The 144179-nt window shown below is 36.0% G+C and overlaps 2 protein-coding genes and 1 pseudogene across 3 annotated transcripts; 1 reads left to right on the forward strand and 2 right to left on the reverse strand.

The window, feature by feature from the left end:
• Positions 1 to 39163: 39163 nt before the first annotated feature.
• On the forward strand, positions 39164 to 68470 carry HSF2 (heat shock transcription factor 2). Of its 2 annotated transcripts, XM_033103148.1 has the most exons (13): positions 39206 to 39430; positions 48425 to 48533; positions 48697 to 48824; positions 49669 to 49793; positions 52767 to 52842; positions 55895 to 55956; positions 56875 to 56962; positions 58513 to 58661; positions 59050 to 59289; positions 59933 to 60038; positions 64191 to 64244; positions 66957 to 67041; positions 67468 to 68470. In XM_033103148.1, the coding sequence occupies exons 1-13, from the start codon at positions 39338 to 39340 to the stop codon at positions 67758 to 67760; spliced, it is 1608 nt and encodes a 535-aa protein (XP_032959039.1). In that variant the 5' UTR covers positions 39206 to 39337; the 3' UTR covers positions 67761 to 68470. The 2 variants fall into 2 exon arrangements, with proteins under 2 accessions (XP_032959040.1, XP_032959039.1); XM_033103149.1 differs by lacking the exon at positions 64191 to 64244 and having other exon boundaries at positions 39164 to 39430.
• A 6861-nt stretch (positions 68471 to 75331) lies between these two features.
• Positions 75332 to 100561, reverse strand: SERINC1 (serine incorporator 1). The gene is made up of 10 exons (XM_033102662.1): positions 100381 to 100561; positions 90526 to 90687; positions 87136 to 87305; positions 82696 to 82775; positions 82335 to 82472; positions 80514 to 80683; positions 80315 to 80405; positions 78779 to 78923; positions 78444 to 78674; positions 75332 to 76907 (listed from the first exon to the last, which is right to left on the reverse strand). The coding sequence occupies exons 1-10, from the start codon at positions 100417 to 100419 to the stop codon at positions 76772 to 76774; spliced, it is 1362 nt and encodes a 453-aa protein (XP_032958553.1). The 5' UTR covers positions 100420 to 100561; the 3' UTR covers positions 75332 to 76771.
• Positions 100562 to 125541: 24980 nt separating this feature from the next.
• LOC117020532 (40S ribosomal protein S24-like) lies at positions 125542 to 125933 on the reverse strand (annotated as a pseudogene).
• Positions 125934 to 144179: the final 18246 nt, after the last annotated feature.

The raw sequence follows: 144179 nt of genomic DNA on the forward strand, positions 1-144179 counted from the left end.
CAGGCTAAAGAATGCCTGTAATCCCACTCTACACAAGTGTTATATACAACAACAAGATGTTTGGTTTTGTAAATGTTTCACTTTTTGTTCCCTCTCTATTTCATTATCCCTGGTTTAAAATAAGTTTTCTGAAAAGAATTATAAGTATAAGGAGTCCCTGAAGTCACAAATTCTCTATAACTCTGTCTACTCCAATCATAGTGAATTTAAGGACGTCATGTCACCATTTTTCACCAGTTTTCTTGATCTCAGTTTAAATATCCTCGTTCTCCTGTTACATTATATTTAAAATTTAGAAACTGGCTAATATCCTACAATGGTCAATATTTTGACAACCGCCTGCATGATGCTGTCTCAAGAGCAAATTATTAGTTAAACAAACAATTAGATCAAATATAAAAATCAAGAAACACAATCCACCAAATATTTGCTGAATAATCTTTCCTGTGGCTGGAAAAATATATACGCCAGCTGACATTTGTTTAAATCCATCCTAGATATAAATTGGTAGTTTGACCTTATATTTTTGTGCTGCTATTAACAGTGATCAAAGCATCCAATGACAAATTATACAGGGATCATTGGAAAAAATAATGCCTGTTGGAGACTAGTTAGATCAAATCATGGGGGGAAAAGGACACTTATTTGTGTGTAAAATTAGTAATGTGGAAAGTTTTTACTGTTCCTGAGTTTGTTACATCTATGATAAAATAAATATGTTTAGTAGAATGCCCTAAATTTTGTTATTTTCTATTATTTTATGTTCCCTTCTTCTACAGAACAATACAGTTAATGTTTCATCAGAAATTTATCATTAGTTTTTTTAATATGTGATTTCATTTTTTCTTGTTAAGTAACAGTTTTAAGTAGCCAAGAGTCCTCTCTAATTCAATAATAAAAAAATAACAAGAAAAATATAGCAGAATTCACTTAACAAAAATTTAGATAGCCAAGTTTTCTATTCCATTAAGGGAAGGGTATGTGAGTGACTATGTGTAGCTCCAACAGTGAGATACCTTCTTAAATAATGCTTATTTATAAATGATCTACAGAAAACTGAAGCATATGAAGAAAGAATCAGAAGTACTCCCAACAGAAATTCCTTTAATTTTTGATACAGGCCAAGCTCTTCATCCTTGAGAAATAGTTTGTATAGAGAAATGTCCTAAATTCTTCCAACAGTGCACTTCCCAGCTGCTCCAAGTAATACATCTTGTCCTTGTACGTGAGAAAGTGTTTAGTAAAACCAGATGGCCAACTGTTTTCCTGTCTTGAAGCACTTAAAACTGGCAAGAATATGGCTGAGGTCAAAAACCTTACAGATCCTAATGACATGAACAGACACTTGAAAACTCTGGTTCATCCATAATTAGATTATTTCAATTATTCTCCACCCAACTCTTACTAAATCTCAGTTTGCTATCTGAAAAAATATTATTCTAGCATTCATAGAGCTCAAATCTCCTCCACCCCACCTTTTTGAAAGTCTATACAAGAGCTAAGCTAGCATTTGAAACACTAAGGAACCAATGGGGAAATAAAACTAAATTGCAACCCAGTATTTAATCAACCCACTTTTATTACTGGATATTCTAAATGTCACCCCTGAATATTGAACTCAGAGAGATCCACTCATGAATCAGAATCCAGCTATACCATGAAACCTGTGTGCAAAGACAAATGGATGTTCTAGACCAGTGCTTCCCAAAGGAATAAACTAGGGATGTGGTTAATAGGAAGAGTCTAACTCAGTAGGTCCAGAGTGGGGCATGAACATCTGCACATCTAAGAAGCTCCCAGGCAATGCCAATGCTGCTGGACTGTAGACTGTGGAACAAATCTTCAGGGCTAGACAATGTTTAGAAATCTACTGCTGCCATTCTTCCCAATTTCTCCCATGATTTGTTTCCAACCTACTTATTGTCTTCTCCATGATCCACTTTTCATGACACCATACCCCAACTCCCCTTCTACTAACTATTGGTGCATTCATGAAGTTTCTAGCTTTGTCCATTTCTCCAGCCTCTGTGTTTTTCATCTCTTCTAGTCTCTGGCCTCTGGAATCCCTTCCTTCATTTTAACATCACCCCCCAGAGCTCATTTTAGGGTAACCAGTGTCTAAGTAATAAGAATGGGAAGAAAAGGTAAAAGAAAACTCTGAAATACCAAAAGGAAGTATAGGAAAGGAACAGTGCCTTTGGGAAACCTGAAATCCATTTGACAGATATCAGACAATTAAAGCTAAAAATCTGTCATCAGGGCAAGATTACATGTATGGGCCAAGTGATCAACCAGGACTTAGTAACTCAAAGAGAACAGTAATTAATCAGAGTAGACTAAACTGAGATGATTTATGGGAAATAGAAGGGATGAACTCTACTTTAAAAGTTGTATACAAATATGATAGGTGAAGTGGTGTGGAATGACATTCCAGGAAGAGAGAATAATGTAAGCAAAGGTGCAAAGGTAGTAAAGTTTAAGCAAAGGGTGTGAAGGGATCAGTAAGTACACCCATCACAGAGACCCAAAAAGTTAATGCCCATCGGTAGATGACTGGATTAAGAAACTGTGGTACATTTATACAATGGAGTATTATGCAGCCATAAAGAAGAATGAAATCTAACAATTTGTAACAATATGGATGGACCTAGAGAATATTACACTAAGTGAAATAAATCAGACAGAGAAAGACAAATACCATATGATCTCAATTATATGTGGAATCTAAAGAACAGAATGAATGAATGAACTAATCAGAAACAGTCTCAGAGATATAGAGGAAAAACTGAGGGTTGTTAATTGGGGGTGGGTGAGGATGAGGGAGAAGGAGAGGGGATTAGAAAGCATAATCAGTAACCACAAGATGGCCACAGGGATACAAAAGTCATTTTGGGGAATATAATCAATGATGTTGTAAAGACTTTGTAGGCTATCCGATGGACACTTGTCTTATTAGCGAGACCACTTCAGGGATGGTGTAGATGCCTGATCACTGTGCTGTACACCTGAAACTGAAGCTGAACAATAATGAATGTCAACTACAATTTAATATATATGTGTGTGTGTGTGTGTGTGTGTGTGTGTGTCACAAGTAGTCACAAGTAGTGGAGTACAGCATTAGGAATAGAGACAGTGGAGATGCAACAGCTGTATGCGATGTCAGAGGGGTAGTAGATTGGGGGAGGGGGGCTATCACTTTGCGAGGGGTATAAATGATAAATGTCTAACTATTACATTGTTTTGTACACCTGAAAATAAAAAAAATGTTAATATGAAGTTCCTGAATGCTAAGCTAAATAATTCTTATTTCTATTCATAGATGGTGGAAGGCGCTGAGTTGTAGAAGGGAGTGACATGACTAGATGATCCTACTTCCCATTTCGCCAGGGACAGTTCTAGCTTACACCACTGTCCAGACATAATTATAATAATTATTTATATATTCCCTTTCACTGTTCAAAGTGATCCATTTTGAACAATAAATTAATATAATCTCCCTAGACATAATGGAATTAGTATTTAATTTCAAATGGATTAGAACAGTGATAGGCAGTCTGTAGCCCCAAGATGCTTTGTCCACAAATGGAGGACTATACAGGATGCCAAAAAGAGCATATTTTTTTGGTGTGGTTATGCTGGTTATTACATGTGGATCAAACTTTTATTGTAATTACATACTATATCTCTTAGATTTACAAAATACAGATAAATTAACTAAGTACCACGACTGCTTATACATGCAATTTATTTTATTGTTAGAGCGTTTCAAAACATAAAGTTCTTAATGAGAAAAATTAATAAAGGGATGTGTGAAAGTGACCACTGGATTAGAGTATATTGAGAATAAGTTAAGAAGGCATTGGCAGCTTGTGTAGTATGAGTAGAGAGCTGATTATGTTGGCAACAGGCATGAAAATATAAGTTAGATGTTAGGTATTATATTGGTGCAAAAGTAATTGCTGTTTTTGCAATTATTTTTAACATTTTAAACTGCAATTACTTTTGTACCAACCTAATATATTTTAGATGGAGAATCAACAGGGCGTACAACCTACCTGGCTACAAAAGACCAGAGAGAGGGGAAGATAAAGGGTAATTTTTGAGTTTTAAGTTTTGGATGCCTAAGAATTAAAAACTACAAGGATTGTAGAGTAAGAGAGAAGGGAATTCCAAAAATGAGTTGATAACATGATCTTCAAGTGGACATATCCAACAGGTATTTCAATTCATCATTTTGCCTAAGAAAGGGATCCTTCCCTTTCACTTTTCATTTATAAAAGTCATATCTGTATTGTCTGTTATGTCTCACATGACTTTAGATCCAGAGAAAAGAAAACTAATTTTTGTGAAGATGTCAAATTTCTAGTTTATATTCCCTGTTTACGAGACATGGAGGTTCGAAACACTTATGATTAACTTGACAGTGCTTTTTAAAAACTAAGTCATCATCACCAGGAGAATAATCAATTTGAGTTATGGTTCACGCAATGTGACCTTAGATATCAAGCCATGCCCAAATTCATTGACATATAAGAGAGCAATTTTCATTAAAAATCGTATATGAAGAGAAAACTGATTTGATTTACATATATAAAAATTTGCCCTCTTCTTTACCTAAATTCAGTTTACATCAGCAATCTATTCCTGCTTTACTTTCTCTACTTTCACCTCCTAAGCCAGACATAACCGAGATTTGTTATGCCTGGACAGGAAATGTATAAGAGACTGGGGGAAGCAGAGTGTCAGTTACCTCAATTCTAAAAATTTCTTACAGCTAGTACTTTAAACCTATCTTTCTATTCACTTGCCCTATGCTTACGGCTCTTGATAGTCTCATCAGTCCAGAAACTGCTCAGATTTTGAACTCTCTGGCCTGCCTTGCTCTTGATCATATGTCCGCCCCCCCCCCCCGCTCCAGTCCTACAAGGGTATCTAATTTCCATATTGAAGGAGCCCCACAATCCCCACCCCCGGCCCCAAATCGTTTTCTATCCTAGTTTCTAATAGCATTTCAAACTGAGTAATTTGTACTCAGGGATGCTTCTGGACTTCTTACCGCCAGGTAGTTTGATGATAGTTGTGTCTAACTCAAATCATAATGTTAAAGTGGGGGTGGGAATCTCCTGGAAAACACAGTAATTTTATGTTAATAGATTGGAAAACTGAGCCCAGAAAGATTAATTAGACAGATTTTTATAGCAAATTTGTGGCAGATTTAAGACTAGAAGCCAAACATTATGTAATCTAGTTTGAGGCTTTGTTTAGCATAAAATATTCTTTATTTCTTAGCTGTGGTCCCAGAGCTGCGAACAAATTTAGCAATAATTGTATTTTGGTCTTTAGCATAGACATCACCCTAACTTGCATCCTCATACTGAGCTTCCCACCTTCTTCCTAAGTTTCATTTAAAAGACAAAGGTAATTCACTTTCACCTGTAAAATTGAGATGCTCCTAGAATGAAATATAATAGCTACTGAAGCAGTTCACTAAAAATAAATTTAAGCAACAGAGAAGTAACACATTACCAATTTGAAAGGACATGGGGAGTCTAAATGATGCTGAGTAACTATCAAAATGAAAAAGGTGATACAGCTCAAATACATTATCACCTCACTAATGTTCTTGAACAACTACTGCCTTCAAGGAGAAGTTTCATGGGATTTTTATACGAAGTTAGAACTTTAAGATTTCCCAGGAGCACAGAACTAATTAGATTGCAAAGTACTGATTCAGTGCTATTTCAAAAGAATAGTTTCACATTCTACAACGCCAATATTGATGCTGTAACAAGCTGAAAACTTATTTTATGGACAGACTTCAATTCATCTTAAAAATAAATTAAATAAACAATACAATATCCCAAACCTGAGAGATGTTACAAAAAAGCAAGGAAATAATAATAAATAAAAATAAAAATCATAGAATTCCAGCATCTCAAATACACATCCTGTTCTAACAACAACCCACATGAATTTTGTCCTTCCCCACTGAAAACCAAAACTCCAATTTAAGTGCTTCAAAGCTAGCATGGTTTTTATGCAAAGCACTTATTGGATGCTTGACATGAAAATAAATCAAGAGATGGTGAAAAAAAAATGTTTTGCACGAAAGAATAAGGATCCAAAACCCAGGTCAGTGTATTCTTTTCCTCTCCCATTTTTATTATCCATAGCAAGTCCCAGATGAGAAGACTAGGTATAAATAATGAGACAGGAAGAATAAAAATCTGAATATTTAACCTCCCAATCCTTCAACAGAAAAATATCAATAAAAAGGAGAGATAAAAACTGAGACTTGCTTGGTCTCTCAGCTACACTGAGTAGGTCCTCCTTTCTGCTTAAAACCCTTTTATGTGTGCTTCTCTAAATAAAATAAAGATTAAAATAACAAGTTTTCTTGTAAAATGCTCTTAGAAAATTAACAAAATGAATATTAATTAGAAGACATTTGCTTTGAGGAAAGTAGATAGACTTCTGGGATAATGAAAAATAAGATATTTCACATTTATATCCAACATTAAAAATTACTGTGTCTCTGTTGGATGTTTTCTCCATCAATAAGTTACAGTGGTATGGATAACATTCTTTTCTTACAGTTTTAATCTTGCAAATATTCATGGTAATGGAAAAAGGCCTGGATATAGGTCAATCACACTTGCTACACTTCTGCGAATTTCAGGAGGAAAAGTAACCCAATTCATTGAACAACTAGTGTTCTGATGTGTTTCTGTTTTGATGCTGGGAGCATTAAATACAATATTTGTAGCAACTTTAGCAAGTATAAATATTATTGACCTGGTGTTAGTAAAGAGACTGTTATGGTTCAGATAGTGAGCAAATAGGTGAATGTGCTGCCACTAGTAACTACAGGTGATCCACCAAATATGTGAATTTAACAATGATTTATTGCATTTGCTAAAAACATCCTATAAGCTAATTTAATTGAATTCACTGATAGCTGAAGAGAAAATATTTATAATAATTATTTTAACAGACTATCCTGTGAAAACACTTTATTTTTTTATTAAATATCACTGATGTACATATAACAAATAAACACTTCTGAGCAACTTAGAAAAATTCCCAAACTATTTGGTGCATCATGTTTCTGAATGTGTATTTAATCTCTTATTTCTCCCTACATTTCCCTACTAGAAGGGATAATTAATGACAAAATGATTTCACAGATGAGATTTCAAAGAACTGTCACAAGATGCAACTTCAATTTGATTTCTATTAATAGATGTGTTTGCTCCAACCTTCAATTTTGAACAGTATATAAGGAATAGCTAACCAGAGACTTGAATACAATATGTGGCCAAGGAACGGTGCTTCTGTGTGACACTAACTAGCGCATAGAGACAGCTAAGTCATATTGACCTCAATGAAATCAATCTGTCATCAAGTGAATGAACCGGCTTGAATAATCTATGAACTCTTGATAACCCCTCTAAAAATCTAAGAGTTAGCTATATGTATTAGTTCTAAATATAGTCACATATATTCAGTTACCAAAAACCTCAGTCACACATGACAACATCAGAAAAAGCTTTCAAATACACTTTCAATCCAGAATCACTTTCTGATTTATAACAAGAGAATGAAAGTCTTGGCTGCTCCTTTATCATGCCGAGATGGCAATAATCCACATAATATCCAATGATCAGAAGCTCTTTTACATAAAATTAGATATCCACTCCTTTAAGATTCTGAACTTTGCTTTACTTTAAGGAGTGATTGGCATTAGTTTCCTCTCCCTCAAAGCCACATTGCTGCTGAGTGAAATAACAAAAGTAGATTATTTAAGCCTGGCAGCCCGCTGGGGCACATTTCTGAGTGGTTATCATAGTGGCTGTTGTAAGTTCACAGGCCAAAAGCAAAGTGATTCACAAGAACTGCATAAATCAACTAGAAATTATTTTGTTAGGCTTTCTTATTGCTATTACAAAATGGAATTAATATAGACTAGTAAAGGAAAGCCTGCTACATGTTATACACTTCCTGCGCCTTTACCTCATTTTCACAACAGCCTGTAGTTGGAAATGTGCCGTAGGATAGAAACCACGTATAAAATTCTCTAGCTTAAACCAGAAATTCTGTAGCTTACAACCTGGTTTCTGGCTACTCCACCAAGTAGATTATCTATAGGCACCAGGAACATTGTCAAAGTCACCTCTGTGACAAGTGAGACAAAAAGGCTGTGCAGGGAGATAAAGGGAGGGAAAGCTGTTTGTCATACATTGAAAAAAAAATGTCAACATCAAAGAACTTTTAGAGAAAGCTAATCACCGATTTTCAACAGGTAATTTTGAGTTACCTGCTTGGGTAGCTCAAGAGAGCACCTAATGAGCAGTGTATAACTGTACATGTTGCCAAGGAACCTCAGACTTCTGCCCACTCTACCAGGAATTTAGTAAATTTCAAAAAAAATTTAAAAAGTTTAGTTATAGACCATAAAGAATATAGTGATAACAACAGGTACCATTTCATGAATACATATTATGTGCTAGGAACTTAGCATTCATTACCTCATACATCACAATACTCCTATTTAGGAAAATTCTATTTTAGAGATGAGAAAATTGGAGATCAGAGATCAAATGATGTCTTCGTTCACTTGAATGTGATCTCCATCAGGGCAGACTTAGTATAATTCACTAACGTACTTTCAGCTCCTAAAACAGTTCCAGGCACACAGTAAATATTCAATAAATAATTGTTGACAAATGGCCTGAACAATTTCAAAGTTGAAGGCACTTTTCCCTGTGCCACACTGTTTCTTCAGAGATGTGTGAAGAAAAGTTAAAAAAGAAAAGAAAGGAAGGGAGGGAGGGAGGAAAAAAGGAAGGGACGGAAGGAGGAAGGGGAAAAAAAGAGTATTATTAGGTTGGTGCAAAACTAATTGCAGTTTAAAAGGTTGAAAATAACTGCAAAAGCCGCAATTACTTTCACACCAACCTAATATTTTCTTAGTCAGAACAAAATCTATATTGTCAACTGTTTAAAACCAATGGGAAATTATATATCCCATCCTTGTCTGGCTAATGGACAACTTTATGCTTGTAAATGCAATAAGTTAAATGAAATGAATAAATTCATTGAAAAAATGTAAACTAAACTACCTAAGCTCACCTCAAAAAGGAATTGATAACCTGAATAGCCCTTTATCTATTAAAGAAATCAAAATTAACTTTCCCACAAAGAAAACTGGATTCCATTCTCACTATCTTCTGCTGCTAATATTTAATCAACAGACCATGCTTATCAATTTTTCTTTAAAATTTCCCATTGTGTCAATCCCTGTCTTCTACCACGACATGGCCAAAACCTTTTTTCAACTTTTGCCTGAATTACTACAGTCATAGTTTCTAAGCTATTACTCTACCTTTCATCTTTTCTGATATCTTATAGCATTTAAAGCACTTCTTTTATTCACCAGCTTAAAATTATTTTAGGATTCCTTTTTCTGCAGAAGTGCTCTCAACTCTTTTGAAAGTCAATTTTCCACAGGTTAATCATATTTTTCTCATCATGTGAAGCAAATCATTGACCGCCTTTTGTTTCAGATTATCTTTTCAACAATGTCTATATAGAAAATTGAGATGGGATCTCTCCCTCTGGAGCCAAGAGTAGACATGATACTTTCCAGTACAAAATATTCAGGTCCCCTAAAGTCATAGATCCTCTCCTATAATAAAACCTACTATGTGTATAGGTGTCAACGGGCTTCCTTTATATCACCCTATGAGAACAAGCGTACACAAAAAATGATGATATTCTGGCTACTGAAATTTCTATGCATGATAAACTGTCCTTCCTCTCTGACTAAAGAATTTCGTATTTTATACCAGCATCCTTGAAACTATGGTAGAATAACTTTTTAGCCAGCAAATAAAGTAAAATTGCAGACCCTTCATTGTTCTTAAGAGTTAGAATCACCTGGGGAGATATTTAAAAACACTAATGTCCAGTGTGCATCAGAATCTCTGGAAGTGAGCCCTGGGCACTGGCTTTTTAAAAGCTCCCCAGGTAATTTTAATATGCAGCCACATTAGAGAAATCTATAGGATAGAGTTTGCATTCAAGGCCCTCTAAAATATGATTCAAATTTGCCTTTACAAACTCATTTTCCAGATGAAAAATTGGACACAAATAAGAGACGAAGCTCGAGGAAGAGAGACATCTTTATAAAATTGAAATATAGAAGACAGGACAGACAAATAAAATGGAGAAAATGAGATTCTTAAGTCTGGACTAGAAACATAAAAAGGAAAAAGAGATGTATCCAGGATGGTTTGCTATTGAAAGCGTTAGAAAAGGAAGAGCTATCTAACAGTTACTAGGGCCCAACAACATTTGAAAGTAAAATCACAGAAAACAGGAATGATTTCTCAGAAGGAAACTAGGATCCTGGAAAATATTAAAAGGTGGCTTCTTCAGCTGCAAATATAGAATCCATTGTAAATGTAGTTGAGGAACAACCCTTTAAATTTAGGACAGCAGTACTAAGTTGTTAAGAAAATAAAAATCTACATAGGTTTGAGGCACAACATCAGGCACATCATAGTAAAATATCCCAAGAATTATTAGGTGAGTTTCAGAGTGATACAGTGCCCTGAAGATATCTGCCAGAAATATGGGTGAAATTAGGACTCTAAGCAAAGCAAAGAGGGAAATATGAGATGGGCATCACAAAAGCAGATGCAGTCTGAGTCAGATGTTGGTTTGACGGGAGAATATTTACTGGGTGGGATTATCAAACTCAAAATGTATAAATTAGACAGGATATATTTGACAAGCAAAGGTTTCAGCAACCCCAGAATCCCATTATCCCACAATGGCATCTACACATAGTCTGGGGAATAGGGTAGACATACAAAGAATGAACTAAAGTATCTATAGCACAAATTCATAGAGTTACAAGGGATACCTTTTAAATTTCTGATGAAAATAGCACTCCAAACACTGAAGTAATTTTTTTTTTTGTCAGTGAATTAGTGTGCCTATTTTCCCACCCCCTTATCAACATTGGATGTTATCAACCTTTTAATTTTGTCTTTGCCTATCTGATGGATTAAATTTTTATTTTGTTTTAATTAATGTATATTTAATTGTTAGTGAGAATAAGTCATTTTATATATTGTTGGTTGTTTGTATTTCAGTTAGGAGAAAGAAATGAAAACATATTTAGGGCACAATGAGCAAAGCAGTTTGTCTGCAACTGACTCTGATCTAGGGATGAGTAGAATAATAGATTAGAGATATAGGGGCCAGATTGTGTGACCAAAAAAATGTGTAATTTAGTCTAAAAACAAGGGTGAGCCATAGAAAGGTTTGTGTGCAGTTATTATGTAGTACATTATATCTATTATAACTGGAAAACTAAAAACAAGAATGCACTTAAAGTGCCATTGTGAAGTTTCAAGGTCTGAAATGATAAGGGCTGTCACGCGGGGTATCATGCGGGGTCTCCCGTCCCGCTCCCCACATAAGAACGCAGGACATGGTGAGGCCAAAAGGGAACACCTATGGAGCCATAGATAGGGGAGTCATACCACTATATTCTCGCTGGCCGCTGGGTTGGAGACACAGGAAGCAGGAGCCACACTATCCGCAACCTGCTGTCCACTTCTTTCTGCTAACCAACCTCACTTGCTAGCTGCAATCCACCGTGCTAACTGCAATCCGCGCTTGCTAGCTTAGCCACCATATCCTTGCTAGCCCCCATTTTCTGCTAGCTCAGCCACGGCAGCTATATTAGTGGCCAGTGGCTCACTGGTTATAGCTGACGGCCAACTAGCCACAGCTGATGGCCATCCAATCACAGTTGAGTCCATTTACTAACTGAGCCAGCACCTTTCCACGTGAGGCTAAGAGCCTGGAAACTGCACTCCTGGCTCTGTCCCCACAAGGGCCTAGGCCAGGCATGATAATAGTCCTGAAAAGATTGATGAGAGGGGCATTCTTAAAAAAGAATCAACAGAAGATACTGACTAAACAGATTCTGTTAAAAAGAGTGTGTCACGCGGGGACTCTGGTCCCACTCCCCGAACCAGAACACAGGATATGGTGAGGCCAAAAAGGAACACCAATGGAGCCATGGATAGGGGGTTCATACCATTATATTCTCGCTGGCCGCTGGGTTGGAGATACAGGAAGCAGGCTCCACACGACGTGCAACCCATCGTCCACTTCTCTGCCAAAGCACCAACCAACCCGTTAGCATAGCCATGGCAGTTATATTAGTAGCTAATGGCTAACCAGTAACAGCTGATGGCCAGCTCGTCACAGCTGATGGCCATCTGATTACAGCTGAAGGCCATCTAATAACCCAGCCAGCACCTTTCCACATGAGGCCGGGAGCCTGGAAACTGCTCTCTAGGACTTTGTCCCCACAGAGTGAACTCTAGATTGGTGTCATGACCTGGGTGGGGGGTGAGGGTGGGAAATAATATGATTTATGGAAGAAAGACAGTTTGGAGAAACTGGCTTGGAAGGCTAAGACTGGATCAAGGTATATGATTTTGTTTTAGACGTTGTAAATCAAATGAGCAAATATTACTTGAGTGCTGACAATGTGCTGACACTCTATACATGCTTTTATATACAGTGATGTTCTAAGTAGTTATATCTTGGTATTTTGCACTAAAAAATGTTTAAATTTTTTTTAATTGAAAAACAAATTAAATAAAAAGAATCAAGCCCTTTAATTTTGTAAGCCGTTGGAAAAATAAATAAAAAATACTACTTAGGAAACAACCCAAATGTCAAATAAGAAATAACCACTTAAATAAATTACGATGCATCTATACAATGGCATACTGCACTTGTATTTGTGTGTATAAATATATAATATATATACAATTTATACAAAATATATATATATATATTTAAATATATATATTTATACATACACACATATATTTATGATATGTTAAGTGCCAAAACAAGGGACTGCAATAACATCAATGAATCTCAAGGGAATTAAGCTGAGTTTTAAAAAAAAGGCAATTTCAAAAGGTTACAAACTATATAATTCCATTTATAGAACATTCATGAAATCAAATTATAGAGGTAAACAGGTTAGTTAATGCTGGAAGTAAGAGATTGAAAGTGTAGCTGTAAAGGATTAGCACGAGGGAGACTTGTAATGATGGAACAGTTGTGGTTGTTACTACAGGAAGCTACACACAGTAGACCGCCTTATCCACAGAAAGTATGTTCCAACACCCCCCAGTGGATGCCTGAAACCATGGATTGTACTAAGCCCTATATATACTATATTTTTTTCTTATACACACATACCTATGATAAACTTTAATTTATAAATTAGTCACAGTAAGAGATTATCAACAATAACTAATAATAAAATAGAACAATTAAGATAATATAATGTAATAAAAGTTATATGAATGTGGACTCTCTCTCTCTCAATATATCCTGTACTGTACTCACCCTTTTTCTTGTGATATGTGAGATGATACAATTCCAAACCTATCCTTAATCTGTGTAGCCATCCCTTACTTGCAGTAAATGGCTTGGTATCACTCATTTCAGGGAATCCTTTGCTGAAATATTCAAATAGGCTCAATGCTTTCTGGCGCAGCACGTTGTTATCAATCAGAACATGTCTTCTGTCATAACTTCTACCCACAAATTTAATGCCTTTCCATAACTAAGCACTTCTCATGCACTGTGGCTGTAACCTTGCAGTTTGAGGTGTGGCAGTAAAACTAGCACAAATTTCTTTTTCCTTCTTCATAATTTTACAGATAGAAGACTCATTTTTACTGTAGATCTTAGCAATCTCAGCATATGATTTTTTTTCTTTCCTTATTAAGTCGAGAACTTTTACCTTTGCATTTAACGGAAGACAGTACAACTTCTCTTTGGCATATCCGAGTTGCCAACATTACTATTCTCGAGCTTTGGAGCCATTATGAAGTAAAGTAAAGGTTCTTTGAACACAAGCATTGTGATACCACCAGAATCCATCGATAAGAAAGATGGCGGCTACAACATGACTAACAGGGAGGTGGCATAACAGCGTGGAGACCCTGGACAAAGGGATGATTCACAGGAAAGAGCAGGTCGGCGCACCATTCATCATGCTACTCAGATGATATGAAATTTAAAACTTATTAAGTGTTTATTTCTGAAATTTTCCATTTAATATTTTTGGACCGTGGTTGACCACAGGTAACTGAAACTACAGAAACTACAGTAAGAGAAACTGTAGATAAGGAGAAACTACTGTATATGATAAGATTGCATTGAAGTATACACACACACAAATACACACACACGTGGGTGCATATATAACTAGTAAAGTATAAGCTCTATAAATTATTTCCTAGTTTTAATACTGTATTACAGGTGTTAACATTAGGGAAGGGTAGGTGAAGGGTGCATGGGACCTCCCTATACATATCTTTTCCACTTCCTGTGAATATATAATTATTTCAAAATTAAGAGATTTAAAGTATATATATAAGCATTCTCTCTGCATTCACAGAAAATACAATATAACAGTGAGTGTAAAGATTGTCCAACTCTTACTAGAAGGCTGAATATTATTAGCACATTAAAAGGGTTACAGATGTTGCATAAAGAAGGATACACTTGTTAAAACATGCTGAATCTTTTTGTAAACAGCAAAAATAAGTACAAGTTGCAGAGTAGACATATGGTTATATCACATTGGTATAAAGTATGTAAATATTTATGTATTAAAATATCAGGGATCCACATCTAACTCTTAATAATAGCTACCTCTAGGGAATGCGTTAGGGACAAAGGGGAAATTTTATTTTCCACATTATAAATTTCCATGTTGTTTAACTTTCATTTGTATTGGCTTGGAGTTCTTTTACAATTTAAAATTTATTGGGAAGATAATGAAGAGAAAAAACACAGAGGGAAGAGAATGGGAAAGAAGAAATTTCTGCCTCTGAGCTTTTACTCATCCCATTTCTTCAAGGCCCATTTTGAGAATTTCTTTCCTACATGAGGTCTCAAAAGAACTCTGAACTCCAGAGGTATTTTACTTATTGTCTATACTATGTATTTGTGATTTAGAAAAGTTTTCTTTGAAATACTAGACCCTGGAATAGCAGGGTTCTCAAGCAATGTTCATCATGATAATACTAGTACCTCATATTTGCTAGATTGTTCACAAAATATCTGTACCACATTATCTACATTACAAAGAGAAGAATAAAAAAGATGCTAATTTGAGAAATACAAACTTTAATTAAATACTGTAGTTTTAAACTTCTAGGTCAATAAATCATTCAGAAGAAAGAAAAAAAAACGCAACCTTAAAGAGTTATGAAGATTGAAGAAAGGAAGACTTCAGGGTTATTTGAACATAGCTACTTCTTTTAGAAAAGCAGCTTAAGTTTTAAAAATTATAAAACTCATATTAATACCTAAAAAGTGATTCTGTCCAGCCATGCCAATCCAGTGTTCATCAGTCTACTGCCATACCATTTTCTGCAAAAAGCTTGCCCTGCACTCTTGTGGTGGCTCCTGTCCTATGCAACAAACATAGAGGAAAGATGATCCAAACTGTATATGCCACTACATTACGACTTCCTGTACCCTTCATTGATGTTAGGGAATAGACAGTAATTGTTTAATGTATGTGAAGGCATGGCAGCAGTATATACCTTCAAAAGCTAAACTTGAATGTAGACCTATTTTCCATTCTACATTGATAGTTGTATAGCTGATGATAGTCTTGATATTTGGATATTTATCATTCACTTGAAATAACTGGAAGAAATGGATACGATATATCAAAATTGTCTTTATTGAGGACTAAAAATTAATTTTATAATAATACCAAGAAAAAATATATACCTTAATTTTACTATACTTCAATCAATCATTATATACATACCAGTATCTCAAAAATATACCATAATGTTATCTCAATTTTTAAATTATAATAGATAGATTTGGTTTTATTCAGAATAAAATAGAGAGAGGCTTTAGGGATTTCCTATTTATTTTCCAATATAAATGTGCCTTGTGCACCACCTAGAGGAAATATATAAAATTTATATTGAACATAAACACTTGTATCGGTTATAGAAACAGACTGAACAATTTCATCATGAAAGTTATAAAACAGAAACTATTTTCACCTAGCTAGTCCTGTTAGAATATGACTTTCTATCTTATCTATATGAACCCAGATGCCAACTGGAATCTAGCAGGAATACTTACAGTTGCAATTACTTAAAATTTTTTCTGCAACAGATTGAACTCTTATTTACCTTAGTAAGTTGGAGAGCCTACAGTTAGAATTTCTTCTAACATTAAACCAAAGTCTGTTTATTTAAAATTAAAAGTAGCACTTGTGTTACCAACAAATAGTTTATACCAAAAAAAAATCCGTATTACTGACAGTAAAACTGAAATATACATTTAAAAAAACTTCCAAATCTGTTTTATTACCAGAGAGAGACAGAGAGAAAAGAATTGAACTCCATCATCAAACATTTTTACCAAATATCTTTCTGGGCCTCATAACTTTATATAGCAAACTAAGTTAAATTAATAGTAACACTACCTTCTATGACACTACCTTCTATGAGTAAACATATTTAATATGTAACTCTATGGCAGATATCCAACTTATTTTCTAAAAATAATTATTGCTGTTACTTATAAACACAATTATTTAAAAAATGTGATAGAGGCTCCTTCCTCTTACCGTACTGTACTAAAAGTACTTAATCAGGACTGAAACTCTATGCCTCCATCTCTTCTCATTGTATTCTGTCTTCCTAATTAGTCTCTTTCAAAAATAAATTCTCAGTTAATACTTATGTGTCATTGATTCTAAATTCATATCTGTAATGCAAATCTTATATCTACATATTCAAAAGCCAACTCAGCATCTCTAGTATATCTCATGGACATTTCACCTCAATACTTTCAGAGTCATTATTCTCCCAAAATGTGCTTTTCTTGCAGATCTCCTTTGTTTAGTGTAAGACACCATGAAACTTGAAAATGGTCCTTGAAAACTGCCTCTGCCTCTATTTCCAAATCTAATCCATTGTCCAGACCACTGATTTGGCCTCGAAAAAACTTTAAAATTTATCCACTTTTGTCTATCTCCACTTCTGCTACCCTACTTCAAACGACCAACACCTCTGACCTGAGCAATTGTCTTAACTGCCAAAATCATCTCCCCTCATCGCTAATGCCAATGCTCAGTTCACAACACAGCAGCCAGACCAGTCTCTTCACATTGCCCCCACCCCCTAAAACCTCTAATAATCTTTCAGTGGCTTCCCAGTGCCCTTACAGATCAAGACTCCAGTTCTGAATCTACCTAAGAAGGCCTGTTTCACCAATCTCATTTGGCCAGTACCTGCTTCACCTGTCTCATATCACATTGCTCTTCCCTTCGTCCTCCATGCTGTAGCCTAGAATTTTTTCAGTTCCTCTAAGCACCATTCTTTTTTCCAAGTCTGGGTCATTGGAAATACTGTTGCTTTTTCCTGAACAGTCTTCCTCCCACTGCATGTTAATATAAATACCTCATTTCCAGTTATCTCTTAGATCTCAATTCAAATTCACTTTCTCAATTCAAACTCACTCAGGTTTTCTGTTATCTCTTTCTTAAACATAAATGGACACAAGTAAGAACCAACAAAACCCTGAGAGGAAAAACAAAACCTGAAATATGAATGAGAAAGATCTGGGAAGCTGCCCTCTGAGATTACGCCAGCCTATTCTCTCCCATCTGTCCCCTTTGGTGTCTCCATTAGCACAGAGATAGTCTCTGTTTTTGCTCATCACTATATTTTCAGTGCATGGCATAGACTTAGGAAGAACTTAATAAACATTTCCTGAATGAACAAATAACATGAATTACAATGATCACTTTTGTCTTCATTCAAAGAAAATAATCAAGAGGGAAGAAAAAGTACCTATGTTTAATTCCTCTCTTTCCCCAGACTCAGTGGAAATGATAGTAGAGCTATACACCAAAATGGTATAAATGAACAAGGAGATAAAAAGAACAGAAAGCAGAACAATCAACAAATGATTTCAACAAAATTTTCAGAAGATTGAATGCAGGTGATGAACTGGTGTCTGATAAAGGCAAAGGAAGATGCTATAAAGCATACTCACAGGAAGGGCAGACCACTAATCTGCCCAATGGATCCAGAGGACTGAAAACCTTGAAGTGCCAACTACTGTACAGTGGAGAGTAGAAGTGAGATATTGGCTAAAACTAAAGAGACTCATTGAAAGGTTTCAGAGTAAACAAGGTATCTGCCCCCACACCCACCTCTCTCACCCAGCATTTTTCTCATTAGATCCCACTGCCTAACATTGACCCTCATCTCAACCCTGGAAGGGAGGGAGGGAGGGAGGGAGGGAAGAAAGGAGAGAGAAAGGAAAGGAAAGGAAGGACAGGAGGGAGGGAGGGAGAAAGGAAGGAAGGAAGGAAAGAAAAGCAGACATTCTGCTCAATAAAAATTGAATACGCTGCTTGGGAAGTAGGGCAGCTTGCGTGGGAGTTGGAACTCTGACATTTAAAAGTCCCAAATTATAATGTTTGGCTCCCCACCCACGCACCTTGAAACAAAGCTTGCCAGTGCAGTAAAGGCCCTTGACAGAAATTCACAAAGCTTTTCTATTATCTCTTTCTTGAATATAAATGGACGAGCAAAACCATCAAAAATCTGAGGGGAAAAAAAACCTGAAACATGAATGAGAAAGACCAAAACATGCAAAAAATGATTCCAGGAAAAACAGAGGTAATTTATCCACAAAAGGGATCCAAAAAAAAGCTTTTTATAGCATTTTCAAAAATATTAAAGAAGATACTATATATATTGCATGTATAAAACAAACAAGAAGGAAGGATGCTATTAAAAATTAAAAACCAGAAAGCAAATGTGTGAGATTATAATATATCAAATTAAAATATGAATAATAATCTTCCAGTATAGAAATACGAAATAGAAAATATAAGAGAAAAGTAGACATAGATATTTTCACCAAGATATTCAATATTAGAAAGGGAGAACAGAGATAATAAAAGGGAGGTGATAATGATAATAATAGAAGAAATCTATAGTTGAAGTCTTTCCATGAAAGTCTGCAGATTGAAAGAGACAGTGGTATGTCTGGCTCAATGAATAAAAGACAGATACACTGAGCCGTAACATTGGAAAAGTCTCAAAACAATAAATAAAGAGAATATATTTAAATTTTCCAGTGTGGAAAAAAAACAAATTCCTTAAAAAGAAATAAATCACATCCTATCATCAGAATTATTGGCAGTACTACATGACAGAAAACAGTGGAAGATTTTTTTCTAAATTCTGAGAGAAAATGATTTTCCACCTAGAAGTCTGTATACAGCAAAACCCTCCATCAAATGTGAGGCAGAAAAAAATTAATATTTTCAGATATGTAAGCAATCAGAAAGTTTAGCTACTACGGTGCTTTCTGATGAAATTCCTTTAGGGTATACTCCAACAAAAAAGAAAGAATAATCCAATGAAAAGGCAAATTCCAGGAAACAGGGGATTCTACTCAGAAGAGCAGTGAAGGTGAGTCACAGGATGGCAGTGGGGCACCCAAGCAGACAGTCAACTGGGTAGACCAGGAGGAAGGAGGGCTCCAGGCAAGAGAACTTGGCAGATAAAAGGTCAATGATATCATAGACTACATGATAGAAAGTTTGAACAAGATTTAAAATGTAAGAAAGGCAAGTGATGCAAGGAAAAAAAGAAATCAATCTATATAATAATACACCCCTTGACTCTGCAGAAAATAATATTTACATGATCATAATAACCATTAACAGCGTCTATCGAATTTCATATCTTAGAATCAAGTTATGGACAAAGGGTAAAAAATATTGTGGTTATAGAGTAGAATGTAAGTGGTGTGAACCTCAATAAAAGTAAAAGTACAGTGACAAAAGGTGACAGATGGAAGGGAAAGTAGGAGAACTGAAGAGAGCAGGGCTCTCACCCATGTTTTACAGAGTGGAGTCAAAAGACGCTCTCTATAGTTGGAGAAACAAGAAATCAAGGTAGTAAAAATTTTATATTACCTAAACAAAACTAAAGCTATAGCATAGAAGATAAAATGTTTGATAAAAATATATTGGAAAGCAGGGAGACATTGGAAAGCTTGGTAATAATGAGCTATCAATCATAGCAAGTCAATATTGTAAAAAATAATAATATAACCTGAAACTGATAAATCTAGAAATATATAAGCACATTTTAAAGATATCTTAGAGATTTACTAACTGTATGACAGCTAAATTAAATTAATCCCACTGTGCCTCTTTCCTCAATGAGAATAACAATAATAATACATACTTCGTGATGTTTATTGTGAGAAGTAAATGAGTTATTATATGTAAATCTCTTATAATACTGCCTGATACCTTGAGTGACGCATACAAATAAGTATATATTTGATGCCTCTTGATGAGTAATATTGGTGGAGATAGGGAAGTGAGCCATGGGGCTCTTAATTTTGATTATTTAATCTCATTATTTCTTTTAATAATGATAAGTATTGGTTTGATTTTAAAATGTTTTAAATAACTTTTAAAATCATGTTTTACCATTGAATAAGGTCAATTCCAAAGTCTAGAGATGCCAAATATAAAATTACACGACAAATGTTTAAGCTCTACTATAAAACTGGTGAAAATCTTTTTAAAGCCAAATTGAATTAAGGATTAATATGAATGCAACTAAGCCAAGTTCTTATCCTTCTATGATCTTTCAGGCAGAATTATTTGGACACTCTACTCCTCTTTGCTATGTATATTGATCTTTCCTTTCTTTCTCTCCTTCACTTTTTGTCATTATCCTCCTGTCCCTTTTTCTCTTCATTGTCTTGTGTCCCTTGTATACTGGTTGTCCTGCCTAAGCTTTAGTATGTTCACTGCCTGTCTTATACTGCTTACCCCAATATCCCTTTGGGGTGTTTAATACCCAATGGATTGGTGACCATAGAGATAAATATTCAGAAATTAAAATTTATTCATCTCAATAACATAGTCATTGTAATACATATTATAAATGTAATTTATTTAAGTATATTAAATAAGTATATTCTAATGCTGGGCTGATTTCCTAAGATCTCAGAAATGACCACACTTTTTAAATTTAAGAAAATAACTTTTTAAAAAATTAAACAAATCTGAACCATATTTTAAGAGTATTCCAAAGTTCTACTGTCCTAATGAATCATTGAAAGAACTCAGATAAATCATGTGCGTTTAACATCACCTAGACCATGCCTGCCAGTAGAATAACTGACTGTAGATTCATCTCTTATCATTAATAAAAAGAAAACTGCTATTAACCAAGGGGAGAAAATCTGACCCTAGGGAATACAACTCTTTGAAATACATGCACTGATAAGTTTTGCTAAGAATGAGAAATTTTAGTGCTGCGAGAGTGGAACTTAGGAAATTAATCCATTTAAACACCATTTTTGTGTCTCTGAAAATAAGATTCAGGTATCTTTAATAGACATTTTTCTTATAATGGTCTTTTTCTGCTGTACTTATTTTTAACTCAAAGGCCCAAAATAATGCAAGCATTTACAGGCCGCAGCAGTAATGCAGCATGGACAGCAGAGGGAGCAAAAGACACAGGCCAGAAGGTGAATGTCAGTGAGGATAGTTATTTCAATACCGCCAAAGGAGGCCTGAATTCGTCCCAGGCATGCACATGCAAATTTCCACACCGTGACCGTGTGCGAAGCATATTGATTGAAATAATTGGAAGATTTCTGTATTCTCAAAAGTAATATAAAAATGCCAAACTATCCTTAATGGAGCCCATTCTCACCAAATATTAATTCTTGGGTAAATACAATTAGGAAAAGATCCTATTGTCTATTTATTTTTAAAATATTTTAGAAACATCATTTTTAATTCAGCACCTCTATGACTCCTGTTGCAAATACCTTTGCACCAATCAGTGCCAAGAGTCTGTGCTCCTTATATAAAGATTTTCCACCTTGGGGGAGGGGGATAGGCCAAAATAAATCATCTCACTCATGACTTCTACTAAAGATTTTTTTAGAGTAGCCCAGTTACACACTTATTACCACAAAAGGGGCAGTTTTAAATTCCTATTCACTACTCTATTGTCTCATGTTTTCTCATTTTTTTCATATATTTTCTTTCTTTTGTATTTTATTTTTTTTCTTTTATTTCCACAACTCCTTTTCTCCAAATGTTTCCTATTTGTTCTTTCTTATTTTATTTTATTATATGTCCCAATCACATGGTATTTCAACCCATTTTCTAATGCTCTTTAATTCCTTTTTAATAATTTTTCCCTTTTTCTCATTCATCTTTTTTCTTCTATTCGTAAGTTTTCCTTTTCCTACAATCTCAGACATTGTCTCAAAACTTTCTCTTTTCACATTTACTGAAAACACTACCTCTTTTCAATTTTTACGAAGTGGAAAGAACAATATCTGGAGCTATATTCACTAATTTACTTATTTAAATAAATGTTAATACATACCTAGTATATAAGACACGTACCAGGCACCGAGTTGAGGGGTAGCAATAAGAGATGAATAAGAAAGATAAAATGAAAAAGACATGATTCATTTCCTCCACTGCTCATAATATAATAGGAAATAGATACAAATAACTATCAAGGCAGTATAATATCAGTACCATCAGAAAAATATAATATTTTTCTCTAGGGATATCGGATTAAATGTGCAAACTCTTTATAAGGAGACAGCCTTTGTAAGGGTCTCCATTTACATGGAGAGAACAAGATGAATAATAAACATGAGGTGAAAGAGGGGTAGTTTAATCCTGTTAAAGCATGGGGGGTGTGTGGAAGAATAACTGGGAATTTTTTATATTATTTGGCAGACAATAAGGATTGTTCCTCTGCAGTATTCATAACAGACTCTGCCTTCCAGTAAATCTCTTCCACCTTCTGTAGACTTGATGCGAAAGACTGAATATAACAACTATTAATACTTATCTTTTATTTGCCTCTTTCCTCCTTTGTAAAATGGGGTAAAAATAATACCTAATTCATAGAGGTTTGATGAGAATTAAATAAGTTAAAAAATGTAAAGTACTTACAACTGTTCCTGGAACATATTAAGTACTTTAAAGTGTTTGTGCTTGTTGGTGTTGTTATATTAATGGTTGAGGCCAATTCAAATGCTCTACATTGCTTCCATGAAGCTTTTTCTAGTCTCTACAACCCACCCTAATCTTTTATTTCATTGCACTCCTAGGCAGTGTTGCCTGGTTAATATTTAATTATTCTATTTTGTATATTTTCATATTATGTCTTTATTAGATCATAAATTCCTTTTGCAGGGACCACAAAGTATTGTATACATACTTGATTTGTCCACGGAAATAATATGAATGAGGACAGCTAATAGGCATTCAAAAAACATTAGCTAATCAATATAGTCTATATTTTAGAAGTGAATAAGTAACTAGTATGAAACGTAAGCCTGCACATTCATTAGTGGAAAGCAAAATTGTAAATAAACTTAGAAGATATCTGAGAAGAACTCATATAAACAGTGTTTTTCTGTTTCATGATTATTTGACACTATCAGGGAACATTTATTGGACATCCATTCTTGCACATCTATTGATCCACAGTGAATTCATTATTTAATTAAAATTTCACAACAACCTTATGAGATTTTGTAAATGAGTGAGGCTCAGAGAAGTCCACAGTCACATTGTCATTTATAATGACAGAGTTAGGGTTCAAATCCATGTCTACCAAACTCCAAGAGTATGTGTTCTTTCTTCTATAACATCTTCCACTAATATAAGTAAGATAAATTGGAAAAGTAAATTACTTTTTTTTTTGAGCTCACTCTGGGTATATTACATAGGCAGAACACTTATGAAAGCACAAATAAAGTGAGAATAAAAATCAAAATGCAAATTTTCAGATATCCAAGGAAATTGTGGGGACAGAGCCCCAAAAAGCAGTTTCCAGGCTCTCGGCCTCACATAGAAAGGTGCTGGCTCAGGTAGTGAATGGCCATCAACTGTGATTGAATGGTCATCAGCTGTGGCTAGTTGGCCGTCAGCTGTAACCAGTGAGCCATTGGGCTATAATATAACTGCCGTGGCTAGGCTAGCAAAGAAAAGGTGGGGGAGCTACCAAGAAGATGGTGGCTGAGTCTGCAAGCGGCACAATGAGGGTTGAGAATTGTGTTGCTCCTGGTTCCTGTGTCTCCAACCCAGCCGCCAGTGAGAGTATAGTGGTATGACTCCCCTACCTATGGCTCCGTGGGTGTTCCTTTTTGGCCTCACCATCTCCTGCGTTCTTATGTGGGGAGTGGGACCAGAGACCCCGCCTGACACCCCGCATGACAGAAATCTAGCAAGAACTATCAAATGAGACAAAAATTATTTAGCTAAACTTGGAATTCTGCAAATTAATTATAAGGTCAACAAATATTAATATTGAAAAATTATGAGAAATCCCTCTGTTCAAGATGGCACAGTAGGTAAACACTGTGCTTACTTTTTCTCATGACCACATCAAAATTACAACTAAACTACAAAACAACCATCATTGCGAATCACCTGAAATTTTGCTGAACTGAAGCCCTACAACTAAGGACATGCAGAAGAGTCCACCTCAAGACTGGTAGGAGGGTTAGAAGTGCAGGGTGGGTTGGTCCCATACCCATCTGTGACCATTAAAAGCTGAAAGAGATATCTCAGTTGTGGAGGATCCCAGAGAAGTAAGGGGTCCTAGCCCCTCTCCAACCCAGGGTTCCAGTGCTGGGGAGAGAAGTCCCCATAATTTCTGGTTGTGAAAACCAACAGAGATTGTGACTGAGTAAGATGGAGGGTGGGTGGAGTCCCAGGCTCTCTCTTAAATAGTCTGTGCAGGGACTTACTCACCGACGGAATCACTAGCTCTGAGTTCCACCACTGGGGAAGCAGCTGGAGAGGCAGCAGGGACATATAGGGGTGAACTGAGTTGTCTGACTTCAGGACAAAGGCTGGAGGTGCAGCTTTCTCCCAGACAGAGGAGATTGAGGAGGCCATTTTTCTTCATTGAGCCCTCCCCCTTCCTGGCGTGCAGACGCCGGTGGCCACCATAGCTGTGTCTCCATCAAGCTGGCTAACCCCATTCACTTGCTATGCCCTGGTGATTTGAGACCCCACCCTGCCCAACTTTAGGGCACACCCAAGCCGCTTCCACTGGCTTTTACATACAAGCCACCTTCCTTGGCTCATGCTACAGACCTTCCTAGGGCCTCTCAAAGGTGCACAGAACCCAGACAAGCAGCATCTGGCTTGATCATGTTCTGGAGCTCTGGCTGAGCAGCCCTAAGCCAGCACTAGTGGCAGCCGGCCTTGGTTTGTGGCTTGGCCTCTCAAGACACCTCCAAGCATGGCATGGGCGGAGGCCATCTGCAGACTGCTTTGTGGCCCCTGCCGGTGGCCCCGAGTGGGACACAGGCTATGGCCAAATGTCGTGCGGGGTGTCATGCAGGGTCTCAGCTCCAGCTCCCCACACAAGAATGCAGGATATGGCTAGGCCAAAAAGGAACACCCACCGAGCCATAGGTAGGGGAGTCATACCACTATGGTCTCACTGGAGGCTGGGTTCACACAACGTGTGACCTGCTGTCCGCTTTGCTGCCAACTGACTGACTCTCCTCTACTCTCCTTGACTTCCCTCCACTCTCCTCGACTTCCCTCCGTAGCCACGGCAGTTATATTAGTGGCCAATGGCTCAATGGTTATAGCTGACGGCCAACCAGCCACAGCTGACGGCCATCTACTACCCGAGCCAGCACCTTTCCACATGAGGCCCTTTCCACATGAGGCCGAGAGCCTGGAAACTGCTCTCTGGGGCTCTGTCCCCACACCAAACTTGACCTACAGTAGGTACCCTCCCAGGTGGCCCTTGTGCTTGTACCCCCAGTGGTCAACTTTAAAAGGAGGTGGAGTATCAACCAGCTGCCTCCAAGGACAACACACACAAGGGGTGGATTGGGCAGGCACCAGAGCACTACTGAGGCAGATCCTGCTCTGTAGGTTCAGACCCTGCACCACAGCTCCTCCACTGTAGTCACAGCCAGTCCTCATAACCAGTGAGCCCGATGGTCAAACCCTTCTGCCACTGACATGCAAACAGCAACCAAGGCTCAACAATAAGTGGAGGGCACGCACAACTCACACAAGGGAAACACCTGGATTGCATAGCTCAGGTGACGAGGAAGACCGCAACACTGGACCCTACAGCACACTTTCTACATAAAACCACCCTACTAAGACCAGAAGACATAGCAGCCCTACCTAATACATAGAAAAAAACACAAGGAGGCAACCAAACATGTCTCAAATAAAAGAACAGAACAAAGCTCCAGAAAAATAACTAACAAAACAGAGATAAGTAATCTACCAGATGCAGAGTTCCAAACTCCAGTAATAAGGATGTCAGTGATCTCAGGGAGAACTCCAACAAAGAGATAGGAAACATAAAAATGGAGATAAAGAACATAAAAAAGATCCAGTCAGAAGTAAACAATACAATAACTAAAATGAAGAATACATTAGAAGGAATCAACAGATTAGATGAAGCAGAGGATCGAATCAGCAATTTAGAAGATAAGGTAGCAAAAAATACCCAATCAGAACAGCAAAAATTTAAAAGAATAAAATAAAAGAATTCAAAACAATAAGGATAGTTTAAGAGACTTCTGGGACAACATCAAGCATAACAACATTCGCACCATAGGGGAATCAGAAGAGGAAGAGAGAGCGCAAGGAATTGAAAATGTATTTCAAGAAAAAACGATGGAAAATTTCCCTAACCTGGTGAAGAAAATAGATATACAAGCACAGAAAGTACAGAGAGTCCCAAACAAGATGAACCAGAAGAGTCCAATACCAAGACGATCATAATTAAAATGCCAAAGGTTAAAGACAAAGAAAGAATCTTAAAATTGGCAAGAGAAAGCATTTAGTTACCTACAAGGCAGCTCCAATAAGACTATCTGCTGATTTCTCTACAGAAACTCTGTAGGCCAGAAGGGACTGGCAGGAAATATTCAAAGTGATGAAAAGTAAAGACCTACAACTAAGATCACTCTACCCAGCAAAGCTGGGTAAAATAAAAGGAGAGATAAAGAGCTTCCCAGACAAGAAAAATCTAAAGGCGTTCATCACCCTCAAACCAGTATTACAAGGAATCTTAGAGGGACTGTTTTAAGATGAAAAAAAATTCAAAAATATGAATAATTAAATGACAATAACTATATACCTATCAACAATTACTTTCAGGGGCTGGCCCAATGGCTCAGGCTGTTGGGGCTCCATGTTCCTGACTCTGAGGGCTGCCGTTTCAATTCCCACATGGGCCAGTGAGCTCTCAACCACAAGGTTGCCAGTTTGATCCCTCGAGTCCTGCAAGGGATGGTGGGCTCTGACCCCTGCAAATAAGATTGAACATGGCACCACTGAGCTCCCCGATGGCTCAGTTGGTTGGAGTGTGTCCTCTCAACCACAAGGTTGCCAGTTCGACTCCCGCAAGGGATGGTGGGTTGCGCCCCCTGCAACTAGCAACGGCAACTGGACCTGGAGCAGAGCTGCACCCTCCACAACTAAGATTGAAAGGACAACAACTTGACAACTTGAGGTGGAAAAAAAAGTCCTGGAAGTACACACTGTTCCCCAATAAAATCCCATTCCCCTTCCCCAATAAAAAAATCTTTAAAAAGAAAAAAAACAATTACTTTCAAAGTAAATGGATTAAATGCTCCAATAAAAAGATAGAGGAGCTGAATGGATAAGAAAACAAGACTGTTACATATGGTGTCTACAAGAGACTCACTTCAGATCTAAAGACACACACAGATTGAAAGTAAAGGGATAGAAAAAGATATTTCATGAAAATGGAAACAAACAAACAACAAAAAAAAGCTTGAGTAGCAGTACTTATACCAGACAAAATAGACTTTAAAACAAAGACTGTAATATGAGACAAAGAAGGACCCTGTATCCCACTTCTGGGTATTTATCCAAAGAAACCTAAAATGCTACTTGGATAGGATGTGCTCATCCATATGTTCATTGTGGTGTTATTTACAAAAGTCAAGATATGTAGGCAACGTGGGTGTCCCTGAATGGGTGAATGGATAAAAAAGACATATATTCAATGGAATATTACTCAGCCATAAACAAAAATGAAATCTTGCCCTCTGTGACAACATGGATGGATCTAGAGGGTATTGTGCTGACTGGAGTAAGTCAGAAAGTGAAAGACAAATGTCATATGATTTCACTTATAAGTGGAATCTAAAGTACAAAATAAACAAATTAAACGGAAACAGACTCATAGATACAGAGAACATTTTAATGGTTGCCAGATGGGAGGTGGGTTGGGAGTGGGTGAAAAGGGGGAAGGGGTTAAAAAGTACAAATTGGTTGTCACCCAGTAGTCATGAGGATGTAGGGCATAGCATAAGCAATATAGTCAATAATATTGTAATAACTATGTATGGGGTCATACAGGTGCTAAGTCTATTGGGGTAATAGATGGGAGGGGGAATGAGGGCAGGATGAAAAAGGTGAAGGGATTAAGAAGTACAAATTGGTAGTTACAAAATAGTCATGGGGATATAAAGTATAAGGAATATAATCAATAATATCATAATAACTGTGTATAGTGCCAGGTGGGTACTAGTCAGGGGATCAATTCCTAAATTATATAAATGTCTAAACACTACGCTGTACACCTGACAATAATATGAAATAATATTGAATGTCAACTCTAACTGAAAATTTTTTAAAAAAGGGGGAAGATAAAGAAGAATAAGAGGTTCAAAGTTTCATGTATAAAAAAATAAGTCTTAGGGATGTAAGCATAAGAAATATAGTCAATAATATTGTGATAGCGTGGTACAGTGTCAGATGGTTGCTGGACTTATCATGGTAATCACTTCTTTTTAACATAGAGAATATAAATAATGGGGTAATAACTCTGTGTAGTGCCAGGTGAATACTGTTCAATAACTATGATGTACACCTGAAGCTAATATAATATTGTATGTGAGCAATACTTTAATAAAAATCTTTTAAAAACTCATCATAAAAAAAGAAAATTTTCAATGGTGAAACCTTTTTTTTCACAGGTGGTATGGAAATTCTTGGACAAGGATTTACTGAGAGAACAAAGTTCATAATAACAACAAAGTACTTTGATTTTTATTTCATGATTTTCAAGATCAGCCTAAATTCTCTTGACTGCATGAGTGGGCCATTTCTTTGTTAACTTGGAGTAGGATTAATACATCATTAAATGGAGCCTGCCTTTATGACAAGTCCTTTAACCAGATCTGGCTATAAACTTAGTTGATAGAATGTTATCTAAAACTCTGCTCCGCATTCGTCTTTCAACAAATATTTATGCAGCACCTGTAATGTTCCAGGCCTCTACTAGTACCTACCCTTGCAGAAAAAATAAAAAGGGATTGGGGTACATGGAGGGGTGATGGTGAGAATAGTTGCAATTTTAAATAGGCTGGTCAGCATGGGCCTCGTGGAAAAGATGGCATTTGAGGAAAGACTTTTAGAAGAGAGGCTGGAGTTAGCTCTGAGGATATCTAGGGAAAAAAGCATTCCAGGCAGAGGCAACTGTCAGTGCAAAGGCACTTAGGCAAAGTGTCCCTGACAAGTTTGAGGAACAATAAGGAGTCCAATACATCTGGAAGGAAATGAGAATAGTTAATAGATGAGCTCAGAGATAAGCAGTTCTTGGCTTTTAGTTGGAGGGAGATGGGAGCTTTGCAAATTTTCATGTATACTTGCGGTTAAAAATAAATAAATAGTGACTTGTTAAAGGATAATTTAAAAGCAGGAGGCTAGCAAAGGGAAAAAATTGTTTAACTGTGTCCAAAATATTGATGGTATTTTTTTCTTTTTCTTAGGCATCAAGTATTGCATATTCGTTAAACCTTTTCTAGTTAATGACAGATATCACATAGTAAACTTTAATTTTAGTGTAGAGATATCATACCTATTCACTTAAGCTTAGAGTAATGCCTTAAGATCTCATCAATTTTTATTATTAAAATATGAATAGCCATTTAAAATGTGCTTGTCAGTTTATCCAGTCATTATAAATTAACTAGGTTAGTTAATATTTTGATTAAAGTTACTTTAGTTAATATTTTGATTAAAGTCCAAATCCAGAGGGGTTGGACTTTTTGGATGACCTGAGGTTTCGGTGTAGCAGAAGGTCACTGATCTCTTGCAGAGAGTACTTTAGCAGACTCAGCTGCAGGGCTTCCAGCAATGCTAGTGTACAAGGTGGGAAGAGTGAATAGGTAGAACCATGGTAGGAGCAGGAGCCTGGCTATAGGCCAGAGGAGAGTAGATAACCAGCAGAACCTATCACAGTATTTGATGGGTACAGTAAACTTCTTCCCTACCTGGGTCAGTACTGATACCCCCAAAGGGAAGTAAAGGAATAGTTGGTTTGCTGCAATGCTCACCTAGGATATTAGTTTTGCAAGGCTGCCATAACAAAATATTACAGGTGAGGTGTTTTAAACAAGAGAAATTTATTTTCTCACCATTCTGGAGGCCAGAAGTTGAAGATCGATGTGTCAGCAGGTTTGGTTTCTTCTGCTGCCTCTCTCTTTGGATTGCAAATTGCTGTCTTCTTGCTGTGTCCTCACATGCTTACTCCTCAGTCTGTGCATTGTCTGGGCCCTAACCACTTCTTGTAAGGACACCAGTCATATTGGATTAGGGCCCACCCATCTGATCTCATTACCTCTTTAAGGTTCCTATGTCCAAACAGTCATATGCTGAGAGGTCCTATGGGTTAGATTTTCAACATATGAATGTGGGATGGTTCGGGGGTACACAATCCAGCCCATAACACCTAACATCAATATCTGAATGTTGAAGCAAGACGCGGGACTGGAGCACTTAATTACCTATTTAAGAACTAGGCAAAGCAGGAGACCCAAAACATGTTTTTGTTTATATTTCTTTGTTTTGTTGTTGTTGTTTATGGCAGATTTTCATATCTTCAAAAAGAATCAAAGAAGTCATCATGGAAAAAGCACAACTTTACTGCATTTTCTTATACTTATTGTAATAGAATCTTATTAATTGGCCTCTAAAGTTCTTGGCCAGCCTGTGGCCAACTCTGACGAAGGGCTAAGGGAGCAGCCCAACCAAGTGGGTATTTGAGGCAGGGCATTGGAGTGGGAATTGGAATTAGCATGGAAATTGGAGTGCAAATCAGAAAACTGTAACTGAATCCCAGTTATAGGTTCACAGGAGAAAAGAGAGTCAAAAGAAAAGGCTACCACTGTGGATTGGGAATGCCATGTGCTCACTCCAGATACATCAGCTATAAGACTTGGGATGCCAGGTATAGTTCAGGTTCCTTTAGGGTCCTCGGAGAGCAAATCCTAAAGAAAGTGGTGGGAAGACATGGGTTTTAAAGTGAAAAAGTTCCAAACCAAAACACTAAATATATATCATACTGGCTGTACATCTATGAGAATGTAATCAAACTTCCTGAGAATGAAAATGCCTCAATTTCAATTAATCTCTCTCTAACGCTAGTTCCTTTTCTCTGCTCTTTTCACACAGCTGAATAGGACTAGAGGACATAATTACTGACAATTATAAATTTAATCCAGTGAAAAGCACACCAAAACTAAATGGAGCCAGAAGCAACATGGAATATATCTTCAGCCACCCAGACCCTCAATGTCACATATGATAAAATCTACAGTTTCTTGGCTTTGCATTAATGTGTTATGAAAATATAAAAGAATAAAAGATCTCTTTGGATTTCTTATAGTTAAAACTCCCCTGAGCACCAAGTATTAAATTCTTCTCTATCAAGCTTCCACACTCGCTATTGCCATAGAAGTATAATGTTGACATTCCTGGTTGCTGGGAGCATCACAGTATTGGGTACATATACAATAGTGTTCTGTTAGCTCAGATGTGGGGCTTTTTAATTGGCAGGAGTTTCTTTTTATATACCAGTACAAAGTATAAATTTACCATGCAAATTACATATGAAAATCTTAATTCTCTAATCTGGAGAAATAAAAGCACCTGTAATTAAAGACTTATGTTTAAAGATTTTTTTTTTTGCAACATCTTTTAGCGTGAAAAAATAAATAAAAGCCTTGATACAAAGCGGATGCCCACCTGTAGCAGAATGGCTAAATATATTGTGCTGCACACAGATCATGGAGTCATTAAAATGCGGAAATTATAGTTATGCCAGTTGACTTGAGAGAATTTCCACTATGCATTGTCAATTGAGGAAAGCAAAATGCGTACAATTATGTAGTGTATACAACAATGTTCATAGCAGCATTATTCATAGTAGCCAAAAGCTGGAAGCATTTAAAGTTAATTATAATGTATGTTTAATTTTAAATTTTATTACATGATTCTGAATAATTTATAACTTAAACATATGCATATAACTGTACTTTTTCAAGTTTCTACATTTATTTTAAATGTTTTATAAAATGTATTTAATTTAGATTTTAAATACAATTGTGCTTTAAATACAATTACATTTTTAATACTTTGATTATTATCATCGATAGGACACAGATTATGTGAAAATCTTGATGACAATCTAATGATTTGCTGAAATAAAAGAAAGGAAAAATGTTATAGAATAAACATGATTTCTGAATTATATATGTCTTTATTAGTCATCTACAACACCACTTCCCAATCAACACAACATCAGACAATAATTAAATTTGACCTTCTTGGATATTTTGCCAACTTAGTGTGTCTTATAAAAACTACAGCTTTTAACATGTCTTTCAAATTTGTTATTATGAAGATGCATTTGTCAAAGTAGGAAAATACAGCATATTCTGTTTAACAGCTTGGCAACCTTATTTGTGATCTTTAGAATAGGTATGTGGGCCTCCATTTTTACTTTTGACCTAAGTTACCCAAATCTTCCGACTCCCTGGAAAGTGTTTCGAATAAAAGACCTAAGAATTCTAAGGTTAGGCACCTACAGAAGGGCATAGGCTACTGTGTCAAGATATCTTGCTGCCCAGTATAGTGAAGAGTGGGGAAAGCCAACAAGTGTCTACACAATACACATACGCTTAACTTCATTCATTTCAGTAAGGAAAAATCATTTCCACTTCCATTATGCTAATAACAAAACCTCTAGGATTGTTAAAAAAAAAAAAATTAAGATAAAGCCTTCATAGAGTAGGCTTTTGATTAGTCTTTCAACTGCTAAGTAACCACTGCTGGAGACCGCGTTCCTAATCAGGTATTTCAAATGTTAACTAACTGCCTGTAGGGCGTAAATTACAATGAACTATCACACTACATACCATTGTTTAGATAGCAGCATTTAAAAGTAGATTATAGTAAATGCTACAATCACCATATACAAGGGCTTTCTAAATCAAGAATTAGCAGTTCTTTCATGTGTTCTCGCAAATCCTTGATTCAAACAATGCCAGACTTTTCTCTGAAAGGTAGAAGTCATTCAATTCTATCATAAGAAGCCTCTATTTGATCTCTGCTGTATCGAGAGGCACTGTGTGCTCAAGCTAGAAAGGACATCTCCCTTTTCAGCTGGTCCCTGAATGCTGCTCACAGTACTTGGCTAAAGTTTAAAGAGGTCGTAAGGGTTCTAATCATTGCCACCTCTCCCTACATACCTCTCAGAACATGGCACACACCTGACAGTGGCTGCCTCCTCAGTGAAGTGGACTTCTACCATTTAATTTTATATTTAAGGTATGGGTAGACTTCAATACTCAAACTATATGACCCAGTTCATTTACTCTTTGAGGAGGCTCAGATCTTCACCATCAAATTATTTGAATAAAATAAATCATTTTACCTCACTATATAAAAAGAAGAGGTCCAAACACCATCTATCTTGGCTACCACCTCCATTTCGAACAAGACCAATCTCAGGAGAATGAAAACTGGAGCCCTAACGTGATGCCATTTTAGTGGAAATAGTGGAAAGCTTACAAGTATATCACAGGCCAAATCACCAATCTACTACATTTGTCTAATGCATCCAAGCTTTTTAAGTTTTCTAGCCTCGAGTTTTCTTTCTCATCAACGTCTCTCTGCATGGGTCTGGTCCTCTACCAAAATCTTGATTTGTGGGGTACACAGATTCCTTCTATTTATCAGCTGGCTGTTGGAGTACCTATGAAAGAGTATTTCCGCCCTGCTTCCAGAAAAACTAAGAGCTGCGTTCAAGTTTTAGATCCCTCATGTGTACTAGCTGCCATAGGGTTACCTGGCTTAGCTTGATGATTCCCTGCGTCCTGTCCAATATAAATAACTGGAAGAGGCTGGAGTGAGGGTGACCCGTCATTCTGGCTTGCCCGGGCTGAGGTAGTACCTGGGTCAGAAGACTTTCAGTACTAAAACAGGCAAGTGTTGTGCAAACCTGGACTACTTTGCCATTCTTGTTTGGTGACTTGCTGGATTGTAGCAAATTGGTCACACAGTGGAAGAGTCATGTAAAGCAGTCCCAGAGCAAGTCTGGTACAAGTAGTGCTAACACATTTTCTAATTTAAAAGCTCCTCCAGTGAGTGCCTTTTGCACCCAAGTTGTAGCCCTAGAAAAAAGTAAGTTCTTCTTTGACCTTCTTGAAAATTTTAAGAAATTAACTTTCACAGTCTTCTAGCACTCTATTTATTCAAACGCCTAACTAGGGGGTCTTTAAGCATTTGGCCACTGTCACCTAAGAGTTGTTTGTTTCAAAGGACCTCAAGCCTGGAACTATATGACATTCCATTAATGTCTGGCATTTCCAGGATTCTTACATTTGCTCCACTGATAGCTCCTCAATCACTTGCCTCTCAGTTAAGCTATGCTTAAGCTCTCCTTGTCTTCATTTTCTTCTCTTATTACCTAAAAAGTATATATGAACTGAGACTTAATAAATTGTAAGGAGTTTCCTTACTAGATAGAGGACATTTTACCCAAAGGGCTTCAAAAACTAAAACTATTCGTTCAACATATACTTATTAAGCCATTCCTGTATTATTTATTAGCATTGTGTTTACTGCTAAGGATACAAGAGTGAATGCTGCAAGCACAATCTGTCAGGCTAATGAGGGATTCCGAGAAGTAAATGAGCAATAGCAGTGTGGCAAATACCATGAAGGTCAAATTCCACATGCTATGGGAGCATATGGGAGAAACAACTAATCCACATTTGATGCTCATGGAAGACTAAATGGATGGTTAGCCCTCAAGATCGTGTATTCGTTGATTAATTCAACAAATATTTATTGAGAGGCTAATGTGTACCAGGCACTGTGATAGCCATTGTAGGTCAGAATAAATGTAAATATGACATAGTCTTATGTAGAGTTTCATAGTCTAATATGAAAAAAAAAACACATGAAAGTCAATAATTACAAATGATGCAATAAGGGCTGTAATAAATGTCTCCAGTGAAAGTGTCACAAAAAAGACGACTTATATATATGGAATTGTACTTGACCTTGAAGGTTAAGGAGGAACTCACAGGATAATGGGGAAGAAATGCTCTCCAGGCAGAGGCAACAGCTTGCAGAAATATTTAGAAGTATGAAAGAACATGGCCAGTAAGGTAACTACATGCAATTAGGTTTGGCTAAGGGTACTGTGTTTGTGAAGCGTTGTGGTCAGTGACTGGAATGGTAGGTAGCATCAGATCATAGAAGGTCTTTTATGCAACCTCAAGGGGTTTGGATTTATCCTGAAAATTATGGGAAATCACTAAATGGTTTTAAGTCAGGAAGTGACCTTTTCAGATTTGTGTTTTAAAAGATACCTGTAAAGATTGTGAGGATGGACTGGAGGAAGAAGCAATTCATCTGAACCTCAAAACCACTCTGTGAAGTGAGTATAGCAGGTATTTTCACTTCATTTATACAGAGGGATCCTACTTTGGAGGTGTCAAGTGATTTGCCTCACGTTTCCTAGGTCATTCCAAAATTGAACAAAATAACACTTTGTCCAGATAGGAATGTACGTGGAAACCTCAGTACAGTTGAGTAATGTTATCCTTGAAAATAATCTTTAAAAGTTCTGTTTCTACTGCTGATTCAAACTAATTTTGCATAATTGGTTAGACAGAATTTGTACAGTCTGAATCAGATGCTTTGAATCATCAAAGTGCTCCACAATATGCTTTTCTATTCCCTAGGCAAAGCCTGGGTCACTCATATTTTCTAATGTTATTCTAAATTTTCTAAATCTTACACTGCAGGCTACAAATGAGCCATGGAAATATTCCAACATTTTTATTTGGAGTCAGAAGGAGGCCACTCACTTTAAGAAAGTGACATTTGTATCCTTTAATATTGTAAACATTTCAAAATTGTTGACACTAGCTCAAATTTGTTTCTTCTGACATTTGTGGGATATTGTGGGTGGCAAATAATTGTGAATTAAAAAGCTTGGTTTTGTTTGCTGCTCGGTTTTATAAATAAGTGCAAATGAGCCAACGTTGATTTTCTCTTCCCTCAGAATGTCTCTAGTCAATAAAGTTTTCAAACAGTTTATTAATTACAATAAATATTAAGAATTAAGTTCATAGAAAAAGAAAATACAGTAGTGTAAATTATTCCTGAAATGGCTGGATTTTGTCAGGAGACGAAGGGTAACAAAAAGTCTGTATACGTTTGCAAGGAAAGGTTAGTTTACTAACTTTTTCTCTATAACAGTAGTTCTCAAAGTGTTGGCCCAGGACCAGCAGCATCTGTATCACCTGGCAACTTGTTAAAAATACAAAGTCTTAGCCTGAACCCTGTGAGTGGGGTTGGGGGAGAAGCAGCAATCTGTTTTTTCAGAAGCCCTCCAGGAGATTCTGGTGTAGGCTAAAGCTTGAGGCACGCTGGCGTAAAGGGAAAAAAAGCGTATGTTTCAGACTAGAAAAGACAAAATGGTTTCAATTCCAACTTCAGCCATGTGATTTTAGACACATCATCTATTTGCTGGGCCAACACCAGATATCTGGTTAATAACTTAGCTCCTTAGTTGTCCTTATGAGTTTTACAAATACTGCCTGATAAGTGATTTTTGTTCATTTGTTATATTGACAGTCTTTCCCCTCCAAGTGATTTGGATACATGCTTAATTTTGAGAACTATTGGTCTATGAGATCTAATACACTGGAAGCACACCAGTTACATAATCTAAGGGGCCAGTGCAAAATGAAAATGCAGGATCTCTTGTTCAAAAATTAAGAATTTCGAGATGGTGAGAGCAGAGCATTAAACCAAGTAAAGGGTTCTACTAAGCACAGGCCTATAACTGTACAGATTGAATGTCCAAAGAGGAGTTTCTGCTTGTATCTAATCACACCTTTTCTTTTTTCAGATGGAAATAATACAATGTCATGAAAAGAGGCCACATTTCTCCCTCATATACTACCAATCTTATCTCCTTAACTCTGCTGTTCATAGACAGACCACGCTCGTTAATCTCTCCATCTTTGCTCACTGTTGTCTTCCTTTAAGCTATCCAAATGTATTTGTACTCCAGACCCAACTTAAGGTCCCAGCCTCCATGAAGTCCTCCCTTACCATCTTAATTCACTTAACTCACTTAAACTCACTTAACTCACTTAAAAGTCACCTTAACTCACTTAAAGTTTTTGTAAACTTTTCAAGTACTTGTTTTATACCATAAATTTAGTTCTTAGTTTTTAAATATTAATGATTGCTGATCATTGTGTTCATGTTGTTTCTTGAATTAGAATATAAATTAAGCTTCAAGATGGTACCATCATCATACAATGGAAAGAGCACAGCATTTAGAGTCCTGGATGTAAAGTATCCTCTCTCATTTACTAATTGTGATGTAGGTAAATTAATTCACTTTGAGCCTTAGAATCTTCATTGGAAAAATGTGATAATAGTCCTACTTCCTAGGGTTGTTGTGAGGATTAAATGAGATAATACATATAAAATCCTGGGCACATATAAGGGCTCATCAAATATTAGTTTCTTTATCAGATGTATGCCACCATACATCTGATTTTGCTTCAGCAAACAGACCAGTGCTGAACATAAAAGTCAGTACTCAATAATCATTGCTCATTGGAAATGGTATTTTATTTTTTTAATGTATTATTTCACATGTTCCCAGTAAGCCAATCTTTTGTTAAGTTTTGTATAGTTTTATCATCACTGACTTGTTATAATTCTTTATAGTTTCAAAGCATTTGCACACCTGTTATGTTAGTATTACCTTACATGGGTGAAAAGAGAGATACTCCTATTCCCAATGAGGAAATGGAAAAGACTGGCACTGACAGATTAAGGAATTGCTCTAAATTACATGTTAGCAGTTAAATTTAATATCCACTAAAGTGTCCTCAAAGCTGGGTCTAAAAGATATGCTACTTGTCCAATATTTTTTTCCACCATAACCAAACTGTCTCCACAAACAATATCTCTGTAAAGCTCATATGGGAACAATTATTTTACTTGATTAAAATAGTGTAAGTAAGACTATTTCTTTTTATGCTGAGCATATAATGGGCATTCAATGTCTGTTGAATTAAAAACACCATGTAAGGCTCCTATTATAGATCCAGGTTCACAGCAGTACGTGCTTAGTAAAGAGTGAGTTATTTAAATTCCTCTTTTTGGTAAACGTATTTTAAAGGGCCCATTTTCTAATTAAAATTTAAGGTCAAGCTTCCTAATATCTAAGATAGTTTCAATGTGAGGCCTAGCACATCATGCTTGAAACCCAGCCCACACCCCCATCTGAATTACTATACTCCCTCCTGCTGACTGGCGCAAACCACACATTGCCCGCCACACATATGACTCAGGCCTGTGAGGACTTTTTGTAGACTCTCAGCCACAGCCCAGGAACCCAAAACTGTTTCCACGTGAAACAACCAAACACAGTAACCTAGGCCAAAAGTCCGCTACAGTGAAGGCTCTTGTATAAAAGGCGAATGAGAAGGCAGCGCCCCGTTCTGCTCCCACCCCCTTCACGTCCGCAGCATCCAATCGCTTATCTCTGTCCTGGGTCGGCGCCCGGGATTGGCCGGGAACGAGACCCGCGCGGGACCAGTGAGCACAGGCGAACGCGGAGACTTGTCTATCACGCGCGGCCTCGGGGCTTCCCCGCCTCGCGGAGCGCCTGGCGAGGTTGGGGGGCGGGCCCGGGAACCGCTGCGCCTGCGTTGTGGGCGTTCTCCCGGAGCAGCTGCAGCCGCCGCCGCTACCGCCGCGTTCGGCTATAGAATTTGGAATCCCTGCGCCTCGTTAACAATGAAGCAGAGTTCGAACGTGCCAGCTTTCCTCAGCAAGCTCTGGACGCTTGTGGAGGAAACCCACACCAACGAGTTCATCACCTGGAGCCAGGTACGGGTCAGGGTACGGCGGCCTCCGAACCCCCTGGCTTGTCGCCGCGTCTCTTGCTTTCTCCTGTAGCGTTGTGTCTTGCGGCCTGTGGCTCGACACCCTGTGCGAGGCCCATGGGGTGGCGGTGCGGCGCGGTCCTCGGCATTCGGAGTCGCGGAGAACCCCTTGTATTGTTCACGCAGGGAACTGCGAGGAGCCGCGGGGGTCCCGGCCGGCGCCGCTCGCCCAGGCCGCGGTGGGGGAGGGGCGGCCCGCCCGGAGCGCCGCGGTCCGGGAGGCCCCGTAACGGTCCGGCTCGTTCGGCGTTCGGAACCCGCCGGGCGGAGCGAGGGCGACGGTCGAGCCGAGGGCGCGGGAGCCACGTTACTGCACACTCATCCTTCGTCCTCCTGCCCGACTCGCGGTTTACGAATTGCTGAGGGCACAGGCAGCCCTGGGCCGGGATCTTCAAAGCCGGGGTTTAACAGAGGAAATCTCCCTCAACGACCCGATTATCGTCACTAAACACACACTCACTCACACACACACACTCACCCACCCACACCTCTTTGCATCTGAGATCTTTCTGAGGCAAGCAGAGAAGTAGGCAAACGTTCAAATGCAGGTTACTGCTTATCAGTAGGTTTTAAAATTGTAGAAAATGGTACATTATTCTTTGGAGATTCTGAGCCATTTGTATAAATGGATTTTTAAGATTAATTTAATAAAACTGTTAATAGACAGGTGTTCAGTAACTTAGCGAGGAGCTAAAATGAATCACTAAATTTCACAGGAACAGTTGCCCGCAGAGGTATATGGATGCCATGATTATTAGTTTGATCCCCACTGCCACTAAACCAGGATAAGCTCTTCTCTTGTCTGGCCTAAGTTTCATCACCCATGAGATGATTGGGTTGCCTAGATGATCTAAGACCCCATCTACTTCGAAATATTAAAATTCTGAGCGGAATGATTGTTGTTGCATAAACAGTGCATTTGTGTTAGAATGCACTCTTAGGCTTTTGGAATCATTTTGTGAAGGGGAGTGGATTTCTCCTGTGGTAGACCATCATCTGATCTGTTTGGGATATTTTCTTGTTAAAAGGTTTGGAAAAGAATAAGAAAAACCTACCTGCACAGTGTCTGGCACCTGTTAAATCTTGAGTAAATGTTATCTTCCTTCTTTCTCCATTTCTTTTCTGTTCCTTTCCTGTTACAAGAACTCTCAGTTTTATTATTTACTTTTGTCTTAACAGGGAGCACTATATTGAGTATATGAAGTTTTGACTACTATAACACCATATTATGTCTTACATTACTGTCATTTGTTCATTTTTTATCTTCTAGGACTTAATTTTCTTGAAGGTTGGTATCAGCTGGATGGTGTACATTAAGCATTTGATGAATTCTGTACAGTTTTACAAAGGTGAAAATAGGGAAGGCAGCCATCCGCATATGCTTAAAAATAAACAGATGTCTCATGCTTCTCATCAGTCAGAAGGATTAAAAGTTGACAAGGGTGGATCAGCACAGACTGCTGTTACTCAGTCTTGTATTCCTGTTGGAGATCGTACTGAGAGTACCCCCCCACCCAAGCTGACTTTTATACCATTTTGGCTTGCATGGGCCTTTTTGTTTTTATTGCCTAGAAATGGTAACTAAGTATATTGGTAATTGGTTTTAACTAAAGGGTATTATGTTGGTGTCAGGTCTGATGAATTCTCATTAGTCAAAATATTTTAATAACATTCTTATGGGCAGTATCAAACATGGAGAGTTTCAAACTAATACATAAATACGTAATGAATTCTAAGCCAAATAAACCACTTAAAAAGTCTTTCTTTATTTATCCCATTAAGTTGAAGCTTAACTACACATTTTCTAATACATAACGGGACATTTAAAATATAAGTGAGAACAGGAACAGTATCTATGCCAGGGACACAGTAGGTACTTAATAAATGTTTGATGAATCAGTAAAATCCTTGAAATATGTAATGGAAGAGTGGTAGGCATAATAAAGATAGACTTATGTTTGAAAAGAGTCTTACAGATCATCTTAGTTTAGCTTCATCGTTATATAGGTGAGAATTTGAGGCTTAGACAGGCCAGATGAGTTTTAATAATTACAAAGCTAGCCATTATTGGAGATGGAAACCTAACAGATTTCTGACCTAGATCAGTTGTCCACCAACATCACTACACTTAATATAGGTTGGCACAATATTTAGTTACCAAAATGTTACCCCTCCACAAGTCAGTGGACAGTTCTGGATTAATGTTGTCTAGGGCTGTTTAGTGGCTTAGGGAAGCTGTCTCTCTTACCCAGAGATTTTTCCAGAAGCAGTGTTAACAATGAAAGGTAAAACTTTAGTTAAACGATGTTAGATGGAAAAAAACAAAATAAGTTACGCTGATCCTTTAAAGTTTGCTATTTGTGGCGGTTTCTGGTTTCCTTCAAACTGGTCTTGCTGAAATTTTGTTGAGGTAATTTAGCACTTATACTTTCTAAGTGAAAATCATATTAAGACCTTTTAGAAGCGGCAGATGTTTTGGAAACCAGGCAATACTGTATGCAATATATGTATACTTTTTTACTTGAAAAATAATTTACTCCCCTAGCTTGAGTGTAAGGCAAGGGGAGAAAACTCTTACCAACTGCAGTTTGAAAAGCTTGGCTTAATATTCCTAAAGACGTAAATAACTTTAGTTTTCTTTGAAACTTGTTATATGACAAAAATGAAAAGTGAAATAAAACCCCCTTTGTCATCATCAAATATAGAAATATATTCCAAGTGATCAAAATTGTACTGAGTGTGTTATTGTTTCAAATAATAGAAATGACCTTAGAGCCAGAGTATCTCTAAAACATATTGTACATTTTTTCCCCCCTATTCTCCCCAGGGAAGTTTCTTTTTACTTTTCTTTTTTTTTGTTTTACATTTCCTGTAACTTCAAAATTTTATGTAACTATTTTGGTTCTGGTAGGCAATCTATTGCCAAATCAAGGACAGAGATAGTACTGTTGGACAACCTAAAGCTGTTTCAATTGTCACAGAGTCCGAAACAGAAGACAGGTTTAGCTTGGAAGCAACTGGGAAACTTGATATTCAGGGACGAGGTTATGGAAGTTAAATGGAAGTTCTTGCCATTGATAGTGAGGAACAGCCTTTACTGTTACTGATATTTGATACTTATGTATGTTGAAGTGAAGCAGTGTAAAATAAGGAGAAAACTGGGAGGTCATTGTTTGGCCAGTATTACTACAGTGTTTCCCTGAAAATAAGACCTAACCGAAAAATAAGCCCTCGCATGATTTTCAGGATGACATCCCTTGAACATAAGCCCTAATGCGTCTTTTGGAGCAAATATTACTATAAGACCCAGTCTTGTTTTCGGGGAAAACACTGTACCTTTGTCTCTGTTCTTCAGATTTCTTGAGAAGACAAAGTAATTTGCATAAAGGCCTCATATCCACATTTTTGTGCCTTGTGGCATTCTCTACTTCTCTATCCCTCTCAAATCAGCAGACGAATCAGGAAATAGGAGGGAAAGAGAGCAAAAACAGAAATTGTCCAGTGTTCTCTAACTGTTTGGGATGAATTTATGCCGTAGACCCTTTGACTTCCCAATGTTCTGGTATCGTTTTGAACTTCTCAGATAGACCAAAGGGGAATGGCAAATATAAAGGCCTTGAACATGGCACATTCATGTGATTGGAGAAGGCCCATGTGGTTAGAGTATCCTGAGAAAAGGTGAGAGTGAGGTCAGAGAGGTAGACAGGAGCAGATGGTATAGGGCCTTAGGGCTGTGATAAGGAGATTGAGAATGAAAGAACTAGTTAGAAGACTTACCAGTTTCCCGCTGATACTGAAAATACTGTGGCTGAGACTAGGGTAGTAGCAATGGAAGTGGTGAGGAATGGTTGGATTTGATACTTTGATGGCAAAGCTGCAGAACTTACTGATAAATTGGCTGGAGATGGAGGAGAGACAGAGAAGCATTAAGATCGACTCAGATTTGGCCTGAGCAACAGGATGAAGGATACCATTTGCTAAGACGGGAATATTTTGAGAAATGCAGGTGGGGATTCTGTTTGGCCATACTAATTTTGAGATTACAAATGGATCACTACTAGTAGTAGTTCATTTTGCTTCCATTTTAATTGATCACACTTAGTCATATGGCCACACCTAATTTCAAAAGAGGTGGGGAAGTGCAGTGCTAGGAAGAAGAATATTTCTGAACAGCCTGAATGACTTCTACAGTCCAAGATATTCAAATGGAAATGTTGAATAGGATGTTTGGATATGAGACTGACGTTCACAGTGAAGTTTTGAGCTTGTGAGTATTAAAGCCGTGGGACTAGGTGATATCATCCAAGAAGACAAATGAAGATAGAAGGAACTGAAAGATAGGGTATTCCAATGTTTAGAGGGCATAAGGATGAGAAAAATCCAGCAAAAGAGATTGAGAAGGAATAGTGAAAGAGGAGGAAAAATAGGAACTGAGGTCATAGAAGTTACTAGAAGAAAATGGTTCAAGAAAGATGATTAACTGTCAAATGCAGTTATGAATGTTGTTATATATCTTTCCTGGTGTATGTAAGCAAAATTTTTTCTAAGGTATATATGCCTACATTGAAGAGTAGAATTGGCTGGAAAATAGAGTATGAAATGTTCAACCTCAAGGTAGTTCAAATTATTTTCCAAAGAGATCAAACCAGTTAATACTCCTTTTAGCCATGCATGAGATTTTCCATTAAGCCACATCTTCAAAACTTGATACTATGCTTCCTAATTTTTGCCAATCTAATGGATGTAAAGTGTTACCTCAATGAGGTCTTAATTTATAATTCCCCAAGTACTGATAAGTTCAAAACTTTTTTAAAAAAATTGACTTTATTGGAGTGAGAATGGTTAGTAAAATTATGTAGGTTTCAAGCGTGCATTTCTATAATACATTATCTGTATATCACGTTGTGTGCTCACCACCCCAGAATCAGTTCTCCTTCCATCACCATATATTTGGCTCCCTTTACCCTTTTCTACCATCTCCCCCTCCCTTTACCTTCTGGTAACCACCAAATTGTTGTCTGTGTCTGAGTTTATGTTTCTTTGTCTTTTTGTATTGGCCATTTGTGTTTCCTATTCTATGAAATGTTTGACTTATCTTTTAGTATGTATAGGAAGTCCTTGTATATTCTGTATATTCATTTTTGGATATATGTGCTGCCTATACCTTCTCTCAGTTTGTGCCTTTTTACTTTTAACAAGTAGTTCTTAATTTTAGTATAATTTAATATATCAGTCTTTTTTTGTGGTTCATGCTTTTTCTTCAGGATATTTTCCTTTACCTACCTCAAGACGAGAAAAATACTTTTCCATTTCTCGTCTTCTGAAAGGTTTAGAGGTTTGCATTTCACATCTTAAGTCTTTAATTCATTGAAATCGATTTTTGTGTGGTATGAGGGATCCAGTTTCATTATTTTTAATATATTTGGTTGTCCTAGCTCCTTATTGAATAGTTCCTTCTTTCCCCAGTGATATGTGTTGCTACCACTGTTTTATAGCAAAATTTTATGTAGATATTGCGGTTTTGTTTCTGTGTTCTCTGTTCTTTTCATTGGACAATTACAAATCACATGTCTCAATTACTGTAGCTTTATATAAAAAAATCTTGCTTTTTGGAGGGCAACTTATTTTTCAGGAGTACTTTGACTATTGGTCTTTGCTCTTCCATACATGTTTCAAAATCAAGTTCCATTGCAGGGGTGGGAAACTATTGGGATTTTTATTGGAATTGCATTGAAACTATAAATAAGATTACGGAAAATGGATATCTTTACAATACTGAGTATTCCCATGAACAAGGCATGTTTCTAAATTCATTTTTATTTAATAAAGTTTTATAATTTTTTGCAATTAGGTCTTGCACACCTTTGTTAGATTTCTTCCTAGGTAAGTTATAGATGTAAGTGGTGTCCTTTAGTTAAAATACATTTATTGCTGGTAATAATCAACAGTTATTGCTGGTAATTAGAAATACAGGTAACATTTGTATATCAATCATAAATCAGTGAGCTCATTTTACTGATTTGGGTTCTCTTAAGGGTACATCCATAGCATCTGTAAATGACACTTCTGTTTTTTTTTTCAGAACCTTTTACCTTTAATTTGTTTTATTTTTTTGCAGTGCATAAGACCTCAGTAGGAGGGTCAGATAGAAACAGTGATCATGGGATTCCTTTTCCTTATTTTTAAAGGGAACGTTTTTAATATTTCCCCCTTTAGTTCATAGCTGTTAAAATTGAGAGTTTTTAATTTACGTTTTGTTGTTAATGTCAAACTTAATTGGGTAACTTACAGGGGAGAGAGGCATGCCAGATGGAGAATACAGGAAAAAGTTGACTTTGGGGGAGTGGGAAGATAGGTTTGAAATAGACAATAGGTTGAGAACATAGTGAGTTAAAGAACATTGTGTAAATATGTTGACAATTGGAAACTCAGGTGTGAAATTTGAGATGGGCAGAGGTGTAGATGTGACAATCATCATACATAATAGTCAATAATTGTACACACTAGTGTGGATCAGATTGCCCAAGGAAAGAGTGTAAAAAGTGCCATGATCAAGGATAGAAACCTAAAAAAACACCACCTCTTGGTAGTAGGTAGAAGGCAATTAAAAGGAAATATGAGAGATCGAGAGCCAATAGAGTGTGGTTTCAAAACCAAGAGTAGAGCATTTAAAAAAGGGATTGTCAAGTAATGCCAAATGAAATGACACTGAGAGATATAGGAAGATCAGGACTGAAAAGAGGACATTAATTTGGAATTTGACACTACTGGTTTTAGTAGTGTGAGGGAAACAAACCAACTTTTAGTGAAAGTTAGCAGATGGTCCTAAATTGGAGAAGGGGGTTTTAATATATTTGTCAAATTTTTCAGTGAAGGAGAAGATAAATGGGGTGGGAAGATAAGAGAGTAGAGGGAAAAGCCTTTTTAAGGTAATAAAAACTATGCATTTTTAATTTTAAGTTATTACCTAATAACCAACACTAGTTACTATCAAACTCTTTACATTTCACCAATGTAATAAGTAAAACTCATTATTTGTTTCGCTGTATGTTCAATAATGATTGAGACTGGGTATCCCTAAAATTCACATTGAGTTTTCCATTTGTTAGAATTTTTTTATTAATGCAGTTAACCTTTTGTCATAATGTTTTGTGTATATACATAAAAATGAATTACAGGATTACATGGTAATTCTGTGTTTAATTTTATGAGGAACTACCATACTGTTTTCCCCTGCAGCTGCACTACTATGCATTTCAACCAGCAGTGCACAGGGGTTCCAGTTTCTCTGCATCGTTGTCAACATTTGTTTTGTTTTGTGTTTTTTCTTTCTCTCACTGTGTGTGTGTGTGTTAATGACCATCCTGTGAAATGGTTATCTCTTGGTGTTGGTTTTCATTTCCCTAATAAATAGTGATGTTAGGCATCTTTTCATATGTTTGTTGGCCATTTGTGTATCTCCTTTGGAAAAATGTGCATTCACGTCCTTTGCCCATTTCTAATTAGGTTGTTTGTTTTTTGTTGTTGAATTGTAGGGATTCTTTATATATTATGGATAGTAACTCCTTGTTAGATGAATACAATTTGAGCATATTTTCTCTGATTCCATGATTTGTCTTTTCATTGTATTGTTAGTGTTCTTTGCACAAATTTTTGTTTTTCCCCCCTTCTTCCACCTCCCCTCCCCCCACTCCAGTTCAAGCTGTTGTTTCTCAGTCTAGTTGTGTAGGACACAGCTCCCTGGCCCATGCTGGTATTATGAGCCTTGCCCCCCCTGACCCCCCCCGGCTGAGGCAGGGGGTCATTGGTCGCACACGGTAGCCCACAGCAGCACATAGCAGCTGGCGGCAGCTCATGGAAGCTCACATCAACCTCTGGCTGCGCACGGCAGCCCAGCTCCAGGGAGAGCTGTTGTTCACAATCTTAGCTTAGAGGGAACAGCTGACTGGCCCATGTGGGAATCGAGCCGGTGACCTCGGTGTTAGGGACACCGCGCTCCAGCCACCTGAGCCACTGGGCTGGCCCCACAAAAGTTGTTTTTAAGTTTGAAGTAGCCCCTTTGTCTGTTTTTGCTTTTGTTGCTTGTGCTTTGGTTGTTATCTAAGAAATCATTGCCAAATCCAGTATCTTGAAGCTTTTCCCCCTTATGTTTTCTTCTAAATTTTTAATAATTTGAGCTCTTTGATCCATTTTGAATTAATTTTTGTATATTGTGTAAGGTAAGGGTTCAACATTGTCCTTTTGTATGTTAGTATTCAATTTCAAGCATCATTTGTGGAAAAGACTGTCTTCCTCATTTATGGTCTTGGCACTCTTATAAAAATTCCTTGGACTGTATATGTGCGAGTTTATTTCTGGGCTCTCTATTCTGTTCTATTGGTCTGTCTTTATGCAAGTACCATGCTGTTTTGATTACTGTATTTTTGTAGTAAGTTTCAAATTAGTTTTTGTATGGAGGAGCAATTAGTGACTTAATTAATAACCAAATGTCTTACTGAATTCTCTTAACAGTTTTTCAATTGATTGTACAGAGATATAATTATGTCTGTTGCAAATAATGCTAAAATACTTCTTCCTGCCAAATTTTATCTTATTTCTGTCTAATTGCACTGGCTTTAGAACTATTAATTATGCTGGCTACATATAGTATTTTTCTTATTTCTGATTTAATGGAAATTCTTCTAATATTTCCCCATAGTGTATGATGCAGCTTTTGATATGAGACACACCTCCTAAGCTTTTGAAGTTGACATCAAAAAGCTTAATTGCAGGTTGACATTTAATTGCAGTTTGGCACTTAATTGGAGTTTATGTTGCCATGAACAGGGATAAAATATTTGTCTGTAGATATTGTGAAAGGATAACCCAGCTTGAGAGTTCATATGTATCATCTAGTGTCAGAGGATCTTAACTAATTGACTTTTTAATTTTTTTTCAGAATGGCCAAAGTTTTCTGGTTTTGGATGAACAAAGATTTGCAAAAGAAATTCTTCCCAAATACTTCAAGCACAATAACATGGCAAGCTTTGTGAGGCAACTGAATATGTGTGAGTATGAACAGCAGTTTGTTTGGACTACTGTCATCAGCCACTGATTAAACCATTTTTGTTTTCCCATGAGGATGATAAAGAGGAAAATATACTCCATAGGAGCACCATTATTTTTTTACTCTTTTCTGTTTTAGTCATCTGAATTTTGCATCTTTTTCAGATGGTTTCCGTAAAGTAGTACATATTGACTCTGGAATTGTAAAGCAGGAACGGGATGGTCCTGTTGAATTTCAGCATCCTTACTTCAAACAAGGCCAGGATGACTTGTTGGAGAACATTAAAAGGAAGGTGGGCTATTGTTACCATTATTTAATTAGGGCATTGCTGTGTAGTGTACTTGGCCAAAACTTATGTTTCAGTTGTTGAAATTAAGAATGTACAGAAATACACTGGTGTTTCTTGTTGGGCTGACTTAGATTAATAAAGTTTTAATTACTTCCGCTACTTTATTTTTCCTGGTCCTGAACTACACCGAGGTCTCAGACACCTTCTAAAGGAAAGGAAAATGTTTGCACTCTGAATGAGGGTGAGGAGTTATTCATATTGGGGTAGCTTACTCCTTTTACTTTAGCGTTAAAAATGTAAGCTCCTGCTAGAATGTAAAGCTCCCTGGCGGGCTATTTTTATAGTTCACTGCTGAATATCCAATGCCTAGAATAAGTCCCTTGCATATAGCAGGCATTTAATAATACAGTTGTTGAATGAATCTTTTGCTGAAATAAGATATTTTTTACCAAATCCACAAAAGGGGATGGGGAGTATTAAAAGGTAGTGAACCATGAAAGAAAATGCCCAAGCATGAAGCTGTTATTGCATAAATTTAATTAAATGTGGAATGTGATCATAAAGAGACTTGGGGAAATTACAGGGAGTTTGGAAGTGAAAAAAAAAAAAATGCCCCTAAGGTGTTCCTGCTTGTAGAAACTTCTCCACTTTTTTTTTAAATAGACTAATTATTTCTTATCTTGTCTCTTTGAGATGTGAAGTTTATTCTTTCCCTAGAATCCTATTCTGGTTTTTTTGGAACTAGATCTCACTTCCTGCACAGGCTACAAAAACCTCTTAATATAGGAAAGCTTTGAATTGCAATCATGGTATTTAATATTTATTTCCTAAATTTGCTTTTTGAAAGGTTTCATCTTCAAAACCGGAAGAAAATAAAATTCGTCAGGAAGATTTAACAAAAATTATAAGCAGTGCTCAAAAGGTTCAAATAAAACAAGAAACTATTGAGTCCAGGCTTTCTGAATTAAAAAGGTAAACTGTTATTTCCACATATAATTGTAATATGGGGGTTGGTGTGTGTGTTGGGCATTAAAGGTTGGTTTTTTAAGTACTTTTAGATCATGTTGTTGACGCCAAGATCAAAGGTCATTTTTCTGTAAGTATTGGTTCCCTTTATTTTTGATCTGGGGTAGACTTTGCCCCAATATTGTATTTTCATAATGTTGATCGAAAGAATATATAAATGTGGACATTCAAAACTGTGATGCACAAGCCTAATTCATGAAACAATAGATTTTTAAATTGGCGTATGAAATATGATTCTACGTAGGTTAGCTTTTATATGATGTTCATACACGTTAGGGCACATAAGCCATAAGAAGTACTACATATGTTATCCATTCTTTCTTTTGTGATGTTTTTTAAAGACTTTTGTATATGACCTATCTTAGGAAAAAGTAAGACACAAAAAACGGGGAAAAGTACACAGGAGACTTGCTCTACTTGATATTTATTTTATAGAGACTGGGGAAAGTGTTCTTCAAACCTTTTATCTACAGAAAGACGATTTATTTTGTTTCACTACAGTTCTTGGTATTATTATTGTAAGTTGCCACAGTAACAGCTCATGTATAGAGTAGGTATGTGCAGCTTTTTTAGTAAAAGTAGCTGAGATTTTCTCTAATCCTAATAGGTGCCAAGGTCTTGAGAGTAGTTGTTTTACTTATTCTCCCTCCCATCAAGACTCATGTGGGACATTATTTTAACTATTCTTAAGTATCTTCATTAAAAAAAGTAACTTCATTCAAAAAAGTAACCTTGGACTTTGATTTCCTTTTTGAGTAATCCTTAAACTTTTATTATTTTTTTTTTTAAAGATTTTTATTGAGGAAGGGAAGCAGGACTTTATTGGGGAACAATGTGTATTTCCGGGACTTTATTGGGGAACAGTGTTTTTTCCCCAGGACCCATCAGCTCCAAGTCAAGTTGTTATCCTTTCAATCTTAGTTATGGAGGGTACAGATCAGCTCCAAGTCCAGTCGCTGTTGTTCAATCTTAGTTGCAGGGGATGCAGCCCGCCATCCCTTGCAGGAGTCGAACCGGCAACCTTGTGGTTGAGAGCATGCGCTCCAACCAACTGAGCCATCCAGGCGCCCGGAAGCTCGGCGACAGCTCAGCTGAAGCTCCTTGTCTTCATTCTAGCTGCAGAGGGTGCAGCTCACTGGCCCATGTGGGAATCAAACCGGCAGCCCTGTTGCCCAGAGCTTGCATTCTAACCGACTGAGCCGCTCGTCCTCCCCAAGCCTTAGTTTTAAGCTTTCCCATTTTGCATATTTTATTTAACCACTTATGCTGGTTTGCTGTGTGTATCTTGAATCTGTTGAGGTGCTGTTTGACCCAGTTCCTTGAATCTCAGGATTAGTCCTTAAGGAATAGGATCCCAAATTCATCCTTTAAGTCTTAGAGGTAACCATTCTCCTACTTACTTTTAGTAGACAGATGACAGTATCATACATTTCTGAGTCAAAAATAGCACAGTATTTATTCGGTTGGTATTAAAGAAAGTCTCATTTTCAGTACCCTCCATATGTAAATCCAGTGCTTTTTGTAATATCTTGGATTGAGGAAGATAGCTTTTGTGGAATTAACAAAAGAGTGAAGATTAAACATTTAATAGGTGGATTATCTTTCATATCCTCTCAGCATTATCATTGCTGCTGACATTAATAATTCAATGCAGTTTCAATTAAAAATGGTGAATGAAGGAAAAAAACTACCATGTTTCCCCGAAAATAAGACCTAGCCGAACAGTCAGCTCTAATGCGTCTTTTGGAGCAAAAATTAATATAAGACCCGGTCTTAATTTTACTATAATACAAGACCGGGTCTTATATAATGTAATGTAATGGAATATAATATAATGTAATATAATGTATAATATATAATATATAATATGATATAAAATACTGGGTCTTATATTAATTTTTGCTCCAAAAGGGGTCTTATATAATGTAATGTAATATATAATATAATGTAATGTAATGTAATATAATGTAATATAATGTATGATATATAATATAATGTAAAATACTGGGTCTTACATTAATTTTTGCTCCAAAAGACACATTAAAGCTGATTGTCCGGCTAGGTCTTATTTTCGGGGAAACACGATGTTTAGTACTCAGCAAGTTATTGGTTTGTTATATATCTACATATGCTTTGAAAAGACAAATATTTTTTTAGTGTTTTCATGTGCTTGTGTTTGAGGCAGATCTTAAGATAGACAGTTTTAGAGTCTGACAGACTTTAGTTTGACTTCAATACTTAGCAAATTACCTGTGTGATCTTGGGCAAGTTTTGAGTCTCAGTGTCCTCATCCATAAAATAGAGTCAATAATTCCTTTCTTGATAGATTTTAAAGAAGTTTAAATAATTAATACACATAAAATGCTTAGCACAGTGCCTGGAGCATAGCAATTGCTAGCTATGTAAGTGTCACTTCCTTTTAAGAATTGTTTCATAAAGACAGGTTCTGAATTCAGTTGGTAGCCATAGTTGAAAGGTTAGCGTAAACAAGAAGTAATGAACCAGATTGTCAGGAATAAATTGCCTCAATTTATTGGATGTGGTCATGAGTCTTAAAGTTTTATGTCTATATTTGCTATGAGTAAAAGATACTACAGTTATGAAAGAATGGTTCTAGATTCAAGTCAAAATAATTGCTATTGTATGTAATTGAACCAGAGATTTTCTAGTCTCATAAAATGTATAGTAAAAGCTAGTTAAATCCTTACTGGTGTTGTTTTTTTAAAAAATGATCTTTATTATTTTTTTAATTTAAAAAAATTTTTTATTCCCATTGACTCCCCCCCTCGCCCTTTGGCAATCATCAGCCTGTTCTCTATATCTGTGGTGTTCTTTGGTATGCTTAATTAAAGATATTGAGGCCTGACTTCCTGCCTGAATTTTCTTGTTTGTTTTGTTTTTTAATAAATGATAACATAGTGAGAATGAGTCCCTTTGGAAGGAGGTGTCAGAATTACGAGCAAAACATGCACAACAGCAACAAGTTATTCGAAAGGTAAGCTTTTTATCCCATGAGCATAATCTGCATTTGTTCAGAGTACCATTTGTGACAAAAAGAAGTCTCTATTGAATAGTCAGTGATTGATCTTATATATTGGGTGCACAGATAGAAGTAAATCTATGAAATCAAACATGTGTTTAGCCAAGTGTTACATATTTTTTTTAATAAAAAACTTATTAGCTAAATATGGTCATTCCATATTCCCAGCTAATGTGTCATTAGCTTTTAATAAATGACCTTTTGCCTGATATTACACTACTAACTTCTTACGTAATTTTTACTGTAAAACACAACCTTACTGTGTGGGTGTGTGTGTGTTTATTATTTTTTACTCTAAAAGGCAGTTTCAGAAGATAAATTACTAATATTTTCAAATGAGTTGACCAAATTATGAGTTGGAAAAAAATGAGTTATCAATGTATGTCATTGTTAGTATGTGCAGAAAAGAAGTTAATACAGTGTTGTAAAGTAAATCCTGGATATTAGTATCTGAGCTGAAAATTACTGGGGGAACCGAGAAGCTCTCTGTTGCATTGTATCTTAGTAATTTAATCTGTTCATGTCAGCTTTCATATGTTAATAAGAGGTGAAACAGAAGTAATTAAGGTAGCTATTTTTTGCTCATGAGTAAACTGGACTATTAAGTTTAAGCAACAGGTTTTTTCGGGGGAAGGGAGAGTGAGAGAGCTTCAGATTGTTCATGCTCAGAGGCCTTTAGCTAAAAATAGGGTTATGACTGACAGGACTTGTATCTAGTGGAGCAGGCTTAGAACAGAGATGAATGGTAGTTGCAGCCTTTGGCCTATAGTCAAGTAGATAATACTGTTTTTTTTTGTTTTTTTTTAAATCAGTTTGTAAGTAAAGGTTGAATGTCAGATTCAATTTTAAGTGTTTAATCCAAGTACATACATTTTCAAAACTTCCGTAGCTAATTCCAATGTGCAGCCCTGTTAAGAATACCTGATTTAAAATGAAAAATGTACCTGAACCTATACTTTATTTTAAAAATCTGTTTTTCCTGTTCAGAAAACAATGTTTTTGTTAAATATTAAGTTACAGTACTCCGTAATTTGTTGGGTTTTTTTTTTTCCTAAAGGCAAAGCTAGTTGGTAAAATACTTATATAACATTTCAGTTTTTCATGAAAGCTAGCATTCTATTTGCTCAGGTTTGAGTTTGAATCTATGTGTTTTGATGGGGGTTAAGGGAGCTTACATAATGCATGAAGACAGCCGATAATTTTTCCCTATTCCTGGAATTGGTTTCTAACTCTGCCGTGTACTCTTTAGCCTTGGATTAACTGGAAATAATGTATGTGAGGCACCTCTTCTAGGACTTGTCAGGTACAGAAGTTAGATGCTGTAAATGTTAGGTGCCTCTCTTCTTCAGGTAATAAAGTCTGTACAGTGTGATGCAGAAGTGTAAAAAGAACTGAGATGTAGAACAAATTTCAGGAGAAATTTAGCCAGTGATTCGAGTTCTTATAAACCCAACTACTAATGTTTTTAGAGTTTTCCCATAAAACTTTTTTTATAAATTAACAAAAGTAATAGAAGTTGATTTCATAGATACTCTTTAAACTTAAATGTCTTTTTGTCAGCTCTCAGCATTTTTTTTTGAATAAGCAATTTAGTAGCTAACCTTTTCTTATACTCTAATGTTGTTTAACTTTTCAATTAAAATGTCTGTATTTTTCCTATTGGAAAGTTCATATTGATTGTAAGGCATACTGTTTAGTAGCCTCTTTTAGGGGAGAACACAATATTAAAGCTATACAGTATGTATTTTTCATTTAATCATGTAATTACATTTTACAGAGCTCACAGAGAACTTTTGCGCAGGCTCTATATTATCCCCCAATCATGTTTGGCCTTTATTCACAGCCTCGCAGTGATGACTGTTGTTCATAGTTCCCCATGTGATCCTCACTTTTTTAGCTCCTTCAGGAAGTTGACTATAATTTCATGGCATACCCTGAGCCAGTGGTTCTCATATCAGTCCACCTTGAGGGCTTGCTAAACACACATATTGCTGGGCCCCATCCTTAGAATTTCCGATTCAGCAATTCTGGGGTGTGTCTAAGGATTTGCATATCGTTAAGTTTCTAGGCCAATGCTGCTGGTCCATGGACCACACTTTAAGAAATACTGTCGTAAAATATGAAGGACTGTTGGCATGTCTTAATCTGTAATAGTTTTTCCTCTAACTTGAGTCACACTTTGAAATTAAACCAGCTTCTCATGATTGTCAGCAGGAAGCTTTGACAGATGGTTAATACGTCAACAATAATTTTTCTAGAATTAACCAGTAAACTTATTCTAACTTGAAAATTTTATGATCTCTTCTAAGAAAATTGGCAATTTCTTTAGCCTCTCAAACACCCATTTTCTTTTTTGCATCAGAATCTTCTTGAAAGAATTTTAAGTGAAAAGTTGGGATCTGTATCCACGCATGCTTGCTACTACTTATCACCGAAACAAATAACTGAACTGATTATTGGATAGATAAATGGATGGGTGGGGGAGTGGGTGGAAGGATGGATGGATGGATGGATGGACGGACGAATGGATCAGTCTTAGGCATCTCTATATCCTAGGTAGTAGCAACTTTATTGCAGGTTATTCTTTTGCCTGAAAGCTACCGTGTTTCCCGAAAATAAGACCTAGCAGGGCAGTCATCTCTAATGCGTCTTTTGGAGCAAAAATTAATAGAAGACCCAGTATTATATTATACTATATTATACCCGGTGTTATATTGTATTATATTATACCCCGTCTTGTATAAGACTGGGTCTTACATTAATTTTTGCTCCAAAAGACGTATTAGAGCTGATTGTCCAGCTAGGTCTTATTTTTGGGGAAACACGGTAGTATGTTTCTTTAGATACCAATTGTAAAAGATGCATCTAAATTTCAAATGTATTAATAAATGAGAAGTTATGTGACTTAGAGGACATACAGTATTTGAATTAATTTTGTAAGACTTGTAATGTGGATTAAGAATTAAGGAGTCTGATGGGAAATTTTTTATTTATATTTTTCTTTTAGATTGTCCAGTTTATTGTTACATTGGTTCAGAATAACCAACTTGTGAGTTTAAAACGTAAAAGGTAAGTTTTTATGATACAACATTTTGACCTCTACATGGAGAAGTACAAATTTAACTGTTTAATCATGAATGGCCCACATTAGCTGAATGTATGCCTGTTGTCCTAGATGAACATTCCTCCCTTGTTAAATTATACTTAAAACATTTCAGTAGTGTGTTATTTCCTAGTGCTGTCATCCTGCTGTTCCTTTTGAGAGATGAGGTTAGCCTAAATGGTCACTTTACAGACACACATACAGTTGATAAAGGATCCATTTTTCATTCACATTAGCAGTTTAATTTTGCATTAGAAGGCCTGAGAGAAGTTCATTAAAAGAGGCCATATCTTATTTGATTCCTCTTATGTTTAATCCAGTCATAACTGTCTTTAAAAGCCTGTGTGTCAACCATGGGTTATGATACCTGTAAATGTCAGTAACTACCATTGTCAGAAGTAATACATAAGAAGAACAATAGACAAAGGAATAGTTGGAAGGAGAAAAAGATTATCTTGTAAGGCTAAGATTCTGGCAAAGCTTGGTTATGCTCACAGCTTATGCTGTGTCCTTAATTAACTCTACTTCCACTAACTAATTCGTATGATATTTTCTGTTTGTTTTTCACTATGTAAGTACAACTCATAAAGAGTTATATAGTTCAGTCAGCAATGAAGTACATCTAGAAAGAGTAATTCATTACATTTATTGTAACAAATGTAATACAGATGAATGGAGAAATAAAAATCCTAGACACACTCATCCCCCAGTTTCTGTTTCTAAGATACCAGTATAATCATTTTTAAGAGTTCCTTATGTATCCTTTCTAAAATTTTTTTTTCATTAAAATGAGTGTGTTTATGTGTGGGTAAATTATTAGAAGCAGTTTAAATTCCTTGTATGTTTGCTTCATTGAACTTCATGAATGTCTTCTGATTTTTCAGGCCTCTACTTCTAAACACTAATGGAGCCCAAAAGAAGAATCTGTTTCAGCACATAGTCAAAGAACCAGCCGATAATCACCATCATAAAGTAATTTTTCAGTTACCTTCTATTTTATATTTATTATCTCAAACTAAGTTTTATTAACAGTATTTCATGCAGAGAAGTTTAGTGAGTAATACTCTAAGCTCATGCCCCAGCTTTATTAAATCATGACGTTTTCATTATTTGCTTTAGATTATTTTAAGAAATAAACAAAACCATTACAAACATATGTAGTTGTCTCAATTGCCTGTTCCCAGGTTTGTTTTTCTTCCCATCTCCAGTCTCCCCTGTCACCTTGAGATAATCACTATCTTGAATTAGTATTGATTATTCCCATGGTCATTTTATATGTGTGAATCCATGAACAATATTTGGTATTATTCTGCTTATATCTAAACTTCATATAAATGATACCGTTTTGTACATATTTTTGTATTGTGGCTTTTTTTCCTTGGTCTTGCTTTTGAGATTTATTAAACATAGAGAATTAGTTCATCTCAACTACTGTATGATATTTGAATATTATGATAATGTACTTAATGCTTTCATCTATTGGTTATTTTAAGTTTTCAACTTTTATTATAAATGTGCACAGACAAGACTATTATTAACTATAGCAATTTGAAAAAATATTTTTATTTGCCTTCATTTTTGTCACAGGCTCTCTGGATAATTTGTCAAACTTCCATCTGGTGACAAATTAGTTCAGTCCAGAGTCCAGACTTCTTTTTCTATCTTATTATCATTGTTACTTTCAAATCTTAGATTTCTAAATACTGTTGGAGATTTATTATTAAAGTATCGAGATTCTTGTTCTTAGGAAAAGCAGAGTTAACCTAACATCTGGTTCTTCTTCCCACCACTGTTTCTAATCAAGCATATCTAACTATTTTGTTTTTAGGATTGAAGATTCACATAAGAGAATGAAGATTTTTTAACTGGATTTACGTTACACCATTTGCTTCTTTATTATCTAGTGTTGAAATTTATAGATTTGTACATTATACTAATGACCTCAGTGTGCTTTAGAGAATTAAATGCGTTTGGTCTGATATAGATTAAAAAAAATCAAACAAAAAAAAAAATCGTTCCTAAAAAGCCAGTCTGACATTTAACTGTGGAATCATTGAAGTGTTTTTTGTTTGTTTGGTTGGTTTTTTTTGTTTTGTTTTTTTGTCCTATTATTGGAACTACTTAATGAATGAGAATAAAATAGGTGTCAGAGTAGCTTGAGATGAAATAGTCCCCCTCGGCACAGTGACCAGATGGTGATGCTTGAATTTTCTGGTTACCCTTTAAGTATAAAAAAATACTTCAAAATTTGAAGATCTTTCCATAAAATCTTTTGAGGCATATCACCTTCAAGGTCCCATACAGTTAAAAAAAAACAAAAATAGTAAGTGGAATGCAGAGAATATATACCTCATACCTCTGAATTGGTACTACTTCTAATTAGCATGTAAGTCCCAAAAGGACAGAGAACATACCTATTTTGCTTACTAGAAAGTAGGTTCCCAGTTGGCACTTTTCAAATAATGTTTGGTCTTCAATATGATTTCATATTTTTGATATATTTTTCTCTCTGATTTTTTTAGGTTCCACACAGCAGGACTGAAGGTTTAAAACCAAGGGAGCGGATTTCAGATGACATCATTATTTATGATGTTACTGATGATAACGCAGATGAAGAAAATATCCCAGTTATTCCAGAAACTAATGAGGATGTTATATCTGATACCTCCAAGTAAGGAGATTGTGAAATAAGATTTATGAAAATTCAGAACCACTTTATTCTTGGATAGCCTAATACCTAACTTACATTTGGATTATTAAACTAAAAAATTAAGCCAAATTATTCAACCAAATACCCCCCCAGCAAAAAGAATCCCAACAAAAAAAGTAACAAGAATTAATTTTGATTTTATAAATTTTGTAAATGCCCTTAGTTGATTCTTTATGGTGTTGTACTATATAAACTATCAGTATTTGTGATTAAACTGCTTTCTCAAGAAATTTAAATTTTTTTGATATGTGGTTTGGGGAAAGAGTTTCCAACAAGAATAAATGGATAGAATTAATTTATTGAATTGGTCTGGAAATGTAATTGGTTCTTTCTCATATTGCTGATCCAGCTGTAGCCAGTACCCTGATATTGTCATTGTGGAAGATGACAATGAAGATGAGTATGCGCCTGTCATTCAGAGTGGAGATCAGAATGAATCAAGCAATGAATCCCTAAGTTCAGGCAGTGATGCCACCAGCCCTCTCATGTCTAGTGCTGTCCAGCTAAATGGTTCATCTAGTCTGACCACAGAAGATCCCGTGACCATGATGGATTCCATTTTAAATGATAACATCAATCTTTTGGGGAAGTGAGTGTTCGTCTAGATGTTGTCTAAATTTATTTGTTTTCTTTGTTTACTTCACATATTCTGTTTCTTTTTGAGTGATCTTCCTTTCAGAGTGTGAACCCGTGCAGTCCATTTTTCTCTTTTTGGTCAGGGCTGAGCACCACAAATGCTATTTTGAGAAGGATTTAATCATCCCAAGAGCAATCTAGAGATTTTCTTGGTAGTTCCTCAGATTTCTTTGGTGAAATACTTGTTTTGAATGTACATAAAGTATGTGTGATTGTACTTGTATTTTTATCAGGACTATAGTATGTATCTTTATTAAGGGACTTATAGCATTAAAAAAACAAGAAGTTAGTAGCAATAACCAGTAATAAGTAATAAGTTAAACATTTTATAATTTATAGTATAGAGGAAATAGATGAATCAAACTGTATTGTTGCAGAACCTTTTTTCTGTAAGTACTAAAATTTTGTGTAAAGGCTGTGAGATTTCAACCAGATTTTCAGGAATCCCAAATGTTGAATAGGATCTCTTAAGGTTAAGAATTGGTAAATATTCAGTAGTTGCTAGGAATATTTTGCTTAGCTAGATTTCAATGTGATTTTAAACATAAAAACAAGGAAACCTAATATTTGATTTTTTAAAAATCTTCTTTCCTTAGGGTTGAGCTGTTGGATTATCTTGACAGTATTGATTGCAGTTTAGAGGACTTCCAAGCCATGCTGTCAGGAAGACAGTTTAGCATAGACCCAGATCTCCTGGTTGATGTAGGTACTTTGAATAATCTTTGCTGTACTGGCAGTTTGTGTATTTGTGTATATTATTTATAAATCAGTACGTCATTTTCTTGTATTCTGCACTGTTTTTGCATTTTCTTTTTTTTAAATGAATGGTTTTGTTTATCAGAAAGAGTGAACAGATGGGTTCAGGACAATGAAGGAGGGTAATCACTACCGGTCTCTGAGCAGCAGTTCAGTTAATCCCCCTGTAACAACATATCAAACTCTGTTCAACAGTACTGCTAAATCCAGGTCTTGTCTGGACTTGTCGCGGTGTTATGTTTTGCTCTAGACTAAATTGTCATTGAATAGAAATTGATGGAAATTAGTAATAGAGATACTTAGCCAGGAAACAGCATGGAGATTCTTAACTTTGGAAATTTATGTTTCCCACTCAAATGTGTTATATTTGCTGTGTTTTTAAAATGTTCATGTCCTGTGTCCTGAGGTTCCCGTTCCAGTCCCCACCTTTATGATTTTGCCTCCAGTGTTGTCTGGTGTGTGAAGCTCTATATACCATTTCTGGCACTAACCACCTTTCTTGTTCTCTTCCTTCCTGTTCCTGTCCCCCCTCTTTCCCTTACTTAAAGCTTCCTGCATGGCCTGTTCCCATCCAGGTGAATCTGTTTCTCCTCATTTTCATTTCCTGTTGTGAACATGTTTTTTCCTTTATCCTGAAAGTTTTGTTGTTCCTTTTTTTGTGTTTCTTTCCTAAAATGCAGCTTTTATCATATCAAGCTTCTACAGTCTTGTCCTTTTAAGAGCTTCTCAATGAGGCTAAAAGGAATTAGTTCTTACTCTTCAATCTTAATTTACCACCTTATCCTTCTGCTTCTCTGAAGTCTTTGTGTCGCATGACTTTCATGTTTTCCAAATCATGAGTGCCTCCCACAGGATGGATTTCACCTTCCTTGATGATTTCCTTTCCATGCTGACCTATGTTACTATCTTAAGTGAATTCAACATCCATGTTAATTACCTACTGCAACTTGTTAACAGTAACTTGGCTCCTTGATTCTATCAGTTTTTGTCCCCACTCTAATCCAGGGACCTTATAGAATATCTGTCCCTTAGATAACTAAGGAAGAAATAAAATCCCGTAATTCTGACCCTCTACAAATCCTTGCAGTCTTCAACTAAGCTATTTTAATTCAATTTAGGGACATTTATCACACTTGTTTGTCCTTAAGACCTCATCCAGCCAACTGTTTGTCGTTCCCTATTCACAGAGGGTAGTCTTGTTCTCTCATAAGGTGTGGAATCTCATATCCGTTCTTCTTAGAGGAAGTACGTAGTTCATCATCAAAGCTAATTTGTGCAGCTGTTCTCTGCCTCTCTAGTTTTCTGTCTCTATCTTTTATATTTCCCGTCTGCCTTCAATAGGTACAGATCTTTAAAAAACACTTCGACGTGTTGCTCTGCTCATTTACCATTCTGTTTCTCTAATCCTTTCACTCATTTAGAAATAATTGGCTATATTTGTTACTTCTTTTTTACTCTATATTTTTGAAACTATTATTGCCTTGTTTATTTACTCTAAGCCTGTGCTGTCTAGGTTTATCCATAGGAAATACATTGTGTTTTTTTGTTTTTGTTTTTTTCCTAATTAGATCACTGGGTTAATGGAAGATTTATTTTGAATCAAATTTGGGTTCCATTTTTGGCTCATGTTACTGACTAAACTTGGGAAAGTGAACCTCTCTTGCTCAGTTTTGCCATCTGTAAAATGTGGCTAATGCCTAACATGAAGGGCTGTTCTGAGGATTATAAAGGAGTTAACAGTATTGATTTTAGAAGCACTGGGACCTGTTTGTTCTCTTCCTGTTCCCCTAACTATCCTCTACGTCCTCTTAAGAGCTTTTATTTTTCCTGCTCTCTTCTACTTGGGGGTATTCCTCAAAGTACCTGGTCTTTTATTCCCTTTAGTTTTCTCTACCTCTCTTCCTTTTCTATTCTTCTTTGAGGGGTTTGGGCTTCTAGGATTGCTCCCAAATATATATCTCCAGCATTTGATATTTTTAGAAGTAAACTTTACTTGAATTCTAATTCCATGCCGTTAGGATCATCAGTTAAATCTCGTCTTAGATATTTGTGTTTAACATCAAACTTCTCTTTATTCTTTAAACTAGGTACCTTCTCAGCCTTCTTGTTTTCTGTAGTGGTAACAGACTTCTTTTCACTCGCTCAGGATAGTAATCACAGAGTCATCTTGGTTTCCTTATCTTTTATCTCATCATTCACGGAGTCCTGTGTGTTTTCCAAAATAGCATTCACAAGACATCCCTGCTTTCTGTTTCCACTCTTGCCTCTCTTATTCAAGACCTTCCTTAGTTCCTCTTTGAATTATACTGTATTGTCATAAATAAAAAAATACACTCGTAGGTTGCCTTGTTCTCTGAATGACAAAGATGGTAAGGACATAAATAAGTATGCCGAAGAGTTCATGGGTTCCCTTTGCAAAGTTCGGTGCTGAGTGAGTGACCCAGTGTGGAATCAGCCAGGGAGGCCTGGCCTTAGAATTCAATAACCTTGTCAGCTCCTCACATATTACCTACTTTTTTCTACTTCATACCATACATCCGGGAACACATGAAGGTATCCCTAACTCAATGCATGGGGGGGGCGGCGACAGGGCAAAGGACGAGTGAGGAGCTTACACTGCTGGCCCTCCTTATATGCCCCTCTCAGTAGGACAAAATCTGGTCAGACTGGCAGTCATGTCTGGTAGCTATCCACTCTTAAGGAACTGAGTCTCTTCCTTTTCGTAGATCAGTAGGTGATAGGAAAGGCAGGAAAGTTAATGAAAGGAAAGGAAGAGCTGAGGATTTTTAGGGCTACCATGAATGTGGAAATTAGAGGAGTCAAGGTCCAGAGGGTGGATGAGGAATCTGCCTGGGGCCTCTTCATTTCATTTTATCCTGTGAACCATATTGGTGTGCTCATTCTCTTAAAATGCTATCACTATGCTTAATTGCTTAGGCCATTCTCACCGCTCTTATTGCTGGCAGCATGTGGTCTTGTCCCCTGAGCAGACTTTCCTTACTTTTAGAACCTTATGTATACAACTTACTATTTAGCTCAGAACTTCTATGTTATTTGGGTTGGTCGACTTAGTCCTTCTTGTGTTGTTCTTCTTGCAATAAAAATGTATTCTTCCGTCTCTTCTCTCCTTACCAAGTCCTAACCAGTCCCCAGGGACTGACTGATATCTGTCTCATAGTTTCATCCAGATCTTTTGTTTCATCGTGTTTGTGTGTGTGTGTGTGTGTGTGTGTCTGTGTGTCTGTGTCTGTGTCCGTCTGTCTGTGTCTTTTCCTCCTTTCTCTTAACTCCTTAGTACTGTTGAGCTCCGCCATCCGTTATTATTAAAATATTGGATTGTATCTGATCATATGTTGCTATTTGATGTTGTTCTTATCTTGTCCTTTAGATTGTAAGCTCCTGGAGAGCAGGAATAGTGTCTTCATCTTGTATTCTTCATGATGTCAATTATTTCTTATATGCTCAATAAATCCCTATGGAATGAAAGACATTGTAGCTTATGCTTTGAACAAAAGTGATGTCTGTAAACTGGCTGGACTGAGGAGTGCAGTAAGCAGTGGTCTTGGCATTGATGGCTCCGTTGCTAGGTGAGGTGTAAAGAACCAACAAGGAGGTATGTCATTTGGTCAGAGGCTCCACTTGAGGTATAATCTAGGAGCCACTGCCATAGAGCAGATTCTATAAATTTATTACATAATTAGCAATTAGTCAGTGAGAGCTTAGTGTCAGAGCAAGGAACTCAGTCCTGGTTGCCACTTAAGGCCAAAGCTGTTTAGGGAGGAAAAAAATACAGGAAATGAAGGAGAGGGGAGGAGCAGAAAACCACCATTTGTGTCTCAAGTGATTTACGCCGTAGTTCTATAGAGAAATTCTTACAACATCTAATGCATGGGCTAGCTTCTTCTGCTTTTGTTTGTTTGTTTATTATTCTTTCTGCTTCTCTGCTTTTCTCTTCCAAACTTGTTTTAGGAAGTATAGAAACTTCCTAGTGCAGGAGCTACATCTTCATCCAACACAGCTTTATAAAAAATTTGAACACACAGTTAAATTTTTTTCAATATTTTTTAATCTTATCATCTTTCTTGTTTGGTCTTTCAGCTTTTCACTAGTTCTGTGCAGATGAATCCCACAGATTACATCAATAATACAAAAGTAAGTTTTAATTCATGTTGCTCAGGACCCATAGCTGTAAGAATTTGAAAAAAGTCCTAGTAAGTAGAAAGCACTGTCACTCCCAGTTACAAAAAGCGTTTTATACTCTTACCTGATATATGTGATCAAGATAGTAAAATTCCAGATGAAAATAAGCTTTTGATTATGGGGTGAATCATTGCCCAATTCTACTGGCACTTGTGTGGTTAACTGCCAGTAAGAAATCAGCCCTCAGAATGCTGGGAGATCACCTGATTAAACTTGGCATGTTCAGGTATATCACTGAAATCAATTATTAAAATACAATTTCTACATGTTTTATGTGCTTCGTTGTACATTTTATTTCTATAGACTTCTCAGCATTTTTTATTAAGAATTTACTGGTACTGATATTCTTAAATAAGTTTATTTTGTTAGCATGTACTATAAAAGCTTAGAGATTTGTACTGATAGTAGGTAAAGCAAATTGAAACAGTGAAGTATGGATTTGGATTTTTTTAAGTAACGGTTTTTGTTATTTAAATAAATGTATAGGAACACCAGTTGGGATTAGTAAGTGTTGACAAGAAATTCTTTGGAACTGGTTTTTAATGAGTAAGAAGGACAGTCTGAGGTTGTTAAAGCAGACATTTAGAAATCATTCTGTTAACTTTTATTGGTTTGAATAAGTATACACCGTTTATTTTGTTTTTATACTAAGTTGTATAGTAATCCTTATTTTTCAATACAAAGGTAATTCAAGTTTTCTGAAATTTGTACAGATTCTAGATTAGTAGAATCAAAACTTTAATTGTAGTCTAAAAATGGATACATATCAAATAAATATGATCGTAGTGAAGGGGTGCCATTCTTCTAGCTATTATCATGTGAGGATAGCCTGATCAGATTTTCTACTTTTTCAAAGTTATAACCTGAGTAACGTAGAGTTGAAAGAAATTGTGAATTTTTCAACTCGAAAGCTGATTATACATTCAGTTTTGGATGATTTATGTCAGGGGTTAGCGTACTTTTTCTGTAAAGGCCAGTTAGTTGGTAAATTATTTTAGGTTTTGCAGGCCGTGTCTCTGTCATAACTACTCAACTGCAATTTTAGTGCAAAAGCAGCCATAGTACATAAAAGAATGAGTGTAGGTGTGCTCCAATAACATTTCATTTACAGAAAGGGAGTGCTGAATTTGGCATGTGGACCATAGTTTTCCTAGATTTATGTTGTAAGATACTATAGATCAATTCAGCACTGTGTTTCAGTAAGTCTGATATTATTGAATGTTAGATCTTAAGTGGAATGAACCCATAGGATGCGTTCATTTAGTGAATGTGATGTACTGTTTATTGGTAGACATTGAGTCATTTTTTATTCTTTGATCATCTTCCTTATTTCAAAAACCAATAGCTTAAATACAGTTTTCAGAGATAGCAGTTAAACAGCAAACTACATATTGTTCAACAATACTACAGAAAAATTATGTTTGAGAGTTCTAGAATCTTTATAGTTCTAAAATCTAGATTAAAGTTTTTACATAATTGGCATATCAGACTTATTCGCTCATGACAGATATTATATGACGTGGATCACAAAGTTCTTTTCTAATAAATCAGGATACTTCATACTCCTCAGTACAGGAATCTTAAGTGGCCGCGACTAATAAAGAAGAATTTGCATGGGAGATGAAACCCATGTGTCATCCTCGTTCTCATGTTTTAGAGTAGCGACAATAGCATCCTTGGAAAAATACCTATTTTAGGAAGTATACAAATAAAAATGGTATTATTGCCTTAATGTTTGTTGTGAATGCTAAATGAGAAATACTTTTGTGTAAATTTTTGATAAGGTATAAGTAATTTTTATTATATCTTGGGGTCATTATTATCTCTGAATCCTGGAAAGTTGTACTGCTTCATTTTTATCATGAATATCAGAGGAATTATAGGAATTAGTATGTTTGTTACACCATATATACTTAACCAGCATGCAGATATTTGGGACTTAACAGCTATTCAGGAAAAATTGTGAACCTTTGCACATCAATTTGAACACCGTTGAAAAGAGCACTGAAGAATTTAACAGCATTAAAGATTTAATCCCCTTACAATCAGATGTAAGGAGAGAAGACAGTGGTTGAAAGAAGCAATTTAAATGACAGAAAAGAACTGAAAGAGCCACAAAAATGAAGTGTGAAGAAACATCTCCTCAACTTTGAGGCTTCCAAATATAGGGATGAATAGTTTTAAGGATGTCACCATGTTATCCTGAACTACTATAAACTATGTTCACTTATGCTAATATTCTGTTTGTGAATAAGGAGAAATGTGTAATACATTTTTAATCAAAATTGTTTAAAATGGGTTTGTTTAAAGAATTATCTCTTAATTGGAAGTTTGAAACCAGCCATCTTGGATTCATTCCTGTCTTTTATCCTTGACACATTCTGTCTATTCTACTGTTGAAATGCTACCTTTCTTTTCGTGCTGATTGTCATCCTAGTTCAGGATCTTTGTTTCATCCACTGATGACATCAACAGTTAACCAGTCTTGTTACCTGCCCTCAAATCTCTTTCTCTCTCTAGTCTATCTTTCCTGATGCTCCCCCTTCCCATATGTGTCAGATAATGTACCAATATTCACATACTGTACCTGTTCATTATTTTTTTGCTATTTTCAGGAACATGAAAAATATGAAACAAGTATTTTTATATTCTTTTCTCTTTTAGTCTGAGAATAAAGGATTAGAAACTACCAAGAACAATGTAGTTCAGCCAGTTTCAGAAGAGGGAAGAAAATCGAAACCCAAAACAGGTAATTATAAATGTAGTACTAGTTTCTCTAGGTTTTTAAGATTAGGAGTCCTGTGTAGAAACTAATGTAAGCCAAGGAAGGTCTTGCAGTAAACAATGGAACACAGAATGTGCTGGTCTCAGTTCTATGCATGATGTACTAAGATTCCAGCATAAAGAGAAATTTGAATCAGTGAGCTCTTAAAATTTAAGTCATTTTTTTTTTCTATTTAACTTTAGAACTGAAATAACCCTCACTTCTTAATTGTTAAATAAAAGACTATAACTTTTCTGACTTAAGCATTTTTTAATTTACTGATAAAATATGTTTTGCTATATGAGGTTAGTGATTGCATATATGCACATCTCTGTTTCTGTTTTTTCCACCTTCAGCTTCAGTGCTGTGTAAGCTGGTGATAAAAGAACATTTTTCTAATCTTTATTACAGATAAGCAGCTTATCCAGTACACTGCCTTTCCGCTTCTTGCATTCCTCGATGGGAACCCTGCTTCTACTGTTGAACAGGGGAGCACGGCTTCATCAGAAGTTATGTCCTCTGTAGATAAACCCATAGAAGTTGATGAGCTTCTGGATAGCAGCCTGGACCCAGAACCAACCCAAAGTAAGCTCGTTCGCCTGGAGCCATTGACTGAAGCCGAAGCTAGTGAAGCCACACTGTTCTATTTATGTGAACTTGCTCCTGCACCTCTGGATAGTGATATGCCACTTTTAGATAGCTAAATTTCCAAGAAGTGGACTCTACATGTATATATTCATCAAAATGATGAACTATTTATTTTAAAGTATCATTTGGTACTTTTTTTTTGTAAATTGCTTTGTGTTGTTTAATCAGATACTGTGGAATCAAAAGCATCTTTTGCTTTTCTCACTAACTACACACTCTTGCAAAGCTTTTAGATGTTACTCAGCTATGTAGGTACACAAGATTTAATGCACATTATTGGCATATCTTTAAGTTGGATTCAGATGGGCATTTTTCTCCAATTGTAGTAAATTGGATTTATTTTTTACATATATGCCCATTAACTCCAGTTAAACTTTTGTTTGTTTTACTTGTTTGATGCTATTTGTTTGCATTGAGTGTAAGTCACTAAAACTAATGGTAGAACTCCTAAAGCTTTCTCTGTTCCAGTTACTTTTACTAAGTATTTTTCACTTATTTCTAAAACTGGGAACATAAAGTGCCTGTATCTTGTAAAACTTCATTTGTCTCTCTTGGTTCAGAGAAGTTCATTCATGTTCAGCAGGAAAGGCAAAGTATCCTTGAGTGCTTGCTGTCTGATATGGTTCCAGTTCCATATACATAGAAAATGGGGATGGGATGGCGCCGGCCCCATCCACCTCGTTGGACTAGTTTTAAGTAAAAGTTTTTTGGTTTGTTTTTTTTGAACCATAATATTTAGTGAAATAAATCTAATGAATGTTGCATACTGGTGTCTGTTATGTGTGTTCTTTGGAGTTGACACCCACATGTAACATTTTTTTTCTTTTCATAAGAAGTAGACAGACTTAAACTGTAAACTGCGTCTGTTGTCTGTTACCTTTAATATGAGTTACACCAAGATCTTTGTGCCTCATCTCAAAAGATAGACTGTGTATTGCCACAAGGGAGGAATATAATGTCTCTAAACTTAAAGTGCTTTGCAGTTCTTTGTTTAAAAATTATACTGGCTTGCTTTCTATGTTTTTAATAAAGAACTGTGAAAAGTATGTCTTTCATTGTCCCAAATGAGGAAAGAACATTATCACTGGATGCCACCAAGGGCCTACAATTTTTGTTCTGAGAGAAGAGAAACAGATCACTTCCTCTCTTCGGAACAGGTGCTCAGAAGGATTATAAAGACTTAATGCGAGGCCAAGCCGCCTCTTTCTTTTATCACTTGAAGAATTCTACCTTCAGGCGGGGGCGGGAAGCAGTACAGTTAATATCTGAATATTTGATAGGGCTACTTGATGAGGAATTACAAAGATGGCTTCTCTATTGGCCGTGATCTGTCTCTTGATATCTTGAATTTCTCTTACTATGATGTAAAAATTCAAACTAAATCCTACTGCAGTGGGATAGGAAATCCTTCTTTAGCAGATCCTAAACTACTTGGCTCAAACAGTGGAAATTTGGTGAACTAATTACCTCAGAACAGTTTTCTACATAAGCTGTTGAGGTCACTTTCCTAGAGGTTTTTATTTTTTTATTTTATTAAATGTATTGAGGTGACACTGGTTAATAGAATTATGTGGGTTTCAAGTGTACAGTTCTGTAGTACGTCATCATCGTGTGTTCACCCAAAGGCAAGTCTTCAGTCACCATATAATTAATACCCTTTATACCCTTTTCTACCTCCTCCCCACCCCCTTCTCCCTGGTAATCACTAAACTGTCGTCTGTGGCTATGAATTTTTGTTGTTTGTTTTTTGTCTTGTTCACTTGTTGCTTTTCAGTTTTATATCCCACATATGTGTGAAATCATATAGTTCTTGACTTTTTCCATCTGACTTACTTTGCTTAGCATGATAATCTCAAGATCCATCCGTGCTGTCACAAGTGGCAGTGTTTCATTTTATGGCTGAGTAGTATTCCATTGTATATATGTACCACCGCTTTACCACTCATCTATCGAAGGACACTTCCGTTGTTTCCAAGTCTTGGCCACCGTGAATAATGCTGCAATGAACATAGGGGTACATATATCTTTACAGACAAATGTTCTCAAATTTTTCAGGTAGATAGGAGAGGGATTCCAGGGTCATATGGAACTCTGTTCTTAATTTTTTGAGGCATTTCCGTATTGTTTTCCAGAGTGTCTGTCTAATTTATATTCCCACCAGCAGTGTATGAGGGTTCCTTTTTCTCCACAGCCTCTTCAACACTTGTTATTGTTTTGTTGATGATAGCCATTCTAACAGGTATGAGGCAGTATCTCTTGGTTTTAATTTGCATTTCCCTCATAGCTAGTGAACATTTTTTCATAGTCTGTTGGCCATTTGTATATCCTCTTGGGGTAAGTGTCTGTTCCGATTCTACGCTCATTTTTTAATTGGATTCTTTGTTGTTGTATTGTTCTTTATAGAATTTGGATATTAGCTCCTTATCAGAGGTGTTGTTTGCAAATACCTTCTCCCATTCTGTTGGTTGCCATATTTTGTTGATGGCTGCTGTGCAAAAGCTTTTTAGTTTGATATAGTCCCATTCATTTATTTTTACTTTACTTCCTTTACCTTTGAGATCAAATTCATAAAATCCTCTAAGACAAAGGTCCATAAGTTTAGTACCTATATTTTCTTATTATGTATTTTATTGTTTCAGGTCTTATATTTAAGTCTTTGATCCATTTTCAGTCAATTTTTGTGTAAGGTGACAAATGGAGAAAAGAAAGCCTCTTCAAAAAATAGTGCTGGGAAAACTGGAAAGCCCTAGAGATTTTAAGATGAGAAGCATTTAGAGATGGAGAGATAACTTTACAGATTTTTTCCCCCCATTTCTTCCTCACTGGGATATGATCAAATTCTTCTTGGGGACATTTTGGAGTTCTAGAAGTATTCTAAAAATAATTTGGAAAAATTTTACATCCGCAAGTACTTCTTAAATTGACATTTTAAGATTTTCATTTTAGGTTTAAATAGTTCAAGCAATTTAGGATAGTTTAATAACTACTATTTAAAATAAAGTGCCTTGGTAAGATTCAGAATGAAAAAGAGGTGTATCTTTGTTGTCTAATGTGAAAAGAATAATTGATAAGAGGGATGATACTTGGTCCTGAGGCATCTTTTCAGGCAGATCAGCTTTAGGAAAGAGTACACCATGGAATTGGAAGATCTGGGAACTGATGCCCGTAAAAAGAAATGTAGCTTGTGTTTACCAGAGGAAGTCTGTGTGTACTATGAAAAACAAATACCACCATATGAAGACATCCCACCTCCAACTTTCTTTTGCCTCTGAGAGATAAAAGTGGGGCCATCGGAGATAGCTTACGACTTAGAGCTAAATGTTCTTTTAGGTTGTGTCACTACAGCAGGTCCTCAGATAACATTTCTTTCAATGTTTTGTTGCAAAGTTGATGAGAAAAACAGTTAATTCCTGGGCAAGGCCACTCTGTAGAGTTTGCATTCTCCATGCCTGCATTGGTTTTCTCCAGGGGCTCGTTTCTTCCCACATCCCAAAGATGTGCACGTGAGGTGAATCAGTGTGCCCGAATTGTCCCAGTTGAGTGAGAGTGGGGGTGTGTGAGTCACCCTAAGATTGAAGGGCATCCTGTCCAGGGTGTGTTCCCGCCTTGCACTCTGAGCTGCTGGAATGGGCTCTAGTCACCTGCGATTCTGAACTAGAATAAATGGGTTGGAAAACAGTTACAGTGGTACCTCGGTTTCTAACGTAATCCGTACTGGAAGAGTGTTCGAGTTCTGAAACGTTCGAAAACCAAGTCACGGTTTCCCCATAGAAAGTAATGCAAAATGGATTAATCCATTCCAGACCTTTAAAATCAACCCCAAAAACTGCAAATTTAGCATGAATTTGACTATCTAATGATACCATAGATCCATAAAATTTACGGTGTTCGTAAACCGAAATGTTCGTCATTGGAGACGTTCAAAAACCAAGGTACTACTGTATCTTGTTTTTGTTAATCTTTGTCAAATGTATATATAGCACATCGTTTATTTCAATGTTTTATATTGGAAGTGTTTCAGGTCTTTATTTAGAAGTTTGGTGATGTTTTTGTGACCAGAAATATGCTGTAGTAACTTAAATCTTGTTTATATCAATTAACCCATGGTAAAACTGATTTTGTTTTGTGTTGTTTCGCTTAAAATCACAGTTTCCAAGAACCTGTGGGTGATGTTAAGTGAGGACTTCCTCTGTGTGTTTCATGTGGATGGTGTACTCAGGAGTTTAGAGGCTGAAGTGGGAGAACAAAAGGTCTGCAGACTGGGAAAATGACCAAGTGACACTTATTGTGCTGAACATATACAGTGTTACATTTAAGAATTAGCTCCTAGACCTTTGTTTCAAGCATATGTGAAATATTTTTTTGAGAATTGGTTGCACATTAGGCTATAAAGCAAATCAACAAAATTTCCAGGAATTGTTATCAAACAGACTACAATACAGATAAGTTAGACCTTGACAATTCTGAGGAATACTGGCCTGGTATTTAGTAGTGTCCCTCAGTGTGGGGTTACCTGATGCTTTTTTCATGATTACACGGGGATTATGGGTTTGGGGGAAGGAAAACTACAGAGGTGAAGTGCCATTTTCCACATCAGAGGCATGATGTCAACCTAACTTCACTGTTAACCTTGACTTAGTAGATTGAACCGTCAAAAGGAACATTTTTATGAGCCCAAAGGTTCTACGATACCTCCTATGCTGTCTCAAAAACAACCCAGGCATCCCATGCATCACTACCTACACACATCAGTCTTTTATGTAGCCCTGTCTGCCAGCCCATACCTATTTTTGACTTATCGGCCACTTTTTTCGGTGAGCCAACATCTTATATATATCCTATTGGTTCTGTTTCTCTGGAAAGCCCCAATAAACTCACTAAAAAATGAACTCTTTATCCTATATCCTAGAACAATCTTTATACTATATCCTAGTGAAGGAATGGAATATCTTGCCCAGTAAATGGGGATTCTTTCAGAGCTGTCACAGGGCAGTAATAAAGGTGTAACACTGGCCAAAGACTGACAAATCAGACATAGGACAGCAAGACAGAAAATTATTTGAAACATTTTTAAGGTTTTTAAAAAATTGATAAATTGAAGCTAATCAAAATTAAACACTTTTGTTCTGCAAAAGATCTTGTTAAGAGAATGGAAAGACAAAGATAGACTGGAAGAAAATACTTGCAAACTATACACTTGATAAAAGACAAGTATCTAAAATACATGAATAACTCAAAACTCAATAGTAATAATCCAATTAGAAAATGCCCCAAAGACATGAATAGACATTTCCCTGAAGACTACCAGATGGCAAATATGTACATGAAAAGATAGTCAACATCATTAGCCACTTGCAAAAGGCAAATTAAAAACCACAATGAACGTTGAGGCAGGCTCAACACAGGGACAATGGCTGCTGTCTCTCTAGCCCTCGCCCCATAGCCACAAAACTGTCTTTCCCCATATCTCTGGTGCCTCTTGAGTTGCCACCCCTTCACTGGAGACCAGATTGCAACTTCTTGAGAATGGTGTAATGGAGAGAGAAACCTGACTTTGAATTTCAGAAGTATACAAAAAGGGAAAGGAGACAGTGTCATGTTGAAAGACAGTTGGCATCTGAGATGGGAGAAAAAAATCCGCTATGAATAATTCCAATGACCTACTCCAGAAGTTGAAGTGATATATAATCCCTGAGATTCAAAGCAAATGTCCAAAATAAGTGAAACACAGATATTTGCCACTCCTACTAAAGTTTTCAGGCCATTATCTCCTTGTTAAGGGAAGGCAACCTGGTATGTTTGAATGCCATGCTCGAAGTGAGCTGCATCCATAAAATACTTAGTCACCTCTGATTCTGCGAGTCATGATTTGTTACGTGTTGTTTATAAATGGAGCTAATAATGGATCTTTGCTTTCTAGTACTTTTAGTGAATTATAGTGATACATGTCATTATCAATAACATTTATAAAGTGTCCTGCATATCAGCATGATTGCTTGTATCAAAATATACAACTGTTGAAAGAAAACTCATGATGATGTCCACCAGTGCCCATTGTGACAGTGCTCAACTACTTGAGGTCTATGCTGAGTAGAAACAACAAAGGTTGAGAAATCCCCATTCTGTGTTCTGACAAGACTCACTTCAAAGAACAACCTTCCCATAGGACTTCAATAAACTCATGTTTACTTTCAACAAGGCCAGACACTCCAGATTTTTTGCCTGGTAAGTAGTTAGTTGAACTGTTAGTACTCACTGACCAACCTTTACAAAATACCTGCGAATTTGACTTGACCAAAGTTTATTTTGGTCAGCAGTGGACTGTGGAGCAACACTTTCTAAACAGCTACTCTTGAGAAGAAGCTGACCTCAAGGAAAGAAATTTCCTCAACTGCCGATCATCCCACTGGCTCACTCCATTCCCTCATTCCAGGTTCTTTTTAGCCTCATTTATACCTCCCTTTAAAATAAAGTTCCTTTCTGCTTGACCCTTAAGATTTGTAGATCTTATGTCAGAGCACTCTCCCAATATTGCAAATCTTGCTCCCTGATTTTGCTAATTCTTTTGAATAAAGCCTCCTCTCACCTAAAACACACACACACAAAACACAGATAACACATTTCTATCAGAATGGCTAAAATAAAAAGTGACATCAAACGAGGGTGAAGATGTAAAGAACTCATACATTGATGGTGTGAATGAAATGCTAGTCACTCTGGAAAAGTTGCAATTTGTTACAAAACTTAACTATTCAACTCCACAAGGATCCTGTCCATCCATGTCTCTTCTTCCCTGATTCCAAGGAACCACCAATCTTTTCTCCATTTCGACAATTTTGTCATTACAAGCATATTACATAAATGGAATGATACTCTATGTGACCTTTTGGAATTGGCTCTTTTAACCTAGCAAACTTCCCCTGGAGATTCATTCCAGTTGTGGGTTCCAGTATTTTGCTTTTTATTAAGTAGTATTCCATGAAATGATGTACCATTGTGTGTTAAAACCTTCACCCCTTGAAGGGCATCTGACTTGTTTCAGTTTGGGTTGTTACAAATAATGCTGCTATGAACACTCTGTACAGGTTTTTGTGTGAACATTCGATTTCTCTGAGTAAATGCCCAAGAGTTTTATGGACATTGGCTTCTGTATCATATTGGAGAAACTCAGACCATTTTGAATAAGTTATTGAATAAAATGACTAAAACTTGATACTTACATGGGATAGAGCATTTTATTGTTCTTTTTTATAAGGGATCCCCCCCACCCCCACATACTATCCTAAGTGTCAGAGAAAGAAGCATCAATTGGCAACTTAGGAAAAAAAAAAGGCCTGGAGGACACAGCAGGTGGAAAATATCAAGTGAATTAAAAATAATCTCCAAATTAATTGGTCCACCTAAAGGTTCTGTAGGAGGGGAATGCCACTTTAATTACCTTTGAGATCTAACTTCAGGGGTTCCTTACAAAAGACCCAAAAGGTAAAGAATCACATTTAAAACGATTTTTCAGGACAGAATATGGTTAGTTAACCCTCTAGTGCCAGGTTCTTTTATACACAGGACAAAAGTAGTTTGTATACTACGGCTACCTAAATTTGAGTTGATAAAGAATTAATAGACCATACACTTTCTGAATTCATTTATTGAGAGAGACAACAGTCATTCAAATCATGAAACACAATTATCAATACACAAAATAAAGTTGGGGAATTAAGTTGAATTGTTACATTTCATTTACATTAATAAATATTTCAAAAGCAAATGTAGATTTTAAGATTAAGACACTAATGACACATACAACTAAGAGTTTCTATCTAAGTTAATTCTTGTAGTGCTTGATTTTTAGGTTCAAAGATTTTAACAACCTACATATTTTAGATGGCAGCAAATACAAAAGCATTTTAAACATCTTTCCAACTGTATAATGTACTATAAGAAGGAGTTCACCTTATAGCATTCTATCCTTCTCCTGGCCTGTTTATAGGTAGAAGGCATGCCGGACACCAGCAATCCACATCACATAAATTAATCACTGATACTGGGGTATAAAACCTTATGCATGTATTTTGAATAGAAATTATTTTTGAACATCAGAAAGAATGTCAGCTATTTTTGGCAGACTTGGGATTTCCCAGTTTTGCCACTAATTAGCTATCTGAGCTGTTTAAGTCTATGCTTCAGTTGTTTCATTTTTAAAAAGTGATTGGACTAGTTTTTGTCTAAGTATTTTGCAGTTTCTTCCTGTCCTATCAAGTTTACCACCTTTGATTTTCAACACAAACTTTCAGAGTGATTTTCAACAACTTCCTTCTACTTCATGATTATCCTTTTTAAAACCTTTGTCTAAATCCTTCCAAGTTCCTAACAGCACCACTGAACCCATGCTTCTGCACATGTTAATAGTGACCAAAGCTCACTGCTGGTATGGAAGGCCATCCCTACCCAGAAGATTACCACCTAACTGAGAATTCAATTTAGTACCCATCACCACCAATCTGAGTTTCTTTGAAGGCTCTGTCTCAATCTTCATCAAAAGCTACACTGTTGTCCATCAAATATTGCCTATCTGTGTAAGTTTCCTAACACCTGAAAATATTTTTTAACAACTAGCATTTAAGTGACTTGTTTACACAATTTTAAAATAGCCATGTTCTTTAGTCTCCTGTAGAACAAGGCATTAAGTATTTCAAAAGGCAGACAGACATATGCTTCCTTTTATACTTCCTAAGACAGCTTAGGTTCTAACACAATTTAAAAATCAAATCGTCAAAGTTTTGTTTTTCACTATTGTTTTCACAGGTACAGAGCAGTGAATATACCTAACAATGTCCACTTTTCCTAACTCACCACCATACTCATAAAACCTTTGTGATTCACTCTAACACACATTATCAATGCGCAAGGATATAATGAATAAAATGGCAAGCGGTAAAATCTAATTCATGCTAGAATACTGAGAAGTTTCATGGGAAGCACACGCATACACAACTTTACAAAAGTTGGAAATACTGCTAATTTCAAATAAGCAATGATCAAAGTGGGACTTTCATGCCAGAAGTCCCGTTCAGTCAAAATCACGATTTGTAAGAACAAGTGGTGCCACCAGCGTCCAAACATAGAGTACAATGCCAATCCAACTAGAAGAGATTTTCACCCAGACAGCTGTCCACTGACTTTTCATCTCATGAGAAGGCTCATACCTAAAATTTAAGGAAAACAAAAAGGGCAGGATTTGGATTATCAGCCATCAAGCTACTAAACTTCATCACTTCAGCAGTGTTCTTTGTATGTAATTTGATAACGGATATAGAGCTGATGACTAGTCTGTTGCCTTGCTTTCTGTACTGCTTTAATAGCTAATGTGAAGATAAAAATCAATTTAAAAGAGGAAAGGACAGAGGCCTCTGAAGTAGCTCTTTTATATAATACTCAGAGGCTCTTTATGTATTTCTGGCTTAGTAATTAGGAGCTAGCAGACAAATGGAATGCGACCTCTGGATAAGTAACATGTCAGTCCTACCCTACATAAAGAATATAATCTGTTCAAAGCAGATTATATAACCCCACCTCAAATTTAAGAAACTGGGAAGTAAATACATTCCAAATTTAGCTGATTTTTGTGTTAATGAAACATACCAAAAATATTTTTAATCTAAAGTATTAACATTTACTATTGCTTGAGAGCCAAAGCTGTGGATTATTGAGAACTACCATGTTTCCCAGAAAATAAGACCTAACAGGACCATCAGCTCTAATGCGTCTTTTGGAGCAAAAATTAATACAAGACCCGGTCTTATTTTAATGTAAGACCGGGTCTGATATATGATATAATACCAGGTATTATATATGTAATAAATACAATATATTAAATGTAATATCATATAATACTGGGTCTTATATTAATTTTTGCTCCAAAAGACACATTAGAGCTGATGGTCCGGCTAGGTCTTATTTTTGGGGGAACACGGTATATGGATTCTTATAGCTTTATATGCTGCAGTGCAGGAATTGTTTAAAATGTGTATTTTTCAACAATAAATACCCAGTAAAGGCTGCTCTCAAATGAGGCAAAAGATCTTTTGACGGTATTCAAAGACTTCTTACAAGTTGTTAAGGGTATTATGCATTAAAAATTATTAATAACAGAACTGCCCAAACCATACAGTTCACCTTGAATCTCAAATCTTTCAGTCATCATTTGGACAAAATTAGAATTTTCAAAAATAAAATAATATAAATTGCTACCTTCCTCCTCTCAGAAAAAGATTTATGGATTAGTTTTGAAATGATAAAAAAGCTTAAGTTTTGAAGAGTTCTAAGGATCCACCTTTATGTATTCATACTTCAATTTTGAAATCTTCAGAGCTTTAATGACAAAATTGGAATAAAACAGAAGAGGTATCTTTTACTGTATTCTGTCAGGAATTGGTTGCAGTATTTTAAAAAATGGAAAAATAAACTGTTGGATCAACTATCAAGATGTAGTTCTGTAAGAAATGTCAGTTTCATGAAAATTTCTATTTTTAATTTCTTCAAGATTTGGAGATATTTCTATGTTTGTTACTGCAAAAGCAAGGAAGTGAAGTCTGCATTTCTCACACTGATCTCACTATTAATTTAGCTGTAAATTTTGAAATACACTGGAGGATAAGAAGTACTTCACATCATGTTTTACAATGGAATTACGAAAAAGCCATCAGAATTTCCACATGCAAAGTTTCATAAAATGTAAGTACCTGTACCAGTTGGTAAGGGTCATCATGATATAAAGGGAAGCCAAGAAAAGCATGAAGTGAAAGAAGGAGTAACTGTAAGTGACACCATCTCTTTCATTATCTACAGCTCGGTGGGCATCGTCTCCATCCTCCAGTGATCCATCACTTCTGGCTCCACCATCTTCTATTAATGTTGATTCATCACTTGTTAGAGTCAGTTTATTAACCTGACTGTTGTTCGAAGTACGGATACTGCATAAAGGATAGTTTAAGATGGGAGAAGAAAAGAGCATTAAAAAAAAATTCATAAATGAATAGCTGGACTTGTCAAAAAAAAAAAAGGGTAATTTTCTTACCTCGAATAAAACACACACAACAAAAAGAGGATTAGTCCTATAATTCCTTGAGCATGCCACCACTGGACGGACTGTCCCTCCTTTGGGACAGAGCTTGTTGTATTGTACCCAATTATGCTTAGGAGACTTGGGTTGCAATGTGTTTCTGTAGTGTAAATTAAGGTCAAATTAAAATGTTAGAATAGTATAAAAACAATTTATTTTTCAGAATGCAATTGTAGTTCTTTTTAACTCTTTATATCCTTAAAATTCAAAAAGTTTTTGCTGGAAAAGGGCACAAAGATAACAAAAACATACTTTAAGACAACTTGTATTTATATTAATAATGAGACCTTTTAAATTTTACAGTGCTAATTTTACAGAAGTGTTTGAAAAAGTTAAATATCACTTTCAACCTCGTACAGGAGCTGAGATATTATTAATGACATAATGCTTATTCAGTCTCTTAACTCTTGTAAGAAAGAATTAAAGGGTTGGTAAAGTTTTCACTGAAGCGTCCAAAATATGTTTTCTCTTTCCACACAGCTGGATGTGTCAGTCACCATCTTATTAATGTAAGTGATTCTTATCTTAAAGCCATTTAGATAAGGATAATCTCTAAATCAAATCACTAATAATTTTTTTCAAACCACTTACCTGGACAAAATTAATCATCTTTCCCTAACATACTAAAAACAAACAAAAAAACCCTTTATATAGTGATAAAGAACATGGAATTGTAACTCTAAAAAATGAGATTCAGATAACATATTTTGTATTTTGTTTTTAAGGAAAAAAGACCATTTTCTTCCTATTTTTAAAAAATAAATAGTAATTCCTCAACTAATTTATTTCACCTCAAATGACATATACCGGCTTCTATTCCCACGAAATGCAACGTAACTGGCCTATAAAGAGATTCGTTCCAAAGCCCAATTACATTCACTTGCAAGGTAGTCGGGCAAAAATAACAAGTGAAAAAAAAATACTGTTTATAACTGAAACACGCATTTGAACAGCTTTTCTTTCTATGTATCATACACACTATGCAAATTAGGTACATTTCTTATCATTTTCATATAATTTCTTGTAATTTTGTTAGTGAAAAAAACAAAAAATATAGCAATACATCAAAGATGACAAAGGTATTATTTCCATACGCCTAATTTTTTTCCTTTTTAAAATTGAGGTCACATTAGTTTATAACAAGTTTCAGGTGTACAACATTGTAATCAACACTTGCACATACATGGTGCTCACACCAAAAGTGTAGTGTCCACCTGGCACCACATAATTGACCCCTTTTACCATTTTGCCCTTCCTCTACCACCCTTGCTCTCTAGTAGCCACCAATCTGTTGTCTGCCTTTATGAGTTTGTTGTCTTTTGTTTGTTTTTTATATTACACACGAGTGAAATCATATGATATTTGTGTTTTTTAATAAATCTGTCTTTTTTAAATAGCTTAATTTCAGAAAATTACCATCTTCGGGGAAAAAAAATCAGTTGCAGCACCGATTGAAAGGGAAAAAAAAAACCTCAAGCAAACAAAACATACCTGGTTCATTGGTCATAGCAGACCATGTCAAATACATTGTGTAGACTGTAATTACTGAAGATTGTAACAAACCAGATCTTGGTTGTGATTCCTACAAAAAAAAATTAAGCAATGGGGATAAATATTCTAACGTCATTCAAGATTTAGGAAAACAAGAAAAATAGAGGCTTCATAAAAACTAATGATTTAAAGAGCATACTTGGATTTTTGGCAGTATAGACATTACAGAAGCACCAAGGCAGAGGAGCATGTTGACACTGATGAATGCTTTATTTTCTGAACAACTGGCTGGATGAGTATAATAAACAAAGAATAGGACGATAGCAACTAAAGACAGCAGATAATTCAGAGCTGTAGCTGATAACAAAGCTGTGAAAGAAATATAATTGGACAATTAGATTTTATCACAAATATTAGGAATTAGGCATAGGCCTTGTTTTAAAAATAATCTTATTAAAAATATATTCAAGCATCTAACATTGTCAGCATTATGTAGGCTATAAAAGCAGGGAAGAATATTAATTCTGAACTTTACACATAAGAATTTTATAGTCTTTATGCACAGCTCACTATTGTATATTTTCAAGTTAGTGACATACTAGTATGGTTTTTATCAATATTAATATCTACATTAAGAGTTTACAAAACACATTCACATATGTTACCCACTATTTTCAAAATACAGAAAAATAATTACAAGGGGAATACTACCCAAGGTTTTTAAAGAACTATAATCATTCAGTTGTAAACAAAGCCATTTGAAAGAAATTTATTTTCATTGTTAATGCTAAATCCATAAAATTGATGCTTTTCCTCCACTCAAATCTTTAAAACATTTTTGTTATGCAAGAGTAAGTCATTATTATTTAGTAAGACAACCTAAGCTTCTTTTATGTAAATTTCAATAAACACAATGTGTTTTAGTTTTTGTGCTAATGTGTGCTCAATATACATGTATTTATGTACATGTGCCTCATCGATGGAATCCATCCAATAAATATTTACTGAGCCTGTAACATTCCTGGCCCTGAGGATATAGCAGTGGACAAAAAAGAAACTCTTCCATTAAAGACTGAGGTATTCCACACAAGTGAATTTTCTAAATGGCTAAAGCTTCTCTCTGACTACCAAACCCTCTTTATTTTCACCACTGTAATCAAATATCACAAACCAGTTGTGTGAGAGAAGTATCAGGCTAGCAGACATGATTTAGCTTTCACTGTGATTTATCCTTTTTTTTTTTTTTAGCTAAAACGCAGATCATTTCGCATAAAATTCTAGATTTATGGCTTTTTTGGGGGAAAAAATCAGAAAAATTAAGCAACACTGGGTTCATATCTGCACAAGGCAACTACTGGATGGAAATGAACAGTAGCTATGCACTTCATAGGGCCTTCGTGCTAATTCACCACAGTCCATATTATTTTCACAAGGATTGAATATGACTTAAACCTAGTTCTCTGCCCTCACATTTGTTACCTACTGTAAGCATCTGAATTTCCTCTGTTTTACAGTATAATCATAGGACTCAAGCTCATCATTAACAAACATTAATGACATTATAAGAACTCCCTTAGTGTTATATAAACTTATATAAAATGTTCCAGAATTGCTTTTTATACTTTTTCTACTTGCTTATGTTTATGAATTATACCACTGTATATCTATTTCTAGCAGTCCTAGTCCCTTTAGTATTTTACTTTTAACTTACTTTAGACTAGGAAATTAGTATAAAATGTACACACTATGAGCAATAGGCTTTAGAACATCCTATTTTAGCAATTCAGGGTCTTTTGGATTATTTCCTGGTTCTTGGGTATGTCCCTCATTTAATCCGCCAAAAGCTCAATCAACAAGTAACTTGCTGATACAACGTGAGACGAAACCACTCAAACTCTTTCAAGTAAAAACATCATCGAAAATTAACTCCATAAAAATCATGATTTTCTATAGTCTACATATCCATTCTTATTTTTAAAATTCCACTATCTTGAAGATGTTCTGTAAGACAAAAACTTACCTGCATACCAACATTTTGAGTTCCCCTCTTCCATTTTTTCAACCCATGATTCATTCCATGAATGGGCAAAATCAATAAGTAAGACTAGTTGTATGAGGATGAAGCAAAAGGCACCTGCCATGCCTACATAAAACCACACTGAAAGGAAAAAAACACACAAAACTGAGTTGCTGGTTCAGTTTTTATTATTTCATTTTCAGAATTCTCATACACAAAAGGCAAAATTAAATTTTACATGAATGCTTTGATTTTGCCACCCAAAAAGAAAAAATGAAACAATAAGTAGAGTTACAATTCCAGGCAATTCTTTCATTTTCTTTATAAAACATCAACTTCATACATTAAAAAAAAGATTTCTTACCAGTTGTAAAAGTTCCTTCTGGAATGAAGAAAGCCCCAATAATAATTGCAACTGCTACAGCAAATTTAAAGAACCAGAATCTAAAAAAAAACAAAAACCAAGGTTATGATTTTTTTATTAATAAATATTCAACAAATAGTTTCGAAAATAAAATCTTTTAAAAGCATTTAAATAGGTACACTTCATGTGACTGTTCTATTGTTTCTGATAATGAAAATGAGAAGTGAAGATTACTTTGTAAACTGTTTTAGGACAGTTTTAAGAAAGATATGTTGGTCACTAATTCATTATAATGAGAATATCAGTTCCATTTCACAGGTTTATTTTATATAATGAATGCGATAATATGTGAAAATGTAAGGTGCACTGTACAACTAAATAGGTTTTAAGAACACATGGTAAATGCTCTATGCAAAATTCTCATAATAATAATAAAAAAAATAAATAAAAACAACAAAAAAAACCTCTCATAATAATTTAAAACAACCAGCTTTTAGGACATCAGCATCAAGGTGGTGTAAGACGTCCCTACTCTTTGTCCCCCAATTTTTAATAATCAGTTAGGCATCCATCCACAAAAGTGTCTCTATGGAACTTGTGGGATCCAGCAGCAACAGATGGCAAACGACCTGGGAAGAGTCTTGCCCACTTGTGCATTTGGGAACAGAAAGACAGACCTTGGTGTGGGCGGCAGAACCAGCAACCTGCCCCAACCTCTGTCGGCTGTGGTCGGGGAAAACCTGGAGAGTGCTGCTGAGGGCAAATACCCACAGACGAGAGAGTAATTGTGAAAGTCCAGCCTTCCTGGGGGGAGATTCCAGCACACCATGTGAGAAAAAAAGAACACCAACAAAAACACGAGTTTCAATGGAAAAGAGAGGGGAAGAGAAACTGCCAGTGCGTAGACTCTCCGGCAGCACCCTCTCCTGGGGGGAAAGGAGAGCTGGGAGTGAGTGACTGGCTCCCCGAAACCCCCTTCTCTCCAGCAGCACTCAGAGCACATAGCACCTCCATGACTAAGGGGAGGGAGGAGGTGGGGAAAGAGGCAGATAAGGATATCAAAGAGTGTTAAAGGAACACAGTTCCTGCTGATTGCACTCAGGACTTAAGCAGGAAGTCTGACCATGAGCCTCTGGGAGAACTGCGCCGAGTACCTCTGCCTGCCGCCTGCCGCCTGCCGCGTGGGACTCCCAACACTCTGAGTACTAAATCCACACCTCCCGCCTCTGCGGCAAGTTTCTTGCGTGCACAGATCCAGTAATGGGAGCGCTCTGAGAAAAACGGGCCACGATTTGTGGGCAAACTAGTAACCACAAACTTGAGCTGTAGTGCCACCTTCTGGAAAATGAAAGAGATTTTCAGTAATCAGCCAGGTGAGTTTTAAGAACCAGAGAAGATGTAAAAGCTTAAAAATTCTGCCACAAAAGAGAGCAAGAAGCATGGAGCAGGTATATAAATACAAGGTCAGAGAGAACCCCAGATATAACAGGATCAATGAACAGTATACCTCATTTGAAGGCAACTAATAAAGATTTAAGGTGTCTGCTACTTCAAATGAAAAAAAAACAGCAATACAAAACTACAAGGAACATGAAGAATCAAGAAAATATTTCATCACCAAAAGATAATTCTTTAATAACTGAACTCAAAGGCATGGAATCTTGCAATCTAGTGGATAAAGAATTCAAAATAGCTGTTTTGAGAAAACTCAACAAGCTACAAGAAAACACAGAAAGATAATTCATGAAAATCAGAGGAAAAAATACATGGACAAAAATAGAAACCTAGCAAAGAGTCAGAAGTCATAAAAAAGAATCAAACAAATTCTGGAGCTGAAGTAATCAATGGAATAAACGAAAATGCAAAAGAAAGCCTCTGCCACAGGGCCGATCATATGGAAGATGAAATAAGCAACCTAGAGGGCAACAAGTTTGAAAAAACACAATCAGGATGAACGGAGAAAAAGAGGGAAGAAAGCCTACACAATCTATAGAATTCAAATATTAGAATAATTGGGGTACAAGAGGAGAGGAGAGGAAGAAGAGGGCAGAACGTTTATTTAAAGAAATAATAGCTGAGAAATTCCCAAACCTGAGAGAGTCTTAGACACCCAACTTCACAAAGCTAATACATCACATTATTATCTCAAAGCAAAGACTCTTTCCAAAACACATTATATAATAAAACTGCCAAAAATGAAAGATAAAGAGAGAATACCAAAAGCAGCCAGAGGAAAGAAGATTGTAATATACAAAGGAACTCCCAATTAGGTAATCAGAGGATTTCTCAGCAGTCATTTTAACAAAGCTGCTAAAATTAACATTACCAAGGTTGAGGTATGAGGAAAGACTCCATTCTTGTTCTAACTTACCTAGGAACTTAAACTTTTTTGAACTTTCCAGTCCTGTGTCAATGTCTGGACATACATCTGGACTTCTAAATATCTCTCTAATTACATTCTGAAGGACTCACACACATATCCACCTGGCATCCATTATCCACATGACCCAAGCATGACCAGACATCCTAGCACCCATCTTCCCCATAACCTGGCATCCATCATCCTGACTGCTGGACATTTGATTGAAAACCACCCTGGACTCCAGTTTAGTTAGTTTTTGTGAGAAGTGTTTAAACCTATACAATACTATGTATCAATTATATCTCAATTTTTTTAAAAACAGTACATGTAACAAAGATGGTTGTAAGAGTGCTATGTACATGCTACTTTGAGAAGAGTCAGAATGGCTGTGATTGCCATTCTGTAATGCATTTTGAAAAGTGTTTAAAAATATATTTAATAAAGATGGTTATAAGAGCACTAAAAACTAAAACCAATCACTAAGAGGACATAAAGTAAAATCAACCTGTCAGAGCACACCTTTTCATTACTATTTATATTTCATTTGTTCACGCTTCCTGTCTTTGGTAGCATTTATTAATAAATGAGCAATAACAAATACCAAATTTGTTTTTTAAATTTATGGGGAAAAAAACCAGAAATAAAATTCAACACATTCAAATAGAGTACCAAAAATGGTGCTCTATATTAAGGGACATTAATAAAAGAGACCTTGATGTTTCCTTTCAGGTTGTCCAGTACAACCAACCAGTTAGAAAAGCAATCACCCTGCTTAGGGATAAAGTTTATCATTCTGTGTGCATTGGAGGTCTAAGGAACCAAGTTTTGTTTCTTGTAGTTACAATGCGCTACCAAGAGCTAAAGATGAGAAAGAGGAAATCAGCTAACATTACTGATGTGGTAGATCCCCTTTTTAGGATGAAAACATAAAATATTATGCATCAGAGGTTATATCAATAAACAACCCAAGGTTATTTAACATTTATATTTCCGAAGTCTGACATTCTCAGATAGACACAAGAATTTTTTTTACCCTGTCATTCATGAATAACAGAATTCTAAAAACTATGTAAGTTTATTTTGCTTTAATGTTTCTTTAGACAGACTCAAAATTACTGAGAAGAGGCTACCCTGCTTTTATACTGAAGTTTAGCTAGGCCTCACATTAACAACATTCTTGTCAATGACAAGAATGACACTGGTCCCATAACATTATAATGGAGCTGAAAAATTCTTATCACCTAGTGACACTGTAGCTGTGGTAATGTCGTAGTGCAATGCATTACTCACATTTGTGGTGATGCGGGTGTAAACCAACCCGTGCTGTCAATCGTGTAACAGTGGAACACATACGATATGTATAGTGCACAGTACTTGATAGTGCTAATAAATGACTGTTAATGGTTAATGCATTTACTATACTATACCTTAAAAAAGTTTCAATTACAGTTGACATACAGTTATTAATTAGTTTCAGGGTATACTACACTTTTTATTATTTTATAGTATACTGTTTTCTACTAATAAAAAAGTTTGTTTGCTATAAAAAAGTTATGTTGGCAGTAGCCTCATACAGTTCATTTTTACCATGTTTCTTGATTCCATCATTTTCTCTTATTGTGTGATTTAATCTTGTGTTGTTTTATAAATTCAGTGTAGCCTAAGTGAACAACAGTCTGTAAATTCTATACTACACAGTCGTGTACAGTAATGACCTATGCTTTCACATGTACTCACTACTCACTCACTGACTCATCCAGAGCAATCCCGATCCTGCAAGCGCCATTAATGATAACTGCCCTCCAGAGGTGCATCATTTTTCCACCTTTTATACTATATCTTACTGTACCTTTTCTATGTTTAGATACACAAATACTTAACACTGTGTTAAACAGCCTACAGTGTTCAGTACAGTAACATGATGTACAGGTTTGTAGCCTAAGAGCAAAAGGCTATGCCTCCTAGATTTGTGTAAGTGCGCTCTATGATGTTGGCAAAATGACGACATCATCTAAGGACACATTTCTCAGAATGTATCCCCATCATTAAGCGGTACATGACTGTATTCAAAAACTTACCCATTGTGCACGGCAGCTCTAGGATCACTGCTGCTCTTCACTTTGATCATCAATAGAGAAAGGAGAAGATAGAACATGGCCAAGCCAAAGCACAAACGGTACACAGCTTTGTAGCCAACCAGAATACTACAAGGGACAACACCTTTCTCATTCTCACAAAACCCAGGAATCTAGAATAAAAAAACAAGAGTTTATGACCTAGAATTTTTTTCAATTAAAAATGAAAATGCTGTGTAATCAAATAGTTTAAGTAAAGGTTCAGAAAACTAAAGTTTATGCTGAATATATAGTCAATGTAAGTCTGGAACATTTTTATCAGACAGAAGTTTAATTCTTTTTTCACTTTATGTGAGCACATGATAAACTACAAAATGCCAATCCTAAACTGGATGCTTGGTTTTATTTGCAGACTTATGCTAAATTTTTTAAAACTTGAATTCTACTGTGATATACTAAGAGAAAAATACAATCAAATAAAAGTTTCAAGAATGATACAGTAACTAACTCAGTTTTTAAATCCTAAAGAGAACAATGATGGGTTTTCAAAACCAATGCTGCTTAAATTAATTTTGAGTTTTGGCCCCTTATTCTACAATCACAGTGTTATCTGTGATAATGAATGGACTTGAATTCAACAGAATAATTGATGGCAGGGATTTTATTTTTTAACTTAGAACCTTGAAAAAGACTGATGCCAGAAAATCATACTGGAATCAGAATACAAAAATATACTTTTAAGTGATGAATGGGAGTGGTCCTCAGAGCTACATACACTATTTATATGTATGAGAATGAATTATTTCCTCTAGAAAACATTAAAGCAAACCAATATGCCAAAATATGACTGTTAATTTGTGCCTTCAAAACCAAGAACTTAAAATTGTATTTAAGCTAATGAAAGCGCTACTTCCTTTTGCTAGTTCCTACACAGTCAAAAGCCCTTTCTTGGTCTCACTTAAATCCTACCTTCCCGACCCAGTTTAATCCTTATGGCAATATGTACTTACCCATAATCACTTGCAACATGTACTGGCTAGCACCCTTAATTATCCAATTCCCTTACAGCAGCACACCACCTGGCCAATTAACCATAATTAAGTAAATTCAGTCATCTATATTAGGTTAAGCTGGTACAGTAACAACCCCAATATATCAGTGGCTTAAAACAGCAAAGGAACTTTTTTTTTTTTAAATTGGCGAATACTGGGGAACAGTGTGTTTTTCCAGGGCCCATCACCTCCAAATCGTTGTCCTTCAATTTAATTGTGGAGGGAGCAGCTCAGCTTCAAGTCCAGTTGCTGTTTTCAATCTAGTTGCAAGGGCGCAACCCACTATCCCATGTGGGAATTGAACCAGCAACCTCGTTATCAAAAGCTCACGCTCTAAGCAACTGAGCCATCTGACCGCCCCTCCAGGAGCTCAGTGGCGCCGCTCGTCGTCTTCAATCTAGTTGTAGAGGGCACAGCTCACTGGCCCATGTGGGAATCGAACCAGCAACCCTGTTGTTCAGAGCTCACACTCTAACCAACTGAGCTATCTGCCACCCCAAAGGTACATTTCTTGATCATGTACTTTTACATAATTGGTCCTGAGTAGTTGACTCAAGAATATAGGCTGCTGGAGAAGCCACTACCTCCAATGATGTACAGGCTGTGACAGAAAAGAAAGATCTTGCACCAAGTAGAGGTTGATGTGGATCACGTCCCGTCACAACTCATTGACCAGTACTAGGGACACGGCCCTACATTATCACAAGCACTCTAGGAAATTCAAACCTTTGATGACCTTCAGAAAGCAGAGAAACAGAAATACTTGGTGATAAGAAGTAACATTCACCAACTGAACTATTCATAACCATGGTCAACTGGATCCATGACAAAACCGCATGAACATCTCCTGGCATGTTTTTTGCTTATACCCAGGGCTTGAGTAACATTAATTGAGCAGCCAAGTATGCCATGGACAATGCTCGCTACTTTCAAAACCATTATAACCTCATTTCCCAAACTTTCACCATTTTACCTTAACCCTAAGCCAACTCCAAGCAGACAACTGTGGAGGTTCTCTGGCATAAATACTCTCTCTCAACCTCAATTCTACTATCATTCACCTTGCCTTGGAGGACAGCTAACTTCTATATCCCTTCTCTTGGTCACCTTCTTCTCCCACCCACCCTCCCCCCACAGATTAGATTTCTCATCTTTGACGGCTCTCAAAATACAAATGAAATATCCCCATTCTAAAAAATCCTTTCCCTAACTCAGCTTCCAGCTAAGACCACCATCTTCATTACAAAACTCCTGGAAGTGGCTGTTTATACCCATTGGATACATTTCCTCATGTTCATCTGATTCCTGTTCCACTCCCTCTAGCCCCAGCACTCGAAAGAAACTGCTTTTTCAAGACGCTAGTGATGTACTGGTTGTCAAATGCTCTTCCTAAGGTCTGCACAATAGTACATTCTCTTGGTTCTCCTCCTTTTTTCATTGCTTCTTCAAAGGTTCCCTTTTCTTTACCAAGCCCCTTCAGTAAGAGCTTTTGTCTAAGTTCTTGCTCTGCACACTTTTAATGGTGCAGCACACTGCTTCAGCACATGCTGCCATGGTTTCAACTTTAATCTCTATCTCCAAAACATCTCACCTCTGATTTCTTTTTGAGTTACACACCCATGTTTTCTACTTTCTGCTGGAGACATACACACACACACTGCAGTACTAAGTCAATATGTTAAAAACTAAATAAATTGTATTTTCCACATTTCCTTTTACAGCCTGACTCCCTGAAAAATATTTTTTTAAATAAAACACCTTTTCTTATTATTTTTCCTGGGTTAGCAAGTTTCCTTCCAGTTGTCTAAGACCAGAACCTTGTTATTATGTATAATTCTATCACTGCCAATATTTAAATCCAGATTCAGTCAATTCTACATTCAGAAAACCTATTTTAGGCCCTCTATATACTCCTTGATTACACCATTCCAACAGCCTCCACACTTAACTGCTTGACTTTTATCCTAATTATCTTCTTAAAGATACATAACTGCTCACAAAACTCTTTATCCTCATTCTGCTTTTTATTTTTAAATCTCTGAACACAAAATTTCTACTCATCCTTAGAATGTCCCTTTTTCCATGAGACGCACTGAGATTCTGACATTTACTTTTTTAGAATTACTTAATTTCTTATTACCATAGCACATTTTCTGTACCGTCACTGAATTTAATAAACTGTCTTATATTGTCTGTCTTTCCTGAAAGATTATGAGCCACTAAAATTGGGATTACATATTACCTTACTTCGTTTATTCTGTTTCCAATACACAAAAATCAGTTTCAGGCATATACACACTGTAGGTTCAGTTAATCAATTAAAAAGAAAAGAAAGACTAACCTTGTTCAGTTGTTCTTCCATTCCTGGTATTAACATTACACAAGCTACGCACACTCCAACAAGCAAGAAAAGTGCATAGATCAACCTTGTCACAGTGGAGTTGTTTCCACTAGGACAGCATCGGCACACCAAACACGGGGCACTGCCACACAAACACGGTATCTGCAAAAAGTATTAAAATCAGTATAGTTTAAAATGGTACAGTGAGAATTTACATTCAATTCTCTCACAAAAGAAAAGAACTGAAATTAAAATAATGATCAAGGGATAAAAGGTATTTGGTTCACATACATTATCTGTAAATTATAAAACAGATAACTTCTGGGTAAAGATGGGGCAAAGTCAAACATAAAAGTGCTTGCCTCTGTATCAAGCAAAACCAATAAAATCAGTTAAAACAATGAAGGGGAAAAACAAATCACCAGCAGCACCCAAAGTTTAGCTGAAACAAAGAAGTGGAATATTCATGATCATAAGCTCATCTCTAGCTCCTGCCCTTTAAGCACCCAGAAATCACACTGGTGAATTCACAAAATTCTGAGAATTTTCAAATATTCCAGAAGAAGTGAACTGGTATCCTTTTTTCCTCTTCTGACTTGGTGGTAATGGTAACAGTGAAAACTATTACTAGAATTGGGCAAAACAGGATAAGTGAACTGGGGCCAGGTAACTTTCTCCAATGGAACCCCATATAAATTCAGGCCAAAATGGAGTAAGCTACTAGACCTACCCTACTACCTTAATCAATGGGGGGGAAAAATTAATGAAACAATGGTTTTCAGACAATTAACAATAGGCAATATACGATAGCAATTTCTAAGAGAGGAAACAATGTGAGCTCTAAGACTGGCCCAGCTTTCTGCCTGGGGAGTTTCCAGTACAGGGAGTGGGATCCAAGTAGAGGCCAGCAGCAGTCTATCTGAGTTGAGACAGAGTTGGGAGTTCAGGGAAGCGAAGATAACTTCATTGGGCAGAATCGTAGAGAGGAGAAAGCTACACAGAGTGAGCTCTGGAGATCTGCAGAGGCTTCCACTTCAGTCTGCAGGAGAGCACTGATCGGTGCATACATTTGAATTAATTACCCAGGATGGGGGAGGAGCTGGTATTCCCACCAGCCAGAGGGAAAAATCCTTGTAATCCACAAGGCACTGCACTGAGCAGAGTTATAAAGCTATTATTCAGTACTAGAGGGGAAAAAAAATCAGCCATAAGACTAAAGGCCACTCCAGTCTCACTTTATTAAAACTTAAAAGCAAACACCAGAAAGATCAAGTTCTTTTCAAGTAACTCACCTATGTCCAAGAACAAAGCCAAAGAATATTTTTTAAAAATACAATTATATCCAGCACCCATCAAGGTAAAATTTTCACCTTTGTTAAATTTCGGTCGACTATACTTCTGGGCTCTCTATTCTGTCCACCGATCTATTTGCCTATTCTTTTGCCAATACCACACTGTATTGATTACTACTGTAGCTTTATGCTAAGTCTTGTGGTTGAATAGTGTTAAACTACCAACTTTGTTTTTTCAATATTGCGTTAGCCATTCTGGGTCTTTCATCTCTCCATATAAACTTTAGAATCAGTTTGTCAATATCCACACAGTAACTTGCTGAGATTTTGATTGGGATTGTGCTGAACCTATAGATAACCATGTTTGAGATCCTGACATCCTGACAATATTGAGTCTCAATCCATGAACATAGAATATGTGTCCATTTGTTCAAGTCTCTGACTTTGCTCATCAGAGTTTTGTAGTTTTCCTTTTATCGATCTTATACATACTTTGTTAGATTTATACCTAAGTATTTCATTTTTGGGGGATGCTAATGTAAATGGTATTGTATTTTTCATTTCAAATTCCACTTTTTAATTGCTAATATATAGAAAAGTGATTTACTTTTGTCTATTAACCTTGTATACTGCAGCCTTCCTATAATTGCTTAGTAGCTCTAGGAATTTTTTCTCAGATAATATCACCAGTGAAGCAAAAACCGTTTCGTTTCTTCCTTCCCAATCTGTATACCTTTTATTTCCTTTTCCTGTCTTATTGCATTAGCTATAACTTCAAGGACAATGTTGAAAAGGAATGGTAAGATGGAACATTCTTGCTTTGTACCCGATTCGAGTGAGAAAGCTTTTTAGTTTCTCATCATTAAATATGATGTTATTATAGCTGTAGGTGTTTTGTTGATATTCCTTATCAAGTTCAGGAAGTTCCTTCTATTCCTAGTTTACTGCGAGTTTTTATCATGAATGAGCGTTGGTGTCAAATGCATTTTCTGCATCTACTGATGATCTTCTGTGCTTTTTTCAAAAGCCTGCTAATGTAAAGTCTTACATTAATTGATTTTCGATTGTTGAACCAGCCTCGCATACCTACGAATGTTCAGTTTTCTTCATAATTGCCCAAACTTGAAAGCAATCGAGATTTCCTTTAGTAGGTGAATGGACAAATGCTTAAAAAAAAAAACCACACAAACAAAAAACAGGCACTATTAAGCTATGAAGACATGGAGGAAGCTTAAAAAGATATTACTAAACGAAAGAAGCCATTCTGAAAAGGCTACATACTATATGATTCCAACTTTATGACATTCTGGAAAAGGCAAAACCATGGAGACATTAAAAAAGATCAGGAATTGGGAGTGGATGGAAGGATGAATGAGCAAGGCAAGGAGAATTTTAGGGCAGTTAAAACTATTTTGTATAGTACTATAGTTGTGGATACATGTCATTATACATTTGTCCAAACCCACAGACTGTCCAATACCAAAAGTTAACCCTAATGTAAACTATGGACTTTGGATGATTATGATATGTCAATGTAGGTTCATCAATTGTAACAAATGTAGCACCCTGATGGAAAATGCTGATAATCAGGGAGGCTATGCACTGCGGGAAGCAGAGGGGGGAATAAATGGGAAACCTCGATATCTCCCTCTCAATATTTCTGTGAACCTAAAACTAATCTTTAAAAAAGGTCCTTAAAAAAGTATATAAAAAGTGAAAAAAAAAGTATATAGAAACACATTGTGATCAGGTGGGGCTCAGTAGGGAAAGCAAGGCTGTTAAGTTTTTTGAACATCAACTGATGCAATTCACCATATTTACAGACTGAACAAAAAAATGGTCATCTCAATGGATGCAGAAAAATCATTTGACAAAATTCAATTTCCATAATAAAATAAACATGGGGCGGCTGGGTGGCTCAGCTGGTTTGAGCGTGAGCTCGAATGACAGGGTTGCCTGTTCAATTCCCACATGGGCCAGTGAGCTGCTCCCTCCACAACTAGATTGAAGGACAACGACTTGGAGCTGACGAGCCCTGGAGAAACACCTTGTTCCCCAATATAATAAAATCAAAATAAAACAAACAAAAGAAAGGTTTCTACAAACAAGGAACAGAATATCCAATGTCCTGATGAAGGGCATTTATAAAAAAATCTATAGCTGCCATCCGTACTTCTTGGTGAAAATCTGAATGATTTACCCTAAGATCCAAAATAAGGCAAGGATATGTGCTCTCACCACTTGTGTTCTATTTCACACTGGAGGTCATAGCCAACATAACAAGGCAAGAAAAAGGAAAAAACAAACAAACAAAAAAACCCCAAAAATGATATACACATTGAAAAGAAAAAAATAAAACTTCCTCTACTCACACATAATTGTTTACATGGAAAATCCCAAAGATCTTACAAATGCTACCATAGCTACAAGTGAGTTTAATAAAGTCACAGGATACAAAGTCAATGTATATATATATCAATCACTCCCACATACTAGCAAAAAACGATTGGAAATTGAAGTTAAACAAATAAAAAATACATAATTAGGTATAAATCTAACAAAATACATACTAGACCCCAACTGATGAAAATTAGAAAACACTGATAGAAAAAAAAACAAAAATCAAAGCCCTAATAAATAAATGGCATGATAAACTGGGCTCAAATTGTTAAGATGTCAATTCTTTTAAAACTAATCTACAGATCTAATTCAAGTCCAACCCCAGCAAGAATTCGGTAGAAATAAAACCACCTGCTTCTAAAATTTATATAAAAAGGCAAAGAAACTAGAATAACCCAAAGAATTTTGTAAAAGAACAAAGTTAGAAGATTCATACATACTACCTGATTTGAAGACTAATTTCAAAGCGATTTTTATAGGGTTGCACTGGGCAAAAGTATTGACATATAAATAAACAGAACACAGTTCCAAAACAGACTTATACAAACATGGTAAAGAGACTTTTGATAAGTGTCAAAGCAAATCAGTATAGAAAGGAGAATCTTTTTAACAAATAGTGCTGAAATATCTGGATATCTATGTTTTAAAAAAGAAAATTACCTTAAGTCATAATGAAACCATGTATCAAAATTAACAATTCTTAGATACAATATGAAAAGCATAACCCACAAAAGAAAGAAAATTGATAAATTGGGTCTCATCAATATTAAAAACTTCTGCTCTGTGAAAGTGTTAAGAAAATGAAAAAACAAAAGACACAGACTTAAAGAAATTATTTGGAAATCAGGTATCCGATAAATCATTTGTATCCAAAATATACGGAATTTTCAAAACTTAATAACAACCAAAAAAAAAAAAAAGGCCAAAATATGTAAACAGACACTTTACAAAAGAAAATATACGGACAGCAAATAAGATGATGAAAAAGTGCTCAATATCATTAGTTATTATGGAAATGTACACTAACACCATATTTATACCACTACCACTACATACATAGTAGAATGGCTAAAATTAAAAAAAAAAAAAGGTAATACTAAGAATGAAGAGCAACTAGAACTCTCTTTGCTGGTGAGAAAGAAAAATAGTGTATTATTATTGGAAAACAGTTTGGCAGCTTCTTATAAGTCAAATTTACACTTACCATATGACTCAGCAATTGCACTGCTAGAGATTTACCTAAGCAAAATAATAACAGGCACACAAGAAACTTTTATGGGAATTCTTGTAACTACTTTATCATCAAAATCTAGAAATGCCTTTCAACTGGTGAGTGGATAAACTGTGGTACATCCGAGCAATGGAACACCATGCAAAAACAAAACGAAATAAAGTACAATATGAATGAATCTCAAACTAATTACATTAAGTAAAAGAAGCCAGACTCAAAAGGCTATAGGCTGTACGATTCTACTTATTTACATGACATTCTGGAAAGGCAGAACTCTGAAGACAGAAAAAACGGGTTGACAAAGATGGGGATGGTAGAATTTATTAAGGTGATAAGTGTTTGTAGTGGTCACACAACTATATGATTTGTCAAAACTCACAGAACTGTATACTAGAAGAAATGAATTTTGTGTAAATTATATCAACGAAGAAATGACAAAAAATACAGAAAAACATAACATGGAAGGAAAACAAAAAGAATAAAGTAACTGGTGTCCTTAAAATAAACAATCCTATAAATAAAACAAGGGGAAAAAAAAGACAAAGATGTAATACAATAAAAACTTCCTTAGATGAAGAAATGAATCTATATTTTCATAAGAACACTATTTTCCAGAAAAAAAAAAAAGACAAAAGATTTAAAGTCAGACGTACTTGGTTAATTAATTTCAAATATAAGTAAAAAAAACTCTTCAGATACCCAGGCAGAAGAAACAAGTCAACTGGACATATGAGATGTGTTGGAAAGGACTGGATATGGGGGGGGGGGTGTAAGACAGAACATATCCATAGAAATAACTACGAAGTTCTGAAGGAAACAGGTAAGAGTTGACCCTTAAACAATACTGGTTTGACTTGCAGAGGTCCACTTATACGCATTTTTTTTTCAGTAAATACCTATACTGTTTAGATCTGAACTTAGAGTCCGAGAAGGCGAAGGGCTGACTGCACTGATCTACGCCATTTTGTATAAGGGACTTGAGCATCCACATACATTGGTGTCTGTGGGATGCTGGAACCAAACTCCTGTAGGTAGTTAAGTGTTTTAGGGGAGTCAAAAGTTATACTCGGATTTTCAACTGCACAGGGGCCAGCACCCCTAACTGCCCCACCACCCTGTTCGAGGGTCAACCGTCCTATTATACCAGTCCACAATATTTCTCAAGAATGTAATGGACATTTTCAAATGTGAAAGAATTCAGGGATTTCAGCTTCCACGAATCCTTTTTGAAGAATTTATTAGATGACAAAATTTGGTCAATTAGATCGATCACATTAAGACTTAAAAATTTGGGAGACATGGTAAAAAGGAACACTTTGAGTTTTGAATCCACTTAACTGGAAGGCTTATTAAAACAAAATGTTGGGTCCTTGTCAGTGTTTCCAGTTAAATTTCATAGTGTGCTGATGCTACTGGGTCCAGGAAACACACTTTAACAATGATTAGTTCAAACACTAAGCAGCTGTGGAAATTATGGTTATAAAACAATGGCCACACATGAAAAACAATACAAAGGGATTCTGGTTAAAGATGGCAGACTGAATACATAAATTTACTCATACTCCTTTTAAAAACAGTAATAAAACACAAAAGGGATTTTTAAAAGAAGGAATAAAATTAAAAGGCCAAAAGAACAGGCAATTAAATCTGGAAGATGGAGTATGACAACTGACTTAATAGAACAAGAAAGTTGAATTATAAGCCATTCAAGGAAAAAAATTAAGAAGCAATAAAATTTACAGCAGAATCTCCAAAAAGATCAGGAAGGAATTGGTGGCACAAGATAAGTGAGGCTTGAAAGGTAGAGGTGAAAATAGGATTGGTTGAATGTCTTTTCAAAGAGCAGTTAAGACCCCAGATTTCATTCCATTTTTTGCTCTGGGCAAATGAAGAAGATAAAGCAGGATTTCTCACCTCCGACAATATAGGTATTTTGGGCCGAATAATTCGTTGGCGTTGGATGACTGTCCTGTGCACTGTAGAAAGTTTAGCAGTATTTCGGTCCTCTACCACTTACTAGGTGCTATTAGCACCTCTTACCTCCAGTTATGACAATGAAAAAAGACTGCAGTCATTTCCAAATGTCCCTTGAGGGACAAAACCAAGCCCAGTTGAGAACCACTGCTTTAGAAACACTTTTAAGAAATTCTCCTAATGAAGAAATGTTTACTTACTATTCAGAAATTCCTTCACTTTCATTGTTGTTAAAGTCAGGAAAGATTAAATTTAATGCTTTGTTTAAAAATATATGTTTAGCATGCTACCATTCCTAAAAAACACATTTTTGTCTATTCATTCATCCACTTGTATAATGAGAGAGAAGGAATATTATTGGTGGTGGGATTTTTTTTGTGACACTTTAACTTTGTACTCAGCATTGCCTGACTATTCATAGCAACAATGATTTCTACAAAAACAAGCCACTACATTAAAAAAATTAAAATCTAGCGAAGGCTGGCACAAAATATGCAGTCAGTAATAACTAGCTCTTTATTAACTACTTAACTACATTAAATGTCTTGGGCAAAAAAATGACAGTTATTGTATGCAAAGTCCAGTCATCCCAAAAAATCAATTCTAGTCACTAACACCTTTGTTGAGACTAAGATGGGGAAAAGCACCTAAACAGGAATAAATTGTTGGCAATGTTGTAGTTACAGGATTAGGCAGGACGTCCAAAGATGTTTGATAGTGTTTAAAGTAATTACCAAAGAGACAGTCATGTATGAACCAAGAATTATGAATAATTTAATTCTAGGCCACTTATCAGCAAAAAAAGAAAATCAAAATGAAATAAAAATTAACACTTTAATCTCTACACCGTGGTACTACATGTTATTTTTCTCTTTTATACTTTTTCCAGAGTTCAGAAATTTTCTACAGTTGCTTTATAAATTAGAAAAACTTTTACAAAAATTGATCAAGTCTAAAGAAACTTGAGCAAAGGAAGAATGAGGTTTATGTTTTCGTTTTTTTGTTTTTTAATTCTGGCTTAACTGATCTATTTTAATGAATATTTTTGAAAATTTGAATAAATTTTACATTTATCAAAACCTCTAAGTTAATGAGCATATTGACTTAAGACTGTAGAAGAAATGGCACCAGGAAGGAAAGGGAAAAAGGTGACCTGAATTGCATACTATAAAATCAATTCCTAGACTGGCCACAATTATCTAGAACCCTGAATAACCTTGGCCACCTAGCCCCGCTATCTGCCAGAGACCTAATTACCAGAAGGTAAGAAAACTGCCTGTTTGTTACTATCTTTCCAATGTATCTTGATATTAAGTGACTCAAAAGGCAGTATCAATTGTATCAGTTTTGTAGTCAATAAAGGTGGAGAACTAGTTATAAAAACATTAACAGGAATATCACGTTCCCCATATTTTTCACTAAAGCTATTATCTTCCTGATAAAACATACACATATTAAAAAAAACCCTTAACACTTTTTTTTAAACTGTAATTATCCTTGAGGCAAAAAACTTCTGCTCATCAATGATCTGAAGATGAGAACAAAATGGAAAACATGCACCCCTCCTTTTGATACGTGTACCTTTACTATGTACAAAAAACATAATATGCCCATATAACTGAACAAAATCTGACATTACAAATCAAATTACATGACATCTTCCCCAAAAAACAATGAAAAAAATCTTGTAATAATCATTTATTATTTTGTAATACATTTTACTTCATTAAATATGCCTCTTTTGTGTAAAACAGTCAATAGACTCAAGTAGATTCTCTAATTTCTTGAAATAAAAATATACCAAGTTTCCCTGTCCAACTACAAGAAATATAATCAAGAAAATGACCTGGGCTGGAATAACAACCTCCTCATATCATTTTATTAAAATTTAACATTTACAGTTCAAGCCGTATCAAGAACTTTTTGAAAAAAGATGAGGTATGTAAAAATAATCAAAATGCCGGTCAATGTATGTAATAGAGTCAGTCATTTGGAAAGTCAGACAAGCAATTGGTAGAAGTGGAATTTAGAACTCATGGATTAAAGAACTATAATTTGAATCAAAATATCTTGCCCCAAATTACAAATGTCTTTATTAATTGTAATGTCAATGTTTTATCTATTTTTATTTGGGAGGGGGTGTGTGGTTATCTTAAACTAAAGTTTATTTGTACCATCTGAATCAAAAAACCTTGCCACTATAATGAAAAACTGGCAATGGTACATAATCCAAATGCAACGTACAAATAATTTAACATGAAATTTCAGATTGCACAAGCATACTTTGTCAAAAGACACAAGACATTTAATACCGCAGAACTGACCACCTCTTCCAAATACATAAATCACTTGATAAGTATAGTAATGAAGTGCGAGGACCCAGTCGCAAAACAGGGCTATTTATTTCAAAACTATATTACATCAATATCACTGCCAGGCTGTCCCAAATAACGGGCACTTAATTGCAGTCTGCGTGACAGAACAAAGAGGCGGACATGCTTCCAGGGATGACAGTGCGGCAATCTGAGGCTACTGGTGAGGGATGACGAGATGTGCGGTACTCCATAGAAGGAAAGTGTTTAAGACGTTTAATAGAGATGGCCTAGACAGACACAAGAAAAAACAACAAAAGGGGACCTGGAAGAATGGGAAGCGCCTTTCACGAAATACGGGTGGGGGCGAGAGCCTACCAGCTCTCTTCTTCACTCCTCCCACAGGGGTCATCTTCCCATCACCACTGCTCACCACGGCCTCCCGGTCAGCTCTTAGCAAGACTCAGAGTTCCGTAGCTGAGTCGGAGTGACCAGGGGAGATACCGGTAGGGAGAAAATGGGGACGGAAGGCACTTCCCGTTGGGTGGGGTGCCACGTTCCCGCCCAGCCTCACCCATCCCCACTCAAATCCCTTTCTCTTCCGCCTCCCACGCTACCACCCCGAAGTCTGCCAAAACCACCTTACCCAGCTCGCCATGGAGCACAGCCCCAAGACGCTTCCCATCTCCAAAACGGCGCAAGAACCGAAGATGCCAACAAAATGGAGACAGCGCCTCTCTCCTTTTCGGGGCTTATTTACGATCTACGAGCCACTTCCGGCGCAGAGCCTACCCCGCCCCTCATCTTTGCGTCACTTCCTCCGAGGCCTGGGTGGAGTGAAATAGAGAAGGGGGTCGCGCTGGGATTGCGCATGCGCAATCGAGGAGCTCGCGGTGATCTCTTTCCAAGTGTTACCTTCTAATCCGAGTCGAAAGCTTCTGGCTAATTCAAGGCTGACTGTAGTTTGCCAAGTTAAGGAGCCGATGTGAGAAAACTCATCTTTACTTTTTGCTTGAATTTGAGTATTAATAGAGGATGGAGCTGAGGTGGTGTTTGACATTTTGTCTTCCTCCGTCAGAGAAACCAGTCTTAACTGCTTCTGGGCGATTGTTTTCTCGGTGTTCATCCATCCTACCTCCACTTATTTCTCACTTTTCTATGTTTGTATTTTTTTCCCCAACACTTCACATTCTTAGTTTATTCCTGCAGCCCCCTGCCTGGACGTTTTATAATAATATTTTTATTCATTTGGGTGCTTCCAGTTCTTTGTATGGCTTCTGTTTTCTATTGACACGCATTTTAATTTCGTGTCCTATTAAGATGTTACAAGAATTTTGCACATCCAAAAAATTTAAATTACCAAGATAAGAAGACATACTAATTGTGAAAATTTAAACATATTGATTTTATTGAGGAGACATTTGGAACCCTTATTAGGTGATTGTGGATATCTCCAAGGACTTGTGTTCATTTAAAGTTATAGTTCTTATTTTTAAAGTGATTGCTCCCTTAAGATATTCTGGGAGAAGAGTTTGGCAAACAGAAATACCTTAAACTTGAAATTGTCATTGTCAATAATAAGAGTCTTAATAGAATCTGCAAAAATTGAATAGATGAAGGTGAGGTGACACCTAGGAATCTAGGAGAACTGTGGCCATTCACTGATAGGTAGCAAAAACGAAGGGATGGGATTGGATAATCGGTAACGGGTTTACTTTGGACATACTGAACTTGAAATCTCTGAAGTGCTACCCCTCAGCACTTGAAAATGCAAGCTTGAAAATCAAGGGTTTATGAGGTTAACAATTTAAAGTAATTTACATTGCAGTTATAGTTGAAGATAACCAAAGATAAAAATTTTCGAGTTACAGAAGTCCTTAAAATGGAACCAAAAAATTTCACACTGGAAGAATTATCAGGTAGGGGGAAGCTATTGACTTAATTTTCACCTTCTCACTTTGGTTGTTAATGGCATCTCCATATATGCCTCCTTCCAAATTCTGCATTTTAAATTCTGCTTTCAGTATAAATTATGAAAATACCTTTAGTAAAATACTTGACTGAGAACCTCAATATCCTCATTAGTAGTATATCAACCCTAAAGAATTGTGAGGATTAAATAATATGTGGTATTATAAATGATAGTGCCATATTTAGCATATTGTGGGCAATCAATACAAGCTAGTTTCCTTTTTTTCCTACCAAGATTAACTAGCTTTTGTGGCTTGCCAAGCTACAATAGACATAGTTATTCCTATTGTCTCTAATGCTCAGATTTTATTAAAGTACAAGCTGAAGAAAAACAAGGGTAGGCAGGGCTTCATCTTGAATTCACATAGCATAATCCATGACTGATGTTTTTCCTCCAGAACAAGTATAAATAATGACATACCTTTTTAAAAGTTGGTTGCAAACACCTTGTAATAATGCTCTACTCTTTTAAAGAGTTTATAATTATAGGGTAATATGGATTAAGTAGTAAGTCCAGCCTTCTGGACTTTATGGCATTGTGCCTTTTGGAGCTACCCCCACACTTAACTCTGAACTGCTCCAGTTTCTGCTCCCTGAAAATTACCACTGTTTAAACTCTACTCTTAGGTTAAGATTTTTCCTTTCTTACTGTCTCTGCAAAGCATAGACTGAGAAGAAATTAGTTCCTATCTCACGCAAGGGCTAGCAATTTTAGGAAGCATATGGTGTGTATAGAGTTCCTGTTGCAAATTGTCAATGATGACCTATAGAACAATTTTCACTGATATCTTGGCTGGTTTCTGCTGCCATGCTCCTTTCTCTATCGTCTAGTGGCCATCCACAGACAGTTCCTTCCCTACTATTTGTTGCTGGAGACGCCTGTGCCCAGAAGTGAGTAATCTGTAGCCTTTTACCCTCTAAACCAGTGAGGAAATCATTTAGAATCTTTCACATCACATTAGAAGTTCTCAGTTTAACCTAGAATCAGTGTCACTCTATCGAGATGAGCTGAAATCAGACTTACTTTGGTCCCGAGTTTTTCCTGTCTTTATACACATCTGTGTATAAACTTGAAAGTCAATTTATTAATGGATCATATCTATGAAACACTGTGAGAATAGAACAGATTTTGAGGAAAATAATCAGGTCATATTTTGCTGTAAATTAGAAATTATGCTGCTTAGTTCCCCTGTCCTCATAGAACAACACTGAAACTAATGACTAAAGCATCCTGGGCCCCCAAAATAAATTATCTTAAAGGATGACTAAAATTTGTGCATAGTTAAAGTTGTATAAGGACAGAAAAGGCTTATGAAAAGTATTTTATGGCTTTACTCCTAAAATAACTAAATCCTAAATATAAACATAGTTAAATATTTCACCAAATGTTTCCTAAGAATAAACCGGAAATAAATTAGGACATAATAACCTATAGGGGTCAGTATAAACTTAGAATTGGAAGAGCATACACTGATCAAAGACACGCTTTTTTGTCAGTCAGTGAAAACAGATATATATATATATATATATATATATATGTATATATATTTTAATAAAGAAAAGCAAGATATAATGTTAAAGGTACAAGCACGCTCCTAAACTATTACCTTAATGATTAAAATAGCAAGTGAACAATTTTTTTTCCACACAGATTTTCTTTCTTTCTTTTTTTTGCCCAAATCTAAGCCAGTAATTCCCATGACAACTAAATATGTTTTTACCAGTGAAGTGAATTGCTGCAAAAATATAATGTTTGTTTCAGGCAGAACATATATAAATTTAGGGAAAATAAATACCATGTAAGTAATGAAATGGGTAGAGAATTCAAATATTTCTAATGTGTAATCTATTTTATAATCATTGAGAGTGGCTACTTAGAGAAATGCTAATGGTATTTATAAAGTATTTTGCAGCACAAGGGTAGTTATCTGAAATATGTTTAGGATTTATTGATCTCACAAAGGAGTTAATAAAATATAATATATTGAAGAACTTCTATTAAAAACAAGCACTTGTTTACCAAAAATGTTATTTATTATGCTACAGAAAATAGCCAACTATTTTTATTTTGCTATTCATCAAGTTTTTGAGTTCTTATTAAATATGTTATTAAGGCAATGTCTAAATCAGTGCTTTCCAATAGAAATATATTATGAGCCACACTTGTAGTTTAAAAATGTTTAGTAGCCACATTAAAAAGAAAAAGCAGATACATACAATAAAATGTAAAAGGAGATGAAATTAATTTTAACAATACATTTAATTTAACCCAATATATCCAAAATATTATCATTTAAACATATTAATATAAAAATTATTGATGAGATGTTTTTATATGATTTTTCATAAGTCTTCTCAATCTGATTTGTATTATACACTTATAGTACGTCTCAATTCAGATCAATTCAGTAGTCTCCATATTGAACAATGCATAGCTAAATGCTGAGGGGAAAAATTGAAAAAAAGTATGGAATTCACCAGATTTGATTTTCAAATATTCCAAATATTCCACAATTCTATTTTTACTAACTTATCGTTTGAGTTTCTATGGCCTTAACTTTCTCCCCTCAAAATTAATTGTAACAGCATGCTCCTAGAGGCCCTTGACATTTTAAGCAGCCTGATCTCAAGTAATTGCAGACAGTGCTTGTTGATTCTCACCTGTGTCTCTCTACGTTTCATTCCACTGCCTATGTTCTCCATTACTTCATATAACACTTATGCAAATTCTTTCATAAAGCTGCTCTCTTTATTTGCTTTCTGCTGAGTGATCAAGATCTTTGGTTACCCTTTTTATCACAGTTTTTATTCTGCTGTAGATTTGTTTTAACTTCAAAAATGATTAGAACAAAAGTATGAACATCCACACTTTTCCTATGAAGTTTTACCCAACCCAATAACTAACTGGTAAGGTTTTAATTTTTTCATAAAGCAACCTACTATTTCCTAGTATCAAGGTCTTTATATATGGAACCCATCCTACATCACCTGCAAAAATCTTAGGTTTAGCTGCTTGGTAATATCCAGCTGTGTCATTTGTTGTATTGTTTTTTCCTAAACTCGCATTCAAAATCCTGATATAGCTTGGCCTGGCTTCCAGTAGTTCGACCATATTGTCATAGATCTGTCTTCCTCCAGAAACAGTCCTACCTTCTTTAAAGATTTAGTGTCAGCAGAAGCTAGCATGTGAACCAACCACAAGCCATCTTCTGTTGACATCTCCTGAAGGGAATTTCCTGCCTCAGTTGGCCTGTTTTATTTATACTGTATAGTACAATCCAGTCTTTCTGGGAATCATCCAGTTTTTAAGATCCTCTCAGGGACTGTAGGGCTGAACAGAGCTCTCTCTACCTAGTTTCTCTGCCATGCAGAGAGCATTTCCAGCACCATAAATGTAAGTGCTGTGCACATTTCTCCTTACCGGCAATACTCATGCAGCTGTTTAGATGCTATAAAAAGGGCACTGCTTGGTTCACTTCCATGGTACGCATTGATCCAGGCATGGTTGGACATTGTACCTCAGTTCATCAATCCCAAATGGTAATCTTTAGTAAGACAGAAAAAATAGAAACAGTCAGTTAACATAATAGTAGTATGTGGGAATTATACTTTAATGAGTAGCTCTCACATACAAATGGAGTCCAAAAGACGGACTTTTCCCATTGGATCTCCATACATAAACAACCTTAGATTAAATGAGAGGAGACGGAAGTGTTTTAGAGAACTGCTTAAATCTGGAGAGAGGCTGCCAGTGCTTAAATGCTAGCTAGCTCCATCTCAAATTAGCTGCGTAATCTTGAGCAAATTCCGTTTTCTGTGCTTCTGATTCCTCAAATTTAAAATGGGGGAGATTAACAGTACCTTCTTCATAATGTTGCAGTGAGGATTACATGAAATAATTAGTGCATAAAATAGTAAGTGCTGTGGGAAGTGCTCAATAAACATTAGCTACTAATAAGGACTAAAGAAGGGACTTTCTTCTTGTTCTCTAACGCACTCCCTCCTCCTTACATTTTTTTAAATCTTTGAAACCCTGTGTCTGGCTCTCAGTCAAATATGTCCATCTAGTTTTCTGCTGAATAAAACTGAATGAGGAGTAGGGTGGGAGCTTCAAAGCCCTCTAAATAAACAACTACAAGACAAAAGCCATTTTCTTATATTAACTTTATTAAAGTGCAACTAACTCTACCGTTTTCTTTCTCTCTTTTTTTGTTTTTAACTGAAGACCCCATCTCAGGAGGACGTGAGGATGAAGGTACATAGAACCTCTCCTGTAAGAAGGGCACTTCTGGGATTGGTTGACATAAGCATTTAAACATGATACATTTTGAGAGAAAGAACCATGGCTCTTCTCCAAACCCTGTAGCCATCAGACTCTTCTTCTGCCTTAAAGCCACAATTGTGTTAATATGTTGTAGCTTAAAACACACTCTGGGAAAGAAAAGAATAGATAGGCTTCCTCATCAGTGTTCTCACATGGGGCCCTGAAGGACAGCCTTGGATCGTTCCTCAAATTTATTCTGTTAACTGGGCCACTTCAAGTTTAGAAGCCACTTCTTCTTCAAGCAAATTATTAAAATTTGGTGTGTTACTTGTCCTTTAATAATAAATATTATACTAAAAATGTCATTCTATATAAATTATACTAGGCCTGACAATTAAGTTCGCCAACTTGTTGCAACAATGTTGCTAACCTTTTTTGATATCAGAGGAGTTATTTATTATGAATTTGTACCAATTGGACAGTTAACCAAGTTTACTATTTGGAAGTGCTGAAAAGGCTGTGTGAAAAAGTTAGACAACCTGAACTTTTTGCCAACAATTCTTGGCTCTGGCATCATGACAATGCTCCAGCTCACAAGTCACTGTCTATGAGGGAGTTTTTAGCCAGTAAACAAATAACTGTATTGGAACATCCTCCCTACTCACCTGATGGGCCCCCAATGACTTCGTTCTTTACCCAAAGATAAAGGAACTATTGAAAGGATGACATTTTGATGACATTCAGGACATCAAGGGTAATACAATGACAGCTATGATGGCTGAGTTGCAAAATTGCTTTGAAGGGTGGACTAAGCACTGGCGTCAGTGCATAGCTTCCCAAGGAGAATACTTTGAAGATGACCATAGTGATATTCAGCAATAAGGTATGTAGCACTTTTTTAAAAAAACATTTTTTTATTTGTTTCAGGTGCACAAACCAATGTAATAGTTAGACATTTATCATTTATATCCCTCACACACTGACTACCCCCATCCACTACCCTTCTGACATTGCACACAGCTATTACGTTTCCACTGTCTCTATTCCTAATTATAGCACTTTTTCTAAGATGAGTTTGTAGACTTAATTGCCGGACCTAGAGAATATTTTTCTATATTTCACTCCTAGAAAAAGATTGAATTTCCAATTGAAAAAATCAGTTAAATCTTCTACTGTGACATAAAATTGATGTCTGTATTAAATTGCTCCAACACTTCTATGTTATTTTTAAACAATACCAGTCTACCATTTCTCAAGCAGCTTTCATGAAATAAACCACTTAATTTTAAATTGTTTATCATTTGTGTATGGTGGTAGTTCGTGGTTTTGGTACAATTTTGAAAGGGGGGAGAGACAGTGGCAGGTGTATCACCCAATTCCCAGAAGTGAAGCAACTAGAAAAATTAGAAATTGGATACAGCCAACAAGAATAAACAAAAGCAACTACATATAATGATGAAATTCAAGCAATCATTCAAATCTATAATAGTGTAAACTTATATAATCTTCATCAAGGTACAAAATAAGATTTAAGAAAACTATGAGCACTTGGGTAGAACTTTACAATAAAATTGCTACTAGGTCGGCAGCCTGCTTCAGGTGTGTATATTACCTAGCTTGGTCATGAAGAAATCTACTGATGCCTAAGAGTTCAGTCTCTTGAGCAAATTGCTGAAATAGTTTTGCCTTAGTTTGTGAAACAGGGCTAATTGTTGTATTTATAGGGTTCTTATGACAATGAAATGATATACACATCTAAAATGTTCAGCGGCACACACTAAATGTTCAAAAAGATGATATGTTATTTTCTTATTGCTACTGGAACACAAACTTAGTGACGTAAAACAGTGCAAATTTATCTTACCAGTTTGAAGACCAGCAGTCTAAAGTAGGTCTCATTGGGCTAAAATCCAGGTGTTGGCAGGACCGCGTACTTTCTGGAACCTTTTGGGAAAACCCATCCCCGGCCTTTTCTAGCTTCCGGAGGTAGCTCACATGCCTTGGCTTGCAGCCCCTCATCACTTCCATTCTGCTTGTGTTGTCCTATGTCTTTTTCTGACTCACCTGTCTCCTTCTTTATCGTATAAGGACGCTTGTGATTACATTGGGCCCATTTGGGTAATGCAGGCTAATTTCCCATCTCCAGATCCTTAACTCAATCATACCTGCAAAGTCCACTTTGCCTTGTGAAGGAACATATCCACAGATCCTGGAAATTAGGATATGGCCTTCGGTGGAGGAGCCACTATTCAGTCTACCACAGGTTCTGCGGTTCTGGCATTAACTGGAGAGTTTGTCAGTGCTCGGGTATTGAGTATATTATTCTCGTCAATCGTTTTATAATTTTAGTCTGTGGAAAATAACTTAATCTTCTAAGAAAGATTCCTTAATCTTTCTAAGAAAATGTTTTATATTAATAAATAACACATTTGCAAAGTATTTACATGAAAAATTTCATTAAACTTTTGGTTTATTTCCTTAAGGTCTTCTATGGAGAAGCATACTACTGACACATTTAAGTTATGTGTCATCTTCACCATACCCCACATTTAATCACATGATATCTATGCAGTTTACTGTATTTGCAAAATGTAGGTTTTTAAAAATAAATGTTTGTTAAATTAATTAATGAATTACGGAGCTAGTATGAAATGAACTTGTCGATTCCTTTTAGTTCTGTTTCCATTAATCATTCCTGCTTGAAGACCCCACTAAAGTATAAGTTTCATTAGGTCATAGATTATTTTATATGCTCTGGTAGTACTGGGCATGCCTTTGCACAGAGTACACATTTGATAAATATTTATAGATGAGTTGAATGTATGAGTGAATGTGATGGCGGGGGAAATAAGGAGGATTTGGATGCCACTGAGCACTTACATAGGGTCCCTTTTTGCCTTTTCTTGATCCTGTGATGAAATTATTTCTTTAGGAGTCTAAACATTTCTGTGTCTTTCAAAATTATTTTCTTGGAAGTAATGTAAAATACCAAAATCTGGAAATAATGTTTATCTTTTTCCAGGTTGATATATTGTTTTCTTTGGGGTGGGGGGAGCAACCAAGTATGTTGGCAGTCTAAACAAATAGCTACTGTTAAATCTTATAACATTAACAAATCTAGAGAAAAGCAATCTATGACATTATCGATTGAGAGAATGTCTTAGAGTTTCCTTCCTACCTCAAATGCTATCACATCCCCCAAATGCTAGTAAAATAGAAGGGTTTTAATGTAAAGCAATATTAAGCTGAACTCTAGCTCACAAATCAAAATTTCAGTTTATATTTTGTTCTTCCTCAGTGATAGAAAAGTACTAAGTGTGGAACAGTATGATGAACTATCTCAAGAATACTTCACTTGTCTACTGAATGGAACCAAAAACATTTGATCTCTTTTATACACGTGTGGGTAGGACAAGTAAGTTTCCTGAAAACAAAACTTGAATCTATTGTTTGTCCTAGAATAACTGAAAGCCAGAAATGTGAGTTGCAACAAATTGTAATTTTTAGAAAGCAAGAAATATGATATGTCATGAATTTTCACAAAGAAATGCCTTGCAGCCTTGAAGAATTTAAAAACATTTTTTCTTAACTGTTAGAACTATCAAGCCAATTTTACGGTTCCCAGCATTCAAGTCAGCCTCGATTCCAGAAGTCTTGATTTAGAAAATTGGGATTAAAGAGATGTGGAGAAGGAAGAAAGTCTTAAAGACAGACTTTTGACAACAAAACCTATGGGATGCTTTCAGTCTCTGAGGAGAGAAGCAGAAAAAGAAACAACTAAAGGATAAAGCTTGATTGTGAGTATTATGTATGTAAGTAAAAAATAAAACACTTCACCTACAGTGTAATTGCAAAGAATTTCATCGTTGTAGGTACATCTTATGTGTCATTTGTGGTTCCCAAAACTCCCAGGGGATTTTTAATTTGGTATTTACTTATAAGTAAAATAAGATTTTTCAAGTGCATTTATTCCTTCCAAAAAACCCTGCAGCCAACATGAGTTGCAAACGGATTGATTTTTGATTCTTTAAGAGCTCTTCAGTGCGTCTTCAATAATACGCTCTTCTGTAGGCCCTGGTAGTGGAACAATGTCATAAATTCTTTTGACTTTCACAGCTTGACCTTCCTTCTGTATTTAAAGCCAGAATGTAGGCTTCATGAAAGGCAGGCATTATAATTTTTGAGAGATTTGTGTAGGCATTATTTATGCCCACCAATAAATATGGTAGCTCTTATATAAATAAAACCAATGTTTTGTGTGAGAAAGTAGAACAGCTGACTATCTCTTCTAAAAATCGGTTGTTGATTCCGTATATATTTATATTTGAATTAGTATTTCAATTCTAAATAAGGGTTTTATTCTATAGAGATGTTCAAATTTTATCTTGAAACTACACATTAAAACGCTTGAAACTTGGGTCAGAATGTTTAAGACTGAGACTCCTGACTTAATTTATAAGGTTATTGATTATGTCCTGGGGTAGGGGAGAAATATGTGCAGATACAAAATGCCTGCAGTTTAAAAGAGGTTGTGTATATTGTCTCTCTGTAGTAGTAAGGTTTAGTCCTACCCAAGGCAAGGTAATGGAGTACTCTAGGATAGATGCACTTTCAAAATCTTACAATTTGACATGAAGCATGATTTTAAATTATAACCAGATTTGTTTTCTTCTTAACTCTATCTAAGTAATGCTTGAATTATGAGAGCTAATTTTTTGTCCATTTATGACTCTGATAGTTTTGCAATATATATTTACTTTTAAAATAAGAGTATCGAGGGAAGCAGGCCATGTGACCATGGAAGAAGAGATTGGAATGATACAGCCAAAACCAAGGATGGCTGGTCACCACCAGAAGCTGGAAGAGATGAGAAAGATTCATTTTCTAGAGCCTTCAGAGGGAGCTCAGCCATGCTGGCACCTTGATTCCAGACCTCCAGCCTCCAGAACTCTGAGACAATACATTTCTGTTGTTTTAAGCCAAACAAACAAACAAACAAAATCAGTCAATCAATCAATCAATCAATCAATCTAATTAAGAGAGCTAACACTCCTGAATGTCATTTATAATTCTCTTGTTGGCTTTTACTTTTAAATATTCCATTGCAAAAGTAAAAACCAACAAGAGTATTTTAGTTGACTATTCATTTTCTAAGTTAGTCCCTTGGTTTTATATTTAACTTGGAGGCACAGTCATTTATCGGAGGGCAGGAGAAGTAATCACATAGCTCCATTTCCTCTGCATTACTCTTATCATCATCATCATTAATAATAATGATACTAGTTCAAAACCTGTACTGTATGCAAGCCACTATTATAAGTATTTAGATGTGTTAACTTATTTAATCCTCATCACAACTCTATAAGGAAAAGACTAGTAGTCTTATTTTACAGATGAGGACTCTAAAGCCCAGAGAAATCAAGTGACTTGCCCAAGGCTAGTAAATGACAGAACTTTTAGGTAGCCACTGATAGCTATTGCCTGTTAATAAACACTGTGTTATGATTTCAAGAATTTGATCTTAATTTACTCTGCTAGCTATTATTAATGATTCAGTAGTGCTCAATGACTATATTTGTATCAGACGTATATTTATTATTATTATCATTAACATCCATAATAGTAAGGGACCTCTACTCACAGATAAACATTTAAAACATCTATGTAAAGGGCATGTTTTTGTTTTGCAAATACAGTAAACTGCATAGATGTCATTAATTAAATGTTGAGTATAGTGTTTGGGGTATGGTGAAGATGACACATTACTTACATGGGTTAGCAGTATGTTTCTCTCCTTCCCTCTGTGTCTCCCTCCCTCCCTTCATCCTTCCTTTTTACTTCCTTCTTTACCTATCTACCTACTGATTTACTATTTTTTCTGAATCAACTGAGAATAAGTTGCTGACATGATACCCCCTTTCACATAACTACATCAATATATATTTCTTAAAATATAAAGATAATTTACTACGTAACCACAATACAACCACCAAATCAGAAAATTAGTTGGTATAATACCATTCTCTAGAGCATATTCAAATTTTGCCAATAGTCCCAATGATTTTTTTATAACAGATACATAAAAATACATACATACATACATGCATAGATTGTTTAAAATCTAGTCCAGGATTCGTTGAAGGATTACATGTTGCATTTAGTTGTCATGTGTGTTATTCTGCAATCTGGAACCCATTCTCAGTCTTTCCTTTTCTTTCATGACTTGTTATTATTTGAAGACTAGTTAATCTGTAAAATGCCTTTCATGTTTGAATTTGTCTGATGTTTTCTTATGATTAGATTCAGCTTGTACATTTGGGGCAGGGATATTACAGAAGTGATGGTGTGTTTTTCTTCTCATTGTACCATATTAGTAAGTAAATTATGTTGATTTGTCCCTTTACCAGTGATAATAACTTTTATCACTTGTTTAAAGTGGTGTCTGCCAAGTTTCTCCATTGTAAAGTTTCTACTTTTCTCTTTGTAATTAGTAAATATATTGAAGGGAGATATTTTGAGGTTATATAAATATTCTGTTCTTCAGTAATTGTTTATCCACTCATTTCAACATCCACTAAACATTCTTTCCTTAATATATTCTTACTATGAAGATTGCCAAATTATGATTTTCTAATCACCATTCTTTCTACATTTTATTTGCATTTTGATGGAAGTAATAGCTTTCTCTTCCCTCTTTTATTTATGTACACACACACACACACACACACACTTATAGAATGCTATTTACTTAGTGGGTTGATAATTCGTTGCTATAATTATTTATTTTCATGCTCAGTTTCTTACATATTGGCAAATGGGACGTCACTCCCCCAAAGTTGGATCCTATGTCTTTTAATATTTCCCCATCATTTTCATTTCAGCTCTTTCTTAATAGGTCTGTTCACTGTTCCTGGGATGCAATTGCTTCTAGGCTTTCCCACAAGGGAGAGGAAATATGTCTGCCTATTTATCTATCTATCTACCCATCCATCCATCAATCCATCCATTCACACTCACACACAAACATTTATATCTATTTCTATATCGATCTTTATATATTAAATACCATGTGTTCACAGTGAGAACTCCAATTACAGTTCAATACTACAGGGTGGATTCTGGCCTTCGGCTTTTCCACATTTGGAACTCCTTTTTCTAATAGTGAGAAATCTGGTTCTAATTTTTCTAAATTTATTTACTTATTTGCTCATTCCTCCTGTATGTTATCAAACTACAAACCCAGCTGGTTGCCTTCTATGCTCTGTTCACTTCAACAGCCCCAAAAGTCTCCTGGGCCCCAAAAGGTTTCACTGGCCTTAGCTGCCTCAAGGGAAAGGAAGTGAATGGAATCCATAAATATTAAAGAATGGAAGGGGAAAGAAGAAGAGACTTAAAAAAAAAAAAAGGTATTAAAAAAATCAATTCTTTCCTTTTAAAATATTACACATTGTCAAATGAGTTAGATTTCTTTTGGTCTGGTCATTTGTAAGGAGTGCCTTTTGGAGAAAGAGGACAAGGTAAGGTTTCAGGCCAGCTGGTGTTTATAGAGCAAAGGCTTTTTTCTTCTTCTGTTACATAGTAATGCTGCTTCCTGCAAATATGACTTTTCTGCATAATTCTTTTTATAGCTGTACCTCTTCTTAGTAAGAAAGATGTCCCAACTCAGTTTATCTAGTCCTTGCACCAAGGATCTAAACTAGAAATAGTACTTTTTTGAAGTCAGAATATATAGCCATTTTCAGGAAGTATATTTTTGCTGGTGCTTTTTGAGATCTGCTTTTACTGGACCCCTGCTCCTGAGATTTCTTTCTAGGAATTCTTGTCCCCACTGCTTGCTCTGTATTCCCAATGAATGTCATATGATTTTGGCAGCATTTGGTATAAAAAGGAATATGGGAGCTACACAGGTCTCCAAGTTCTCCAAAAATGATTTACAAACTTATAAAAGCTTTTTCTTGTAGCTTTTGAATGATGCCCATGAGAAGGGGAAAATGCTGCTTTATGTAGTAACATTCGTAGTTATCACATTTTGAGTTCCCTAAGAAGGAGACTCTGAGATGAAGTTTAGGCTGAGGATATTTATTCAGTGCCCCTGGGATCAATACCTGTAGCAGGGAGGAGAAGGAAATAGGAATGGGCAGAACGGGGAATTGTGCTGTGACACAGGCCCACCTGCAGCCTCAGCAGGCTCCATGGGGAAGCTCTGGAACAAGAATGACTCTTTAGAGTTGCCTGAGTGGGGGTAAGACGGCCAGGCCTCTAGATCCTGGCATCAGTCAGTTGTTGATGTAGGCCTCCAGAAGGGGCATGATCATCTTGGGCAAGCCAAGCATTCCTGGAGGGGCTGACAGCTGAAGACTGTCTGCAGACAATACTGCACAGCTGGGGCACGTCTTTCCTCAAGAATGGATCATGGAAATGCATCTCAGTGTCCTGGTGGATGTCCTCTGAATAGTCACTTTCTAGGGCTGTAGTCTTCATCTGATTTCAAAGCTGATTATGACTCAGACATGTGAAAAATCACTGAACTATTGGGAAATTCCATTATGTCTGTATCGTAACTGTTTTTATCTTGAAAAATCAAAGTTAATCTAAAAAGCTGTGAACTAAAGTGAATGTCCGAAGCTACTTGGTAAAAATAAATATTCTGTTTTTACAGTTGGTAGATTTCCTTTAGTTATATGTGAGAATTATGAGTAATGAGAACCCTTTGTAATTTATCACATTACGTAAAGCGAAGACCCACCAAGTGTGTTTTGGTTACACAGGTATTTCTGAAACACTTGGAGGTTTTATTCAGAGACTTTCAGCCATCTGTCCCAGTGCCTGAGAGAGTACTGCCTAGAATCAAGAGAGGGCAGCAGGCTACCAGAGCAGTGAGCTAGAGGTGTAGGAAAACATCAATGAGGATACTGATTCTGGCTTGGTCTTGGAGATCCAGATAGATAAGTAGATTTCTCTGGTGCTTGGGTTTAAGAAGAAACAATTATAAGCATATTGGGAGAGTCGCCAGTTCATCATGTGTAGTGCTTGTGGAACAAAAACTCTGAACAGAGGAAAAGCAAATAGAGTCCAGGGTATAGGTTGTCTGGAGTGTGTGCTTCTTTTGGATATATGACCTAGGGCCACTTCTGGACTCTAAATCAGATTACCATTGAGTACCCAGGAAACAATATCGGACCAAAGACAGCCTCAGTGACTTCAGCAATACATTTATATTTCTTTCCCACTAACTCCTTAACCAAAATAAGGGATTTCAGAGATATTCTTTCAAATAAATTTTATCCCTAAAGAACAATTTGTGCTTTTACAGATCAAACTACCTTTCTTTTCAGTTTCCTGTTTGACATTTATTATTTTCATTTCTCTAACATCTTATATTTTATTTTGTTAAAGTGCTTGTTACTTTTATTTATTTTTCTCTATTAAATAATTTAAATATAAGAGGTTATGAGTTAGCCTGCGTATAGTTTTGCCATATCTTATACATTTTAATAGAAAGAGTTCCTTTTTTAAAAATGTTTGCAATATTCTTTACCAGTAGCTTTGGTTTTCTTTTAACCAAACAATTATTTAGGCCATGTTTTTCATTTCCACAATGATGATCCTTTTTAAGCTATTGCCATTAAATTTTACTTTTATTACATTGTAGACAGAGAATATGGATTTTATCATTTTACTCTGGCATAATTGAAGTTTTGTGTCCTGGTAGGTGATTAGTTTCTGTTTCATGCATTCTTGAAAAGGATATATTTCCTATTATAAGTTATCTGTCTATCTAAACTCAACTTCATTAATTAGATTCTCCAAAATTTTCTGAATTTTTAAAAAATAAATCCTCTGGAGCTGTCAAACATGAGAAGTATTAAAATCTATGAAAAATTGTAGGCGTTTTTTCTCAATTTCTGCACATTTCTAACAGATATTATTATACATATTTTGATGCGAAGCTTTTCAGCACATCAATGTTCAATGTTCTATAACTTTGATATTGATACGTAGTGCCTCATAATAGAACCTTTTGCCTGAGGTTCTACTTTGTCTTTTTCCATCATATTGAGAACTCGAAGTCGTTTTCTGAAATGTTTTTCTGCTTTATTAGTATACAATATTCACAAATCTTATTTTTTTCTTCTGACTTTCATATTTGTTTCTCTTGTCCATCAGAATCTTTTTCTAGGCCCTAAATTTCTTTAATCATCTTTACTTAAGGTGCGGTTTAGCCAGTCCAATATTTGCCGATTTGACTAGCCTTCCTCTGTGTACCCTTTACTTTAGGTATATAGACTTCTCTTCTTGGATCCATAGCTAGGTTGCAGGTTGTTCCCACTAACCCTGTTTTTTCAGTCATTTATTTACTATGGCTGTACTGGAAAGAAAAGCGATCTTTTCCATCCTCATTATTTGCTTTATTTCTTACTTTAAGTTTTTAACTATTTTCTTAAGTTGTCCTTAAGAGTCATGAGGCATATGCTCATGTTAATAGAGAATGAAATAAAAATAATCTATTAGTAATTAAAAATCAGTTACTTAAATCCAATTCCACATAGGCCTTGAGTTTCTTGTTGAACTTGGTTTATTAATTCACACTAGATCCAAATACCAAAAATTCAGAAAACTTGAAAAGAATGCTATAATATTTTTTAAATAAATCATGTATCCTAGGAACGTTAATTAAGAAAAGCTAGCCTGCTGGTTTGAACTTTGCTAGCTTTGTGACCTTGAGCCACATAACTTCTCCAGACTTCTATTTACCCCTTTCTAAAAACAGGGATTAGGCTAGTGGTTCCAGATGGTACTTTACCTTGCAGGACTTTTGGTCCTTCCAAAATGTCCACAGGACATTTGGTCCACACCAAAAGGTCCTTAAAATTTGATGCTTGATATTTGGTCCTATCCAAAATATCCACAGAGACATTTGGTCCACACCAAAATGTAATACTGGATCAAGTATTATGATTGGGAGTAGCCAAGGAATGACATTAGGGAGATAGGGAATAGTGGAAGAGTTAAATATTGGAGCAGAGGAGACTCTTTCCTGGTCTGTACTTGAAGTTCAGGGGCATTTGAAAGATATGCCATATAGAGAGCTGAGGTGAGCAGATACCTGATTCTGGTTTTCATTTTAGTTTACTCTGTGCTGAGAAGCTACTCCCACCTATGGCCCAAATAATGCAGGTACCATGGCCATGTATGGATCACTGAATATTTATTTAGTGCATTCTGACTTAGAATTTCAGAATTTTTAGAAATAAGAGATTTTAGAAATATGAGGTCTGACAATTAAGTTCGTGAACTTGTTGCAACGATGTTGCTAACCTTTTTTTGATATCAGAAGGATTATTCATTATGAATTTGTACCAACTGGACAAACAGTTAACCAAGTTTACTATCTGGAAGTACTGAAAAGGCTGCATGTAAAAGATAGACGTCCTGAACTTTTCGGCAACAATTCACAGCTTTTGCATCACGACAATACACAAGCTCACATGGCTCTATGAGGGAGTTTTTAGCCAGTAAACAAGTAACTGTATTGTAATACCCTCCCTACTTATCTGATCTGGCCCCCAATGACTTCTTTCTTTATGCGAAGACAAAGGAAATATTGAAAGGAAGACATTTTGATGACATTCAGGACATCAAGTATACTACAATGACAGCTCTGATGGTTATTCCAAAAAAGAGTTCCAAAATTGCTTTGAAGGGTGGACTAGGTGCTGGCATTGGTAGCTTCCCAAAGGGAGTACTTCAAAGGTAAATGTAACAATATTCAGCAATAAGGTATGTCGCACTTTTTCTAGGATGAGTTCGCAAACTTAATTGTCCGACCTTGTATTCTAATCACTCAAGGGTTTTATTTTTTTGGTTGACTTTTTATTGAACCATAAATACATTCCGAAAAGCACACTAATAAGTGCACAACTCTTGAATTTTTACAAAGTGAGCACATCCTAATGGCCATCCAAATCAAGTTATAGAATATTTCCAGTACCCCAGAAGCTTATCTTGTCCTCATTTCTAGGCATTATTCAAGCCCCGCTTACTTCCATTAAAGATAAATTTTTTTGGGGGGAGGGCTACCAACTCCATGTTTTCTTTCTTTTTTTAAATTAAAATGTATTGGGGTGACAATGGTTAGTAAAATTACATAGGTTTCAAGTGTACAATTCTGTATTACATCATCTATATGTCACATTGTGTGTTCACCACCCAGAGTCAGTTCTCCTTCCATCACCATATATTAGACACCATTTATCATCATCTAGCCCCCCCCTTTACCCTCTGGTAACCACTAAACTATTGTCTGTGTCTATTAGTTTTTGTTTCTTTATTTGTTTGTCTTGTTCCTTTGTTGCTTTCACTTTTATATCCCACATATTAGTGAAATCATACTGTTCTCGACTTTTTCTGTGTGACTTATTTTGCTTAGCATAATAATCTCAAGATCCATCCATATTGTTGCAAATAGCACTATTTCATCGTTTCTTATGGCAGAGTAGTATTCCATTGTGTATGTATACCACATCTTCTTTATTCAATCATCTTCGAAGGACACTTTGGTTGTTTCCATGTCTTGGCCACTGTAAATAAAACTGCAACGAACATCGGAGCAAATATATCTTTACGGAAAAATGTTTTCAGATTTGTTGGGTATATAGAGAACTTTTAAAAAATGGTTTTCTTTTCTAACACTTCTGGGAAATGTACAAATATTAAACAAATATTCACTAGCTACCTGCTATGCATTAAGCAATGGGGATTTAAAAAGAATAAAATATAATCTTTGCCCTCTAAAAGGGAAGTTGGCAAACTTTTTCTGTAAAGGCCTAAAGAGTAAATATTTTAGACTTTGCAGAATATCATGGTCACAGCTACTCAACTCTACTGCAAAAGCAACCACAATGAACAAGCATGGTTGTGTTCCAATAAAACTTTATGGATATGGAAATTTGAATTCTATATAATTTGCAGATGTCATGAAATATCCTTCTTTTGAGTTTTTTCCCAACCATTTAAAAATATAAAAACCATTCCTAGCTTGTTGACTATAGAAGCACAAGCTTTGGGCTGAATTTGGATGGCGGGCCTATGTTGCCAACCCTGCTTTAAGAGTTCACAATCTAGGAGATAAAAGAAAATAAACAGATACTCTCATTTTAACACTGTACTTTAAGTCTTTTAGAGTGGCATATACACAGTTCTTTGACAGCCTGCCAAAGAAAAGGACTAGCTGCTAAAATATGTCAGGGAGATTTCATAGAAGAAAATGAGGGAGCAGGACCCTGCTTTAGCTGAATGTTGTCAGGACCTCTGTGGGGAGGAACCTCTTGAGCTGAGAACTGAAGGGTGAGGAAGAGAGGCTGTGGGAGAGCTGCAGGAGGTGTCTTCACAGCAGAAGAGCCATGTCTTATACCAACCCTAGATGGAACAAAGGCCTTGCATTAGTGTGGCTGATGAGTCCACCGTGGCTCAGGTAGACATTCTAATCTCTCTGTCTTCACCTTGCACTGAACTGTTTGCATTTCCCCCACTTACCATGTGTTTCCCACCTTCCACGATTCTCTCTACGGTGCCATTCATTACCAAAGTATCTTAATATTCCCAGCTGTGTCATATTCATCCGTTGTGCCTGAGGTCAGACATCATTTCCAAGACTTCTTCCCTAAATGTCTGCTTTCCTGGCACTCTACCCAGACCTTATCACGGCACTTGCAATATTACATTGAATTGATTGATGTATGGGTCAGTTTCTTTAACTGGACTATAAGCTCCTATAGGAAAATAGCTATATCTTTTTATTAATTGTCATGTCCCTGATACTTAGAATAGTTAAATGCTCACTAAATGTTTACTGATGCTTTATAAGTGGGATAACCCTATTAAATAACGAACCCAATTTAAGCAAGCTGACTTCGTGGTTTTCTGATGATCTGACTTGATACAGAAATCTCACCATGAATCATTAATGCGTCTCCTTAGACGAGGCCTCCTGAATATCAGTTGTCTCCGTTCACCACAGGCCTATTCTGCAGACAGTTTGAAATTGAGATCATTAGCACAAACCTAAGTGCACCACGTGGTTTTCCCATCTGGTTTATCCTCCTACACTGATGCTGGATCCCGGACTTCTAGTAGAAATTATTGTTTCTTCTTCATAGACTCTTTAGATATACCACCTCTTTGTTGCTTTCTCAGCATGATCTGGCTTTTTTCATCAGACTGATTCAAGTTCATGAAGAAAGTCTCTGTCAAAATCTTCCTGCTGAAATACTGAACGTGCTTATTTCCACAGGAGAAAACAAACAGGATCTACCCTTCCCATGACTATGATATCCACTGTCATGCATCTATATTTAGAGATTCTTTATTAAGTGCTAACAGTGTTGTTGCACTGGAGTTCTACAAGTGGGTAATAATATAAGCTCTTCCATCAGAGTTCTTTCCAATGAATTCCATATTCAGTTTTCAAAAATTTTTCAAAAGCTAACTCGTTGCTAATAAGTTGATACAGTGTGACCACAAGTTTCTTCTCTGTTTCTTGTTTGAATGTTAAATGAGAGGAATCCTTGTCTTCAGCACAGGGCTCAAGTTTCCTTCCCATCATCCACTACCTTTAAGGAAGCACTGCAGGTAAGTAAACACATTACTGTTCAGGATAGGAATAAATGACTTTTTATTGTTGCAAAAAATTCATAACCTAAAATTTATCATCTTAATTATTTTTAAGTGAACAGTTGAATAATGTTAAGTATATTCACATTGTAGATCAGATCTCCAGAACTTTTTCATCTTGCAAATCTGAAATTTTATACACATTAAAAATCAACTCCCTTTTTCCCCTCCCCCCAGCCCCTGATAACTACCATTCTACTTTCTGTTTCTATGAATTTGTGTACTGTAATTCCTCGTAAGTGGGATCACACAATATTTGTCTTTTTGTTACTGGCTTACTTCACTTAGCATAGTGTCCTCAAGGTTCATCCATGTTTGTACCATATGACAGGATTTTCTTTTTTTTTTTTTTTTTGGTGGAATAATCCACTACATGTATATATCACATTTTCTTTTCTATCCATTCATCCATCGATGGACATTTAGGTCATTTACCCATATTTTGGTAAGCTATTGTGAATAGCGCTGCACTTGAAAGTGGGTATGAAAATATCTCTTTGAGACCCTGCTTTCAATTATTTTGGAAGTGGGATTGCTGGATCATACTGTAGTTTTATTTTTAATTTTTTGAGGAAACCCCATACTGGTTTCCATAGTGGTTGCGCCATTTTACAATCCCACCAACAGTGCACAAGGATGCCTATTTCTCCACATCCTCACCAACGCTTATTTTCTGTTTTTGATAGTAGCCATCCTAATGGGTGTGAAGTGATATCTCATTGTGGTTTTGATTTAAATTTCCCTAATGATTAGTGATGGTGAGCATCTTTTCATGTGTTTATAGGCCATTTTGTACTTCTTTGAAGAATGTGTCTATTCAGGTTGTTGGTTCTTTACTGTTGTTGAGGTGTAGGAGTTCTTTATATATTCTGGATGTTAACTCCTTATCAAATAAATAGTTTGCAAATATATTCTCCCATTTCATGGGTTGCCTTTTCACACTCTTGATAGTGTTCTTTGCTCAGCAGTTTTTAAATTTGATGTAGTCTCATTTGTCTATTTTTGTTTCTGTTGCTATGCTTTTGGTGTCATATCAAAGAGATCATTGTCAAATCCAATATCATGAAGCTTTCCCCCTGTATTTTCTTCTAAGAGATTTATGGTTTTAGCTATTACTTTTAGGTCTTTGATACATTTTGAGTTAATTTTTGTATATGACATAGGGTAAAGTTACAACTTCATTTTTTTTTTCATGTGGGTATCCGGTTTTTCCAGCATTACTTGGTTGAAAAGACTATCCTTTCCCCATGTAATAGTCTTGTCACCCTTGTCAAAGATCATTTGACCATACCTGTGAGAGTTTACTATTCAGCTCTCTATTCCATTTTACTGGTCTATCTGTATGTCTTTATGCCAGTACTACATGTTTTGATTACTATAGCTTTGTAATAAGTTTTGAAATAAGGAAGTGTGAGTCCTCCAACTTTACTCTTCTTTTTCAAGATTGTTTTGACTCTAAAGGATCCCTTGAGATTCCATGTGAATTTTAGAATAAATCTTTTTATTTCTGCAAAAATGTCATTGGGATTTTGATAGTGATTGCACTGAACCTCTATCATTGTTTCCTCCTCCTCTTTCATATCAGTAAAGTGGATATCATAATAGTTATGGTTCTAAAGGAAAATTAATTATGCAGGGACTATATGGCTGGCTAAAATGAACTTTAGAGAGAACAATTTGGTCAGATAACTGGCAAACAGTTATTGCTGCTAATGTTTATAGATTCTAGTGTTTTGTTATGTTAATGTAGGTGTGACACTTTGAACTGGACACAGTGATTTTGGTCTTCTGACTCAGCACACCCTTCTTCCCCTTCATTATCATAAATAGTCCTCATTAGCAGTGCCATCATCATACTTGTCATGGCACTTCATGGTTTCTAAAGCACTGCCCATGTATCTTTGGATCCTAACAACCCACCAGGATCAATTATGTTGCGCAAACTGTAACTTTAAACGCTTACTCATGCGGCTTGTGAAAATTATGCAATCATCCATTTTAAGACAGACATTTCTGTTTCCTAAAGAATTGTAAGTTTGAATTAGCATTTCTCATCTTCTTAAAGTAAACTAAAGAAATTGGCAAAGCCTCAATTCTGTTTAAATCCAATATTTGCTGATTCCTTAACTACATCTGTGGACTTACTCTCGTGTTTATTTTATAGCCACAAATCTCAAGATTGCCTGTCAATCCTATGGTTATCCCACTTTCCTGAGCTCCTTCCAAATATCCTTTAAATAATGGTTTTTTTAAAGTCTTTGTCTGATAATTTCATCATCTCTATCATTTCTGGATCTCTTTCTTTTTACTTATTTTTATCTTGGTATAGCCACATTTTGTTGCTTCTTCACTTGTTTAATAATTTTGATTTCATGCTGATATCACAGGTTATGTTCATTAATATCTGGCCTTTTTCCACCCCAGTGAGGGTGTTGCATCTGGTAGGTAAAATTGTTTATGAGTCAGCTTGAGACTCTTGAGACTTGTTTTTCAGCATTGGTAATGTGGGTCTTGAGTAGTCTCTATGCTAGTTCTAGTTTAGCCCTACTATGCTATATGATGTTATGCTTCCCGGCTCTACACCGTATACCTTAGTGTTCAGTGGGGTCTCTTTAGTCTGATAGTAGGAACTTGAAATCTGTCAGCTCCACGTGAACTCTAGAAATTGTTTAGCTTACAGATGACCAATTCTTTTTTGCTCATAAAGATTTACCTTATTCATGCATAACAGAGAATTCAGCACATCTGCCTAAGACAACCTAAATTCCAATATCTGTTTCACAAACAGGGAAATCATCAGGCTATATGTGGATCCCCCTCCCCAACCTATGGTCTAGAAAAAGCTTCCAGGGAGATAACCAGGTGATTATAGAACTGACATCAATCGTCTCCTTTCTTAAAGGGATCGTAGCCCTGTATTACTTGTTAACTGATATTTTGAAGACATTTATATATTTTATCCAGTTTTCTGTTTGTTTATTGTGGGAGTCAAGGCCAGTATCAATTTCACTATTATAGTCAGAAGTGGAAATTCTTATTTAGTTTTTAAATACCCACCATCAGTACTGTTTTATGATCTAAATAGTATATAAAAATAAGTGGAAAAACAAAACAAAAATGGTTTTCTCTATGCTTTCACATTATAATGCATTTTAATTTCAGAACATAAGAGACTTCATGTACTGTATTATTTGTAGAATTTTTATGCTTGTATTTCAAAATCCTTGGGAGAGCAATAACTGTATTTTAAGTTGAGTTTATTTTGAATTTGATTACTCCAGTAACAAGAACAATTTGCAACCATAAAACTAACTCGGGAAACATATCCTGATCACGTTAAGATGTCTGACTCCTTTTTCTTTCTCGGATGTCCATACCTCTTCCTATTACTGTATTTCCATTGGTACACCTTAAAATCTCATGTCAATCATAATGTGTGACCCTCAAACCTTCTAGTACTTACCTCTTATCCTCTACACAGCTTCTTTTTGCTTCCTAATTCTTGTATTCTCCATAAACTATCTTCTCTATCCTCCTTTTATGCTTGTCGTATCTTGTGTTTTGCAACTCACCTTCTTTCTCCTCCAACTGCTAATATATATTTCACATGTGATATGATTTCTTCTTTTTAAAGATTCTAATTCTTTTCTGTTAACAAAACAACAATAATATTCACTGATAATCTAATCATCATATATGAATTTCACCTGGGATCTGATTTCTTCTTTTCAAATAATTTCCTTTATGTTACTTATAACAACAATAACAACAATCACTGGTAACCTAATCTATGCCCAGGTTCTGGAATATATATATATATATATATATCACAGCTAATCCCCACAGCAACCCTGCCTGCTATTTTTTGTAGTCATTTTTAAATGAGGAGAAAAAATTCAAAAAGTGTAACTGTCAACTAAAAATATGGTTATTATTTTTATATATGTGAGATTAATAGAAAGGAATGGCAACAAAAGAGCTCCAGTAAACATTCATTCATAGTTTCTCCAAATAGGCGATATCTTCTCCTTTCAAAACACATGTATTACCTCATCCAGAATTTTCATAGTTGCTGTAGTGCATTCAGGATGGTTAACTCTTCTCTTAGTGAAAATAGATGCATCTTCAGTTTCAGGGATAATTTTAGAATTCTCTCAACAAGTTCCTTTTTTCGCCTCTAAATTTGAAAGGCTCCATTAGACCTGTGTTTTTGTTTTTTACTCAATAAATGGTTTGGAAGATTTACAGATATAATTAATCTATGTCTGCAGAAACAATTTGGTCTTTGTAAAATGAAATTTTAATTAACTTTTATCTTCAGGGACTTTATAATCTAGGTGGGAGACTCACTTATCAGACACTAACTCTTCAAGTAGTTTTGACTACCAGTACCCAATTTAAAATTTAGTTTTTTTAACCTTCTTTATAAATCATTGACTGCTCCCTTTTTTTCCCCCTAAAAAACGTTCAATTATGAGTTTCTTTTATATAATCACTATTGATTCAAACAATATTTCCTTTGTTTTTTACTAATAAAATTTGATTTGATTATGTAGTTAATTATTAAAATGGCAACTATCAAATTTACACACACACACACACACACACACACACACACACCTATCCATTGTCTCACACTGCTTAGTTTTGTTCATATAGGGAATGATCGTGGAAACTGTATTCCAACCACAATTTGTGTGGTTGGAAAGTCCACAAACCTTGTAAAATGATCCTTTCTTCCTCTTTTTAGACTCTTAGTCCTGCTTGTACCTGCTGACTATTTTTCTTTGTTTTTTTTTTCAAGTTCTTAGTTTATTAGCCCTCTCATGAAAAATCTGCTCAGTCACCACAGATAAAGTCACTGACAAATTTTCATTCCTTCTGTAGTCCAATCTCATCTCACTTTTTGCCAGCACCAACATTGGCCTTTGCAGTCCCCCTAACTTTCTTCATTCTGTTCTTGGGTTCCTTTCACTGTTTTCTTGAGGTCTTTTTCTTCTCTTAAAGGCCATGTCTTGCAAGTCTATGTTTGGGTTCATTTTTCTTTGCGTAATCCAAGGAATCATAAATCATGCCAAAGCCAGTTGTCTTGCCTCCACCTAAATGGGTTCTGAATCCAAATACAAAGATGACATCTGGTATGGTCTTGTACATTTTGGCTAGTTTTTCCTGAATTTCTGTCTTAGGTACTGTTGCCTTTCCAGGGTGAAGGACGTCGATGACCATTTGTTTCCATTGGATAGTCTATTGGTCATGAACTTCCTGGTTCGGATGGTTACTGTGTCATTCATGATGGCGGCTGACCCTCAAGCAGCCAGGGAGGTAACGTTGTTGTTCTTTTCAAGATAACTAGACTGTCTGGTCATAGGAGAGGCAAACTGGCAAGAGGTTAAGCACAATGGCTTTGAAATTAAGGCAAGTCTAGGTCTAAGTTCTTGCTATAACCCCGCATTAATGGTTTCACTTTGAGAAATTTTCTTAACTAGTCTAAGCCTTGATTTCCTCATCTCCAGATGAAGAACCATGATATCAGTCAAGTTTTTAACCTGAGGCTTAACTGAACTAATATCTGTAAAGCACTAGTTCTGTACTTGGCACTCTGGGTCAATTGACAGGCTTCAGGTTTGTGACCATGATACCTTAATGTTTTGAGCTGTAGTTTCCTTTATGTTGCCTTAAAAATTATATTTGTGTATAAAATTCAGCAGAAAAATTATGTCATTAGGACATTGCTGTATTTGAAAAAATATGTGAAATGCGTCTACTTAATTATCAGGTACAATTGGTAATCAGCTCTAGTATGAGTTCTAGAAAATATTCCCATTAATAGGAATTATAAGAAATGCATCTGAACATTTTGTATACCTCTGTATACATTTGGCCTAGTTTGAGTTGCAGAACGCCAAGAAAACTAACATTCAAAGAAATTTCCATATTTTTGGGTTTTTGACCATCTATGAGTATGATAAGCATATAAATTCCCGAACTTAATAGGCAAGGTTCTTTGGTTTGAATGTACTGATTCCTAAAGGATCCTTTATTTCTGTCTACCCTGAAAATACTTTGGACCATATGGATTTTCTTTATAAGAAAATGATTTTAACAGAGCTTTTCCATAACTTGGACTATATGCCAAATAACATAAAGACTAAAATTAATAGTTATTAATAATAGTAACAATAATAAAGTCCTGGAAAGGTAGTCAAACAATGAAAATAACATAAGAGAAAAATAAAGCAGTAATAAAGATCACACAAATGAAAAAAGACATCTAAAGGAACAAAGCAGACATGAAAGATAATATCTGTTGCCTACCCAATATCCTCTCTGCCCTTCTTTTTTAAATAGGATCTTGATTTTTGTTTAGGATGCCAAATGGCCTGCTAAACGGATCTCCATTTTAGCCTCTTTTGCATATAGGGGGCTATGTGACAGTTCCATCCCATGTGACATAGTCAGAAGTCTGGATTGCTGAAGAATTTTTCTTTTTCTTATCTAGGTGCTGCCAACTTCGAACTTGGTATGTGGGAAAAAGTAAATTCATATTTGGCTAATGCACTGTAAGTCAGATATCTGGTACTTGCCTCTGAAAGCAGTCCCAAACAGATGCAGAATATCATTTCACATGACATTTCATTTCCACTTCCTAAAACCACTATTTCATTTCTCTTAAAATAACCATAACAGTAATATTCATAGAGAATTATTCTATGACAAAACTGTGGTGAATGTTTTATAAATGCCCTAATCAAATCAATATTGAAGACAGTATAATAATACACTGATATCTATGTAAGACAAAAACAATACTTTAAAATACAAAACCATTTTAAAGTATATAATTGTAGCAGGGCAGTAATAATAGATTGAGCATTAACAATTTATGTATTAAAGTATTCAAATTAATAAATTTATACAAACTTTTTTACTCTAAATACATATATCTTACTTTCTTTTCAAATGTCTAAGGAAACATTAGTAAAAATTCATGGACTTGTCCCTAAAGAAAATAATAAAAATTTAAAAACGGTACTCATAACAATTTGAAAATGTGAAAGTTATCTACCAAATAGTCAGTGTCTGATCTTTCCCCCTACACAGGAAGGTGGTCTAGGGCTCCAACCTGGAAGGAACTTTGGAGATGTGGGCCCCAGTGTTGGAATGGAGCGTGCCAGAAGATGCAGTGTCCATGGCAGAACTTAGGTGGAGATTTCCTACCCCTCTTCAAATAAAAAATGATCTGACTGGACCATTAGCTTCAAAAGGACCAAGCAGAGAGGTAAATATATAGCACAGAGTAGAGACTAGCCTCCAGAACAGCAGCGTGGTTGTTGGGATTAAGTGTGTGAATAAGAGGCAGAGACTGGAGAGATCACCCTGGGTACCCATGTAGTCGTATACAGTCGTATACATATGTTGTTATGGGTGTGGAAGTCCCAGGAACAGGGGTCTTCTCTTAAAGGCTCATTTCTCTTTAATTGGAAGCATCCCAGTTACCAGTGTACTACTAGAAATGAACTGAGGCATGGAGGTCTTCAACTGCTATAAGCTACAAATTGCTTCCTCTTCTTGAGAAGGTCAGTTGTGTGGGTGGTAAAAGTAGAAAAGCTGGGGAACAAAACTGCCAATAATATCTGATGAAGCCCAGTATCTCACATGTCAGAGCTGTGGATAACACAAAGATCCTTTTAGTTGGGTACAATACATCGTAAAGCCTACCTTTAGAGAGGTGGTCTTATCAAGAATTCACTGACCACACTGCTATCCTCAAAATGACTCACAGCATTTCAAAAACACTGGGGGTTTAGAGGCTCAGCTTAACTTGCAACAACTTTTACACCTCACAACTAAGAATGATGAATAATTTTATGTTTTAATATCCTCTAAGTGAAATGTCATTTAGCTTTTCACTATTTACTATAATTTTAAAACGACATGGAGACGTCTCATGTTATAATGTCTAATTTTATATACAAATTGTGCATACATTATACTTATAACTATATAAAAATGGCCATAAACAGGAAAAAAGTAAAGGAGGGGTAATATTTTATTTATTTTTATTTTTTAATTTTTAAAATTTTTTAAATTGTAGTTGATATGCAATATTATATTAGTTTCAGGTATACGACAGGAGGGGTAATATTTTAAAATGTTATCTCTGGTATATTTAGGTGAAGAAAATATATTTCATTTGTTTTGTTTACTGTGTTCTTCAAATATTCTTTAGTGGACAGATTTTTTTTAAGCATTAATAATGTACTGAATGCTACATATGTACAAAATCAGGGCTAGGTACAGTGGAGATCAAAAGTTATTATAAATAAGAGAAGGGACCTTTCTTAAAGAGCTGTGTTGTAGTAGGGGAGATGAGACTTAGCATACATAACACAAAACATCATAGGAAGTAGCAAGTATTATGGGAGGGCTCAGAATATGTGCTGTACAGATGCAGGGAAAGAAGGCCTTATGACTACTGCTTTGCGTCATTTTTTATTATTGTTCATACAGGTCAGCATTAGACCAGTGAATAACAAAGCTAAATCTATAAAAATAAATCTGTGTATACTTTTAGAACATTTTATTTACCATTTATATTTTAGAGAGTAGGAAACGTGTTGCTGGTATTTTATTGAATCTCTTGCCTCCCAGATTTGGAAATGTGTTGTAAAGAGAGAAAAAAGGTAACTTAATTTCAGCAGACCTATTTTGACATGACTAATTAATTGGAAATACACCTGGGAATTATAGTAGCTTAAAGACAACTTTCAACCAGTTTTCTGCTCAAAAATATAAATTCACAATGAATTTTAAATATGAAAATAACCTTTTATGAGACTTTTATGGCAAGGATTTTAAAAGCTTCTATAATTTATGCAATGGCTTTAGAAACTTTCAACGGCTGAACTATTGACTTCCTGAGCATTTCTGAAATATTTAGAAAAGAAATCTCTTAGCAAATATGAAATCTCATCCTACTCTTTGCAGAATGGTCATGTGACATAAAGATGGAAAGCAAACATAGAGAATAATAGGAGAAAGGACATCAAATATTTATAGTATCTATCATTTCATTTCAATTTAGAATATAGTATTGTGACATTATACAGGTCACATGTAGACACTATTCAAAGGGTTTCAATAATAGGACAGCAGAATAAATACAAAATACAGAGTTAAGCATTTCATTGTAGTATTCAATTTTCATCCTTTATTATGAGACAAATACGGCAGGTTCACAATTACTAAATTGGCAGAAAAGTGGAGTTAAGTAGCTAGAGGTTAAATTTATTCAGAATATATTAAGAGTACAATTAACAGCATTAACATTTTAGGAGTTAGAAAATATGAGAACACAAGCATATTTTGATTGAGCTTTCAGTTTATTCACATGAAAATTTTAAGAGGCTTCCTTAAAAAATAAAATACTTTCTTTGTAATTATATACTCGTATATCTGTAGTGATCAATAGTTAATACTAAATTTTTAAAGGAATGTTTTGCATCACCAAGACCTCTCCAGATTCTGGCACACAGATCCATTTCAACAGTATTGTGAAGTTCTGGTAACCTACAGCAGTGACTTTTCAACTTTCTTGACTGCAACCTACAGAAAAACATACACTGTAAAATAATAGTACTTGAAGTACACCAAGAAGAGAATCTAGTTCATTCCCTCCTAGAGGCTGAATCATATAATAAATGTGAAGCTTTTTATTCTTAACTCTACTATGATTCAGCTCATCTCTAAAATGAGGCTAATAAGATTTGCCTCATTAGAGACAGGATTAAATCAAAGAATGTAGGTAAAAGACCTGGTAGGAGTATCTTATACATATGAGGTCAAAAGAAAAAAAACCAAACAGCTATTGCTACTATTATTATTAATGAGCTGATACGGTAACCTCTTTTAAACTGTAAAACCATTTATTTTCAAGAAACTTTTTCTCATATTTGAGACAATTGAATTCCCCATGCTACAATTCATACTCTACATCTAGCACTTAATATCAGTGTCCTCTAATTTATTTGTTTCGTGTTTCTCTCACAACTCTTCTGTCAATTTCTAACCTTGTGAGCTCTTTGAGGTTAGGAACCCTGTCTTATTCCAATTTTATTCCCAGTTCAGAGCATTGAACCAGGGCAGCAGTGAAGTGTGACTGCGAAAACATTTTTAACTAATATTTTAGTTAAAATATTTTAGTAAAAAAAAAGGAGTTTTTAAATTAATTTCATTCTTGAAAGGTAGTATGTACACATAGTTTATAACAAAATACAGTAATTTTCCATCATACCCCTCTAATTCCTTTCCCCAGAGTCAATCACTTCCGACTTTTTTAGAGATTGCTTCTTCATATGTGTCCGTATTTCTCAATACTATGCTTATACTTCTATATTTTGATTATTTAATTTTAAATGTTATCTATCGACTTTCTAATATGATGCTTAGATTTTAGCTCCCTGAAACCTCCATCTCCTCTGCTTCCCTTCCCCATTTCCCATAATAGAGTTACATTAAAATTGTATTTCAATTTAATTAATTGTTTACATTATTATGACTATGTAAATAACATTTATAGCTGAGCATTTTAGGAATTTAATAAAACTACATTTCCTTTTGTACTTTAATTTTTCTTGACATTAATAATAACCTTGATTTTTCATTAGGTTGATTTCATTTAAACCTTTTGCTAAACTGTTATCCTGAAATTTCATTAATAGGTCTTAGTTGAGTTTCTTTTTCTTTTTCTTGCTATCACTTAGTGGGCACTTTTAATCTGGAAACTCCTGTTTTTCAGTGCTAGGAAATTTTCTTAAATTATTTTATTGATGATTCCCTGGGTACTATTTTTTCTGATTTCTCTTTTTGAAACTTCTATGCTTCAAATATTGTACCTCCTGGACTGTCTTCTTATTTTCTCTTATTTCCCATCTTTTTGTTTTTTTACTCTGGTTTCTGGATGATTTTCTTGACATTATCTTTCATCATTACTGTTGAATTTTTCATCTTTGCCATCAGGCTTTTTATCATGTTCTTTTTGTCTTTCCCAAATAGTCCTTTATATCACAATAAAGTCTTGCAATATTTTCTCTTATTGTTTTGAGAATATTTTAGCTTTCTTCTCTTCCTATGGTAGTGGCTGCTCCTTATATCTGTTATTCCTATATTCTCTAGAGTCCTTTTTACTAGTTAATCCCTGGTTATTCCAATCCCCTGTTATACTTAGTAATTCTTGCTATTAAATTATCTCTGTTCAAATTACTGTGATTTGGTCCTGACTTCTATAGTCACTTTGAGCCTGTACTTCAAGCCCTCAGGAGGCTGTCGTCACAGAATCATGCCGCGTATGCAGAGCCTCTCAATCTGCCCCTGACCATCTATCTGCTTATTCCTCATACTATCCTAACTGCTTTGTACTCTGCTGCCTATCTCTAAAACAGGGGTGTCCAAACTTTTTTCAACGGTTTTCACCAAGGGCCATATGCGGTAAAATACACAAACAGCCGGGCCACTCACGCGAGGTGAAATACGTATTGCCTCACCTGGTTTATTTAAGTAAACTGAATATATTTTTGGAATTTGCTGCGGGCCAATTAACAATAGATCGCGGGCCGCAGCTGGCCCGTGGGCCACAGTTTGGACACCCCTGCTCTAAATACTCGTTCTTTTTATTCAAGTGTACTAAACTACTTGCAGTTTTTAGGATTCACAGAGCCATGTGATCCTCCTGAGCCTTAAAGGCGTGCAGTTGCCTCACTCTAGAAATAGCCTGACTCATCAGCCTAGCCATCTCTGAGCATCTCTCGGCATTGCTCAATGCCACCATTGCTGAAGAGCCTTTCCTGATCCCGTTCTCTCTTGAAATTAGTTGCTTTTAACTGTTGCTTCCTTAGGGCACAAGCCATTCATCGGTCTGTCTCCCTGAATTTACGGTGAAACCTTTATCTTTCTATGACTAGACTTAGCACATTGCCCTTTTGTCACATATTAAGGACTCAGTAACCTTTGTGAAATGAATGAATGTGTTTAATTTTTCAGGAATGTAATTTACAGTTTCTTCCGTAGGGAACTAAACTGTGAATATAAAGCAAAATCAAGGTGAGATTTAGGAGAGGGAAAAATGTTAAGTGGTAGGATGATGTTCCCTTGATGTGTAGCCTTATTTACACTGCTGTCGCCACAAAAGCAGCTGTCAGACCAGCTTGAGCTCGGAGTTCTTCACAACCCATAAAATTGGGAAAAGTGACACAGGTGCCTTTAATTTAGTTGGAGTAAAATGACACTTTTAATTTGGATAAAACAAATTGTCAGTGTATTGCAGTATTCTGGTGGCTATTTACATTTATAGGTCAACAGGTATAATTGAAATCCTGTAGTTCTCAAAAAAATAAATCAATAAATAGCATGTCATAGATTCCTTAAATTTACCAGTTTAAAATTCTATACTACTGAGTAGGGATTTACTTGGGCTGGAATTTTACGTAGACATGAGGACTGCTACACTTGTGTACTATGACTACAAGTTACTTGATTCTTTCTGATGAAAGTAAGATAATAGCCACAATATTGACAAAAAATTAACTCCAGCTATGAAGGAAAGATTCCTGAATTTTCCAGATACTGTCACACTGATCTTTGAAATGCACATACTTAAATATATGTTAATTAAATATCTATTTTGTTCAGACATTGTAGAGGTTGGTAGAGATGTGAGATTAAATAAATCTTAGAGTATATGAGTCACCTCTGGAATGCCTCATTATATGTACCGATGTGTTTGTCAGGCACACAAAATGCTCCTAATGCTTGTATTTGACTAGTGTTTGTCCTTACTGAAACTGACATTTTTCAAGAAATCTGTAAGATAGGTGGAATTATTATCTTCATTTGCCAGTGGAAAGATAACTGAGCACTAGAGGGGTTATCTCTCAAAGGTCAAACATTCAGTATGTTGAAAAACAGGACTTTAATCAAGGGCTCTGTCCACTATTTTGGGATAAGTACATAACTTTAACAGAGTAAACTATAAAAAGTAGATCAACATTGTAATTAACCAGTTTATTTTTTCTCTTTTAAATATAAATATTTTTTATTTTTCAATTTCAGTTGCCATATGCTATTATATTAGTTTCAGGTGTACAACAGTGATTAGACATTTATATAACTTACAAAGTGATCACCTCGATAAATCTAGTACCATACACAGTTATTACAACATTATTGACTATATTCCCTATGCTATACTTTACATCCCTATGTCTATTTTGTAACTACCAATTTGTACTTCTTAATCCCTTCCACTTTTTCACCCTTCCCCTAACACCCCTCCCATCTGGCAACCATCAAAATGTTCTCTGTATCTATGAGTTTGTTTCTATTTTGTTTGTTCGTTTATTTTGTTCTTTAGATTCTACATATAAGTGAAATCATACGTCATTTGTTTTTCTCTGTCTGATTTACTCCACTCAGCACAATACCCTCTAGGTCCATCCATGTTGTTGCTGATGGCAAGATTTCATTCTTCTTTTTTATGGCTGAGTAATATTGTAAATATATTCCATCTACCTCCGGGTATTTAGCCAAATAAACGGAAAACACTACTTCAAAGGCACACGTGCATCCATATGTTCATATCTCATATACAGAAATTCATACAAGGCTGGGCCACCAAAAATAAAAAAAAGGTGAATTAAACACTAAATACCAGGCTTTTCTAAGTGACCACTAAACATATCAATTCAAAGGAACATTGTATTAGTGACTTTAGATAATTGCTTAGGTAGTTGTTTTGGAAAAATAAATTCCCTCTTAAAGTTTTTTTGAAAAATCAACAGCAAATTGCAGGTAAATAGATGGAGTCTATAGTGGAGAATATGGGCAAACCAGAAGGTAATAAATACATACATTCATTTATTGAGCAAATGTTTATTATGCTCCTCCTGTGTTTTATTCACTGAGATAGGCATATATAGATAGAAATATAACAGTCTCTTGTGGTGAGCTCTCTAACAAGTATGAGTCAAATGCTGAGGGAAACCCAGAGATGGGACTGATCCATTGTTTGAGGGAATCAGGGAAATCAGAGAAGACATGATATTTGAGTTGAATCTTGAGGAGGAATTGAGCAATCCAAAAGAAGAGGAGGGAAGCCATTTCTAGGAGAGGGACCAGTGTGTGCAAAACTGGAAGTTGTGACAACATTCAAAGTATTGTAGGAAAGAGGAGGAATTCAGCATGGCTTGAGGATAAGTTACATAGGGACCTGAGGCTAGAAGGAGAGTTCGGGTCGTATTTGAAAGAGCCTTTTGGCTGAGTTGTTTGTTTTTTTATCTTGTAGGCAGCTAGGAGTCATTAGATAGATTGTGGCAGAGGTAATGGATAAAACTCAGCATTTAGGTTGATAGTAGAGGAGATACCAAGTGCTAAAACTGAGGAAGGAATATAAAGAAGATAAAGGACCAGCAGAATTATTCCTGAATGTGGAAATCTCTTTGTGATGGGTGGTGGGGTGGGGAATAATTTCATACATTAATTTTGTGGTTTCCTACCCTGCAGGCCTTCTTTTCCTTTCAAATTGCCATTAGGACTTTAGCTTCTGGTTCCATTTCTTATCTTAGTGTTCTGCTTTCTTTCAGAACATTACTCATGACTTGTTTGACACTCCTGTTCACTGTCATTTAGCTCTTCCTTATTAGTGATGATATTTTTGGCTAGTCTTGTTATAATACACAAGAGAAAAACTCAGCACCTTGGAAATGTAAGGATGTATATAATACAGAAATACCACACAAAAGTTCAGCGGATTGCCTCCTTGGTGAAATTTTTAGAGGTCTAGTGGTATAGAGCATGTTGACACATCCCTTTGAAGATGGAGGACAAGTTACTGCATCTTGCCCATCTAACACTAAGAAAGAGGCAAACACCCTGTGGTCCTCTTTGGATTTTTAGAAACAACATATATCATTTGGATGTGCTATTCCAACCCATTTACCAAGTATCTCCAAAGGCTGCCAGTTTTGAGTAGGACCAGAGGAAGTGAAAGCTCTATTATCAGGCCCAGGTTTCCATACAAGCTGCTCAACAACTGGACCCTATGACTGAGCAGATCTGATCATTCTTGAAGTGACAGGGGTAGATTGGCATGCATGCAACCTCATGCTGTATGCAACCTCTGGCAGATCACTGCAAGTGAATCACAGAATGGAAGTTTAACAATTTTGGAGCAACGTTTTTTGCCTTCTCTGCAGAAAACTCTCCTGCTTTTGCAAAGCAGCTTTTGACTTGTTGCTGGACAAGCCACAAATAACTGAAAGCTTGATGATGGGCCACTAAGTTATCAAATCACCTGAGCTGCCTATCATGAACCAAGTGTTTGGAATCACACCAAAATGTTGGGCATTGTACAGTAGCATTATATCATCAAATGGAATTAGTATATACAAGATCAGGTTCAAGCAGGTCCTAAAAGCTCAAGTTGGTGTTTGAGCAAGTGTCACAGATGCTCATGGCCCATATTTCTGTCAAAATTGCTCCCTCAATCTCAACCTGTGCCTATAGCCTCATGGGAACTCCCTATGACCAACTGACTAAGGAAGAACAGAACTTGGGGTACGGTTTATAGGTGATTCTGCCCAATATGCTGGCACCACTCTAAAGTGGAAAGCTGCAGGACTACAGCTCCACTCAGGGATAGCCATAAAGGACAGTGGTGAGGGAAATCCTTCCAGTGGGCAGAACTCAGAGCAGTGCACGTGGTTGTTCAGTTTTGCCTAGGAGAAGGTATGGCCAGAGACATGAATCTACCCTGATCCAATGCCGTGCTTAACATTTGAATGAACAGTCAGAGACTTGGAAGGAACACAATCAGAAAATTGGTCACAAGACAGTCTGGGGAAGAGATATGTGGATAGACCTCTCTGACTGTATAGAGTATGAGGAGATTTGTGACCTATGTTAATGCTCCCCAAAGAGTGACATCAGCAAAGGAAGAGTTTAAGAACACAAAAGCTGCTCTTTTGTGGATATCAGTCATTATCTGTCCCCAGCTATTGCCGTCCTAGCCAAATGAACACAGAAAGTGGCCATGGAAGCAAGGATGGAGGTTTTGCACGGGCTCAGCAACACAAGGTTGGCTCTGGCCCTAGCCACTGCTGAATGTCCAACCTGCCAAGAGACAAAATCTGAGACACTGATATGACACCATTCCCCTGGTAGTCTTGCCAGACACCTGCTGGCGTGAGGATTACATTGATGATTCCTTTTCCATCATGGTGCTTTATTTTCACTGGAATAGATACTTCTCTGGATATGGATTTGCCTTCATCTATAGTACTTCTGGCAAAACCATCATCCATGGACTTACAGAATGTCTTATTCAGCATCACAGAATTCCACACAGCATTACCTCTGACCAATGAACTTATTTTACAACAAGTGAAGTGTGGCAATGGGCTCATGTTCATAGAGTTCACTGGTCTTGGCATGTTACCTATCCCCCTGAAGCAGCTCAGTGTTCTTTTGAGAACTCAGTTAATATGCCAGCAACACCTTTGGGGGCTGAAGTCATGTCCTCCAGGATTAGGTATATCATTTGAATCTGAGAGCAATACATGGTACTGTTTCTCCCAGAGCTAGAATTCAAGAGGTAGAAATAGAAGTGACCATTTATCAGCATTTTTTGCTACTTATTTCTGCAACTTTTGACTCTGCTGGTTTGGAGTTCTTAGTTCCCAAGGAAGCAGTATTTCCACTACGGGACAGACTCAGACATGGTTTCACTAAACTGGTTGTTGAGACTGACAACTGGTCACTGTGGGCAACATTTTGCACCAAACCAATTGTCAAAAAAGATGAAGAGAGAAAGAAGGGGAACGTCAGTGGGAGGGTTACATAGGAGTCTTCAGTTATGTTGGTATTTAGTTTTAAGCTGCATTGGAGCTCTGTGTAGTTATATTGTTCCATATGCTCTTTGTATGTCAGAAATATTATAAAAATAATTACCTAAACTATATAAAATAAAAGAAATGTATAAAGAAAAATTTGCAAAGAAATATTCATCTAATATTTAAATTTAAAAAACTTTACAAGTACAAAAGAGAAATTGAAAGTCTGATAGAATTGGCTCCTAAAAGTATAAATTTTTAAGATACTATAATGGTGGATAAATGCCATTCTGCATTTATCCAAACCACCCATAGAACATACAACACCAAGAGTGAACCCTAATATAAACTATGGACTTTGGGATAATGTGTCAGTGTAGGCTGATCACTTTTTTTTTGGGGGGGGGAGAGGAACAGGACTTTATTGGGGAGGTGTGTACTTCCAGAACTTTTTTCCAAGTCAAGTTGTTGTCCTTTCAATCTTAGTTTGTGGAGAGTGCCATTCAGCTTCAAGTTGTTGTCCTTTCAGTCTTAGTTGTGGAGGGCGCAGCTCAGCTCCAGGTCCAGTTGCCATTGCTAGTTGCAGGGGGCGCAGCCCACCATCCCTTGCAGGTGTCGAGGAATCGAACTGGCAACCTTGTGGTTGAGAGCCCATGCTCCAACCAACTGAGCCATCAGGAGGCAGCTCAGCTCAAGGTGCCGTGTTCAATCTTAGTTGCAGGGGGCAGAGCCCACCATCCCTTGCGGGACTCGAGGAGTTGAACCAGTGACCTTGTGGTTGAGAGCCCACTGGCCCATGTGGGCTTCGAACCAGCAGCTTTAGGAGTTAGGAGCTCGGAGCTCCAACCACCTGAGCCACCGGGCCGGCCCCTAGGCTCATCACTTTTAACAAATGTAGCTCTTTGATGGGGATGTTGGTGAGAGAGGCCATACATGTGTTGGGGAAGAAGGTATATGGAAAATCTCTATCTTCTGCTCAATTTTATTGTGAGAAAGTTTATCAAAATGCACAAAGAGGTGAATTTTTATGTTTCATTTTGTCTCAAAAATGAAACAAAATTGTCTAAATTAGAACATTACCACAAATATGAAAAATATGATATTCTTAGTTTATAGAGATCACAAAATCAATAGAAAAACACAAAGGCCCTAACAGAAAAATGGCAAAAGCCTATGAACATACAATTCTCCAACAGGAGATAAAAATGGCTACAAAACATAAGAAACTAGTTAACCATTTTTAGTTAATTTCACTAGTAATCAAATAAAAGCATAATAAATAAGAGTTAAAGTTTTCATCTGTAAAAATGGCAAAGATTTAAAACTTAATTACTCTTAATGCCGATATGGAGACACACATATTTTTAAGTGTGCTCACAGCATTTTATAAAGTTGGTCCCTTTGCCTCAGTAATTTGCCTTCTTGGACTTAATTGTAAAGGTCCAATCAGAGCTATAGTTTTTCTAATCAGAGAGAAGCTGGGGCATGAGACAAGTTTTGATCCAAATACCTCTTCTACTTCTTACTGATTATGTGACTTAGGGTATGTTACTTTTTTCTTCTCACTGAACCTATTTCCTCAACTATAAAATGTGGATAATTATATCTACTTATAGAAAATCATGAAGATTAAATTAAATAATATAATTAACAACTTGGCATAGGGTTACACATTCAGAGTTATTTACCTGATAGCCATTTTATTATAGCAATGTTTCTTACAGCAGTGTATATAATCTTAACATTTTAGATGTTATCAGCATGCTTAGTATGTAGAGGGATAGGCAAAAATAATATGGCACTATGTATTTTCAGTGGGAACAGTATTTGGCTATTAAATATATTTTCTAAAAATGTCTATTGACAAAGAATATACTCACAATACAATGTTAAATGAAAAAAATAAGTGAGGATAAAAAGCTGTACACAAATTATGATACTCCATATCAAAATATATGCAGAAAATGTACCCAAAATTAATATTATTTCTAGGCTGTAGAATTATGAATGACTTTTTCTCATCTTAATGCTTTTGGACATTTTCCAAATCTCCTACCGTGAACATCATTATTTTCATAATCATAAAAAGTCACAAAAGAATAAAATTTACAAAGGAAATATGGTGGAAGAGAGTATAATTTAATTTGTATGTAAATATAAGTTAATTATAAGTAAAGAAACGTTACTTATACAAACATTTATTTGTTTAAAAGGATATATTTAACATATCACATATTGATTTTGTTAGGCATATGACATATTATCGCGTGCATTTTAAAATTCTAACTTTACGTGTAATTAAACAAGTTGAAAACTACCAGGAGAATCACAGAAATAGACATTTTAAGCATAGTTCTTCTAAAGCACTATGGCCTGAATGGCTATTAGGATTTTCTCCACAATTTGCACACTAATTTCTTCATCCAACATTAGACCATTTGCTATCTATCAGGTACTGTGCAGTTATGAGGCACATAAGGATTAAGGTGGAATGGTCCCTAGCTTCAAGGATCTCACAATTTGGTGAAAAGACATCCAATGACTGAACTATAACATATACTGGAATAGGTGAAAAGTGCTGTAGGGGCAAAAGGCAGGAGCCACTCATGGCTTGACTAGGTTATTTAGCCAAACAGTATCATAAGTATATTTCAAATTAGGAATTCTAGTAAAACGAGATTAAAATCTGACCTATGTTTCTTTAAGGAAAGAAATCTAGAATGGAATAACTTTTTTTCCTGAGATGAGGGAGGCATGTCAAAGATGTCAGAGACAAAGTGATAAAGTGACAACATCCTAACTATGGACTTTGGATTTGGGCTTATTTTGTTTATATGTCGTTTTACAAGTGTATAGTTACATTGTATTTCAAACAGATTTGTGGAAAAAAATGATAAAGAATTTTCAGATTTGTGAGTTCATCAAATCTTCCCAGAAAAACAGTACCTGTTTGCTGTCAAATATAAATAAAAAAAAAAAAAAAAGGAGGAGGAGGAGGACGAGGAGGGTAGAAGAAGGAGAAGGAGAAGAAGAAAGAAACAGAAACCAGCACCGAGGAAAAATGGAACTGGTTCTTCTCATTTTAAGACATACATTTATTTAAAATGCATTAACTGGAGAGAAACAGTAAAGAGCATAGTTAAAGAAAAAAAGATATTTTTTGTGTGTAATTTAGGATAAAGGGGTAAAACTTAGTGGGCAGGAATTATTTTAGGGTGGTATTAAAAGGGTGGAGAAATGTGATTAACAAAATAACAAACTTAACAAATGTTATTTGAGTTAGAAGTAAATGTGTATAGAAACAATAACATCCAGGAAGACTGATTCTACTTCACATGTGAGTGAAATGAGACTGGGGAGCTATGGACAAAAATAAAATCAGGGTTCAACCAAGGACATTTTCAGAAGATTTGGCAAGTGAGTTCGTATCATGGATGGTGATGGTAAGATTGGTAAGGTTGCTATTTACATTTTTTTAAAAGATGATATAGTTTTTTGACCTCTCTTTCTTGATGTATTTCTAGAATCTTGAATTCTGTTTGTTCGAAATGGAATGCATCAATTTCCCATAAAAAACTAATTTTCCTCTAGACTTACCTATTACTATTAATTACAACACTAATTTTCTAGTCACCTAAACACCAGCTGCTATTTCATATTTTCTATTTCCTACATTCAATTATTTGCCAAGTTGTCCAGGTTTACATTGTCTAATCTATCATTCCTTCCTTCCCATTTCCAGATCACTGCCCTAATCTTGCTCTGCTACTTCTTGCCTGGGCTCTCAGAGCCTGCCAGCTCTTTCCCACAATGTACATGGTTGATGACATAATTCTCTGATGGCCAGATCTGATCACTCTACCTGCTCAAACCCTTTGCATGACTCCTCATTAATTCAGAATACAGTCAGGAATTCAAGGTTGCCATAATTTACCTACAGCCTACTTTCTCAGGTTTATTTCCAATTATTTCCTTATAGTCGTCTTATACTCTAATGAAATTGGACTTTTCACTACTGCATTGACACAACCCATGCTTTCGCATCTCCATATCTTTGGATTTGTGTTCCCTCTGCGTGAAATATTCTCCCTTTCCCCCTGAAGCCCACATGCCCCATCTTCAAATCCATCTGTGAAGATCTTCCTGGTACATCAAATTCCCTGGAGTCGTTTTCTAGTTTGTATTCTCCCCATTATCTTTTATGCCACTTCCTTCACTCTACCTTCTCTTACAAGAATATGTGAATTATTTTTATTTCCCATAAAAGCCTTTTTCAGAGCAGAGATCTGTGTATTAGTCATCTTTCTGACTCTTTCACATTAGATTAGGCACTCAGTAAATATTTTTTGAATTGAATGAGTATTAATAATTGCCAGCAAAGTACAATTTACAAAAAATATGATTCATTTAATCATTCATTCATTCAAAAATTTAAACCTAAGATGTATCGTTGCCTAATGAAAAGTACTATATAACAAAATAAGAGTTATCTTTTGGTATTTTCTCTGGGCCCCATGTATCAAGGTCAGGTTATAAATGATAAATATTATTACTGAAAATAAAATAGCAACCTCTCCATAGTTTAGCTGGAGGAAATCTGAATTGTTCTTACACAAATACAATTAAGTGTTTCTCATTTAGAGAGTTTCAGGTGCAAAGACATTGTGTATAGATATATAATGCAATCAGCCTTGTTCTGAAATTATTCAAAATTGTTTCTTTATAAAGTGCTTTCTATTTAGTAAAATTCACACATTTCATATTTTAATTTTTAAAGTATAAAATATATTTTTCAATGAATTTACACTGAAATTATTTAACAATTTACATTTGACTAGCTTTAAGAGTTCTATGTATTAAAGGTTTTGAAATTTGTTTGAAAATAGACTGTGAATGCAGTTAAATTCAAACACTAAAATCTTCTACTTAAAGATTGTTCTATAGGCTGAGATGGTTCAGGTGAGTCTAAGCATGGGTAAGCCTACTCCTACTATCTTAAATTATGAATTATAAAAAACAAGTCTTTAGAAATTAGAATTTGGTTGATTTTAATGGGAAATTGGGAGCTCTGGAAAATGACTTTGGCATGTAATGATGTTATTTGTTTTCATCTCTTTTATTAAATGAAGATAATTATTCAGCCTATTGCCATTAGTATGTTATTCATTAAGTGAATTAGAGATACATTTCTAGTACATCACATTTTTCCTCATTCTCTTTTTAAAAATTATCTTCTTGGGCCGGCCCGGTGGCTCAGGCGGTTAGAGCTCCATACTCCTAACTCCGAAGGCTGCCGGTTCGATTCCCACATGGGCCAGTGGGCTCTCAACCACAAGGTCGCCAGTTCAATTCCTCGACTCCCTCAAGGGACGGTGGGCTCCGCCCCCTGCAACTAAGATTGAACACGGCACCTTGAGCTGAGCTGCCTCCCGGATGGCTCAGTTGGATGGAGCACGGGCTCTCAACCACAAGGTTGCCAGTTTGATTCCTTGACTCCCTCAAGGGATGGTGGGCTGTGCCCCCTGTAACTAAGACTCAATACAGCACCTTGAGCTGAGCTGCCGCTGAGCTCCCAGATGGTTCAGTTGGTTGGAGTGCATCCTCTTAACCACAAGATTGCTGGTTCAACTCCCACAAGGGATGGTGGGCTGTGCCCCCTGCAACTAGCAATGGCAACTGGACCTGGAGCTGAGCTGTGCCCTCCACAACTAAGACTGAAAGGACAACAACTTGACTTGGAAAACAGGCCTGGAAGTACACACTGTTCCCCAATAAAGTCCTGTTCCCTTTCCCCAATTAAAAAAAAAATTCTCTTCTTTTTTTGCCTGTTAATGAAGTAAATTGTTTGCCTGGGCAGGATTTGTCCACCTTCACCCTGTTAGGCCTCCCTGAGCTCCAGGCTTTTCATGCTGCTGCAACATTGGCCCTGGAATTTTCCTGTATTATATCTGCATGCACCATATACTACAAGCAGCAGAGAACAGTATTTGGTCTGGTAGCTTCTGGTTCTTGGCATACCACTATTTTCTTTCTTCTTTTAGGTTGAATATGTTTGAGTGAGCCTCCAAAATGAAAAATTGATGGATAAATGGAATAGTAAGGTTTACTTATTTTTACTGAATTGTACTCAATGTCTTTTCTCACACTACCCATGGTAAATTTGCTTTTTTACTCCCTCTAGAAAATGTGAATCGCGGGGATGGAGAATCATCACCAGCTCATTTCTCGGCTACCACTAGGTATATGGTGCTGATTCTATATTACAGACTCTAGCCTGTCAAATGCCCAGGATCCCCCACCAATCACAGGCTCGAGATGTACCTCAGGTCAACTAGAGCCAAGGACCTTTGGAGAGATAGCACAGCCAGGATATTAACTCACTCCTCAAATAGTCCTAGACATGTTGTGGAGATAAAAAATTAACTACAATATTACACTGTGAACCATTCTAATCCTATCAAAATTTTTCTCTATATAGGATAGAATAGACTTTTCAGGTCTAAAGCAGTTTCTTGGTGTTGAAATTTAAGATCTCCTGGGAAATGCAGATTTCTGTTTAGAGAATTTTCTCTACTCTATCAGTTATCTCAGAGTTGTCTTTATTATCACACTATTTTTAGAGTGTAAGATTTTCCTTTCCATCTTGTCCTACGA

This window comes from Rhinolophus ferrumequinum, chromosome 3 (assembly GCF_004115265.2).
Source record: "Rhinolophus ferrumequinum isolate MPI-CBG mRhiFer1 chromosome 3, mRhiFer1_v1.p, whole genome shotgun sequence".
Taxonomy (NCBI): Eukaryota; Metazoa; Chordata; class Mammalia; order Chiroptera; family Rhinolophidae; genus Rhinolophus; species Rhinolophus ferrumequinum.

Excerpts from the sequence above, each read along its gene's own strand:
- HSF2 (XM_033103148.1), top strand. The coding sequence starts at position 39,338 with ATGAAGCAGAGTTCGAACGTGCCAGCTTTCCTCAGCAAGCTCTGGACG. Across the intron at positions 48,825-49,668 it reads TGGAGAACATTAAAAGGAAG|GTTTCATCTTCAAAACCGGA; the intron begins GTGGGCTATTGT and ends GCTTTTTGAAAG. Across the intron at positions 60,039-64,190 it reads ACCCAGATCTCCTGGTTGAT|CTTTTCACTAGTTCTGTGCA; the intron begins GTAGGTACTTTG and ends TTGGTCTTTCAG.
- SERINC1 (XM_033102662.1), bottom strand. The coding sequence starts at position 100,419 with ATGGGAAGCGTCTTGGGGCTGTGCTCCATGGCGAGCTGG. Across the intron at positions 87,306-90,525 it reads TGGAAGAACAACTGAACAAG|ATTCCTGGGTTTTGTGAGAA; the intron begins GTTAGTCTTTCT and ends TTTTTATTCTAG. Across the intron at positions 78,924-80,314 it reads TGCTATGACCAATGAACCAG|AAACACATTGCAACCCAAGT; the intron begins GTATGTTTTGTT and ends TTTACACTACAG.